Raw genomic sequence first — 120,257 nt, 5'->3', positions numbered from 1 at the left:
GTCACCTGGTGTATTGCAGCTCACAAGTGAGCATCAGCAGATGGTGGAGACAGGGACAGCAGTGGAGAGGACGCTCCCAGCTCGGCTCCGCTGCATGTCGACCCTGTGCCTCCGGGTCCATCCAGAAGGAGAGCGGTGCTGGAACTCCAGGAACAGGTGCAGGAGTCTCTGGCAGGTTTTGTCTCCAGGGTCGCTGCTAGTGTGGAGCGAATGGAGGAGTCCATCGCTAACATGAGCACAGCCTTTGTGGAGGCCAATTCATTAAATATATTCAAGAAGGAGTTAGATATATTTCTTAAGGCTAAAGGGATCAAGGGATATGGGGAGAAAGCAGGGACGGGTTACTGAATTTGGATGATCAGCTATGATCTCATTAAATGGTGGAGCAGGCTCGAGGGGCCGAATGGCCTACTCCTGTTCCCATCTTCTATGTTTCTATGAGGTGTTGGCGCATGAACGCATCACCACAGAAAGGATGGCAACCTCCTTGGAAAGGATGGCTACCTCCATGGTAAGGCTGGCTACCATAGTCACTTGGGTGTAATGTTGTGTTTAACTTTGAAAAGCCATCAGTTGCTTATTGTCATAAAAAATTCTGATGGCAAACTGTTGCAGTTGTGGCATGTGTCATTTCGCTAATGGAACTTCCACATTGAGGGCTTAGGGCGACTTGCAATTGTCAGTATGGTGGTCAAGAGTGATAGGAATCCGCAGGTTCTTGACCATTGTCGATGGTCTGATAAGAAGGTGCGAGGCAAAATTGTTTGATTGTGCAGGCTAAGCAAATCTGGCCAAGATGAGTGCGTCCCTTGCATCCCGGGCAGCAATGTGGTCGCGCGCTGGTGCCTTCTGGCCTGTGCAGCTTCAGGTGGGTGAGCAGCAGCTTGGCGCTCCTGTTGTTGGTGGTGCTGTTGTTCATGGTTCTGCTGCAGCCACGGCTGGTCTTCGTCCGAATCTGATGCCCAGGAGGAAAGGAAATAAATGGTTCCCATGCTTCTGGCATATGCCTCAGTTGAGGAAGCGCTCAGTCAAGGTGGGGAGAGGGGTTTCCCAGGAGGTCACACTGGAGATGGGTCTCAGGCTCCAAACTTCCACAACAATGAGTAGGCCTGCTAAAAGTTCCCCCAGACCTGAGACAACAAAGTTCTGCCACCTGCAAATGATCATTGGTGAAAACGCCTTTGTAATGGTAGAGCTGCAGTTGTTAGTAAGCAATCCACTTGTGAGGCTGCCAGGATTCACTGGCGTGTTCCAGAGGAGACGTGCAGGACGTGGGAAAAGTGGTAAAATCAGAAAGGCCTCTCAAAATTGGATTATAGAGGCACTTAACTGGTTGTTAAGGGCCTATCCCACCTCTTGGAGGCGGGATGGAAACGGGGTTAGAAAACATGCATTTGGGAAAATTGTTCGGAGGCGGGATGGGGCCCGCCCGCCATTTTTTGCGACTTTACCACCTCACACACCTCCAATCCCGCCTCCTCGGGTCTGGCAAAATCAAGCCCCAAGTCTAGACAAACTCAAAAATGGAAAAATGCAAGGAAACAGGCATTATTATATAAATAAACAATGCTACATGAGTCGTTTACAGAGAGGTACAGACAGCTGATCCTCAACATGTACATCCATTCCCTACCGTATAACTGAAGGTTAAAGAGCCCTACCTCTACGCTGGCGACATGTTGACTCATCGTATCCAAGTACAACTGCAAGTTGTTTGTTACTTTCCTATTTGCTTCTGTGGTCTTCTGCTCCACTGCAATCGACCTGAGGAGGAAATTATTGCAAGTACAACAACTCTTCTAAAAACACCACTGCCTGCCTGATAATTTAGAGTAAAAGACAGATTTTGCAGAATGTGGCAGTGAAGCAAAAGGCAAGGGGTAGGTGTGGGATATTTACACCAACTACACTGAAAAACAGCATCATAGAATTTTTCCTGGGGCCTCACATGCACTTGTGCATCCCTCTGAATGGGCTATCCAGTCCTATTGCCTTGTCCTACACAAGAACATAAGAAATAGGAGCAGGAGTCGGCCATTCAGCCCCTCGAGCCTGCTCCGCCATTCAATAAGATCATGGCTGATCTGATCTTCGCCTCAACTCCACTTTCCTGCCCGCTCCCCATACCCTTGGGTTCCCTTATTTTTCAAAAATCTGTCAATCTCCGCCTTGGATATATTCAGTGACTCCGCCTCCACAGCTCTCTGGGGCAGAGAATTCCAAAAATTCACGGCCCTCAGAGTAGGAATTCCTCCTCATCTCCATTTTAAATGGGCGACCCCTTATTCTAAAACTATGCCCCCTAGTTCTGGATTCCCCCACAAGGGGAAACATCCTCTCTGCATCTACCCTGTCAATCCCCCTCAGAATCTTATATGTTTCAATAAGATCACCTCTCATTCTTCTAAACTCCAATGAGTATAGGCCCAACCTGTTCAACCTTTCCTCATAAGACAACCCCTTCAACTCAGGAATCAACCTCGTGAACCTTCTCTGAACTGCCTCCAATGCAAGTATATCCTTCCTTAAACAAGGAGACCAAAGCTGTACACAGTGCTCCAGGTGTGGTCTCACCATGCCCTGTACAGTTGTGGCAAGACTTCCCTACTTTTATACTCCATCCCCCTTGCAATAAAGGCCAATATTTCATTTGCTTTCCTATTTACTTGCTGTACCTGCATGCTAACTTTTTGTGTTTCATGTATGAGGACACCCAGATCCCTCTGTACCGCAGCATTCTGTAGTCTCTCCATTTAAATAATATTTTGCTTTTTTATTCTTCCTACCAAAGTGGATAACCTCACATTTTCCCACATTATACTCCATCTGCCAAATTTTTGCCCACTCACTTAACCTATCTATATCCCTTTGCAGACTATGTTTTCACAACTTGCTTTCCCACCTATCATTATATCGTCAGCAAATTTGGCAACAGTACACTCGGTCCCTTCATCCAAGTTATTAATATAGATTGTAAATAGTTGAGGCCCCAGCACTGATCCCTGTGGCACCCCACTAGTTAGTTTGCCAACCTGAAAATGACCCATTTATTCCGACTCTCTTGTTTTCTGTTAGTTAGCCAATCCTCTATCCAATCTAATATACTACCCCCAACACTGTGAGCTCTTATCTTGTGCAGTAACCTTTTATGTGGCACCTTATCGAATGCCTTCTGGAAATCCAAATACACTACATCTACTGGTTTCCCCTTTATCCACCTTGCTCGTTACATCCTCAAAGAACTCTAGTAAATTTGTCAAACACGATTTCCCTTTCATAAAACCATGTTGACTCTGCTTGATTGTCTTATGATTTTCTAAATGTCCTGCTATTACTTCCTTAATAATGGATTCCAGCATTTTCCCAATGACAGATGTTAGGCTAACTGGCCTATAGTTTCCTGTTTTCTGTCTCCCTCCTTTCTTGAATAGGGGTGTTACATTTGCAGTTTTCCAATCTGCTGGGACCTCTCCAGAATCCAGGGAATTTTGGTAGATTGCAACCAACGCATCCACCATCTCTGTAGCCACTTTTTTTAAAACCCCAGGATGCAGGCCATCCGGTCCAGGGGACTTGTCAGCCTTTAGTCCCATTAGTTTGCCTAGTACTTTTTCTCTAGTGATAGTGATTGTTTTAAGTTCCTCCCTCCCTAGAGCCCCTTGATTAGCAATTATTATTGGGATGCATTTAGTGTCTTCCACCGTGAAGACCGATACAAAATATTTGTTCAAAGTCTCTGCCATTTCCCTGTCTCCCATTATTAATTCCTCAGTCTCATCCTCTAAGGGACCAACATTTTCTTTTTATATACCTGTAGAAGTTCTTACTGTCTGTTTTTATATTTTTTGCTAGTTTACTCTCAATCTATCTTCTCCCTCTATTATTATTTTAGTCATCCTTTGCTGGTTTCTAAAATTTTTCCAATCTTCTGGCCTAACACTAATCTTTGCAACATTGTATGACCCATTTATTCCGACTCTCTTGTTTTTCCTTCCATTTGATAGCATCTTTAACTTCCTTAGTTAGCCACGGATGGTTCATCCTTCTCGTAGTTTTTCTTTCTCACTGGAATAAACCTTTGCTGAGAGTTATGAAATATCTCCTTAAATGTCTGCCACTGCTTATCTACCGTCTTACCCTTTAATCTATTTTCCCAGTCCACTTTAGCCAATTCTGTCTTCATACCTTTGTAATTGCCTTTATTTAAGTTTAGGACACTAGTTTCAGAAACAAGTTTCTCACCCTCAAACTGAATTTGAAATTCAATCATGCTATGATCACTCTTCCCTAGAAGATCATTTACAATGAGATAATTAATTAATCCTGTCATTACACATTACCAGATCTAAAATAGCCTGCTTTCTGGTTGGTTCCACAATGTATTGTTCTAAGAAACCATCCCAAATACATTCTATAAACTCGTCCTCAAGGTTACCCTTGCCAATTTGATTTGTCCAATCTATATGAAGATTAAAATCGCCCATGGTTATTGCAGTACCTTTCTTACAAGCCCTCATTATTTCTTGATTTACATTCTGTCCTACAATGTAGCTACTGTTAGGGAGTCTATAGACTACTCCCACCAGTGACTTCTTTCCCATACTATTTCTTATCTCCACCCAAACTGATTCTACATCTTGATCTTCTGAGCCAATATCATTTCTCACCACAGCACTGATCTCATCCTTTATTAAACTCCTTTTCCTTTCTGCCTATCCCTCCGAAATGTCAAATGCCCCTGAATATTCAGTTCCCAGCCTTGGTCACCTTGCAACCACGTCTCTGTAATGGCAATCAGATCATACCCATTTATTTCTATTTGTGCCATCAACTCATCTATCTTGTTACGAATGCTGCGTGCATTCAGATAAAGAGCCTTTAATTTTGTCTTTTTACCATTTTTCTCTACTTCTGTTCCCCATTTGGCCCATCACACCCATGCAGCCCTCTGAAAGAGCTACCCACAGTCCCATTAACACCCTCTAGTTATTAACTCAACAGTGGAAATATTTTTCCCCCTCATAACTTTGAGCACCGCTATCAGATCTCTTAAGCTGCTCTGTGAAAACAGCCCCTGTTTACACAGAATGTACAGCACAAACAGTTTGGTCTCTCCCTACAAATAAAGCCACTTAATCCCTAGTATCATTTTGGTGCATCTTTACTGCACCCTGTCCATGGCCAACTCATCCTTCCTAAACTAGGAGAGATTAACTAGGAAATGATAGACTAAAGACTAACGTCAGTTGTGGGGACGTTACTAGAATCTGTTATTCGGGACAGAGCATTTGGACATACATGAGCTGATCAGAGAGAGCCAGCAGGGATTTGTAAAGGGCAAGTCATGTCTAACTAACCCAGTTCATTTTTTTGAGGCAGTCACAAACGTGGTAGATAAGGGAGTGTCTATGGAGGTTATTTATATGGACTTCCAGAAGGCATCAGTCAAGGTTCCACATAAGAGACTGTTGCAAAAATGAGAGAACATGGAATTGGAAGCAACCTATTGGCATGGGTAGGGAATTGGTTAGGAGGTAGGAGACAGAGTAGGAATAATGGGTATGTACTTAAATTGCAGGATGTGACTAGTGGTGTCCCCCTGGGATCTGTACTGCGGTCTCAGCTTTTCACTATTTATAAATGACTTTGGTGAAGGAATAGAGCGCCGTATATCCAAATTTGCTGATCACACTAAGTTAGGTGGCACAGTAAATAGTGTAGATAGTGCAGAAATTGTAAAGAGACATTGACAGATTAAGCGAGTTGGCAAAACTGGCAGATGCAGTTCAATGTGGGGAAGTGTGAGGTCATCCACTCTGGATCCAAGATAGATAATCAGAGTATTTTCTAAATGCTGTGGGATGGGGAATGGGCCAACGCCCCCTCCCCCCCCCCCATGCCATTAAGGGGGGGGGCGGTGGTAAGTGAGAGGACGACGCTCCCCGTTTTGGGGGCGGGGGGGGGGGGGGAGGTGAGCATCGCTACCTGTTTTTTGGGGGGGTAACGATGCTCCCTGTTTTTGGGGGTGGGTTAAGCGATGCTCCCTGTGGTTGGGGGGGGGGGGTTTGAGTGACGCTCCCTGTGGTTGGGGGGGGGGGGGGCGGTTTGTGCGATGCTCCCTGTGGTTGGAGGGGGTTTGAGCGATGCTCCCTGTGGTTAGGGGGGAGGGGTTTGAGTGACGCTCCCTGTTTTGGGGGGGGGGGTTTGAGCGATGCTCCCTGTTTTTGGCGGGGGGAGTTTGAGCGACGCTCCCTGTTTCTTGGGGGGGTTGAGCGATGCTCCCTGTTTTGGGGGGGGCGGAGATTCCAATTGTGTGCCTCAGTGCCCTTGTTTGCACTATTTTGGAGCTCTCTACATTGCACTGGTTGTGGCCACAAAATCGGGAAAGATTCCTGCTTGCAGCTCAAGCTTTAACCGGGATGGCAGCGTAGATTTATTTTTAATTTTATTTGAATTCTTGCCCTAAAACCATTCCATGTTCTTCATATTTGCTCCAGAGATTTGTCCTGCAGTAGTGGCCTTTTCTCAGGATAGGATTTGGGCAAAAAGAAATCATGAAACTGCCTTTTTTTGGAAACGTTAAGTTCTTACAGACTGTGAATCCTGCAACAATCTAATCTAACCTACTCCCAGAGAGAGACACCGATACTGTACCCCGAAGTAGCAGCGAGAGGTGCGAGGAGAGAAGCGGGAGGAACTGAAATGGAACAATGCCGCACGCCTCCATGCTTTATCAGATACAGGAAGGAGACCATGTGTAGTATTGCTTGTTCAGATCATCATGACAAGATTGTGTGCATGCCCCTAGCACATGCTTTCTCTAGAAGTAGGGAAGAGTAGGAACAACCAGGTCATTTTCCGGTAGGCAAGCTGTAACTAGTGGGGTGCCGCAAGGATCAGTGCTTGGGCCTTAGCTTTTTACAATCTATATTAATGACTTAGATGAAGGGACCGAGTCTAATGTATACAAGTTTGCTGACAATACAAAGCTAGGTGGGACAGTAAGCTGTGAGGAGGACACAAAGGGATATAGACAGGTTAAGTGAGTGGGCAATAAAGTGGCAGATGGTGTATAATGTGGGGAAATGTGAGGTTATTCACTGGTAGGAAGCATAGAAAAACAGAATATTTTTTAAATGGTGAGAAACTATTAAATGTTGGTGTTCAGAGAGATTTAGCTGTCCTCGTACAGGAGACACAAAGTTAGCAAGCAGGTACAGCAAGCAATAATGAAGGCATTTGGTATGTTGGCCTTTATTGCAAGGGGGTTGGAGTACAAGAGTAAGGAAGTCTTACTACATTTGTACAGGGCCTTGGTGAGACCACACCGTGAGTACTGTGCACAGATATTGGCCTCCTTATCTGAGAAAGGACATACTTGCCTTCGAGGCGGTGCAACAAAGGTTCATCAGATTGATTTCTGGGATAAGGTACGATGTACGATTGTACAATGAGGAGAGATTGCGTAGAATTGGGCGATGCTCTGGAGTTTAGAAGAATGAAAGGTGATCTCATTGAAACATACAAGTTTCTGAGGGTGATTGACAGGATAGATGCGGAGAGATTATTTCCCCTGACTGAAGAGTTTAGAACTAAAGGGCATAGTCTCAGGATAAGGGGTCGGTCATTTAAAACTGAGATGAGGAGAAATTTCTTCACTCAGAGGGTTGAGAATCTTTGGAATTCTCAACCCCAAAGGGCTGTGGATGCTGAGTCATTGAATATATTCAAGGCGGAGATAGATAGATTTTTGGACTCATGGGGAATTAAGGGATATGGGGATCAGGCAAGGAAAGGGGAGTTGAGGTCGAAGATCAGCCATGAACTTATTGAATGGCAGAGCAGGCTCGAGTGGCTGTATGGCCTACACCTGCTCCTAATTCGTATGTTCTTAAAACCAAATCAAGCTAGACTTTACTCCTATGGTGTGTGACATGCTGAAATGATAAATTAAGTGTTATTCTTGACTATAGTCTCAAAGTGAGAGAGGAAGGAGATTTGAATTGGAACCTGTACATACCAGTATGTCGCTGCCTTCAGCTGGCCAATTGCTTCATCTAATTCTTCATTCAAGGTCTTCTGCAACCATTTCCTCTTGTTTTCCAGAGATTCGAGCTCCTCGACTTGTTTTGTCGTTTTTCGATTATCTTCCTAAAAATAATTTGGGAAAACTAACTCTGTCCCTCAAAGTATTAAAAATTTGATAAGAATTTTAAAAACAATGCCCAATAAAACTGAACACAAGTCAGAGCCAGTGTGAAGAGTTGGCCAAGTATCTCTTTACAAATGCAAGTGAAGATTGTAAGCAGACTTTTAGACTCGACTATTCCAATGCTTTTCTGGCTGGCCTCTGACCTTGCACCCTTCATGAACTTCAGCTCATTCAAAACTCTGCTGCCTCTACCCTAACTCACACCAAGTCCCGTTCACCCATCACCCCTACACTCACTGACCTACATTGGCTCCCGGACATGCAATGCTTCAATTTTAAAATTCTCATCCTTGTGTTCAACTCTCCCCAAGGCCTCACCCCATACTATCTCTAAACTCCTACACCCCTGCAACACTCCGAGAACTCTGTGTTCCTCCGATTTTCATCGCTCCATCCTTGGCAGGCGTGCTTCGGCTACCAAGACCCCAAGCTCTGGAATTCCCTCCCTAAACCTCCCTGCCTCTCTAAGACACTCCTTAAAACTTACCTCTGTGACCAGCTGTCCCAATACCTCATGTGGCTCGCTGTCAAATTTTGTTATGTGAAGCACCTTGGGACGTTTTACTAAGTTAAAGATGCTATACAAATGCAAGTTGTTGTTATGTCTGATTATTTAGCATCTACACTAAAAGACTCAGCGATCTCCCTAAAGGCCTCACCTCCTTTTCTTGTTCAATTGCTTCGTCCACTTTTCAAATTTGTTCTTTCAACATATTCAAATCATTTGCTTTGTCATCTATCATGGTCTGAACCTAGGAGAGAGAGAATAATTATCTTCAACAGACAAGTAACATTTTACAGATCTAATGCAGATGTTTTACATAGATTTAGTCCCTATTTCCATACCTGTTCACTGGCCTCTTGCACACTCATCTTCTTGTGCTTCAGATGAACAATTTCTTCATTTATCTGCTTCAGTAGTGCCATTAAGTCAAGCTGTAGAAAGAAGCAAGGTCACACAGGCCACATGAAAAGTAGAAAGGACAGATTATTACAAACAGAATTGTGTTGGTCCTTAGCCTTTTTATGGGTTAGTTAGGCAACTCTAAAACCCCACGTTGCTTTTTAATTACTTAGAAATGATTTTCCCATTCTTAATTGCTTTGGTTTTCCTGTTATTCACCAGCTGAGGGAAAGGTCAAATGACCCGCTTTGAGACATATGCCAGCATCACTGGCTGCTCCCGATGTTGCTGATTTCTGTCTGGGAAAGCAACTCGTCTATCCCACACCCCCTTCACAATGGTTTGCCTGGAATCTTCTCACCGCCCCCCCCCCCCCCCCCACCCCCACTTTATGGTGAATTGTGTTAACACATCAATATCCTCTACTGCACAGACCAACTGTAAAAGCATTTCTGGTGATAAATGAGCACCTTCTTTGGATGGAGTGCTTGTTTAATGCAGAGTGGATACTGTAGCGTGATCTAACGCAGCAGCAGATAACGGGGAAAGCACAGGGAAATGCAAGTGGAGCAGATAACTTCAATCAGACAGGACAGAGCTGAGATTCCTAGGATTCTGCAAAAAACCCAGAAAATGTTGGAAGCACAGAGCGGTGAGTTAATGGCTCAGGGAGCAACCTCACCCAAAATAATAGCTACTTTCTTCCTCGGGCGTTGACAGACAGACCTGCTGAGCATTTTCAACATTCCTATTTTAGATGTTCAAGATTCAGAGTTTTCTCTATCTCTCCTGTTTGATGCTGATTTCCCCATGTTATGGGGACTCTCCCAGAGAGTGTTTGACAGCGGATTTCCCCGGACGAGATGTATCCCAGGCTGTTGTGTGAGGCAAAGGAGGAGATTGCAGGGGCTCTGACACAAATTTTCAGAACCTCTCTGGCCACAGGGGATGTACCAGAGGACTGGAGAACAGCTAATGTAGTACCATTATTCAAGAAGGGTAGCAGGGATAAACCAGGGAATTACAGGCCAGTGAGCCTAACATCTGTGGTAGGGAAATTATTGGAAAAAATTCTGAGGGACAAAATTAGTCTCCACTTGGAGAGGCAAGGATTAATCGGGGATAGTCAGCATGGCTTTGTCAAGGGTAAATCATGTCTGACCAATCTGATTGAATTTTTCGAGGGGGTGACTAGGTGTGTGGATGAGGGAAATGCTGTGGATGTGGTTTACATGGACTTCAGTAAAGCTTTTGACAAGGTCCCGCATAGGAGACTGGTCAAGAAGGTAGGAGCCCATGGGATCCAGGGGGCCTTGGCGCGTTGGATCCTAAACTGGCTGAGTGGCAGGAGGCAGAGGGTGATGGTCGAAGGTTGCTTTTGTGACTGGAAGCCTGTGTCCAGTGGGGTACCTCAGGGATCGGTGCTGGGTCCCTTGCTGTTTGTGATCTACATTAATGATTTGGATGAGAATGTAAAGGGTATGATCAGTAAGTTCGCGGATGACACGAAAATTGGTGGGGTGGTAAATTGCGAGGAGGAAAGCCTCAGGCTACAGGACAATATTAACGGGTTGGTCAGATGGGCGGAAAAGTGGCAAATGGAATTTAACCCGGAAAAGTGCGAGGTGATGCATTTTGGACGGACAAATAAGGCAAGGGAATACACAATGAGTGGTAGGACACTAGGAAGTACAGAGGGTCAGAGGGACCTTGGTGTACATGTACATAATTCCCTGAAGGCAGCAGAACAGGTAGATAAGGTGGTTAAAAAGGCTTATGGGATACTTGCCTTCATTAGCAGAGGCATAGAATATAAGAGCAGGGAGGTTATGATGGAGCTGTACAAAACGCTGGTGAGGCCACAGCTGGAGTACTGTGTGCAGTTCTGGTCGCCTCACTATAGGAAGGATGTGATTGCTTTGGAGAGGGTGCAGAGAAGATTCACCAGGATGTTACCTGGGATGGAGCGCCTCAGCTATGAAGAGAGACTGGACAGGCTGGGGTTGTTTTCCTTGGAGCAAAGAAGGCTGAGGGGGGACCTGATTGAGGTGTACAAAATGATGAGGGGCATAGATAGGGTAGATAAAGAGGAACTTTTCCCCTTAGTAGGGGGGTCAATAACAAGGGGGCACAGATTCAGGGTAAGGGGCAGGAGATTTAGGGGGGATTTGAGGAGGAACTTTTTCACCCAGAGGGTGGTTGGAAGCTGGAACTCACTGCCTGAAAGGGTGGTAGAGGCAGGAACCCTCACAACATTCAAGAAGCATTTGGATGAGCACTTGAAATGCCATTGCATACAAGGCTATGGACCAAATGCTGGAAAATGGGATTAGACTGGACAGGGAGGGATGGGCGGCGCAGACACGATGGGCCGAAGGGCCTCTTTCTGTGCTGTAAAACTCTGACTCTATGACTCTATGTTATGGGGACTCTCCCAGCGAATGTTTGATGCTGATTTCCCCATCGTACGGGAACTCTCCCAGAGAGTGTTTGACAGCGGATTTCCCCATGGTAATGGAGACTCTCCCAGCGAAGTATTTTGTTTTGTGACTAGTCCCTCCAAAGTGCATGGCAATCATTAACTCTCCCCATAAAAATCTCACTGGAGGCACTGCCGAGATGGAAAATGTCTCCTAGTGTTGTCTGTTTATCACGGTATTGTATGTACAAAAGGATTATGGTAGACTGGCCGTTGTTGGACCATCAAGTTTAAAATTACATTGGTCTGAATGCTGTATATTTCCTGCATGGCCTGCCGTAGTCATATATACAGAAGCAAAAATACCCCACACAGCCTAATCCCCCCTCCTACTCATTTCCTATTCCCATTCATACCCCACACAGCCTAATCCCCCCTCCTACTCACTCCCCATTCCCATTAATACACCACCCAGCCTAATCCCCCCTCCTGCTCACTCCCCATTCCCATTAATACACCACCCAGCCTAATCCCCCCTCCTGCTCACTCCCCATTCCCATTAATACACCACCCAGCCTAATCCCCCCTCCTGCTCACTCCCCATTCCCATTAATACACCACCCAGCCTAATCCCCCCTCCCGCTCACTCCACATTACCATTAATACTCCACACAGCCTAATTCCCCCTCCTGCTCACTCCCCATTCCTACACCACCCAGCCTAATCCCCCCTCCTGCTCACTCCACATTACCATTAATACACCACCCAGCCTAACTCCCCCTCCTGCTCACTCTACATTACCATTAATAGACCACCCAGCCTAATCCCCCTTCCTGCTCACTCCCCATTCCCATTCATACCCCACACAGCCTAATCCCCCCTCCTGCTCACTCCCCATTCCCATTAATGCACCACCCAGCCTAATCCCCCCTCCCGCTCACTCCACATTACCATTAATACCCCACACAGCCTAATTCCCCCTCCTGCTCACTCCACATTACCATTAATACACCACCCAGCCTAATCCCCCCTCCTGCTCACTCCCCATTCATACCCCACACAGCCTAATTCCCCCTCCTGCTCACTCCCCATTCCTACACCACCCAGCCTAATCCCCCCATCTCACTCCCCATTCATACCCCACACAGCCTAATTCCTCCTCCTGCTCACACCCCATTCCCATTAATACACCACCCAGCCTAATCCCCCCCCTCCTGCTCACTCCACATTCCCATTCATACCCCACACAGCCTAATTCCCCCTCCTGCTCACTCCCCATTCCCATTAATACACCACCCAGCCTAATCCCCCCTCCTGCTCACTCCACATCACCATTAATACCCCACACAGACTAATCTCCCCTCCTGCTCACTCCACATTACCATTAATACACCACCCAGCCTAATCCTCACTCCACATTACCATTAATACCCCACCCAGCCTAATCCCCCCTCCTGCTCACTCCCCATTCCCATTAATACCCCATCCAGCCATTTATATATTTTGATTTATACAGAAATCCACGGATTCAAAAGCTGACTGTACCAATGTCATAAAAAAGGAATGTGCTAGCAACAGAATACACATAGTGCAAAGTTGGTAATGGGCTTGAAGCCATAAAAACAATCTTGACTCTGGTAGCTTAAGACCTCATCAATGTTATTCGGTTGTTTTTAAGTCCCCGCAGAATCGAGAGATTGAGTAACTACTCCCAAGCTTATCGTAATACTTCTCTGAAATTTACTGCTAGGAGGTGAAAGAACCCCGAGGTGCCTCTCCCTATGGGGGGAATGGCAATCCTCTGTTCTTAGCCTCCCGTGCAAGTACAGCTGATGTGGGAAGCTCAGAATGAGAAGCAAGTGGTGCCATGTGACAAAAATTAAGTATTTTTTACCTAAGATTCAACATGGTATTAGCTTCTTTAATTCTGTCACAGAAATAATTGTCAGCTTCGCTCACAGAAATCATGTCCCTGCTTAACTTGATATGCTGTTGTGACGATTGTTTAGTCACTGAGCAGTTTGTTTGAGAGAGGAGCCAAGCCATTCAATTCAAATACAAACATGCGGTGTGGTTTGTTCGAATGTATCTGATTGGCAACTTTTTGAATTTAACAGACACCTGGTTAAATTCTGTTTGACTTCAGTTGCTGTTTTCATAAGGGTTTTAATAGCCGGCCCTTTTCATATCAAATAAATGATTTGAAGTCTTCAAAGTGGCAAGGGGCTGCCTATACTTTCCCAAACTTGAAACTTCTGAAAAGAATTAGCTAGCCAGATACTTACAGTTGGTGAGAAGACAGACTAGGATGGGCTTGGAGTGCATGTGTAAATACATGGAATGTGATAAATAAGGTTGGTGAGCTGTAGGCACAAATTGCCACATTTATGATGATAGTGGCAATATCGGAGACCTGGCTCAAAACAAGGGGAGAATTGGGACTTAATATTCCTGGCAACAAGGTATTCAGGAAAGATAGGGAAGAAAAGAAGAGGGGGTGGCAGTATTAATCAAAGATACTGCGATTGCACTAGAAAGGGAGAATGTACTTGAGGGTTCAAAGATAGAATCAATTTGGTTAGAATTAAGGAACAAGAGAGGAACTAGTACACTGCTGGGTGTATACTATAGAGCACCAAATAGTGGGAAGGAGATAGAGGAGCAAATTTGAGAATGATACAACAATTAGAGAATAGTGATAATAGGGGACTTCAATTATCCTAATATAGACTGGGAAAATAACCTTTATGGGCAAGGAGGTGGAGGAATTACTGAAGTGTACAAGAGAACTTTTGGTTTATTCATTCACGGGTTGTGGGCATCACTGGCAAGGCCAGTATTTATTGGCCACCTCTATGTTTCCAGCCCAACGAGGAAGGAAGCAGTGCTGGATCTAGTTCTGGGGAATGAAGTGGGGCATGTTTCAGTGGGGGAGCATTTGGGAAAGAGTGATCACAATATCATTAGGTTCAAGAAAAGGACGAGGAAAAATCAAACGTGAAAACACGCAACTGGAGGAGGGCTAATTCCAGAAAGTTGAAAGGGGATCAGGCCCAGGTGGCTTGAAATCAAAGGCTGGCAGGTAAAACAGTAAATGAGCAATCGGAGACCTTCAAAGGGGAGATGGTTCAGGTATATACTAGACACATTCCCACGAAGGGGAAAGGAAGGACATCCAAACCTAGAGCTCCCTGGATGACTAAAGATACAGAAATTAAAATCAAACAGAATGAAGTTTATGATAAATGTCAGGCTATAATACAGTAGAGAATCAAACTGAACACAGAAAGTACAAAAGGGAAATAAGAGGGGCAAGGAGAGAGTATTAAAATAGATTAGCGGCTAACATAAAAGGGAGCCTAAAAGTCTTTTGTAAACATATAAGTAGTAAAAGGGTAGTTAAAGGAAGGTTGGGGCCGATTAGGCACCAAAAAGGAGATCTTCTTGTGGAGGCAGAGGGCATGACTGAGGTACTAAAGGATTACTTTGCATCTGTCTTCACTTATCAAGAGGTTGCTGCCAATGTCACAGTAAAGGAGGAGGTAGTAGAGAAATTAGGTAGGATAAAAATAGATAAAAAGGGGAGGTAATTAAAAGGTTGGCAGCGCTCAAAGTAGAAAAGTCACCTGGTCCGGATGGGATGCAGCCTAGGTTGCTAAGGGAAGTAAGGGTGGAAATTGCAGAGGCTCTGGCCCCAAATTCCAATCCTCCTTGGATATGGGAGTGGTGGCAGAGGACTGGAAGGTTGCAAATGTTACACCTGTTCAAAAAAGGGGAGAGGGATAAACCCAGCGACTAAAAGCCAGTCAGTCCAACATTGGTGATGGGAAAACTTGAGACAATAATCAGAGAAAAAATTAATCAGTTACTTGGAAAAATATGGGTTAATAAATGACAGCCAGCACGGATTTGTTAAAGGCAAATCGTGTTTCAGTAACTTGATTGAGTTCTTTAATGACGTAACGGAGAGGGTGGATGAGTGTAGTGTGGTTGGATGTTGTATATATGGACTTTCAAAAGGTGTTTGACAAAGTACCGCATAATAGAGTGGTTACCAAATTTAAGCCCAAGGGATTAAAGGGACAGTGGCAGCATGGATACAAAATTAGCCAAGGGACAGAAAGCAGATGGTAGTGGTGAACAGCTGCTTTTCAGACTGGAGGGAAGTACGTAGTGGCGGCCCCAGGGGTCGGTATTACCATTGCCCTTTGTGATATATATTAATGACCTTGACTTGGGTATACAGGACATAAAATGGTGGTGGAAGCAGATTCAATAATAACTTTCAAAAGGCAATTGGATAAATAATTGAAGTGGAAAAATGTGCAGGGCTAATGGGAAAAGGGACTATTTGGATAGTTCTTTCAAAGAGCTGGTACAAGCACGATGGGCTGAATGGCCTCCTTTTGTGCTATATCATTCTAGGATATAAAAAGATTAAAATGTAGCCCAGTATAAAGTTGTAAATTGTTTAGCTATTACAAGGATCTTGTATATCTGATGTTAACCACTACTATTCATTTGCTTTATTACTGTTTAATAAATGTCAGTTAAAGCCTAAAGAAGATCTAATTGATTATTCTGTTGCCTTTTGAAGATGAGTAGGATCCTGTGAAGGAACAAAATAGAACTAGCAGCTGTGGTATTCTGACAAAGGGTATTCTCTTCATTATTCCAGGCATGCCAGGGCAAGTGAGAACACTGGAAAATCTGGACCTATGTCTTGCAGTCAGTGGTGAAGGATCAGCACTCGCTGTTCATCACACTGACAGCTGCCCAGACTTTGTGGGCTTTGGAGTGGCAACATACAGCTCCCAGAGATCTTTTCCAGCACGGCACTCTCGACAGGGGATCTGTGGCGTGTATGAACAGGGAAAGAAACAGCGTGGCTCTTCAATCAATCAGATTGAAGAATCATCTCCGAGATACGTGGAGTCTAAATCAGGAAGTATAAATTAGAATATTGTAAAATCATGTACAGAAAACAAGAGAGAAGAAATATGGGATTAAGAGAGATATGAAGGAGACAAAGAAATTAAACATTTTTTTAAAAATCGCCAACACTAATTAAATTCTGAAGGAATGAGACTCCACACTTGTAAAATTAAACTTTCAGTGCCAGAGAGGTTGCTTGGCAATAATTATGACTTATCACTTAAAATTCACTTACACCTGAATGCACTAGCCATAATCTTTTCTGGCATGTTTAGTGGTTAACCTGTGGGTAACATGCATTTCAACGCCAAGTCTATCGGCGAGGTACTATTATAGCGCAGCCTGTGGAGGAGCAGGGTAACTGTCAGCAACTTCCCGATTTCTGCATTTAACTGCGCATGTGCGGACTCCGGAAATTGCTGTCCGACTTACTCCACAATAACGGTGACGCCAATAGTCTCACCATTATTCTCAAAACAAAATCTGGGCCATAGGGTTTACCTACAAGAGGAATCTGGAACACAAAAGCAAAAAATCTCTAGTAAGGGTAAGAGAAACTTCAAAACGTAACACCTGTTGCAGTCACGGTGACACAGCACCTCAGTGTATTAATTACTTCAAGGGAACAAAGGTGACCCATCTCATTAGTGTTAGTGATCAGCTGTAAAGTATTTATCATTCACTCTTCATTGGAATATGGTGCATTACATGCCAATGCTCCAAACAGCTGAATATTGTGAAATTTACAAAAATAAACAATGTAATATAAATATATTAAAAATGTTTTACTTTTATTTTTTCGGTATTTTGTAATAAATTCCTTTTCCCAGTGGCAAAATCCAAGAGACTTATCTCAAAGTCTTGCCCTCGAGCATTTTCTGCGGTTTTAGGAATTAGCTTGAGTTTCCGAGCCATCGTATGGTACTCCAACAGTCTGACTTCCAGCTAAGGTAAAGGCAGTGAGAAAAGGTCATTGAACAAGAGAGCAGAGTCCCCATACACTAGTACAAATAAAAACAATTCAGCCGCTTTAGAATACAGAGATAGTCAGCACTTCACTTGGGTCTACGAAGCAAACCCAGGATTTTCCCCCACTACTTGAAGTGGACCACAAGATTAACTAGCCATTTGCAGAACTTTCTCATCCCATGACTGATGAAGAGCCAAGGAAAGGGAATTCACCCTCGGCAGCAGCGCCAGCATTAATTACCTTGGAACTGACTTCAGAACAAAGTCTAGTCTCCAAAGACTCTGCTTTATTTTAAATCTAGCAAGTACCTCCTCCACCACTCCCACTTCAAAACAGTTTTGCCATTGAAAGGCAAATCCAGAATCAGTAAGATTTCAAAGTGCACATGTGAAGCAATACAACTTCAGCATCAAGGGAGGTGGGGAAAGGCAATGAGCATAGTTATTGGACATCCTTTATAGGTCAGAGAAAGGGAAGTCCAGAGGACTCGCGTCTCACAGGGAAAGCTGTGTTACATTTTGGTAGGAAGAATAGGGAGGTCACTTATCACTTGGAGGGTGCGAGTCTAGGTGGGGTAGAGGAACAAGGGATCCAAGAGTACAAATACACAAATCACAAAGTTGCAACATGGGTTAGCAAGGTCATTAAAAAAGCAAACCAAGCACTAGGGTTTATTTCTAGCGATTAAGGGGGAAAAATTTGGTATCACCCATTTTGTGGTGCTAATATCGGCCGGGCGCAAAGTTTAGCACCCGCGCTAATTATCGCCTCTGACTGCAAAATTCGCCCCTGGAGGTGATCTGAGTGCTAAATCAGGCGCTACACACCTCTCTTAAGGCACAAACGTCAGGGAGTGAGGCGCTACCTCAGAACGCTGCCGAAGCTCCGGTGATGCCAATTACCATGGAAGCCAGACAGACTGGCGCCGTCCAGTTCTGAAAGGGGAGGGGCCATCTTGCTGGCCAGCCACAACCTGCTCATTGCAGCCTTGAATCTCGGCCTGGAGACCTCAAAAGCAATTGTGTTGGAAGCACTAATGGATAGGCCCAGGGAAAGAGCTCGGCACTTAGGAACCTCAAAAGTGGTGCTGAGGGCCAAAATGCCTTAGGACAGCGTTAAAAGCAAAAATGTTGCCGACAAGAAAAGGCAGGAAGCGCCCGCCTTTAAATAGCGCTCCCCCAGCCCCTTCCCGACTTGAAAACGTTCCCCTCTACCTGTCGTTCCTAGTGGCAGGCGCCAAGGCAGGCAGCAAGACTCAATATCCGGTCCGGGGTGCTACACGCTTGACTGACGTCACGATCTGTGGGCGCAGGAGATCGTGGCGGTAGTGTTTAGTGCCGCCGCAAAATGACTGGTCAATTTCGCGAGTGGCGCTAAAATCGCCGTGCTCGGGCGCGAAGTTCCTTCTCGGTTTTTGCTCAGGGAAATTAATGTCTGATGCAGTTCATTTTTCTCGGGAGGCGCTAACCAACCGAAATTTTCCCCACTATAATTGAAAAGTAGAGAAGTTATGCTAAACCTGTATCGAACCTTGGTTAGACCACAGTTAAGAGTACTGCGTACAGTTCTGGTCGCCTTATAAAAAGGATATAGAGGCACTGGAGAGGCTGCAGAGAAGATTTACATGGATGATACCAGAAATGCGAGGGTATACATATCAGGAAAGGATGGGTCTCTTTTCTCCTGAGAAAAGGCTGAGGGTTACCTGAGGTCTTTAAAATTATGAAAAATTTTGATAGAGTGGATACCGAGAGAACGTTTGCACTTGTGGGGAAGAGCATTACCAGAGGCCATCAATATAAGATAGTCACCAAGAAATCCAATAGGGAATTGAGAAGAAACTTCTTTACCCAAAGAGTGGCAAGAATAAGAACATAAGAAATAGGAGCAAGGAGTAGGCCATTCGGGCCTGCTCCGCCATTCAATAGGATCATGGCTGATCTGAATCTAGACTCACGTCCACTTCCCTGCCCTCTCCCCGTAACCCCTAATTCCCTTATCTGCTAGGAAAATGTCTATCTCCATTTTAAATTTATTTAATGTTGCAGCTTCCACAGCTCTCTGGGTAGCAAATTCCATAGATTTACTACCCTCTGAGTGAAGAAGTTTCTCCTCATCTCAGTTTTGAAAGGGCAGCCCCTTATTCTAAGATTATGCCCCCTAGTTCTAGTCTCACCCATCAGTGGAAACATCCTCACCGCATCCACCCGATCAAGCCCCCTCACAATCTTATATGTTTCGATAAGATCGCCTCTCATTCTTCTGAACTCCAATGAGTAGAGTCCCAACCTACTCAACCTTTCCTCATACGTCAACCCCCTCATCTCTGGAATCAACCGAGTGAACCTTCTCTGAACCGCCTCGAGAGCAAGTATATCTTTTCTTAAATATGGAAACTCGCTACCACAGAGAGTGGTTGAAGCGAATAGTATAGATGTATTTAAGGGGAGGCTAGACAAGCATATGAGGGGAAAAAGTAATAGAGGGTTATGCTGATAGATTTAGATGAGGAAAGACAGGGTACCACACATTAGGGAGGATATATTGGCCTTGGAGGGAGTGCAGCGTAGATTTACCAGAATGATACCCAGACTTCAAAGGTTAAATTACGAGGAGAGATTACACAAACCAGGGTTGTATTCCCTGGAATTTAGAAGGTTAAGGGAAATTTGAGCGAAGTTTAAGATATTAAGGGGAACTGATAGGGTAGATAGAGAGAAACTATTTCTGTTGGTTGGGGAGTCCTGGACCACGGCATATAGTCTAAAAGTTAGCGCCAGGCCTTTCAGGAGTGAAGTTAGGCAACATTTCTACACACAAAGGGCGATAGAAGTTCATTACCCTCTTCTGCAAACAGCAATGAATACTAGATCAATTGTTAATTTTAAATCTGAGATTGACAGATTTCTGTTAACCAAACGTATTCAGGGATATGGGCCAAAGGCGGGTATATGGAGTTAGGTTGCAGATCAGCCATGATCTCATTGAATGGTGGAACAGGCTCGAGGGGCTGAATGACCCAGTCCTGTTCCTATAAGCTTAGCATTCTTGTCAAACTACAGAATCCCATGTTCTTTAGTTACCAGCTGTAATTTTTACTTTTAATTGTTCTCTAAATGTAATTTTAACAGTCATTCATTGGTTAATTAGGCATCTGACAATTTGGTCTCACTGCAGAGCACCCCACCGTCTCACCATTTCCTTGGCTTTGGTCACTTTGATCTCTTCATTCCACATCCTTTTTTCTGCATCTTCTAGGTTTTTGCTCAGGGAAATTAATGTCTGATGCAGTTCATTTTTCTCATGATTCATTTTCTTCACATCAACAGCTGAAACCTCCTGTAGATCATAGATCTGCTGCAATCTGTTATTCTCTTCTTTAACTGCGTCTAACTCCAGTGCTTAAAACACACAAAACACACATGACAATCCAGCATGGACCACTTATATTAACAATTAGCATTTTTGAAGGAAGGATTAACAAGTCATTGAAAATAAACAAGCCTCATTCCAACAGCTAATATTACACTTATCAAATAAGAATCCAATGCCAACAGCTATTTACTTTGTTTATGTGGACCAAATAAGAGCCACTTTGACGAGCATTAAAAGGAAACTAACCAGTGGTACAACCGCCATTTTCAGTAATTGGTTGGTTTCAGATCACTTTCTGCTAATTTTATCCCCTCCCCTCCTGAAGGGATACAGTTCAATAGAAGCCAGTCAAAATTATTCTGAGATTGGTCACTGTTGCACTGTTCTGTGACAAACAAATATTCTAAATTACCCGGACAAGAGTGATTTTACCAAATCGTACAGTTACTTGATTTTAACCTACGCAAAATATTTTCAAAAATCTATCAAAAGTTTCTCAAAGTTAAGAAAAAATAACACGTAGTCAGGATCAGCTGAAGTACCTCCCAGCTGCAACTGATATAGTGCAACAGTTCCTGCGCCTGACCGCTGATATAGTGCAACAGTTCCTGCGCCTGACCGCTGATATAGTGCAACAGTTCCTGTGCCAGTGCAACAGTTCCTGCGCCTGACCGCTGATATAGTGCAACAGTTCCTGCGCCTGACCGCTGATATAGTGCAACAGTTCCTGCGCCTGGCCGCTGATCATAGTGCAACAGTTCCTGCGCCTGACCGCTGATATAGTGCAACAGTTCCTGCGCCTGGCCGCTGATCATAGTGCAACAGTTCCTGCGCCTGACCGCTGATATAGTGCAACAGTTCCTGTGCCAGTGCAACAGTTCCTGCGCCTGACCGCTGATATAGTGCAACAGTTCCTGCGCCTGACCGCTGATATAGTGCAACAGTTCCAGCATATTGCAGCTAATAATGGCTCTCAAATTTTTAAAGGCACAATATAATATGGAAATTTGCGAAACCCAATTGATTTGGACTCCTTATTCTAGCTCTCTGCTGATGCAGGAGTTTCACAGCACCCTTTTTGGGTAAACTGCCAGTGAATAACCAGCTTTATTCACACGCAAGCCTGGACAGCGAGTGTCATCAAACTGCATCAATGCAGAGCACAATGCTTTGGAAAGTGCTCAAGTTATCTGTAACATTATTAGACCATTTAGTCCATTTTGAAATTAGTAAATTCTGATTTTGAAGCAAAAAATTAAAGTACACAATATTCTGCAGCAGCAAATAGAGAAATGGCCACTGAATCTACTTGTAGCAGTGTTGGTTGAGGGATGAATGTTGGCCAGGTCACCAGGAAAACTCTCTGATCTTCAGTAAACCTCACGGGATACTTTACAGCCACCTGAACAGCAAGACAGGGTATCTGTTTAATGCCCAAAGAGGGGGAGTGGGCCTTTGGCGTAGCGGTAGCATCCCCACCGCTGGGCCAGAAGGTGTAGGGTTTCGAATCCCGCTCCAGACAGTCCCGGCAAGTGGAGTCGGAGCTCCGGCTCTAAATTCTGGGTTGACATCCAGTGGGATACTTGCGTCCGTGGGTGTGGGTGGCCCCCCCCCTTCATATGGGTTGTGGGAGCCCGTAAAACCCTCCCGCCATAGGACTAACCAGCCTAATGGCTGGTACGAAGATGGTTACGGTCACGGAAGGAGCGTTAATCGCGGCCAGGAATCCTTCCACCACTTCATACAGTTCCCCAAAGGGAACAGTATGAAGACACGTACGACGGCCCAAAGAGGGCATCTTTAACACTGCTGCATTCCCGTGGTATCCAAAAGAGAACCGCGGACAGCGCAGCACTCCCTTAGTACTGCACCGATGCGTCGGCCGAATTTGAGTGTTCAAGTCCTGGAATGACTCTTGAACCCAGTCTTTGCTCATTCATTTGTTCTTTCGTTCCATCTATCCTGATCCAGTCGGCACTGCTACTACTGAGCAAAAAATGACACCAATATGGGCACAAAATCACAATGTATTATGGTGTTAAAGTGGGAGCATGTAAAACTAAATTGCAGGCTTGTGTCTCTAAGTCTATCATTGCTCATGAAGTAAATGACATGCACAGGCAACTACAGACCCATGAATCTCATTTGCATTCCATGTAAAACAATGGGATCGATTAACCTGAGGATTATCTGCACAATAACCTAATAAACAGCAGTCAGCATGGATTCAGTAGGGGATCTTGCCTGACCAAGTCGTCCTAACTGAAGTGGATTCAAGAGCTCTATAATATGGTGTTGTCTTAACTTCTGAAAAAGCTTTTGACAAAGTTCCACATGAAAGGTTAGAAGTGAAGCTCAACGCTGTGAGGATTCAGGGTAAACTTTGGGAATGGATAAAGAAACTGGCTGAAGGATATGAAACAAGTAATTAGAGGATGAGGAGTTATGTTAGTCAGGAGAGGAGAGTATGGAGTGGGGTGCCTCATGACTCAGTCTTGGAATTACTACTGTGTCTAATTGGCTTCAGAAACCCAATTTGAAGTGGTCAAATGTGATTATACCAAACCAGCTGAGGTGGTGAAATCAGAAACAGCAGCACGGAAATTACTGAATGAGCTGGGCAAAGCATGTAACTGGGAAGTGTAAAGCATGACGCATAGGTGGAAAACACAGGCGATACACAGATCCATGAATAGTGTTTCCAGCGGCAGAGGGGTCAGTAACCAGAGGAAACAAATTCAAGACAACTGGCAAAAGAAGCAGAGGGGAGATGGAGATTTTTTTTCCAAGCAGTGAGTTATGGTGATCTGGAATGCACTGCCTGAAAGGGCGGTGAAGCAGATTTAATGGTAACTTTTAAAAGGAAAAATTTGCAGGGCTGTGGGGAAAGAGCGGTGGGGGAGGGCGGGGTTAAATAGATAGTTCTTTCAAAGAGGCGGCACAGACACAATGGGCCAAACAGCCTCCTTCTGTGCTGTAGGATTCTACAAATGGTATTGAAATAGCCACAAGTGAAGCTTAAACAAACCGAGGAATCTTAATAAGCTCAACATGTCCAATCATTGCAGAGCAGCAATCAACTAAACCAAAAGAATGTTGAACTTCATCGCAACAGTAGAATACAACTGAGAGAAGGCAGCGATCATACTCTATAGGGCTCTGGTCAGACCACACCTCGAATACTGCTTCCAGTTCTGCTTGCCAAGAAACAAGGTACATTCAAGTACTGGAGGGCAATGCAGGCAAGAGCCACAATCCAGATCCCAATGTCAGTCCCGAGTTATGAGGAAAGGCTGGTCAAACCTGGGCTTTTCAGACTAGAAAGGAGTTACCCAAGATATGATGTGACGGGAAAGGAATTAAACCCAGAATATTACTTTAAACTGAACTGCAGCTGTAGAATAATGGGTTCAACGAGTGAAATATCATTTTAGGATTGACATCAGGAAATTGTTCTTCACACAGAAGAACACGTGGAACAGATTTCTGGATAGGATATTGAAGGCAAAAAGCATGGAATCATTTAACAATTGGCTGCTGCAATGGGCACACTGGATGGATGAAGATAGATAGAATGGCCTTCTCTGTCTGTAATTGTTTTGTGATCTTGATTGCTTTCAGCACATCCTTTGGGGGATTAAAGGGCAGACGGGTCTTTTTAAAATCCACGAGGCCAGAATTCCCAGTGCAGAGGGGCTCCCCCAAGTGTGCCTCAATTTGTAGGAACGGGTCATCTGCACAGTTGAGGCAGGTCACTAGCGAGCACCATCCCAGTGTGTCAAAGGAAGGGCCTAGTGACCAAAAGCACCTCCATTTTCACATATACGCTGATGATTCCCAGCTCTATCTCTCCTCCACCTCTCAAAGCCCCCACCGTCTCTATACTGTCAGACTGCTTGTCCGACATCCAGGACTGGATGAGTAGAAATTTCCTCCAATTAAATACCAGAGCCATCGTTTTCAGTTCACGCCACAAACTCCGTTCCTTTTCCACTGATTCGATTTCTCTCCTCGGCAACTGCAAGGCTGACCACGTCTGTTTGCAACCGTGGGGTCAGATTTGATCACGAATTGAGCTTCCTACCTCATATCCGTTCTATCAGCATTTCCACTGTTGTAATATTGCCCGACTCCACCCTTGCCTCAACTTATCTGCTGCTGAAACCCTCATCCATGCCTTTGTCACTTCTGGACTTGATTACTCCAATGCACTCCTGGCCAGCTTCCCTCCATAAACTTGAGGTCATCCAAAACTCTGCCGCCCGTGTGCAAACTCGCACCAACTCCTGTTCACCCGTCTCCCTATGGCTTGCTGACCTACATTGTGTAGTGTCCGTGTGTTGATAAAGACACTGAAGACAGGAGTTGGTTCATAGGTGTTTACTAAGCAAAGTCTGGGGGGGGTTCTAACGGATATACACAATATACAGGCTTATATAGCCCGAGTGGCCATTACCGGCATTACAGCACACCTGGGGCTCTTAAAGGCACGTACATTACAATTCCTCCCCTTTTAGCCAACCAGTACATCATATTTTAAGTAATTATTAATTACATGTTATAAGAAAAATAATATACACATTGCTGTAGTTAATTAATTATAAGTCAGTCTCTCAGGAGGCTTCCTGACTCGGTCCGGATAACGCCTCGGGGGTGTAGTAGTTTCTGGTGGTGTAGTAGGTTCTTTTGGCAAGGCTGATTTGGCTTGAATGCCAGTGTCGGGTTCATCGGGTTCCAGTATCACCGGATTGGAGGTAGATATGGGTATCTCTACTTCATCGTTAGACGTATAGAGTTGTGGTGTAGGTTGTCCCTTTTCGGATGACTTTATGATTTGGTCAGCATGGCGCCTTATTATGCTTTCTCCGATGTCCACGGTATACATCAGTGGTCCTAGTCGTGTGCAGATAGTTCCAGGCTACCATTTCTCGGTACGGTAGTCCCGGGCCAAAACTTGTTGACCTATCTGGAAGGTTCTAGTTGGCCTTTCATTCATGCCTTTAAACTGCCGGTTCTCCACGTCCCTTCTGATGTTGGGCTTGACCAAATCCAGCCGGCATCTTAGGTTTCTATTGAAGAACATCATGGCGGGAGTTTGGTTGGTAACCATATGTGTTGCATTCCTGTATGCGAATAAGAAGTTATCCACCTTGTGCTGAAGTTTTATGTCTTCATTGCCCATGGCCTTTATGGCCTTCTTGAAGGTCTGGACAAACCTTTCAGCCAATCCATTGGTGGCGGGATGGTATGGGGCGGACGTGTAGTGCTTAACCCCATTGTTATTTTAAGAACTTTCTGAATTCTTCGGACACAAATTGTGGTCCATTATCAGAACATATCTGTTCCGGCAGCCCATTCCTGGCAAATATGGTCCTTAATACTGTGATGGTTTTTTCCGTGGTGGTGGAGGACATCTTTATTACCTCCGGCCACTTGGAGTGTGAATCAACCGCGATTAAGAACATTGAGTCCATAAATGGACCAGCAAAGTCGATGTGCACCCTTTGCCAGGAAGATGAGGGCCACTCCCATGGATGTAGAGGGGCTTGTGGTGGAGCATTTTGGACCTTCTGGCATCCTAGGCAGCTCTTGGTCATTTCTTCGATGTCTCCATCGATACCTGGCCACCATACAAACGCCCTAGCTAGGTTCTTCATTTTCACTCCACCCAGATGCCCCTCGTGAAGCTCCTTTAGCACTTTATCCTGGAGTTTGGGTGGAATCACCACTCTGGATCCACACATCAAGGTTCCTCGGCACACTGACAGCTGCTCTCTTCTTTGCGAGAATGCTGGCAACAGTGGTTCGCCATGTGCTGGCCATCCCTTCACTGTTAAATCGTAGACCTGAGAGAGAGTCGGGTCATTTCTTGTCTCCCTTTCAATGGCAGAATTTGTTACTGGTAGACATTCCACTATGGTAGAGTGGAACATCTCTACTGGGTCTACTGTAGGTGCCTCTTCTACCATTGGCAACGGTAGGCGCGATAAACCGTCAGCATTCCCATGCTGTTTTGATCCTTTGTATTCTATGTTGTATTGGTGTGCCCCTAGAAAAAGGGACCACCTCTGTAGCCTTTGCGCTGTCATAATGGGAACACCCTTTTTAGGGTTGAATATGGAGATGAGGGGTTGATGGTCAGTCAACAAGGTAAATTTTTGTCCGTGTAGGTAATGGTTGAATTTCTTCACTCCCCTTACCAGGCTGAGTGCTTCCCTGTCGATTTGGGCATATTTACACTCAGCTGAGTTTAATGAGCGTGACGCAAAAGCTATCGGCCGTTCTGAGCCATCAGGGAATTTATGGGATAATACTGCTCCTATGCCGTAAGGGGATGCATCGCACGCCAGTCTGATTGGCAGTGATGGGTTGTAATGAGCCAAAACTTCTTCGGATGTGATTAAATCTTTGCATTTATGGAAGGCACGTTTACAGTCTTCGTTCCATTTCCAAATCACTCCTGTTTGTAGAAGTTCATTAAGAGGGTGTAGAAGAGTTGATAAGTTCGGTAAAAATTTATGATAGTAATTTAATAATCCCAGGAACGACCTTAATTGTGAAACATTTTCAGGTGCTGGGGCTTTTATGACCGCTTCAATTTTTTCAGGTGACTTATGCAACCCTTCATTATTAATTATGTGGCCACAATATGATATCTGATTTTGGAAAAATTCGCACTTGGGGCGATTTGCTCGTAGGCCCCGTTCTTTCAGCCTAGTGAGCACCTGCTCCAAATTGGCAAGGTGCTCGTTGTCGTTTTCTCCTGTTACAAGGATATCGTCTAGGTAGCATCGAGTCCCCGGAATCCCTTGCAGGACTTGCTCCATAGCTCTTTGCCAGATAGCTGGAGTTGATGCTACTCCAAAAACCAGTCGATTGTACTGGTACAGGCCTTTGTGTGTGTTTATCGTGAGATACTTTTTAGAGGCCTCCTCAACCTCCATCTGTAGATATGCCTGTGCCAAGTCAATTTTGGTGAAACGTTTCCCTCCAGATAGTGAGGCGAAAATATCTTCTATCCTCGGAAGAGGATACTGTACTGTGTGAAGGTTTACAGTCACCTTGAAGTCTCCACAGATGCGAATTTTTCTCTGTTCTTCAGATTTATCATTATTCAATGCTTTTTTCATGACTGGAACGATGGGTGTTGCCCACTCGCTCCAATCTATTTTGGATAATACGCCTGCCTTTTCCAAATTCTCCAGCTCTGCCTCGACTGCTGGACGAATTGTGTATTGCACCGGTCTTGCCTTAAAAAGTTTGGGAATTGCTGCATCTTCCACTTTTATTGAGGCGGTGATGCCTTTCAAGGTTCCTAGTTTCCCCTGAAACACTTCTTTGGCATTGGCCAAGATGTCTTTTAATCGTTCAGGTATGATGTCATCATTGTTTTTTTTCTTACTGGTCACCGTCAGTGCCTGAATGGAGTGCCAGTCTAAACGTATCTTTCTGATCCATTCACGTCCCAACAACGGTGGCCCACCATCTTGTAGAATGTATAAATACAACTTTTGTATTTCTTTGCCGTTGTATACAACAGGCACCCTTATTTTTCCTTTGGGGTATACTTTCTGCCCCGTATATGTTTTTAAGATAATGGATGTGTCTTTTAGAGGTATATGCGAAAATAGCCTCTCGTAATCCCGTCGATTTATTACAGTTAGAGCTGATCCTGTATCTAGCTCCATTTTAACTGGGGACCCTGCTATCGTGAGGGTAACCCAAATGGTTTGGTAATCATCTTTGGCAAGTACATTATGTAATTTGAGACAGCTTAGTCTCTTGTTTTTGGAGTCGCTATCGCTCTTCTGGTCTTCGGAGCTACTGTCCGTCATCATTTGTACCTTCCTGTACTTTCCTTTATTGATTTTTTTTTTTTTCCCCGTGGATTTATTTTGTCCAGATCGGCATACCCGTGCAATGTGCCCAATTTTTCCGCATTGCCTGCATGCTTTGTCCTTGAACCAGCAGTCACAGAATCACAGAAACCCCACAGTGCAGATAGAGGCCATTTCGGCCCATCGAGCCTGCACCGACACATATCCCACCCGATTCCCTGTAACCCCTACACCAACACATATCCCACCCTATCCCTGTAACCCCACGTATTTAATCCCCCTAACACTAAGGGTCAATTTATCATAGCCAATCAACCTAACCCGCACATCTTTGGACTGTGGGAGGAAACCGGAGCACCCGGAGAAAACCCACGCAAACACGGGGAGAATGTGCAAACTCCACACAGACAGTCGCCCCAGGCCGGATTCGAACCCGGGTCTCTGGCGCTGTGAGGCAACAGTGCTAACCACTATGCCACCGTGCTGGTCCTTCTGGTTATGGGTGGATCTGCCGCAGCGATAACATCTTTCGAAACCCTGTGTCATTTCATGGGTGCCGAAGTCCTGTGTCTTTTGTTGTATCTCTGCAGCTCCTCTTGCTGCTGCTTCGTATGATACAGCCATACTGAAAGCTTTGTCCAATGTTAAATCTTTTTCAGAAAGCAGCCTTTTTTGTGTTCCTTCACTTAAGAGACCGCAAACGAATTTGTCTCGAAGATAATCTGCTAGTCCTGCCCCGAATTGGCAATACTTTGATAGCTTTCTTAATTCGGTTAGGTAATCAGCGTTACTTTCATTCTTGTGTTGATTTCTCTTGAAGAATTTGAATCGTTCCGCTATCAGCAGCGGTGTTGGGTTTAAGTGCTCCTGCAGGGTATCAACAATTTCTTTAAAATTCTTGTCCACTGGTTTGGCTGGAGTGATTAAATTTCGTAACCGTCCGTATGCCTTTGCGCCCATTAGGTTCAGCAGTACTGAAGCTTTTTTTTTCATCTTCTATTCCATTTGCAGTGCAATATACCTCTACTCTTTCCACGTATGTGGTCCAATCCTCTATTTCGCTATCAAAAGCATCAATATTGCCAGACTTAGGCATTTCAGAAAAGATATGGCGCTTCCCGCGCTTTTCCTTCTTTTCTGCAGCAAAGATATGGCGCTTCCCGTGCTTTCCCGCCGCTGCTGCCGATGACAACGCTGTTTCCCGCGGTTCCCGTTCTTTTCTTTTCTTTTTTCTTTATTTACAGTTGGAGACTCGTTCCCACGGGACTTTCTCTCCAGGTCTGAACGCTGACCTGCTTGCCGCGCCGGCCGTCTCCCGAGTGCTCCCTCCCAGTCCGTTATTGCTTCCCTCCGATTTCGCTGCTTGTCTCAGCTGTAGAGCCAGCCGCTGGAGCCCCAGCCTGACGCCCAGGAAGGATTAGCGCAGTACCTGACACCAGCTTGGCCCGCTGGTGAAACCACAGCTTCTCTCACTTTCTTGAGTCTTCTGGACGCCCGAGGAATCGATGTCCTTGAGGTGCTGCCGAATTGCAGGTAAGTCCGTTTCCACTTCGTCGCCACTGTAGTGTCCGTGTGTTGATAAAGACACTGAAGACAGGAATTGGTTCATAGGTGTTTACTAAGCAAAGTCTGGGGGTTTCTAACGGATATACACAATGTACAGGCTTATATAGCCAGAGTGGCCATTACCGGCATTACAGCACACCTGGGGCTCTTAAAGGCACATACACTACACATTGGCTCCCAGTTAAGCAACACCTCGATTTTAAAATTCTCGTCCTTGTTTTCAAACCCCTCCATGGCCTCACCCCATCTCATCTGTAATCTCCTCCAGCCCTATAATCCTCCTAGACCTCTGCTCCGCCTATTCAGGCCTTTTGAACATCCGATTTTAAATGCTCCACAATTGGCGGCCGTGCCTTCAGCTGCTTAGGTCCTAAATTCTATAATTCCCTCCCTAAATTTCTCTGCCTCTCCACTTCTTTCCTCCTTTAAGACGCTCCTTAAAACCTACCACTTTGACCAAGCTTTTACTCATCTGCCCTAACATCTCCTTATATGGCTTGGTGTCAATTTTTTTTAAAATTAACACTCCTGTAAAGTGTCTTGGGACGTTTTTACATTAAAAGCACTACATAAATACAAATAGTTGTTGCTGCCCAGGGCCCTCCCAGAAACTGAAAATTAAAAACGTTTAAAAGTTCTTCAGCTCCAGAGGGACAGGACGGGAAGGTTACATTAACTTTACTTGGTGACGGTTTGGGGCCTTTCAGAAAGCCTCAACAGAACCCCACCGGGAAGTGGCTGGAGCTAAAAAAAAAAACAGGGTGGAATCCCAGTGGAACCTGCTTCTACCTCACTCTGGCCACAGCCACTTCATATCAAAAAGAATTTAGGAGGAATTTCTTTACACAGAGAGTACAGGAGTGTGGAACTTGCTCGCTGCCACATGAAGTGGTTGAAGTAGATAACATTGACATATTTCTGGGAAGGTTTGATGTGCACACGATGGAGAAGTGAATAGCGGGAGATATGGGGGCAGGGTAGGAAGAGGTCATTAGAGCAGAAGGCGGCTTGTGTCGAGAATAAACACCAGCCTAGACCGGTGGGGCCGAATGGCCTCTTGCTGTACTGTACAAGCTGATCAGCGGCAGTAGACACGGAGATCAATTCAACTGGTTTTGGTTTGAGAAAGATTTTTTTTTTAATGTGACAGGAATTGTGAAACCTGAAGTATGGCCAATACAGAATGGAGCATGCTATCTGACTATAGCTAGATACAAGGTATGTTTTGCGATTGATGCCGGGGTCCTTCAATTACTCAGTAAGATTACTTTAAAAGTTGCTATACATGGATTTTTAAAGTAAGTTTGAAAGCTTCATAAATTTCATACCAATTATTCTGCAGCAGAGATAAAAGATTAATGTTCCACAATTATCTTATATTACAATCAAAATTGTTCAATAGCCTCTCCCTTCTCTCCCTCCAAAACGAAACCATGAATATAAATAAGCTAACCTGTAGATTCAATTTCATCCTTGATCCCTTTTGCTCTCTGCTCCAGCACAGCTTTGTGCTGCTCCATTTCTTCAAGGTATTTCTTGTATTTTTGTTTGTCTGTTTGCAAGCTCGCTTTGGTTTTCTCCAGCGCCAGAACCCGGTCCTGAAATCAAAAATCAAGTGAAGAGAAATGCCATTATCCACCAGCTCTGGGTTTCTTCATTCGAGTCAAAGACTTAAATTTTACCCACATATCTAACAGCTGGGCAATATTTAAAATAATTAAATGGATTTTAAAAATGAATCAATGTAAGCATTATGTAGCTCCTTTTGAACAAGCACCAGTTTGAGAAACATGCATGACTTGAACCAAGGTCTTGAGAATTCATTGGGATAAAGGCTATGAAACATGAAAAGCCACAAGGTAAAGATTTTGTCTTCCCATCTCCTGAGCAAATTGTCTCCTCCCACCCGCCTCATTAAACGTTCACTTTCATTCCTCAACAAGCAAATTTCCATTCCCTTTCCAGCACGCAGCCGGCAAAAGGTTAACCAGAACCTCCCTCCTCTCTTCCCTGGGACCCCCATTCTACCACTAGCACAACACAACACTCCGACCTCGAAACCCCGACTCGCCCCAATCCAAGGACTCGCCATCACCTCAACACTGCCACAACTCAGAACCCCAATCCTATCAATGCAACACCTCAGCACATCACTTTGATCCCACAACCCCTTCTCCCACACTCAAGGATCCCCTTCCCCAGTGCTCCCAGACCCAAAACCCCTCTGCTCCCCCAGACCTCCACCAACCCTACCCAGTGACCCCACCAACCCTACCCAGTAACCCCCGACCCCACCAACCCTACCCAGTGACCCCCGACCCCCACCAACCCTACCCAGTGACCCCCGACCCCCACCAACCCTACCCAGTGACCCCCGACCCCCACCAACCCTACCCAGTGACCCCCGACCCCCACCAATCCTACCCAGCGACCCCAGACCCCCACCAACCCAGACATAGACAGGCTGGTGAAATGGGTGGACATGTGGCAGATGAAATTTAACGCAGAAAAGAGCGAGCTGATACATTTTGGTAGGAAGAACAAGGAGAGGCAATATAAACTGAAGGGTACAATCCTAAAGGGGGTGCATGAACAAAGAGACCTGGGGGTATAGGAGCACAAATTGTTGAAGGTGGCAGGGCAGGTTGAGAAAGCAGTTAAAAAAGCATACGGGATCCTGGGCTTCATAAATAGAGGCATAGAGTACAAAAGCAAGGAAGTTATGCTAAACCTTTATATATCATTGGTTAGGCCTCAGCTACAATATTGGCCCGGAATTTACGATCAGCAACGAAGTAAAGGCGTTTGCTGCTGGCCCCCGAAGAAAACTCATCAGATCTCGCGATCTCTGCGGTGAGAAGTTTACCTTTTTTGACGCATAACTCATTTCAGTGCAGTATAGTGCGAGTTCCTATTGCAGAGTACAAAAGCAAGGAAGTTATGAACCACCTGTATAAAACACTGGTTCAGCCTCAACTGGAATACTGTGCCCAATTCTGGGCACCACACTTTAGGAAGAATGTGCAGGCCTTAGAGAGGGTGCAGAAAAGATTTATGAGAATGGTTCCAGGGATGAGAGACTTCAGTTAAGTTGATAGACTAGGGAAGCTGGGGTTGTTCTCCTTAGAGCAGAGAAGGTTGAGAGAAGATTTGATAGAGGGGCAGCACAGTGGCATAGTGGTTAGCACTGTTGCCTCACAGCGCCAGGGACCCGGGTTCGAATCCAGCCTCGGGTGACTGTCTGTGTGGAGTTTGCACATTCTCCTCGTGTTTGCGTGGGTTTCCTCCGGGTGCTCCGGTTTCCTCCCACAGTCTAAAGATGTGCGGGTTAGGTTGATTGGCTATGATAAATTGACCCTTAGTGTTAGGGGGATTAAATACGTGGGGTTACGGGGATAGGGTGGGATATGTGTTGGTGTAGGGGTTACGGGGGTCGGGTGGGATATGTGTTGGTGCAGGCTCGATGGGCCGAAATGGCCTCTATCTGCACTTGGGGTTTCTGTGATTCTGTGAGGTGTTCAAAATCATGATGGGTCTAGACAGAGCAGAGAGTAACTGTTCCCGTTGGCGGAAGGGTCGAGAACCAGAGGACACAGATTTTAGGTGATTGGCAAAAGAACCAAAAGGCGACATGAGGAAAAACTTTTTTACTCAGCAAGTGGTTAGGATCTGGAATGCACTGCCTGAAAGGGTGGTGGAGGCAGACTCAATCGTGGCTTTCAAGAGGGAGTTGGATAAGTACCTGAAGGAAATTTTTTATGCAGGGCTACAGGGAAAGGTCGGGGGAGTGGGACTAGCTGAAGTGCTCTTGCAGAGAGCCGGCAGGGTCTCGACGGGCCCAATAGCCTTCTTCTGTGCTGTAACCATTCTATGATTCTAACCCTACCAGTGACCCCAGACTCGAGGACTAATTATCCAACACTACCAAGTCACACATCATTGCACTCTCCAGTACTGCTACACCCAGTACCCATCATGTACCTCCTATCCATAACCTCTCTCTGTATTCAGCTTTAAACAAGTGGAAGATTCAGTTTCATACAATTTTGAACAGGTGTTGGTTATTAAAATGCAGAAAACTGAAAGGCCAAAGCAGCAGCTCCAGTTTCGCACTCCTCTATATTGAAACAAGTGCATAGATTTGCTGCACATTTATACAATCATCACACGATGCACTCGAGAGATTAGGACAGCAAGAAACAGGCAGACTTCAAATGTGAATTTTGTATTTAACCATGGAAACATACAACAGATGAGAAAAGCAAAAATACTAAACATGACTAACCGGTTCGTTCCGTTTCTCATCCTCCAGCTTTCCCAGCTCCTCCTTCAGCCTCCTGTTCTCTGCAGATACAGCCTCTAACTGAGCTTCATCCACCCCAAAATGCTGCTCTACAATGAACAACATCATTGACATTTTTCAGTAAATTCTGCCAGAGGCCTCGATCATTGTTGGTTAAAGTTCTGTTTCAAAAGCACTATTGCAAGAAAGTTTCTGCTTTTGATTCGCTTCAATTTTTAAAAATCATTTTCAATAAGTACATGGTCAAGAGTACCAGCCAAACCATACCTTAATAAACTATTTCTGGACTCGAATAGAAGGGTTATATTCCTAGGAACTTTCCAATGAGTCGATCCAATGAACTGATCCATATTGATCAGGAAGCTCCCAGGCTAGATACCTGGTCTGTGGTAACCAGAGACCGAAATAAAACCCAGCCAGGGTCCGAATTGCTGCCGGAAATGCACAAACATTGACTGAGTACAGCATCGGAGCTGAACACGGGGGCCCCACAAGGATCTGTGCTGAGCCCCCTCCTCTACTCCCTCTTCACCCACGACTGTGTGGCTGTTCATGGTTCCAACACCATCATCAAGTTTGCGGATGATACCACGGTAGTAGGCCAGATCACCAACAACGATGAGTCAGCCTACAGGGAGGAGGTCCAGCATCTCGTGAAATGGTGCGCCGATAACAACCTGGCCCTTAACATCAAGAAAACCAAAGAAATCATTGTGGACTTCAGGAAGTCTAAAGGCGGAAGTCACACCCCCATCCACATCAATGGGGCTGTGGTGGAAAGGGTGGACAGCTTTAAGTTCCTCGGAGTCCACATCACGGAAGACCTCTCCTGGTCCCTCAATACCTCCTCTCTGGTGAAGAAGGCCCAGCAGCGCCTATATTTCCTAAGGAGGCTGAAGGGATGTAACCTGTCACCCCTGATCCTCTCTAACTTTTACCGCTGCACAATAGAGAGCACCCTGACAAACTGTATCACAGTATGGTATGGCAGCTGTAGCTACTATGACCGGAAAGCCCTGCAGCGGGTAGTCAAAACTGCCCAACGCATCACCGGCACCCGGCTACCGACCATAGAGCACATATACCAGAAACGCTGTTTACGGAGGTCACGGTCCATCATCAAAGACCCTACCCACCCCAGCCACAGTCTGTTCGCCCTCCTGCCATCTGGGAGACGCTACAGATGCATTCGCACCCATACGACCAGATTTAGGAACAGCTTCTTTCCCAGGGCTGTCATCCTACTGAACTCCACAAATAAACTCTAAAGCCTGCACATCTGCCAATGCACTTTATTATGGTTATGTTTATGTTAATGTATTACAAGCCAAATGTATGTTGAATGTTTAAATGTCTTAATCTAAATGTACTCTCGGGAGCCACAAGCCTACATTTCGTTGTACTGCACTTGTGCACTAACAATGACAATAAAAGTTGATTTGATTTGAATATAATCCCCACCGCCAAGATTCACACATGAAAGCCAATCATCTGGGCAAGTTACTGGAGGCCAGGAACCATGGAACTACACGTCAGCAAAGAGTCAACGCCTTCAGGGGGGAAAAAGGGAGGAGATAATTGGGGAAAACTCATGCGTTGTACGAGTAATCCTGGTATACACAGACACTCCTTGGTGCAGATTCAGATTGGGTACAAGGGAAAGACCAAGTCCTATCATCCTTTCAGAGTTTATCCAGGAACCAGATTCTCAGCAAGCGGGGGGAAAAGATTTCCGGGGGGGCTGGTGGGAAAGATTTCCAAGGGGAGAAAATTTGCACAAAGGATGTCGGTGTAGAAAAATAACATTTATAGCTCTGTGCTGATGGGTAGCAGCTTTTCTTTCAAAGCTGTGCAAGTTTTATTTTGCTATTGGTTACCTGTAAACATGGCAAAGTCTTCAATGTTTACGGTGAGATAATATTTCAGCATTTCTAGGCAGACAGGTACTGTGCGGTTATCTTTCAGAATACATCTTTCCACTTCCTTTAAAAATATACTTAGTGGCATCACATCATTTTAAAAATAGATCTAAGGTATTACAAAAGCAAAATACTGCGGATGCTGGAAATCTGAAATAAAAACAGAAAATGCTGTAAATACTCAGCAGGTCAGGCAGCATCTGTGGAGAGAGAAAGAGAATTAACATTTCAGGTCGATGACCCTTCGTCAGATCTAAGGTATTGCAGCTCACCACTTAAATTAGTTTCAACGGTTATCAGGGAGAGGTGCAGAGCAAAGGCCAGACATTTCCACATAGATATCACAAGTGCAAACTAGAAGACTTCTAATCCATTGTTCCAGTCAGTGTGCTATGGCGAACAAGGAGGATGGGGGAAATTCCGTTTCACAATCACTAAGGCATACTCACTCAGTAAAGCCAAGTTCTCCAAATTCAACTCTTCATAGTCATCTTTGCCAGCAAGGTAATGTGAATAACACTTACTCGTATAGCTAAGAAACAGCTATTAAAAAAAGTAAACAAAAGTTACAAAAACATTGCCGTCCCTTTGGAAAACAGTCTAAGTGAAAGAATAAGAAAAACAAGACAGATCAACAATTCCTCAACAACACCCCATAACAGTATTATAAATTTGCAGAGACTATAGCTGGACTGGATTCTCAAATAGGAGAAAATGCTGCACGGGAATTCTGTCTGGATCAGCAGTACATCTCATTTCCACCACAATTGTGGTGCTTCCAGTAACATTTCCACCAATCCAGATGCTGTAACAATGTTAAAAGTGAAAGAAAAGCTACAACCGTAGACGTAATGAGGCTAATTATTGTTTTGACCCAACACAAGCCAGGCAGTGTGCGGTTTGCTGGCCATCTCTCCCAAACACTGCTGAATCTTGTGCTACACAGATTAAAAGAGCCACAGCAGCTTCAAGTGGTTTTGTTGTTGGATCTTACAATGACATTTTGCTGGGCTTTCAGTGAGCACTCATGGCAGCAGGACTGTGCCACAGATCAAAAGACAACTCCAGGGACAGCTCCAGAAAACCTAATGCTAATGGTCATGAATGCTCAGGCTGCTGCCAAACAGATCTTGAGCAGCACTGTTGGCTTCTCCATGGACAGATTTGAAAGCAGAAACAAAGAACTTGCATTCAATAGCACTTTTAAAACCTCAGGATGCCCCAAAGTACTTCACAGCCAATGAAGTATTTTTGAAGTTAGTCACTGCTGTAATGTAGGGAAACGCAGCAGCCAATCTGCAAACTCCCACAAACACAAAATGACCAGATAATCTGCTTTAGTGGTGATGAGTGATAAATGTGACCACGACACCGAGTGGAGAGACTGGAGAAGCTGGGGTTGTTCTCCTTACAGCAGAGAAGGTTAAGTGGAGATTTAATAGAGGCGATTAAAATTACAAATGTTTTGATAGAGCAAGTAAGGTAGAACTGCTTCCATTGGCAGGAGGGTCGGTACCCAGAGGACACAGATTTAAGATAATTTGCAACAAAAGCGGAGAGGAGAGGAGGCGACTACTTGATTTAAAAAAATGCAGCGAGTTATGATGATCTGGAATGCACAAAAGGGAATTGGGTATATTCTTGAAAAGGAAAACCTTGCAGGGCTATGGGGAAAGAGCAGGGAAGTGGGACTAACTGGACTAATCTACTGGAATTTTTTGAGAATGTAACTGGTAAAATAGATAAGGGAGAACCAGTGGATGTGGTGTATTTGGACTTTCAGAAGGCTTTCGATAAGGTCCCACATAAGAGATTAGCGTGCAAAATTAAGGCACATGGGATTGGCGGCAAGGTATTGACTTGGATAGAGAACTGGTTGGCGGACAGAAAGCAAAGAGTTGGAATAAACGAGTCGTTTTCCGAGTGGCAGGCAGTGACTAGTGGGGTACCGCAAGGATCGGTCCTAGGACCCCAGCTGTTCACAATATATATTAATGATCTGGACGAGGGAATTGGATGTAATATCTCCAAATTTGCAGACGACACAAAGCTGGGTGGGAGGGTATGCTGTGAGGAGGATGTCATGAAACTCCAGTACGATTTGGACAGGTTAGGTGATTCGGCAGAAACATGGCAAATGCACTATAATGTGGATAAATGTGAGGTTATCCACTTTGGTGGCAAAAACAGGAAGGCAGATTATTATTTGAATGGCAATAGATTGGGAGAAGGGGAAGTGCAAAGAGACCTGGGTGTTCTTGTACACCAGTCGCTGAAGGTAAGCATGCAGGTGCAGCAGGCGGTTAAGAAGGCAAATGGTATGTTGGCCTTCGTAGCAAGAGGGTTCGAGTACAGGAACAAAGATGTCTTGCTGCAGTTGTACAGGGCCTTGGTGAGACCGCACCTTGAGTATAGTGTGCAGTTTTGGTCGCCTTATCTGAGGAAGGACGTTCCTGCCATGGAAGGAGTGCAGCGAAGATTCACCAGGCTGATACCTGGGATGGCAGGAATGACGTATGAGGAGAGATTGTGTCGATTGGGCTTATACTCACTGGAGTTTAGAAGATTGAGAGGGGATCTCATCAAAACCTATAAAATTCTGTCAGGCCTGGACAGACTAGATGCTGGAAGGATGTTCCTGATGGTCAGGGAGTCCAGAACCATGGGTCATAGTCTAAGGATAAGGGGTAGGACATTTAGGACTGAAATGAGGAGGAATTTCTTCACCCAGAGAGTGGTGAACCTGTGGAATTCTCTGCCACAAAGGGCGGTGGAGGCCAGTTCATTAAATATATTCAAGAAAGTGTTGGATATATTTCTTAAGGCTAAAGGGATCAAGGGATATGGGGAGAAGGCAAGGACAGGGTACTGAATTTGGATGATCAGCCATGATCTCATTGAATGGCGGAGCAGGCTCGAAGGGTCGAATGGCCTACTCCTGCTCCTATCTTCTATGTTTCTATGACAGCTGTTTCCAAGAGTCCGCACAGGCACTGCAAGTCGAATGGTCTTCTGATCCATATAAATTTTACGACTCATTCCTCCTTAAGGCTGAAAAGCACAAGTTTGCCCCAATCTTTTCTTGTAGCTCAGATTCCCAACACTAGGGATCAGTCTTATGGCTCTTCTCTGTACTGCCCTCAGTACTTGAAGATCTCGCTCATGTCTTGGTGACCAGAACTGGGCACAGTCCTCAATTTCTGTTCCCACCACAGCACCACTCAGTTTGACCATGATGACTTCTGACTTGTATTAATCCATTTGGGTTAATGAATGATCCACTATTGTGGGAGCAATTACGGCTACATGTGTGCAATCAGTGGCACCTTGGACTTTAGGAGAATTGCGAGGGCGCTCATGCGGTTTCTATAGGAAAATGATAAAGTTGCTTTTTTTTTGGCAAACGCATTAGTCACCTCCATAATGCACCTGTAGACTGAATGATGTTGATGTTCCCTGAAGCAGCCTGGAGAGAGCCAGAGGTAAACCCGTTCAGACCACGACACCCATTGGCAATGCCATCCCTACCCTGGAGCTTGGCTGAAGGCTATTTGGAAGCATGAGGCACAGTCGTCTCCCTGGTGAATCTAAGCCTTTGCGAGCACTGATTCTTGGATCAGTGCAGAGAGGTCTGCCATTGGCACTAACTTCAGTTGGAAGGGTAATGGGGTAACAACAGGTAGAAGCTGCCTTGCGTAATGTAACCTGGTCTCCCTCACAGCTGTCCATTCCCATTCATCCTCCAAAGCAAGCTAGGTAGGATTCCCACAGGAACACCTATTGTGAAGAGATACTGTGGAAGTAACAATGACCAACTCCAAAGCTGTCCCACAAAGCCCCATGACACACAGTTGCCGGTTCTTCCAATCCTTTACACTTCATGAACTGGTACAAACAAGGCAGAACTATTGCACAAATGGGCCCCACGTCTTTCACATTTGAAAAAAATAATTCTGGGGTTATATTAAAGTAACTTAATCACAGCTTGGTATTCAGAATTAAATTAAATTTTTTTATAATACTATTGTAGATTTAAGCAGGTTAATATGTGATAAGATTCTAGCTATTATCAAACAAAGCATTAAGCAATTGTACATTTACCAGAAAAAAATATATAGCACCTCATATTGCTCAATGTCTCAAAGCACTTCAGTCAATTATTTTGAAATGTAAAGACTTATGTAGGCAGCCATTCTGCACATAGCAAGATTCCACAAAGCAAAAGGTGGATAATCAGTTCACTGGTTTTTGGCAGTGCTGGCTGCAGGAGAACACGGACACTGCAAAACTCCCTGCTCCTCTTTGAATGGAGCTATGGGGTCTAGAACGTCCACCTGAACCAGCAAACAAGCAGACAGGGCTTTGGTTTCATGTCTGATTAGAAAGATGGCACCACCCCCACCCCCACAATAACATAGCACTCTCAGTACTGCACTGGTAGGTCAGCCTAGATTATGCACCAAGGTCTTGAACCCACAGCCTTCTGACTCTGAACGCTTAGCAGTGTCGCAGAATGTAGCATCTCTTCCTATACAAGTTCCACTCATCTAGACGGTTAGGAGACACACAAAGCAAAAAGATTTCTCTTTAAATAGTTATACGATATTTGCTCTTAAGTCAGAAGATCATGGTGCACACCCCACTTCTGGACTGGACCACAATCTGGGCACACTTCAGTCTAATACTGAGGCATTGCCGGAAGGGCCCTTGTGGATGAGATGCTAAATTGAGGCCCCATCTGCCTGTGGAGGTGGACATAAAAATCCCAGAAAACTATTGAAAGAGCAGGGAGTTCGAGATCACTGATCAACATTTTCCCTAAACCACCAAACTGTTATTCATCTCATTGATTGTTTGTGGGATTTGTGGTGTAAAATTGGCTGTGTAGACAGATGCAACAGTGAATGCACTTCAAAAGTAATTCATTGGATCTGAAGCTCTTTGGGATGCCCTGAGGCCATTGCTTTCTAAGGAGCAAGTACAATATTCTGATAAAAATTGGTTTTTAGTAGGTCACCATGACCACCCCAAAACTAATCAAGACAAATACACAGCAGGTAAAATGCATAAGGAAAACATGCTCTCAAATGAGGCATTTATCAATATGTGGGGGTCAGAATTTACTGCAGCAGGGCATTCAACGGCATCTGCCATTAGTTAGACTGAGTTTTCATGATAAAAGTGTGAGATACAGCGTCACGCAGGTCACTGCTGGTGAGGAGTATTATAATCCTTCAGCTCTTGCCCACAAAGTGTGAGCTGATAACGATGCAGCGAGGGCAACTGGGACCCGAGTGAACAGGGCAACCAACAGGGAATCTCCTTAACCAATCAGATTGAAGGATTGAGAAATAAACACAGGAAGGACCGAGAAGGAGGGTGAATTTAACGTCAAATCGATACAGAAAGAGAAATAAAGTTGGAATGAAAGATTGGATTGAGAGAGAAAAAGACACAGAAAAAGACAGACTTAAAAAAATCTCCCCAAACAATTCAAAGCCTGAGGGAATGAGACTGCATGTTTGTAATAGTTAATTTCCAGTGCAGTCATCAACACTTTCCACATTGTTAAAAAGGTACTTAGGCTTGTAATGACCAGGCTGTGGAGAGTTTAATGGGCAAATACAGCAAGTTTCTAAAAAAAACAGGAGGCCAAGGGAGAGAGATACCGATTTTGCAAAGCTAACGGCGGAGCATCGCAACTCGGTCAGCATGTTGTGGATATTCACATTTAACCGTGCATCTGCTGCTCGCCTGACGCTGTATTATTTACCCAAAAATAATGGCAAGTGTCGTTAGCCTCGTCGTTATTGACAGCAAATTCCAGCCCAATTACTCAGTAATAAAAAGTCAGTTAAAAAGAAATCCAACTATTAAAACAGCTGCTAAAAATTTGACTGATTTATTACTGGATTGGATCAACATTTCAAAAGGTAAAGAAAAAGTTGGATGAATCTCATCTATATTTAAAGAGGATAACATTAGTGATTATGTACCCTATTATTATGAACACCTTCGTCAGTCACTTTCTCTACTCCGTCCCAGTCCTTATCGGCACTAAAGAGGATCTGATCCGGATTGACGGACTTGATCAGCTGTGGACAAAGTAATTAGCAACAATTAGTCAAACTTATACAAGTAGCACTGACCGTAGGAAATTGCACTCCCAAATCTGATCGGCTGCTTTATGTTGCATGTAGAGCTGCTGCCAAAAGGTGTACCTGCGGTCTCCAGGGACCATGCAAGAGCACATTATTGCCACATCTTCAGAGACACAGGCAGCCTTTCTCCCAGCTCAAACATGTGAGTGGGTCACCCACCTGGTACCAAGGTAAGGGATATTTCAAAGCAGCTGGAAAGGAACTTGAAAGGGGAGAAGAAAAAACCAGTTACTGTGATCTATGTCAGAGCCAACGTGGGAAAGAACGGAGGAGGTCCAGCTGAGGGAGTATCAGGAGCTAGGAGCTAACTGAAAAGAGCGCCTCAAAGGTGGCAATCTTGGGATTATTACCCAAGCCACGTTCTAATTGGCATAGATCAGGAAAGTAAACACGCGGCTGAGCGGTGTGGGAAGGAGGGGTTCCAGTTCGTGGAACATTGGCACCAGTACTGGGAGAGGAAGGAGCTGTGCCGCTGGGACCAAGGTCTGAGCGGAAAGGATAATTAGGACTGACTTTAAACTAGTGAAGGGATGTGGAGAGACCAGGTGGAAATAATAACCTTAATACAAGAAAAAGCATAAGAGCAAGGTCAGAGTACAGCAAGAGAGAACGATAATAAATACTCAGGAACAGGAAAGCTTATAGGAAGTAATAAATTCCTTGAAAATAAAGCAGGAGCAATGAAAAATGAGAGATTAAATTGCCTGTATAGCAATGTAAAGGGCATCAGCAACAAATCGGGGATTTGGAGACAATAATTAGAAGTGAGGAAATAGATTTAAAAGGAATAACGGAAACAAGGCTATGGACAGGACAGGATTGGCAGTGAATGTATTTAGAAATGATGGCAGAAGGAGGAGGTGGGATAGCTGTGCTAATCAAAACAATGACAGGAGCAAGAAAAATATAACTAAGATATAGAAACAGAATCCATATGGATTGAGATAAAGGATAGGAAGGGATCAGTCATACTATTAGCAGCATTCTACAAACCAGCAAACAGTGGAAAGGAAGTGGAGGGAAAAATATGTAGGCAAATCTATTAAATGAATTAAATAAAATCATAATTTTGAGGAGGTTGGAAAAGATAACACTGTTCTCTTTGGAACAGAGAAGGCGAAGAGGTGACCTCATCGAGGTTGATGATGACTAGGGGTTTTGATAGATAGATTGATAAAGGCTGTTCCCTATGGCGAATGAGTGAATAACCAAGTTTCATAGATTTAAAATTATTGCCAAAAGATGTGGCGGGGGCATGAGGAGAAATTTTTTCACTCAGTTTTCGGGATCTGGAACACTAACTGAACTGAAAGCTGATTCCACAAATAATTTTTAAAAAGGGAGTTGGATAGGTACTCGAGGATGAAGGTTACGGAAACAAGCGGGAGTGTGGAACTAAGCACGACTGTTCTTTCAAAGAGCCAGCACAGGCACGAATGGCCTCGTTCTGTGCTAAGTTTGTATAATTTTATAAAGATAGATTTCAACTATCCTCAAATAAACTGGCAGAGAGAGGGGGTGAAAGGGATGGCATTTTTTTTATAGTGTACAAGACTCCTTAACCAACCTCATTGAATTCTTTAAAGCAACAGCTCTTTTTTGCTCTCCAAGTTAGGGAAGGGGGTTAAATTAAGAGCTGAGAAACTTTAACTTGCTAGTACTTATTAAATTAATAACTTAAACTAAATAAAATAATCAAAGAATAAACCTAAAATATCGATTAAATAAAATCTTTAACTAATTAATTAATAAATAAATCAAACAAGGTTAGAGATGACAGGGCAGGTGGTGTGTCGTAACTGCAGCATGTGGGAGTCTGGAGAGCATCGCGATCCCGAGCAACCACCTCTGCAGTAAGTGTCTGCAACTGAAGGAATTTCGGCTCAGAATTGTTGAGCTGGCGTACGAGCTGCAGACATTGCGATGCATCAGGGAGGGGGAAGAGTTACCTGGACATTTTGTTCCAGGAGGCAGTTACACCCTTTACGTTAAGTAGTACTTTAGAGTTCATCAGTGGACTGGGACAGGAGGGTGTGGCTGCGAGTCAGGAAGGTATGGGGACCCAGGATGTAGTGATGGAGGAGCCTCAGCCCTGGACCTTGTCCAACAGGTACGAGGTACTTTCTACCTGTATTCATGAGGAAAAGAACTGCAGGGAGGATGGGCAAACTGAACATGGCACTGTGGTACGGGGGTGGGGGTGAGGGGAAGAGAAGGAAAGACTGTGGTAGTAGTAGGGTACAGTATAGTCAGGGGAATAGATACTGTTCTCTGCAGCCCCAAAAGAGAGTCCCGAAGGCTGTGTTGCCTGCCCGGTGTCAGGGTTAAGGATATCTTCTCATGGCTGGAGAAGAACTGGGAGGGGGAGGATCCAGTTGTCATGGTCCATGTAGGAACCAACGACATTGTTAGTTCTACCTATGAGGTTCTGCTGAGGGAGCTAGAGTCTAAATTAATAAGCAGAACAACAAGGGTAATAATCTGTGGATTACTACTGGAGCCACGTGCAAATTGGCATAGGGTCAAGCAGATCAGAGAGTTAAGGCGTGGTTTAAAGAATGGTGTGGGAAACAGGGGTTTCAATTCATGGGGCACTGGCACTAGCACTGGGAAAAGAGGGAGCTGTTCCATCGAGACGGGCTCCACTTAAACCGGGCTGGGACCAACATCTGGTGAATCGAATAACTGGGGCTGTAGAGAGGGATTTAAACTAAAATAGCCAGAGGGGGGGGGGGGGGGGGGGGGGGGGGGGAGTGGTCAGATGAGGGGAAATTTAGAAATTTAAAGAGAAAGGTCAGGGCAATAGAGCAGTGTAGCGATTTGTGTACAAATAAGCAGAGTGTGACAGGAAGGGACAGAGAGTTTAACGGTGGCAGTGCAGCAAAGAATAAGGTCAAAGCAGGGAATAATGGTAAAAAATTTAAATTAAAGGCACTTTATCTGAATGCACGAAACATTCATAACAAGATAGACTAACTAGTGGCACAAATAGGGATTAGTGGGTTTGATCTAATAGCCATTACAGAGACATGGTTGCAAGGTGGCCACGGTTGGGAACTAAATGTTCCAGGGTACTTGACATTTCGAAAAGACAGGCAGAATGGAAAAGGAGGGGGAGTAGCTCTGATAATAAAGGATGACATAAGGGCAGTAGTGAGAAAGGATCTTGGCTCAGAAGATCTAGAATCAGTATGGGTGGAGACAAGGAATAACAAGGGGTAGAAAACATTGGTAGGAGTAGTATATAGGCCCCCTAACAGTAGCTGCACCATTGGACAGAATATTAATCAAGAAATAGTAGGAGCTTGCAACAAAGATAATGCAATAATCTTGGGGGACTTTAATCTTCATATAGATTGGACAAATCAAATCTGTAGGACGAGTTCCTGGAATGCATTCAGGACAGTTTCCTAGAACAATGTGTCATGGAACCAGTGAACAGGCTATTTTAGATCTTGTACTGTGTAATGAGACAGGGTTAACTAGCAATCTCATAGTAAAGGAGTGAGAGTGATCATAATATGATAGAATTTCACATTCATTTTGAGAGTGACTTGCCTAAGTCCGAAACTAGAGTCTTAAAGTTAAATAAAAGCAATTACAGAGGTATGAGGGCTAAGGTAGATTGGAAAAATAGATTAAAAGGTATGGCAGTAGATAAGCAATATTTCATAATTCTCAACAAAAATACATTCCATTGAGAAACAAAAACTCCATGGGAAAAATGATCCAACCATGGCCAACTAAAGAAGTTAAGGATAGCATTAGCATTAGATTGAAAGAAGCAGCTTATAATGTTGCAAAGCATAATAGTAAGCCTGAGGATTGGGAGAGTTTCTGAAACCTGCAAAGGCTGACCAAAAAATTGATAAAAAGGGAAAAAATAGAATGAGAGAAAACTAGCAAGAAATATAAAAGCAGATTGTAAGAGCTTCTACAAGTATGTAAAAAGGAAGAGTAGCATAAGTAAACGTTGGTCCCTTAGAGGCTGAGACAGGAGAAATGATTATGGGGAATAAGGAAATGGCTGAAACGTTAAACAAATATTTTGTATCTGTCTTCACAGTAGATGACACAAAAAGCATACCAAAAATGGTGGGGAACCAGGGGTCGAATGAGGGTGAGGAACTTAATGTAATTAATATAAGTAGAGAAACTAAAGGGACTAAAAGCCGACAAATCCCCTGGACCTGACAGCCTACATCCTAGGGTTCTAAAAAAAGTGGCAGAAGAGATAGTGGATGCACTGGTTTTGATCTTCCAAAGGTCCCTATATTCTAGAAGGTCCCACCAAATTGGAAGGTCGCAAATGTAACACCGCTATTGAAGAAAGGAGGGAGAGAAAAAACAGGGAACTACAGGCCAGTTAGCTTGACATCAGTCGTTGGGAAAATGCTGGAATCCATTGTTAAGGAAGTGGTATCAAGTCACTTAGAAAATCATAACATGATTAGGCAGAGTCAACATGGTTTTATGAAAGGGAAATCGTGTTTGATAAATTTATTAGAGTTTTTTGAGGATGTAGCTAGCAGGGTAGATTAAAGGGGCACCAGTGGATGGAGTATATTTGGATTTCCAAAAGGCATTCGATAAGGTGCCACATAAAAGGTTATTACACAAGATTAGGGCTCAGGGGGTTGGGGGTAATTTAGTAACATGGATAGAGGGTTGGTTAACGGACAGAAAACAGAGAGTAGGGATAAACGGATCTTTTTCAGGTTGGCAAGCTGTAACTAGTGGGGTGCCGCAAGGATCAGTGTTGGGGCCTCAGCTATTTACAATCTATATTAATGACCTAGATGAAGGGACCATTTAAGACTGAGATGAGGAGGAATTTCTTCACTCAGAGGGTTGTGAATCTTTAGAATTCTCTGCCCCAGAGAGCTGTGAATATTCAAGACTGAGATAGATAGATTTTTGAACTCTAGGGGAATCAAGGGATATGGAGATCGGGCGGAAAAGTGGAGTTGAGGTCGATGATCAGCCATGATCTTATTGAATGGCAGAGCAGGCTCAAGGGGCCGTATGGCCTACTCCTGCTCTTACTTATTTAAAAAGTACTTGGATATAAGAACATGTGATGAGGGTTTCTGCCTCTCCCACCCTTTCAGGCAATGAGTTCCAGGCCCCACCACCCTCTGGGGGGAAAAATGTCCCCCTCAACTCCCCTCTAATCCTTCTACCAATTACTTTAAATCTATGCCCCCTGGTTATTGGCCTCTCTAAGGGAAATAGGTCCTTCCTATCCACTCTATCTAGGCCCTTCTTAATTTTATACACCTCAGGGCAGCACAGTGGCATAGTGGTTAGCACTGTTGCCTCACAGCGCCAGGGACCCGGGTTCGAATCCGGCCTCGGGTGACTGTCTGTGTGGAGTTTGCACATTCTCCCCCTGTTTGCATGGGTTTTCTCCGGGTGCTCTGGTTTCCTCCCACAGTCCAAAGATGTGCGGGTTAGGTTGATTGGCTATGATAAAAATTGACCCTTCGTGTTAGGGGGATTAAATACGTGGGGTTACGGGGATAGGGTGGGATATGTGTCGGTGCAGGCTCGATGGGCCGAAATGGCCTCTATCTGTACTGTGAGGTTTCTGTGATTCTGTGAATCAGGTCTCCCCTCAGCCTCCTCTGTGCCAAAGAAAACAACCCCAGCCTATCCAATCTTTCCTCATAGCTAAAATTCCGCAGTCCTGGCAACATCTTCGTAAATCTCCTCTGTGCCCTCTCTATTGCAATCACATCTTTCCTGTAATGTGGTGACCAGAACTGTATGCAGTATTCTAGCTGTGGCCTAACTAGTGTTTTATATAGTTCAAACATAACTTCCCTGCTCTTATATTCTAAGCCTCGGCTAATAAAGGCAAGCATTCCGTATGCCTTCTTAACCATCTTCTCTACCGGTCCTGCTACCTTCAGGGATCTGTGGACATGCACTCCAAGGTTTCTGTTCCTCACACTTCTCAGCATCCTACCATTTACTGTGTATTCCCTTGCCATGTTAGCCCTCCCCAAACGCATTACCTCACACTTCTCCAGAGTGAATACCATTTGCCACTTTTCTGCCCACCTGAACAGTCCATTGATCTCTTCCTGCAGTCTACAGCTTTCTTCCTCACCATCAACCACATGGCCATTTTTTTGTATCATCTGCAAACTTCTTAATCATGCCCCCTACATTAAAGTCTAAATCATTGATGTGTATAACAAAAAAGCAAGGGACCTAGTACTGAGCCCTGCAGAACCCCACTTGAAACAGCCTTCCAGGTACAAAAGCATCCGTCTACCATTTCCCTTTGCTGCCTGCCACTGAGCCAATTTTGGATTTAACTTGTCACATTCCCTTGGATCCCATGGGTTTTTATTTCTCTGACCAGTCTGCCATGTGGGACCTTGTCAAAAGCCTTGCTAAAATGTATGTAGACTACATCAAATGTGCTACCCTCATCGACCTCCTTGTTCCTAAAAAAATTCAATCAAGTTAGTCAGACACAACCTTCCCTTAACAAATCCATGCTGACTGTCCTTGATTAATCTATGCCTTTCTATAAATGACGATTAATACTGTCCTTCAGAATTTTTTCCAATAATTTGCCCACCACCGAGGTTAGGCTGACTGGCCTGTAATTACTCAGTCTATCTATTTCTCCCTTTTTAAACAATGACACATGTTAGCAGTCTTTCGGCACCACACTTGTAGCCAGAGAGGATTGGAAAATGATGATCAGAGCCTCCACTATTTACTTCCTTGCCTTTAACAGCCTAGGATACATTTCATTCAGGCCTGTTGATTTATCTTTCAATGATACTAAACCCCTGAATACTTCCTCTCTCACTATGTTTATCTCATCTAATATTTCCATGCTCCTCTTCCTTAACTACAAAGTCTGCATCATCGTGAAGACAGACCCATACCCACACCTTCCGCCTCCACACACAAGCTTCTCAAAAAGGCCCTACTCTGTTATCCTCTTGCTCTTTATGTACTTATAAAACATCTTTTGGATTTTCCTTGCCAATATTTTTTCATGTCCTCTCTTTGCTTTCCTAATTTACTTTTTAATTTCATCCCTGCTCTTTCTATACACCTCCAGGCTTTCTGTAGTATTTAACTCTTGACATCTGACATAAGCTTCAATTTTCTCCCCCCAACCCCCCCTCTTACCCTGTATACCACTTGACATCCGGGGTCTCTAGATTTTGGAGTCCCACTCTTTTTTTCTTTGCAAGAACATATTTGCACTGAACCCTCACTAGCTCCTCCATGAATGCCTCACACTGCTCGGACACTGATTTACCTTCAAGTAGTTGTTTCCAGTCAACATTTGCCAAGTCACATCTCAGCTTAGTAAAACTGGTCTTTCCTCAGTCGAGAACTTTTACTCCTGGTCTATTTTCCATAACTACGCTAAATCTAACTGAATTATAATCACTAGCACCAAAATGCTCTCCCTCGGATGCCCCTCCATCTGTGCAGCTTCATTCCCTAAAGAGATTAGCATAAGAGATTGGCATGTAAAGTTAAGGCACATGGGATTGGGGGCAAGGTATTGACTTGGATAGGGAACTGGTTGGCAGACAGAAAGCAAAGAGTTGGAATAAACGGGTCTTTTTCTGAGTGGCAGGCAGTGACTAGTTGGGTACTGCAGGGATCAGTCCTTGGACCCCAGCTATTCACAATATATATTAATGATCTGGACGAGGGAACTAGATGTAATATCTCCAAGTTTGCAGACAACACAAAGCTGGGTGGGCATGTGTGCTGTGAGGAGGATGTCGAGAAACTCCAGTATGATTTGGACAGGTTGGGTGATTGGGCAGAAGCATGGCAGATACAATATAATGTGGATAAATGCGACTTTGGTGTCAAAAACAAGAAGGCAGATTATTATCTGAATGGCAATAGATTGGGAGAAAGGGAAGTGCAACGAGACCTGGGCATCCTTGTGCACCAGTCGCTCAAGGTAAGCATGCAGATGCAGCAGGCGGTTAAGAAGGCAAATGGTATGTTGGCCTTCGTAGTGAGAGGGTTTGAGTACAGGAACAAGGATGTCTTGCTGCAGTTGTACAGGGCCTTGGTGAGACCACATCTTGAGTATTGTGTGCAGTTTTGGTTGCCTGATCTGCGGAAGGATGTCCTTGCCATGGAAGGAGTGCAGCGAAGATTCACCAGGCTGATACCTGGGATGGCATGAATGACGTATAAGGAGAGATTGGGTCAATTGGGCATGTACTCGCTGGAATTTAGAAGAATGAAAGGGGATCTCATTGAAACTTATAAAATTCTAGCAGGACTAGACAGACTAGATGCAGGAAGGATGTTCCCGATGGTCGGGGAGTCCAGAACCTGGGGTCACAGTCTAAGGATAAGGGGTAAGCCATTTAGGACAGAGATGAGGAGGAATTTCTTCACCCAGAGAGTGGTGAACCTGTGGAATTCTCTACCAAAGAAGGCAGTAGCGGCCAATTCATTAAATATATTCAAGAAGGAGTTAGATATATTTCTTAAGGCTAAAGGAATCAAGGCATCTGGAGAGAAGGCAGAAACAGGGTACTGAATTTGGATGATCAGCCATGATCTCATTGAATGGCGGAGCAGGCTCGAGGGGCTGAATGGCCTACTCCTGCACCTATTTTTTATGTTTCTATGTTTAAAACTAAGTCCAGAACTGCCCCCGTTTCTTGTTGGGCTTGAAACGTACTGGCTAAAAAAGTTCTCCTGAATGCATTTTAAGAATTCTGTGCCCTCTAATTTGTAGAGGAATAGAAATATCAGGGAGGTAATGTTAATTTATATAGACCCTTAGTTAGACCACACCATTTTAACAGTAGATGGGAACCTAAAAATAAACCAAATGAGGAACTTAATTGGATTTAATACAAGTAAAATCGGTGGTAATGGAGAAAATAATGGGACTGAAGAAACAAATCTCCAGGACCTGGTTTCCCATTCCAGAGTGTTAAGAGAAATAGGTGAGGAAATTGCAAATGAGTGAAGTTAACTCCCCAAAGTTCTCTAGATAGTTGTGGGAGAGCTGCTGGAATTTATCATCAGGGACAGAAGGACTGAGCACTTGACAAGTACAAGCTGATCACCATATGTATCAATGACTTGGATGAAGGAAGAGAGTTGCATATCCAAGTTTGCAGATGACACTGAGTTAGGAGGGACAGTAAGTGGCGTAGGTGGGAGCAGGAAGTTACAAAGGGACATAGGCTGATTGAGTGAGTGGGTAAAACTGTGGCAGCTGGAGTTCAAGGTGGGGAAAAGTGAGGTCATCCATCTTGGCACCAAAAAAGACAAAAATCAGAATATTTTCTAAATGGCGAGAGACTAGGAACTGTGGATGAGCAAAGGGATTTGGGTGTCCATGTACACAAATCACTGAAAGCTTGTGCACATGCACAAAAAGTAATCATAAAGGCTGATGGAATGTTGGCCTTTATTTCAAGGGAGCTGGAATACAAAGCGGAAGAAACGATGCTTCAGTGTACAGGGCCTTGGTCAGACCCCATCTGGACACTGCGTTCAGTTCTGGTCACTGCACCTCAGGTAGGATGTATTGGCCTTGGAGGAGCGTGGATTGTTCTCCATTCATTCTCAGGAGGTAGGTGTCACTGGCAAGGCTGGCATTTTGTTGCCCATCCGTAGTTGTCCAGAGAAGCTGATGTTGGGTCTTCGGTTTGCTACAACGATGTGGCTTGCTCGGCCATTTCAGAGGTCAGTCAAGAGTTAACCACACTGCATGGGACTGGAGTCACATAGGCAATATATTTAGAAATGATGGCAGAAGGAGGAGGTGGGATAGCTGTGCTAATCAAAACAATGACAGGAGCAAGAAAAATATAACTAAGATATAGAAACAGAATCCATATGGATTGAGATAAAGGATAGGACGGGATCAGTCACGCTATTAGCACATACTACAAACCAGCAAACAGTGGAAAGGAAGTGGAGGGAGAAATATGTAGGCAAATCTATTAAATTAATTAAATAAAATCATAATTTTGAGGAGGTTAGAAAAGATAACACTGTTTTCCTTGGAACAGAGAAGGCGAAGAGGTGACCTCATCGAGGTTGATGATGACGACGAGGGGTTTTGATAGATAGATTGATAAAGGCTGTTCCCTCTGGTGAATGATTGAATAACCAAGTTTCATAGATTTAAAATCATTACCAAAAGATCTAGCGGGGACATGAGGAGAAATGTTTTCACTCAGTTTTTGGGATCTGGAACGCTCCCCCTGAAGTGGAAGCTGATTCCATAAATAATTTTTAAAAAGGGAGTTGGATAGGTACTCGAGGATGAAGGTTACGGAAACAAGCGGGAGTGTGGAACTAAGCACGACTGTTCTTTCAAAGAGCCAGCACAGGCACGAATGGCCTCGTTCTGTGCTGTTTCTATGATTTTATAAAGATAGATTTCAACTATCCTCAAACAAACTGGCAGAGAGAGGGGGTGAAAGGAATGGAAATTTTTATACAGTGTACAAGACTCCTTAACCAGCCTCATTGAATTCTTTAAAGCAACAGAAAGAGTAGACAAGGGCACTGTAATGGATGTGGTGTACATGGACTTTCAGAAGGATGTTGTTAAGGTGCCACACAAAAGACTCATCACAATGGATTGAAAAACCACAACAAAACAGACACCCATTCCTTGGAAGGTGAGAACCTGAATGGGGTAGAGGAGCAAGGGAATCTGGGAAAACAGATACATAATTCGTTAAAAGTAGCAACACACGTTGATAAGGCCATAAAGATTACAAAGTACTGGAATCATAGAAATTTACAGCTCAGGAGACCATTCGGCCCACTGTGTCTGTGCCAACCGAAAAAGAGCTCTCCAGCATAATCCCACTTTCCAGCTCCTGGTCTGTAGCCATATACGTTATGACACTTCAAGTGCATATCCAAGTAGTTTTTAAATGCTGTAGGATTCTCAAAATTCCCACATTTCCCAATTTATTAATAAGGTAACCCTGAAGGGAATGGCTTTTGGACTTTATGGCAAAAACTGCAAGGTTAAAGTGGGACCCTGCAGGCAGAATGTCAAGTTCAAAAGCTTAAAACTTGACATGCCTGGGCCTGTGGGAGACAGCTTTGATTTGTTATTTCAAAACCAGACAACTGGAGGAGACAGAACACGCATTCTTCCCTTTAAACAAATCAAATCAAATCAACTTGCACAAACCTAAAGCCCATCAAGACTCTGCATAAATAATCGCTTACAGTTCGAACTAGCTACCAAGCCAGGAAGACACCGATTAACCTTATGCATGACAAACACCCAAGACATTAAAGGCCATTTAGCAACGAGACAACCCCCCCAAAACCAGTTAAGGTGAATGGCTATAATCACCTTAACGAGCCCGCCAAAAGTCGGACAAAGAACTAACCCTGATTTGGCGTGCAGATAACAAACTCAAAAACAATATAACTGTAGGCCCACTGGTAACCAAGAGGACACACACCCTGCATCATCATTCGGAAGCTGACAGGAAGACTCACGCAACATCACGGTGGGGCAGGCTCGACTGAAGACAACAAGGCCACAACCGTAGCCCGACACGAGGACCAACCACGAGCACCGCTGTAACAAAAAGGGCCGGGTAAACCATACCTTCAGATCATTACCACTACACAGGTAATGATCTAGGCCACCGCGACCGAGCTGACACCGAAGACCGCCAACCGAACCCCAACTGCAACAAAACTCAATGACCAGACCACCACCAGAAGAACAAAACCCGAAGTTTTCCACTCTACAAGCTAAGGTACCCAACAAAGACTTTACTCTCCCTATTTCTAACTAAGAAAAGTGGGGACTCGCCAGACAAATCCACAAACGTGCCCAAACCACATCAGTGGACTCCACCCAACTGAAGAACTTTCACAGATTCTAAGACTAGTACCACGTGGAGATGGCAGGCCCCAAAGGATACAAAGAGCAGACCCCAAAAACGCAATCGGCTTAACTGACAGGATTCGAACTGTCAAGAAACCCCTGTTGGTGAGCATGACTCCTGTCCCCTTTTAGCATAATTTAGTTAGATATTGGGGGTGGGACAAGGGTAGGGGGATTATTAATGTGATTTTTCCCTCGTTGTGCAGTGTGTTCCCCATTCCTAATTAAGTGTACTCTTGAATGTCTGTAACTATTCCAGTAATCTAAGTGTAATTTTTCAATGTTATAATTTTATTGTGACTCTAATAAAACAGTTATCTTGCACCAAACCAGTTGTCCACTCCAATTTTGTATCACAGCCTGTACCTAAGTCCAGAGTCTAGAACGAAAAGGGTGTGGGAGCGATTCGAACCGCTCAAAACAGTCAGAGGCAAAGCTGACTCAAAACACCACCCCCTACAATGCAATGAGGATTTCTGCCTCTACCACCCTTTCAGGCAGTGAGTTCCAGACCCCCACCATCCTCTGGGTGAAAAAAAGTCCTCCTCAACTCCCTTCTAATCCTTCTACCAATTACTTTAAATCTAGGCCCCCCGGTTATTGACCTCTCTCTAAGGGAAATAGGTCCTTCCTATCCACTCTGTCTAGGCCACTCATAATTTTATACACCTCAATCACGTCTCCCCTCAGTCTCTCATGTGCCAAAGAAAACAACCCCAGCCTATCCAATCTTTCCTCATAGCTAAAATTCTCCAGTCCTGGCAACATCCTCGTAAATCTCCTCTGCCCCCTCTCTAGTGCAATCACATCTTTCCTGTAATGTGGTGACCAGAACTGTACGCAATACTCTAGCTGTGCCCTAACTAGTGTTTTATACAGTTCAAGCATAACCTCCCTGCTCTTATATTCTAAGCCTCGGCTAATAAAGGCAAGAATCCCATATGCCTTCTTAACCATCTTCTCTACCTGTCCTGCTACCTTCAGGGATCTGTGGACATGCACTCCAAGGTCTTTGTTCACTACTCAGTATCCTACCATATACTGTGTATTCCCTTGCCTTGTTAGCCCTCCCCAAATCCATTACCTCACACTTCTCCAGACTGAATTCCATTTGCCACTTTTCTGCCCACCTGAACAGTCCATTGATCTCTTCCTGCAGTCTACAGCTTTCCTCACCATCAACCACATGGCCATTTTTTTGTATCATCTGCAAACTTCTTAATCATGCCCCCTACATTAAAGTCTAAATCATTTATGTGTATCACAAAAAGCAAGGGACCTAGTACTGAGCCTTGCAAAACCACACTGGAAACAGCCTTCCAGGTACAAAAGCATCCATCAACCATTATCCTTTGCTGCCTGCCACTGAGCCAATTTTGGATTCAACTTGCCACATTCCCTTGGATTCCATGGGATTTTACTTTTCTGATCACTCTGCCTGTGGGACCTTGTCAAAAGCCTTGCTAAAATCCATGTAGACTACATCAAACGCGCTACCCTTATTCTGCCCTTGCAGCGCGTTCCTATGCAGAGCTAGACAGGTAGCTAATAACTTGATATCTTCCCATAAAAATCACAAGGCTTGACTTTTCTTGTAAACTTTACTGAAAAATTCTTATTGTGAAACTGAAATACAATACAGAAATGGAAGCAGAGATTAGTATACAAGCACATAACTGATATGCATACACAAATTTAGGTATGCCTGAGCAACACAGTACATTTGGCATGTAACTTACCAAACACGTGGAAACACAGCTTACTGTGAATATACATTTAGCAAACTGGAAGGCATTCTCTTTAAATTAGCTCTGTACATAGTGCATCAAAATACAAGTTAACCAGCTAGACAGAGAGTGAGCACTTCACGGCTAGCTGTGTAAGTTTGCTTACAAAGAAAAGTTACAAACTAAACATTTTCTGCAAAATATAGTGTACACTAATCATCTATAACATTCTCAAGTACTTACAGGCAAATAGTGTCCAAGGCTGAAGCGTGGCAACAATATAACTTCCCAGACCATGTGTGGATGTAGGTCTGTGATATACAGTAGTTTACTTTACTGCACTTACTGTGCTTTACCGCACTTTACTGCACTTTTACTGCAGTTGCTAGGTACCAAATATCCACTAGGTGGCGGCACACAATGGGAATCGACCCAAATTACTCAAACCCCTGAATTAACTGGAAAACTAACATAAATTCCTAAAGAAAGACAGCACAACCCTCATCAATCTGCTTGATCCTAAAAAAAATTCAATCAAGTTAGTCAGACACAACCTTCCCTTAACAAATCCATGCTGACTGTCCTTGATTAATCTATACCTTTCTAAATGACGATTAATACTGTCCCTCAGAATGTTTTCCAATAATTTGCCCACCACCGAGGTTAGGCTGACTGGCCTGTAATTACTCATCTATCCCTTTCTCCCTTTTTAAACAATGGCACAATGTTAGCAGTCCTCCGGCACCAGAATTGTAGCCAGAGAGGATTGGAAAATGATGGTCAGAGCCTCCACTATTTACTTCCTTGCTTTTAACAGCCTAGGATACATTTCATCCGGGCCTGTTGATTTATCTTTCAAAGATGCTAAACCCCTTAATACTTCCTCTCACTATGTTTATCTCAATTAACATTTCACACTCCTCCTTAACTACAATGTCTGCATCATCCCTCTCCTGTGAAGACAGACACAAAGAATTCATTAAGAACCATACCCACATCTTCTGCCTGCACGCACAAGCTTCTTTTTTGGTCTCAAATAGGCCCTACTCTGTTATCCTCTTGCTCTTTATGTACTTCTGAAACATTTTTGGGATTTTCCTTGCAAATATTTTTTCATGTCCTCTCTTTGCTTTCCTAATTTACTTTTTAATTTCACCCCTGCTCTTTGATATACCTATCAATTCCTCCAATAAAAGGCGAAGAGTTACGAAGGTGACTAAAGGTTTTTATTGACTAAATAACAGAGCCCACTCTCGTGGGTGATCTGCTCCAAGCAGGAGGAATACCAGCCAGTCGCTCACCTTTATACCTGGCCTGGTGGGTGGAGCCAAGGCGGAGTCAGCAGTGGTCATCCCAGGTATAGCAGTGTGGCAAGAGGCGACCTCGCACCGTGATACAATAGTGGTCAGTGATACAGTTATAATGAACAGTGGTGAACAGTGCTAACTACTAACAGTGATACGATAGTGAACGTGGTTTACCACATTCACCCCTTGTTTAGAATTAAGTCCGGCGGGGTGAAGTGTACTACCAATTCTGGTAGGTCAGTCTGTCCGGAGGCTTCGTAAGCCTCTCCGATCGCCGCAGCGGTGGTGTTGCCTTATCCGGTGCTGGTGCCTTATCCGGTGTTGATGCTGGTGTTTGCGTGGTCGGCGAGGGCTCGTGGGGTTCCGGCATGCCGTCTACCTGGACTGAGGTTGGGGGGGGGTGGTGGCGGTGTTTCCGGATCGGCTGAGGGTGCGAGGTCTTGTAGGGAGACAGTGTCCTCCCGCCCGTCTGGGTACGCCACGTAGGCGTACTGGGGGTTGGCGTGCAGGAGGTTCACCCTCTCGACCAGGGGGTCCGTTTTATGGGCCCTCACGTGTTTCCGCAGCCAGACTGGCCCTGGGGCGGTCAGCCAGGTTGGTAGAGTGGTTCCCGTAGTCGACTTCCTGGGGAAAACGAACATTCGTTCATGGGGGGTGGTGTTAGTGGCCGTGCAAAGTAATGACCGGATGGAGTGCAGCACTGTCGGGAGGACTTCTTGCCAGCGGGAGGTTGGGAGGCCCTTAGACTTTAAGGCTAAGAGGACGGCCTTCCATACCGTCGCGTTCTCTCTTTCCACCTGACCGTTACCTCTGGGGTTGTAGCTGGTGGTCCTGCTTGCTGCAATACCTCTCTCTAGGAGGTATTGCCGGAGTTCCTCGCTCATGAAGGAGGAGCCCCGGTCGCTGTGTATATAGTTCGGGAACCCGAACAAGGCGAAGAGGGCATTCAGGCACTTAATGACCGTGCTACTGGTCATGTCGGGGCAGGGGAAGGCAAAGGGGAAACGGGAGTACTCATCAACGATGTTGAGGAAGTACACATTACGGTCAGAGGACGGGAGGGGCCCCTTAAAGTCGATGCTCAGGCGCTCGAAGGGGTGGGTGGCCTTGATCAGGCTTGCTCGGTCCGGCCTATAGAAGTGCGGTTTGCACTCCGCACAGGTCTGGCAGTTCCTGGTCATGGTCCTGACCTCCTCGATGGAGTAGGTCAGGTTGCGGGCCTTAATGAAATGGTAGAGTCTGGTGACTCCGGGGTGGCAGAGCTGGTCGTGGAGGGTCTGAAGCCTATCGATATGCGCGCTGGCGCATGTCATTCGTGAAAGGGCATCAGGGGATTCGTTCAGCTTGCCTGGCCGGTACAAGATCTCATAATCGTAGGTGGAGAGCTCGATTCTCCATCTCAAAATCTTGTCATTCTTGATTTTGCCCTTCAGCTTGTTATTAAACATGAAAGCCACCGAACGCTGGTCGGTGAGGAGGGTAAATCGTTTGCCTGCCAGGTAGTGCCTCCAGCGCCGTACTGCCTCCACGATCACCTGGGCCTCTTTCTCGACCGACGAATGTCGGATCTCGGGGCCCTGTAGGGTCCTTGAGAAGAAGGCCACTGGCCTCCCCTCCTGGTTTAGGGTGGCGGCTAAGGCGAAGTCGGATGCGTCGCTCTCCACCTGGAAGGGGATGGACTCGTCCACTGCGTGCATCGTGGCCTTGGCTATGTCTCCCTTTATGAGGGAGAAGGCCGCGCACGCCTCCTCCGTGAGGGGGAAGGAAGTGGTTTTCAGGAGGGGTCTGGCTTTGTCCGCGTAATTGGGTACCCATTGGGCATAGTAGGCGAAAAGCCCCAGGGTTCTCCTAAGTGCTTTAGGGCAGTGGGGGAGGGGTAGCTCCATGAGGGGGCGCATTCTTTCTGGGTCGGGGCCGATGATTCCGTTCTCCACTACGCAGCCGAGGATGGCAAGGCGCGTGGTGTTAAACACGCATTTCTCCTTATTGTAGATGAGGTTCAGCCGTTGGGCCATACGGAGGAATTTCTCCAGATTCGCGTCATGTTCCTGCCGGTCGTGGCCGCAGATAGTGACGTTATCTAGGTAGGGGAATGTAGCCTGCAGTTCGTTCTGGTCAACCATCTGGTCCATCTCCCTTTGGAAGACCGAGACCCCATTAGTGACACCGAAGGGGACCCTAAGGAAGTGGTATAGGTGCCCATTCGCCTCGAAGGTGGTATACTGGCGGTCCTCAGGGTGGATAGGGAGTTGGTGGTAGGCCGACTTCAGGTCGATGGTCGAGAATACTTTATACTGTGCAATCTGATTGACCATGTCAGATATGCGGGGGAGGGGGTATGCGTCCAGCTGGGTATATCTGTTTATGGTCTGGCTGTAGTCGATGACCAGGCAGTTTTTATCGCCGGTCTTTACGACTACGACCTGGGCACGCCAGGGGCTGCTGCTCCCCTCGATAATGCCCTCTTTCAGGAGGCGCCGCACCTCAGAGCTAATGAAGGCTCTGTCCCCGGCGCTATACCGCCTGCTCTTGGTAGCGACGGGTTTGCAGTCAGGGGTAAGGTTAGCAAACAGAGAGGGTGGCGGGACCTTGAGGGTGGAGAGGCTGCAGGTGTTACGTGGTGGGCGGTTTAACGTTTGCTGGTTGTTGACTGTGAGCGGGGGGAGGGGTCCACCGTATGCTAGGGTTACGCTTTGGAGGTGGGATTGGAAGTCCAGCCCTAGTAGGACGGCAGCGCAGAGATGGGGGAGGACGAGGAGTTTAAAGTTTTTATACTCCGTGCCCTTAACCGACAGGGTCACGACACAGTAGCCGCTGATGTCCGTGGCGTGGGACCTCGATGCCATCGAGATTCGGCTGCGCGTTGGTAGGACAGAGAGGGAGTAGTGGCTCACCGTGTCTGGGTGGATGAAGCTCTCCGTGCTTCCGCTGTCGAACAGGCAGGTCGTGGCGTGGCCGTTCACTTTGATGTCCATCATTGACTTGGACAGATGGTGCGGGCGGGCTTGGTCCAGGGTGACGGAAGCTAGTGTGTAGCTGAGCGAGTCGTTGTCATCTGCGGGCGAGGCGGTCGGGCGTGGTGAGTAAAATGGCGTCTCCCACGAGGTAGGGCAAAATGACGGAGAAGATGGCTGCCCCCATAGCTCACATGAGGCACTATTGGGGTCGGTTGCCTTAATCAAAGATGGCCGCCCCCATGACTCATGTGTGGGGATGCTGGCCTCAGTTGCCCTAAACGAAGATGGCCGCCCCCATAGTTCGCATGCGGCACTGCTGGCCTCTGAGGATCCGCTCCTGCAGGCCTTGGAGAAGTGGCCTTTCTTCAGGCAGGTTTTGCATATGGAGTTCTTGGCTGGGCAGCGCGACCTCGGGTGCTTCTCCTGGCCACAAAAAAAACAGCCGGCGGCCCGATCGCGGATGCCCGATGTCGGGGCCGGTGCCGGGGGTGGCGGGGCCGGTCGGGTCCGGGACGCCGACGCAGAGGTAGGTCCCGGGGGCGGCGCTGGGAAGGGTGCTGTGGTAGGGGTCGGGCCCGAGTCCCAGGGTCGCGAGCAGTACCTGGTGAATGCTTCCTGATCTTGGTGGGCCACTTCCAGGGAGATAGCGAGGGCTTCAGCTTTTTCCATGCTGAGGTCTTTAGCTTCCAGCAGTCTTTGCCGTGAGTACTCGGACCGTAGGCCTTTCAGGAATGCGTCGCGGATATTATCTTCAGTATTTTCGGCTGCCGACACCGATTTAAAGTCACAGTTCCTGGCGAGTGCATATAGCGCCTGTGAGAATTTGGCTACTGATTCTCCTGGCTGTTGCGGCCGTGATCTTTGGAGGTGCCTAGCGTACATGTAGTTTACCGGGGTCCGGTACTTCTGTTTCAGCAGGTTGATGGCGGTCTCGTAGGTAGTCATGTCCTCGATGAGAGTGTATACTCTCGGGCTCAGTTGTGCCTGCAGGACACTTAGTTTGGATGCCTGAGGGACGCTGGATTCTCTCAGGTATGATTCGAAGCAGACCAGCCAGTGTTTAAAGTCTGCGGCTGAGTTTGCTGCTCGTGGGTTCAGGTCCAGGTACGGCGGTCTGAGGGCTCGCAGCCAAGCTGGCTGGTGTGGCTGTGCTCCTGGGAGCTGCGCTGGTGGCTCCTCCGCCGGTTGTGACTCGTTGTCGGACATCATTAAATTTAGTCAATAAAATTGATATACCTATCAATTCCTCCAATAAAAGGCGAAGAGTTACGAAGGTGACTAAAGGTTTTTATTGACTAAATAACAGAGCCCACTCTCGTGGGTGATCCGATCCAAGCAGGAGGAATACCAGCCAATCGCTCACCTTTATACCTGGCCTGGTGGGTGGAGCCAAGGCGGAGTCGGCAGTGGTCATCCCAGGTATAGCAGTGTGGCAAGAGGCGACCTCGTACCGTGATACAATAGTGGTCAGTGATACAGTTATAACGAACAGTGGTGAACAGTGCTAACTACTAACAGTGATACGATAGTGAACGTGGTTTACCACACTCTTTTTATACTCCTCCAGGCTTTCTATAGTACTTAACTCTTGGCATCTGACACAAGCTTCCCTTCTCTACCACCACCATCCCCCCCCCCCACCCCCCCGGCCTTATCTTACCCTGTATGCTACTTCACATCTGGGGTATCTAGATTTTGGAATCCCACCCTTTTTCTTTGTGGGAACATATTTGCTCTGAACCATCACTAGCCTCACACTGCTTGGACACTGATTTATGTTCAAGTTGCTGTTTCCAGTCAACATTTGCTAAGTCACATCTCAGCTAAGTAAAACTGGCCTAAAAAGAAGCTAGAATGGAGAGGATGCAACTATCGGGAAAGACTGAGCAGACTGGGGCTCTTTTCTCTGGAAAAGAGAAGTCTAAAAGGAGCACCAACTAAAGTCTTTAAAACTATGAAGGGCTTCGATCGGGTGGACATGGAGAAACTGTTACCATCTGTGGGGGGAGTCCAGAACGGGGGTGGGCAGGCATAAATATAGTCGCCACTTACTGATCAAATGAAGAGTTTAGGAGGAATGCCTTTACAGTGGTGAGAATGTGGAGCTCACTGCCACATGGAGAGCTTGAAACAGAGAGCATTGATGCATTTAAAGGAGGGCTTAATGCATACAAGGGAGAAGGGAATCGAGGTTTTACAGGAGCAGGGTGGGAAGAGGCTCATGGAGTATATACACAAACCAGTTGGGTCAATTGGCCTGGTCATGTTATATATTCTATGCAATTGTTTGTAGATTCTTCGTAACAGCCTATTAAAAACATAGCATTAATCCATTAAAACACAAACTGCTAGCCTACCAAAAATCTAACCTCTAACAGCAGAGTAAAGAAAATAGCAGAGCAAAATCAGCAGCAGCACAGCAATGTACGCCACAGAAGATACAGCACAGAAAGCGGCCATTTGGCCCAACAGGTCCATGCTCCACACCAGCCTCCTCCCACCCTACTAACATATTCTTCTATTCCTTTCTCCCACATGCACTTATCCAGCTTCCCCTTAAGTGCATCTATGTTCTTTGCCTCAACTCTTGCACTTGGTGATTCAGAGCTTACACTGAAGTTCTCCAAAGCAGCGGAGCTTTGACTGGAATTTGTTAACGATCTGATGGTAAGGGAACATCTTGCGAAAACTGAATGATTGAATTTGATATTAGGTTTGAGGGGGAGAAGGAAGAGTCTCAAACTTCGAAAGGATGAGAAATAAATTGACCACTGTAAACTGGGCAAAGCTGTTAATGGTTAAACCCACAGACAAACCGTGGGAAGTATTACAAGAAGTTTTTGTTACAATACGAAATCAGTACATATCCCTGAAAGACAAAGGCTACACATGTACAGTTAAACAACCACGGTCAACAAATGAGGATCAAGCTCAAAGAAAAAAGCTGCACAAATGCAAGGAAAATTGGAAATCCAGGGAGAGCTATAAAAAGCATCAAATGGATATGAAGAAAGTAATGAGTTGGAAAAACAGCATGAAAAATATGCAAAGGATATCAATGCCAACAGCAAAAGCTTTTATAAATATATTGGAAGAAAGTGGCATGTGGGCCGATTGAAGACAGGTGCAAAAGAGCCTATAATGGATAATAGGGAAACAGACTTATTAAATGAGTACTTTACATCCATTTTAACAGTAGAGGAAGAGGTATCAATGACTTGGATGAAGGAAGAGAGTTGCGTTAGGATAAAATTTGGCTTAGGGGATATAAAGGGGTGGGCCTCAATATTTGACTGGTATAATATGTCTGAAAGGTACCATTCAGTCTTGTTAGGCTGGAAAACAAATGCAAAGCACCATGGGATACTTGGTTATATTAACCCTTTTTAAACTAACATAAATAAATTTAGCTGACCAAAGACATTCTGAAGTGTTGCTTGTAATTACAACTTGGTGGTAACTGTTTAGAAAGAGCCTGTTCTTGGAAGAGATAAGAGTACAAAGGCACAATTAAAGAATCGCAGCAAATAAGGCCTTGAAGAGTAGTCAGCCAGCTGCATAATTCAATGTATTCATCCAGCCATGTCTCTGCTGAAAATACCTTCCCATACTGATAACAAGAGTAAGAGATAGCTCATGAATACAGAAGTTAGAATGAAGCCTCTACAGTCGATAAGCTTCTTACTGACATATCCAGAGGGTACTCGAGTTCAAAGGACAGGCCTAATAGTTGATTGATTAATCATGTAAACCAATGATGCATCAATATTCTCATGTATACACCCCCATTAGTAATAAGTGGGTGTTATCTAATATAAACTGTATAAACTAAGCTGTATTGCCACTTTTTCCCTTGAGAATGATGTCTCTAGCTAAGGGTAGCTGAGATATTCTCCTGTGTGCACTCGTAATAAAACTATTGATCTGGGTAACACCTGAGTCTGTTAGTTCTGTTTTACCTTCCAGATTTTCCTCGCTTACAGCTTGGTGTCAGAAGTGGGATGCTGCCGGACTGCTGATTGATCCTCCACAACAACATACACGGAAGGGTGAGTAGCAATATTCACTCTTAACATGGAGGTCTGCGATGCAGATCGGGTTAGCGGTGGTATAAAGAACAGCGAGTGAAGGAGCAACAGGCTTCATGAGTGGACCAATAGGACGCATTTTAAGGTATTTAGGAACCCAGGTGGGAAAGCGCTAAAGGGTTTAGAAACCCAGGTGGGAAAGCGCTAAAGGGTCTAGAAACCCAGGTGGGAAAGCACGAAAGGGTCTAGAAACCCAGGTGGGAAAGCGCTAAAGGGTCTAGAAACCCAGGTGGGAAAGCGCGAAAGGGTCTAGAACCCCAGGTGGGAAAGCGCTAAAGGGTTTAGAAACCCAGGTGGGAAAGCGCTAATGTTTCTAGAAACCCAGGTGGGAAAGCGCAAAAGGGTCTCGAAACCCAGGTGGGAAAGTGCTAAAGGGTTTAGAAACCCAGGTGGGAAAGCGCTAAAGGGTTTAGAAACCCAGGTGGGAAAGCGCTAAAGGGTCTCGAAACCTAGGTGGGAAAGCGCTAAAGGGTTTAGAAACCCAGGTGGGAAAGCGCTAAAGGGTCTAGAAACCCAGGTGGGAAAGCGCTAAAGGGTCTAGAAACCCAGGTGGGAAAGCGCTAAAGGGTCTAGAAACCCAGGTGGGAAAGCGCTAAAGGGTCTCTCCCACCCCCAACCCCCCTCTTCTCTCCCCCCCCCCCAACCCAATCCCTCTTCTCTCCCCCACATACCCCCTCTTCTCTCCCCCCTCCCCCCTCTACTTTCCCCCCCGACACCCCCTCTTCTCTCCACCCACCCGGCCCCCCTCTTCTCTCCACCCCCCCGACCCCCCTCTTCTCTCCTCCCAACCGCCCCTCTTCTCCCCCCACAACACCCCCTCTTCTCCCGCCCACCCCCTCTTCTCTCCCCCAACCCCCCCCACTTCTCCCCCCCACCCCCGAACACCCCCTACCCCCCAACTCCCCTCTTCTCCCCCCCACCTCCCAATTCTCCACCCCCACCCACCCTCTTCTCCCGCACACCTCCTCCCCGCCAAACCCCCCTCTTCTCCCCCCCCAAACCCCCATCTTCTCCCCCCAACCCCCCCTTCTCCCCCCCAAGCCCCCCTTCTCCTCCCCAACCCCCCTCTTCTCTCCCCATCCCCCCTCTTCTCTCCCCCCAATGCCCTTTTGACTCCCCTCCACCCCCTCTCTTCTCTCCCCCCGACCCCCCCTCTTCTCTCTGCCCCCGACCCCCCTCTTCTCTCCACCGCCCCGACCCCCCTCTTCTCTCCAGCCCCCCCGACACACCCCTCTTCTATCCACCCTCCCGACACCCCCTTCTCTCCACCCCCCCGACCCCCCTTCTCTCCCCCCTCTTCTCTCCCCCCGAACCCCCTCTTCTCTTCCCCTTCTCTCCCCCTCGACCCCCCTTCTCACCCCCCTCTTCTCTCCCCCGCAAACCCCCCTCTTCTCTCCCCCACAAACCACCCTCTTCTCTCCCCCACAACCCTCCCTCTTCTCTCCCACCCCAACCCCCCCTCTTCTCTCCCCCCCAAACACCCCATTTCTCTCCCCCCCAACTCCACCCCTCTTCTCTCCCTCCCCAACCACCCCCCTCTTCTCTCCCACCCCACACCCCCTTCTCTTCCCCCACCTGTCTCTCCCACCTCAGAAGACAAACACGAGACGCAACCAACAGAGTACCCATCGTCATCCAGTACTTCCCCGGAGCGGAGAAACGACGCCATATTCTTTGCAGCCTTCAACATGTCATCGATGATGACGAACACCTCGCTAAGGCCATCCTCACGCCACCACTACTCACCTTCAAACAGCCGCCTAACCTCAAACAGACCATCGTTCTAAGCAAATTACCCAGCTTTCAGGAGAACAGCGACCACAACACCACACAACCCTGCCACGGCAACCTCTGCAAGACATGCCAGATCATCAACACAGATACCATCATCACACATGAGGACATCACCCACTAGGTACATGGTACATACTCATGTGGCTCGGCCAATGTTGTCTACCTCATACGTTGCAGGAAAGGATGCCGCATGGTACATCGGTGAGACCATGCAGACACTGCGACAATGGATGAATGGACACCACACAACAATCGCCAGGCAGGAGTGTTCCCTCCCAGTCAAGGAACACTTCAGCAGTCAAGGACATTCAGCCTCCGATCTTCGGGTAAGCATTCTCCAAGGCGGCCTTCGAGAAACACGACAATGCAAAATCGTCGAGCAGAAACTGATAGCCAAATTCTGCACTCATGAGGACGGCCTCAACCGGGATCTTGGGTTCATGTCATGCTACATGTAACCCCACCTGACGTAGAGTCATCCAGAATCGAGTCATCATTGGCTTGTTCTCTCTACACAGATGCGGCCGAACCTGCTGTGATTTCCAGCAAAAAAAATCTTTTTTTTATTATTGTTCTTTGTTTTTTGTTTTTCATACAGACCCCAGCATCTGCAACATTTGACCCCTGGTGACCCCACCTCATTGTTCTTTGATGTAATGTTTTCCTGACTGACCTGTTTGGACACCATCCACTCCTTTGATTGCTGTGATTATCTCTCTGCCGAGGTGGGATAAAGGGCAGTTAGAAAGATTACCTGTAATCATCTGGCAGTGTTCTGTGACTATATATACTGTGCCTATATGCATCTCTTCACTTCACCTGACGACGGAGCAGCGCTACGAAAGCTTGTGATTTCAAATAAAGCTGTTGGACTATAACCTGATGTTGTGTGACTTCTCACATTTGTCCACTCCAGTCCAACACCGGCATCTCCACATCATGGCTACAATTTTAAAGGGGGTGCAGGAACAGAGACACCTGGGGGTGTGCGTACAAGTCTTCGATGATAGCAGGACAGGTTGAGAAGGCTGTTAAAAAGGTATTGGGAAATCTTTAGCTTTATTAATTGAGGAATAGAGCACAAAAGCAAGGAGGTTATGCCAAACTTTTATAAACCACTGGTTAGGCCTCAGCTGGAGTATTGTGGCCAATTCTGGCACCACACTTTAGGAAGGATGTCAGGGCCTCGGAGAGGGTGCAAAAGAGATTTACTAGAATGGTACCAGGGGTGAAAGACTTCAGTTATATGGAGAGACCAGAGAAACTGGCCTTGTTCTCCTTAGAGCAGAGAAGGTTAAGTGGAGATTTGATGGAGGCGTTCAAAATCTTGAAGTGCTTTGATTGAGTAAATAAGGAGAAACTGTTTCCAGTGGCAGAAGGGTCATTAAGAACCAGAGGCGACACAAGGGCATTTTTATAAGCAGCGAGCTTCGATGATCTGGAAAGGACTGCCTGAAAGAGTGGTGGAAGCAGGTTCAGTAATAACTTTCAAAATGGAATTGGATAAATACTTGAAAAGGAAAATGTTGCTGGGCTGTAGGGAAAGAGCAAGGGAGTGGGACTAATTGGATAGCTCTTTCAAAAAGCCGGCCGAGGCACAGTGGGCCAAATAGCCTCCTGTGTTGTATCATTGTGTGTAAAAGATGTAATAGCAGAGCACTTGGAAAACAGTGACAGGATCAGACAAAGTCAACATGGATTTACAAAAGGTAAATTGTGCTTGACTAATCTACTGGAATTTTTTGAGGATGTAACTGGTAAAATAGATAAGGGAGAACCAGTGGATGTGGTGTATTTGGACTTTCAGAAGGCTTTTGATAAGGTCCCGCATAAGAGATTAGCGTATAAAGTTAAGGCACATGGGATTGGGGGCAAGGTATTGACTTGGATAGAGAACTGGTTGGCAGACAGAAAGCAAAGAGTTGGAATAAACGGGTCTTTTTCCGAGTGGCAGGCAGTGACTAGTGAGGTACCACAGGGATCGGTCCTAGGACCCCAGCTATTCACAATATATATTAATGATCTAGACAAGGGAACTAGATGTAATATTTCCAAATTTGCAGACGACACAAAGCTGGGTGGGCGTGTGTGCTGTGAGGAGGGTGCCGAGAAACTCCAGGATGATTTGGACAGGTTGAGTGGTTGGGCAGATGCATGGCAGATGCAATATAACGTGGATAAATGTGAGGTTATCCACTTTGGTGTCAAAATTATTATAGAAACATAGAAACATAGAAGATAGGAGCAGGAGTAGGCCATTCGGCCCTTCGAGCCTGCTCCGCCATTCAATGTGATCATGGCTGATCATCCAAACTCAGTACCCTGTCCCCGCCTTTTCCCCATATCCCTTGATCCCTTCAGCCTCAAGAAACATATCCAACTCTTTCTTGAATATATTTAATGAACTGGCCTCCACCGCCCTCTGTGGCAGAGAATTCCACAGGTTCACCACTCGCTGGGTGAAGAAATTCCTCCTCATTTCAGTCCTAAATGGCTTACCCCTTATCCTTAGACTATGACCCCTGGTTCTGGACTCCCCGGCCATCAGAAACATCCTTCCTGCATCTAGTCTGTCCAGACCTGACAGAATTTTATAGGTCTCGATGAGATCCCCTCTCAATCTTCTAAACTCCAGTGAGTATAAGCCCAATCGACACAATCTCTCCTCATACGTCATTCCTGCCATCCCAGGTATCAGCCTGGTGAATCTTTGCTGCACTCCCTCCATGGCAAGAACGTCCTTCCTCGGGTATGGTGACCAAAACTGCACACAATACTCAAGGTGCGGTCTCACCAAGGCCCTGTACAACTGTAGCAAGACATCCTTGTTCCTGTACTCGAACCCTCTTGCTACGAAGGCCAACATACCATTTGCATTCTTAACCACCTGCTGCACCTGCATTATTAAGATTATTATCTGAATGGCAAAAGATTGGGAGAAAGGGAAGTGCAATGAGACCTGGGTGTCCTTGTGCACCAGTCGCTGAAGGTAAGCATGCAGGTGCAGCAGATGGTTAAGAAGGCAAATGGTATGTTGGCCTTTGTAGCGAGAGGGTTTGAGTACAGGAGCAAGGATGCCTTGCTCCAGTTGTACAGGGCCTTGGTGAGACCACATCTTGAGTATTGTGTGCAGTTTTGGTCGCCTTATCTGAGGAAGGATGTTCTTGCCATGGAAGGAGTTCAGCGAAGATTCACCAGGCTGATACCTGGGATGGCAGGAATGACGTATGAGGAGAGATTGGGTCGATTGGGCTTATAGTCGCTGGAGTTTAGAAGAATGGGAGGGGATCTCATTGAAACTTATAAAATTCTGACAGGACTGGACAGACTAGATGCAGGAAGGATGTTTCTGATGGTCGGGGAGTCCAGAACCAGGGGTCACAGTCTAAGGATAAGGGGTAGGCCATTTAGGACAGAAGTGAGGAGGAATTTCTTCACCCAGAGAGTGGTGAACCTGTGGAATTCTCTACCACAGAAGGCAGTAGAGGCCAATTCATTAAATATATTCAAGACGGAGTTGGATATATTTCTTAAGGCTAAAGGGATCAAAGGATATGGGGAAAAAGCAGGGACCGGGTACTGAATTTGGATGATCAGCCATGATTGCATTGAATGGCGGAGCAGGCTCGAGGGGCTGAATGGCCTACTCCTGCTCCTATCTTCTATGTTTCTATGTTTCTATGAATGAGAGACTCATAGAATCCTACAATCACTCACTTGCGAACATTCTCACACAGTCCTCTCACACACAAAGTCTCTCTCTTCCCCCACAGACGCACACAGTCTCCTCCGTGTGTGTATGTGTCTCACTCTCCCACACGAAGACTCTAGTCCCGATTTTCACCTGGGCAATGAGTGTAGCCTGGGGGTCTCGGGGTCAGCGACAAGCTGGCACAGCTATGCCGAAGGCCCATTTTAACCCCAAGACTTGTCTACATCCTGGAGCTGAGTCTCCCGCCCGAATCACTAACTGGCTGCTGGATGGGAGTGGGATTTCGGGCAGCACTAAGGTAGGTACTTGGAGGGGGCATTGGGAGGCAACTGTGGCTGGGGGAGGGATCATGTCCAGTGGACGGAAGGCACAAGGTTTCGGTCCCTTTCTCCCCACCCCACCCATTATGTCCACAGTGCAGCCTGGACCTGTACCTAGCCTCATAATGCAGCACTGCTCTCCTCTGACTGACAAAAATGGCAGCTCTATGGGGAAATAAAAACGTTAAATACAAATACAATCTCCATCCGGAACAGGGCCCGCCAACACCCACCCCTGCCTCCGGGTCTTTCTCCCTTTAGTCATGACATATGATGTCCCCCAGGCTCAAATATTCTGCCAACACTCACTGTCCAGGTCACACATAACGGATGGCTACTTGGACAAGGTACCTGAGGGCAAGTGCCCCATGGAACAGCAGCCTCAGTGCAAGTCTGTGCCTTTAGGAGAGATGGGGAGGGTTAAGGCTGATCCAGACCTCACTTGACGTGTGGTGTTCCACACGGTCAATCCGCTAGTGGTCGCTGCCAGCCTCCTGTGCAAATAAAACCCAATACTAAAATCACTTTTGAGAGGAGGGGGAAATGGTGAGAAAGCCCTTGGTGCAGAGTGAGGATAAAATTAATGAGCCAATGCCTTTCTCTCTGCTATTGAGTGCAGGTGGGGAACAGGGACTCTGTTGCCCCGCACACTCTTGGTTCCTGAACCAGAATGGCAGTGCATGCACCATACTATGCCCTATTGCATTAACAGAGACACGGCTCAAACAAGGCCAGGAATGGGTTCTTAATATTCCTGGTTACCAAGTATTCCAGAATGATAGAGAAGGAAAAAGAGGAAGTGTGTGGCTAAGGATGATGTTATAGGTTTAAATAAAAAGGATTTAGCAGATGGTTCTGGGACTGAATTTATTTGGCTTGAGTTAAGGAACAGGGAGAAGCAATTACATTGTTGGGAGGTTTTTTTATAGATCTCCAAACAGTGAGAAGGAGATTGAGGAGCAAATTTCAAAGGCATGTAACAAAAATAAAGTAGTAATATTAGGAGACTTTAATGACCTTTACTATAGACTAGGAAAGCATAGTGCTAAGGGTAGGGAAGGAGAGGAAATTCTAATATGTGCACAGGAAAACTTTCTTGATCAATATATCTCCAGTCCAACAAGGAAGGAAGCAGTGTTGGATCTGGTTCTGGGAAATGAAATAGGGCAAGTGGAGCATGTTACAGTAGGAGATCATCTCATTAAGTCACCACAACACTATTCGGTTTAAAGTAATTATGGAAAGAGAGCAGAGAATATCGAAGGTAAAAATGCTCAACCGAGGAAGAGCTAATTTGAGTGATTTAAGAAGGGACCCAGCACAGGTAGATTGGAAAAGATGATTGCAGGGTAAAGCAGTAACGGAGCAATGGAGGACATTCAGGGAAGAGATAGTTCAGGTGCAAACTAGGCATATTCCTTTGAAGGGAAACGGTGGAGCATCCAAAGCTAATGCACTATGAAAGACAAAGGAAATAAAAGTTAAAATAAAACAGAAAAATTAGACTTATGACAAATATCAGGAACAAGATTCAGTTAATAACTAGGAAGATTATGGAAAGTACAGGAGAGAATTGAAAACATTAATATGGGAGGCAGAGAGGTTACGAGAAAAGATTAGCAGGCAACATTAAATTGAACCCTAAAATATTTTATAAACATATAGGGTGAAAATTGAACGAGCGCCCCGGAAAAATTAGTGCCCCCGCGACGGAAATTGAGTGGTAGTGCCCCAAGAGGGAAGCACCCCGCCTCCCTCTTGGGGTGCTGCGAGGGAATATCGTGGCGCTATATGCCTCAGCGTGCCGCGGTATTGCAGGCCTTCCTCCCCTTCTTAGGGCACTAATGAGTCATAGAGTTATACAGCACAGAAAGAGGCCCTTTGGCCCATCGCGTCTGCGCCAGCCATGAAGCCCTGTCTAATCTAATCCCATTTTCCAGCATTTGGCCCATAGCCTTGTATGCTATGGCATTTCAAGTGCTCATCCAAATGCTTCTTGAATGTTGTGAGGGTTCCTGCCTCAACCCCCTTTCAGGCAGTGAGTTCCAGATTCCAACCACCCTCTGGGTGAAAAAGTTCTTCCTCAAATCCCCTCTAAACCTCCTGCCCCTTACCTTGCATCTATGCCCCCTTGTTATTGACCCCTCTACCAAGGGAATGAGAGGCGCAAAGCAACCGAATTTCCCCCCCATAAAGTGTAAGCGATTGGCTGGGGAAAAATTTGGGCCTATTGAGGCCCCAGAGGGGAATCTTCATGTAAAGGCAGAGGACATGGCAAAAGTATTAAATGGGTACTTTGCATCTGTCTTCACAAATGAAGCGGATGATGTGAAGGTTACACTAAAAGAGGAGACAGAAGTTATGGACAGGATAGTGATAGAGAAGATGTACTATAAAGATTAGCACGATGAAAGTTGGTAAGCCATCTGGTCCAGATGCAATGCATCCTAGGTTGCTGAAAGTAAAGGTAGAAGTAGAAGAGGCATTGGTCACAATCTTTCAATCCTCATTGGATACAGGAGTAGAGCCGGAGGAATGGAGGGTTGCTAATGTTATACCACTATTCAAGAAAGGGGAGAGAGATAAACCAGGAAACTACAGGCCAGTCAACTGAACATTGGTGGTGGCGAAGTTATTGGAAATCATTATCGGGGCAAAATGAACTTTAATTTGGAAAGGCATGGGTTAATCAAGGAGAGCCAGAACAGATTTGTAAAAGGCAAATCATGTCTGACGAACTTGATTGAATTCTTTGACGAGGTAACAGAGAAGATTGATTACGATAGTGCAGTAGGTGTTGTATATATGGACTTTTGGAAGGCATTCGACAAAAGTGCCACACAAGATGGAATTAATGGGAAAGTGGCGGTATGGATACAAAATTGGCTTATCCCACTCCAGAGACTTGAGCACATAAAGCTAGGCTAATGCTCCAGAGCAGTACTGAGGGAGTGCTGCACCGTCAGAGGTGTCGTCTTTCGGATGAGACGTTAAACCAAGGCCCCATCTGCTCTCTCAGGTGGACGTAAAAAATCCCATGGCACTGTTTCGACGAAGAGCAGGGGAGTTCTCTCTGGTGTCCTGGCCAATATTTATCCCTCAATCAACATCATAAAAAAAGATTTTCTGGTCATTATCACATTGTTGTTATCAAGTTGGCTACTGCGTTTCCCACATTACAACAGTGACTACACTTCCAAAAGTACTTCATTGGCTGTAAAGCGCTTTGGGACATCCGGTGGTCGTGAAAGGCGCTATAGAAATGCAAGTCTTTCTTTCTTCTTTCTTAGTGATAGGAAGCAAAGGGTGGTGGTGGATGAATGTTTTCAGATTGGGAGGTGGTTTGCAGTGGTGTTTCCCAAGTGTCAGGTTTGAGTCGATTACTCTTTTCAATTTTTATAAACGACCTAGACTCGGGTGTAGGGAGCAGCATTATAAAGTTTGCAGATGATACGAAACTTGGCAAAGTAGTAGATAGCGATGAGGGTAGTTATAGGCTTCAGGATGACATAGACAGGATGCTGAAATGGGCAGAAGCATAGCAGATGGAGTTCAAAGCAGAGAAGTGTGAAGTGATGCACTTTGGGAGGACTAATATGGAAAGACAGTATACTATAAATGGCATGATTTTGAAAAGTGTAGATGAGCAAAGACACGTCAGTGTCCATATACACAAATCCTTAAAGATGGCGGGGCAAGTTGATAAGGTGGTTAAAAAAGCATATAGGTTACTTTGGTTTATAAGTAGAGGAATAGAATATAAAAGCAAAGAGATCATGCAAGAACTTTATAAATCACTGGTTAGGCCTCAGCTGGAGTATTGCGGACAATCCTGGGCCCCACACTTCAGGAAAGATGTAAAGGTCTTAGAAAGGGTACAGAGGAGGTTTACCAGGATGTTACCAGGGATGAGGGACTTCAGTTATGAGGAGAAGTTGGAAAAGTTAGGACTGTTCTCTTTGGAACAGAGAAGGTTAAGAGGTGACCTAATAGAGGTGTTGTGGAGTATTTTAAACCAACACTCGACACAAGGTTTTAGATCGTTATTCAAATGGTCTTTATTACACCGGTGAGGAGACAATCTCTACTGGCGCACCAGGAGACTTCTCCGCTGTTACAAATTTTAAGCAATCTTTTATGCACTTAATCATACAAACTCAACCTCGTGCACAATCCCGTTACACAGTTTAATTGGCTTAAAGCCCGCGTGCACAGTTGCTGATTGGCTAATTCCCTATCTCGCGTCACATAACCGTTCGCCTATATTTTTATTCTAACTCATGTCACATGATCTTTATGATCTCACCTTTTGTTATAGTTTGTAACCTTTAGTAAAACCACATGTCTGCATTTCTGTCTCGCTGTGCCCCATCTGGTTTTACTTATCTCTAGGTTCCATAGTTTGTGGTTAATCATAGATGGTGCTTCTGAGCTAGTTTCATCTAATCTTGAAAAGCATCGAGACCTTGTGGTCAGCATGACTGGGCTGTCTCCGCCGGTTTCTGTCTCAACTGTTGTTGTTAGTGTGCAAGCTGCATTGTTAACCCCATAATTCCTGAAGGACGCCGATGTCCCACTTCAGAGGTTTTCAAGATGATGGAGTAGATGGAGAAAAACTATTCCCTCTGGCGAGTGTGTCAATAACCAGAAGTCATAGATTCAAAACCATTGGCAAAAGATCTAGAGGGGAGATGAGGAGAAATGTTTTCACTGGGTGAGTTGTCAGGGTCTCACACGCTCGACCAGAAAAGGTGGCGGAAGTTGATTCCATCAATAATTTTAACAGGGAGTTGGACGGGTGCCTGAGGGTGAGGAACTGCCAGGGTTACTGAGTGGCGGGGGTGGGTGGCTGGGATTGAGCCAGCACGGGCACGGCAGGCCGAATGGCCTCTTCCTGTGCTGTAGGTTTCTGTGATTCTCACCAAATTGCAGCCGGTTTCTTGGCAATGAACGGCTGGCACCGCCTGGGAGGAAACCCCGCAGCTGCCGCCCGCTGGACAGAAACCGGGCCCATAATTGGGAGTCGGAGACACGCACTCTCGATTTATAAACTGCACCCCCCCAGCCCAGTCTGTCTGGGAGATCGGCAGGCACCGGCACCGAGGCCAGAGGCAGTGCGAAGTCCCAGGTCCTCCCCGGGCAACTGCAGCTGATCATTGGGGGAGGGGGAAGAGGCTCTGCTCTAAATAGCGCTGCCGTCCCGAGTTCACCTGATGTTGGGCCGCGCTCTTCCCTGACTGATTCACCAGCCTCATTGGCGGCCTGTGGTTCCCAGCCCTGATTGGCGGCCCGTGGTTCCCAGCCCTGATTGGCAGCCCGTGGTTCCCAGCCCTGATTGGCGGCTCGTGGTTACCTGCCTTTTTTCTCAGTTCTGATGAAGGGTCTTCGACCTGAAACGTTAACTCTATTTCTCTCTCCACGGATGTTGCCTGGCCTGCTGAGTTTTTCCAGCGTTTTCTGTTGTTATTTTGGATTTCCAGCATCCGCAGTATTTTGCTATTGTATTAGTGTTTGGTTCACTGCCACACCTCTTCTAGGAATGCCTACCATGAAGAAGTTCTGCCCTTCTCTTCGACGGGATCTCCGTTTGGCTCTTCAACCTTGTTCATCTTCATTGCTTTCAGTTTCCCTTCTCGTGTTTGATCAGTTATCTGCCAAGACTCGGTTTCACAGCCACATCATTTTCCTCAGCAACTGTCTCCGGTTCCGACTTATTCCACGTGGATTCCAACTAAACTTCCACCCTTCGTGTTTCGGATCCACCCAGGATTACAAATATCTCCAAGATATTCATCATTCCTTGAACTACTGCTCTCGCCGCATCTTGAGATCCATGCTCAACGCCATGCGGCGCCACATGAACACTCTCAATCTCTCTCTTCAGCAGCACCGACGCACTCTATCTCAAAACTGTCCAAGTCCACAGTTCCATTTCATCCTTCGACTCATCCGACGCTTCAACAAAAAACTTTTTTTCTTCCTTTCCGATGTCAAGGATCGCAAGCTTCATCAACTCTTGAACACCAATGCCCCTTCCCTTCTACCTTCTTCCCCTTCACTTTCCTCTGACCCGCCCTTCTCCCAATCTCACCCACTGCCGCATTTTCACTATCCCCTCTGATCTTCCCCTCTCTGACCCCGAACGATCAGTCCTCAGCAAAGGCCTGTGCTTCATCCCCTTACGCCCCCACCTCAATGAATTACAAGCTCGGCACGATGCTGAGCTCTTTTTCTGCCGCCTTTGTCTCCATGCCCACTTCTTTGGCCAGGAGTCTTCCCCCTGCATGGCTGACCCTTTCTCCTGCTTTCAGAATTCTCGTTCTACCTGGACCCCTCCCCCTGGCCTCTTACCCTCTCTAGATCTTTTCATTGCTAACTGCCGCTGTGACATCGGCCATCTCCATTTCTCTGCTCCCCTCACTCACTCCAACCTACCTCTCTCTGAACTTGCAGCACTCCATTCTCTCAGATCCAACCCCAACATTGTCATTAAACCTGCTGACAAGGGTGGTGCTGTTGTTGTTTGGTGAACCGACCTCTACCTAGCGGAAGCTGAACGCCAACTCTCCGATACCTCCTCCTACCTCCACCTGGACCATGACCCCACTACCGAACATCAAACCACCGTTTCCAAGACTGTCACTGACCTCATCTCCTCTGGAGATCTTCCCCCCACGGCCACCAACCTCATAGCTCCCCAACCCCGCACAGCCCGCTTCTACCTCCTTCCCAAGATCCACAAACAGGATTGCCCTGGTAGACCCATCGTTTCAGCCTGTTCTTGCCCCATGGCACTTATCTCTTCCTATCGCGACTCTATCTTTTCTCCCCTTGTCCAGTCTCTTCCCACCTACATCCACCACTCCTCTGACGCCCTCCACCACTTTAACAGTTTCCTGGCCCCAACCGTCTCCTTTTCACCATGGACGTACAATCTCTCTACACCTCCATCCCCCACCAGGATGGCCTGAGGGTGCTCCGCTTCTTCCTTGAACAGAGGCCCAACCAGTCCCCATCCACCACCACCCTCCTCCACCTAGCTGAACTTGTTCTCACATTGAACAACTTCTCCTTTGAGTCCACTCATTTCCTCCAAATTAAAGGTGTTGCTATGGGTACCCGCATGGGTACTAGCTATGCCTGCCTTTTCATGGGATATGTGGAACACTCTTTGTTCCAGTCCTACTCTGGTCCCCTCCCTCACCTCTTTTTCCGGTACATTGATGACTGTATCGGTGCCGTTTCCTGCTCTCACCCTGAACTAGACAATTTCATTCACTTTGCCTCCAATTTCCATCCTTCCATCACCTTCACATGGTCCATCTCTGACTCTTCCCTTCCCTTCCTCGACTTCTCCATCTCCATCTCTGGGGATAGGTTATTGACCAACATTCACTACAAGCCCACTGACTCCCACAGCTATCTGGACTACACTTCCTCCCACCCCGCCTCCTGTAAGGACTCTATTCCATTCTCCCAGTTTCTCCATCTCTGCCACATCTGCTCCAATGATGCCACCTTCCACACCAGTGCTTCCGACATGTCTTCCTTTTTCCTCAACCGAGGATTCCCCTCTACCGTGGTTGACACGGCCCTCGACCGTGTCTGTTCTATCTCCCGCACTTCTGCTCTCACCCCTGCCCCTCCCTCCTGGAACCACGATAGGGTTCCCCTTGTCCTCACCTTTCACCCCACCAGCCTCCACATTCAACGGATCATCCTCCGCCATTTCCGCCACCTCCAACGTGATCCCACCACCAAACTCATCTTTCAGCACCTTTCCAGGTGAAACAGCAATTTACTTGTACTTCTTGCAATCTAGTATACTGTGTTCGCTGCTCACGATGTGGTCTCCTCTACATTGGGGAGACCAAACACAGATTGGGTGACCGCTTTGCGGAACACCTTCATTCAGTCCGTAAGTGTGACCCCGAGCTTCCGGTCGCCTGTCATTTTAATTCACCGCCCCATTCCCACTCAGACCTTACCGTCCTCGGGCTCTTGCATTGTTCCATGGAAGCTCAGCGTAAGCTCGAGGAACAGCACCTCATCTTCCGATTAGGCACTTTATTGCCTTCCGGACTCAATATCGAGTTCAACTATTTCAGATCATAACCTCGGCCCCTATTACATTTTTATATATTTTTATCCACACCTCCGGTTTGTGCCTTTTCCCTTTTTTTCTCTCCCACATGGCAGCTGTCTCTCATTCTGCCAGCACATTTCACATTTCATCTAGAGCCGTCTTTTGTCTCTTTACTTGTCCTATTACTATATCGTCTTGTCTTGAATACCTCTTAATGTCTCTTCACTTCCCTTTTGTTCTTCCATCCCCTCCTATTATGTCCGTGTCTAATTGAGACACGGACTGCAGGAGTAGGTTACAACAGGTGTTTACTGAGTGGAGACAAAACTGGAACTACTATGCAAAGTTACTACACAGGCTTATATACAGGGGTGGTCACTACTGGTACTGCAGTATACAGGGGCTGCAGAATCTAGTTCCTTCTGCAAAGTACATACACTACAATTCCTCCCCTTTTAGCTAAACAGTACATAACATTCGATTAATAATTAAATAACATATTTACAATTACAGTTGCTAGATACATTAGCTGAAGTTAAGCAATTATAAGTTCAGTCTTTGAGGAGGCTTCCTGATTCTGTCTGGATAATGCCTCTTTGGGGTATCAGGTTCTTCTGGCAAAGTTGATTCAGAATCAACGTCGTTGTTTGGTTCATCTGCTTCCAATATCACCGATTCTGGGGTAGATGCAATTGGTACTTCGGTTTCATCACCAGGTGTATCAGATCGTGGTGTGGAATTGACGTTTTCCAGTGACTCTAGAATCTGGTCAGCATGGCATCTTACAATGCTCTCTCCAACGTCCACAGTATACATTAGAGGTCCTTGCCGTGTGCAGATCGTTCCTGGCTGCCATTTCTCTGTGCGGTAGTCCCGGGACAAAACTGGTTGACCTATCTTAAAACTCCTGGTCGGCCTTTCATTCATATTCTGAAACTGCCTGTTCTCCACATCTCTTCTGATGTTTGGCTTAACCAAATCCAAGCGGCATCATAGTCTTCGATTGAAGAACATCATGGCTGGAGTTTGGTTGGTAACCGCATGTGTCGAATTCCGGTAGGCAAACAAGAAGTTATCCACCTTGTGTTGTAGGGGTAGGTCTTCATTACACATTGCCTTGATAGCCTTCTTGAATGTTTGAACGAACCTCTCAGCCAATCCATTGGTGGCTGGATAATATGGGGTGGATGTGTAATGCTTAACACCATTGTTCTTTAAGAACCTCCGGAACTCTTCAGACACAAACTGTGGTCCATTGTCGGAGCAAATCTGTTCAGGCAGCCCATTTCTGGTGAATATGGTTCGTAAGACTGTGATAGTTTTTTCTGTGGTGGTTGAGGACATTTTTATTACCTCTGGCCACTTTGAATGTGCATCCACCGCAATTAGAAACATCGAGTCCATAAATGGACCAGCAAAATCAATGTGTACCCTTTGCCATGGAGATGAGGGCCACTCCCATGGATGTAGAGGGGCTTGTGGTGGGGCGTTTTGGACCTTCTGGCATCCTGTACAGCTCTTGGTCATCTCTTCGATTTCTCTATCAATTCCTGGCCACCACACAAACGCTCTGGCTAAGTTCTTCACTTTTACTCCTCCCAGATGACCCTCATGAAGCTCATTGAGCACTCTATCCTTCAATTTGGGTGGAATTACTACTCTGGATCCACACATCAAGGTTCCTCTGCACACTGACAGCTGTTCTCTTCTCGGCGAGAATGCTGGCAACAGTGGTTCGCCATGTGCTGGCCATCCCTTCACCGTTAAATCATAGACCCTGGAGAGTGTCGGGTCATTTCGTGTTTCCTTTTCTATGTTTGCATTCGTCACAGGTAGACATTCGACTATGGTCGAGTGGAATATCTCCACAGGATCCACTGCAGGTGTTTCTTCCACTGTCGGCAACGGTAGGCGCGACAATCCATCAGCATTCCCATGCTGTTTAGTTCCTTTGTACTCGATGTCATATTGGTGTGCCCCTAGGAAAAGGGACCACCTCTGTAGCCGTTGTGCTGTCATTATCGGGACGCCCTTCTGAGGGTTGAAAATAGAGACAAGAGGTTGATGATCAGTTAGTAGAGTAAATTTCTGACCGTGCAGGTAGTGATTGAACTTCTTCACCCCCCACACCAGGCTGAGGGCCTCTCTTTCAAACTGGGCGTAGTTACGCTCGGCTGAAGTTAACGAGCGTGACGCAAAAGCTATCGGCCTCTCTGAACCATCAAGGAATTTATGTGACAGTACCGCTCCAATGCCGTAGGGAGACGCATCACACGCCAGTCTTATCGGTAGTGATGGGTTGTAGTGAGCCAATACTTCTCTTGAAGTGATTAGGTCTTTACTCTTCTGAAAGGCCCGCTTACATTCATCGCTCCATTTCCATGCTACTCCAGTTTGTAGTAGGGCATTCAGTGGGTGCAGAATTGTCGACAAATTCGGCAAAAACTTATGGTAGTAATTCACCAATCCGAGGAATGACCTCAGTTGCGACACATTTTCAGGCGCTGGAGCTTTAACTACTGCTTCAATTTTGTCAGGGGACTTATGTAACCCCTCTTCATCAATCACGTGGCCACAATACGATATCTGTTTCTTAAAAAACTCGCACTTGGGGCGATTGGCTCGTAGCCCATGTTCTCTTAGTCTAGTGAGCACCTGCTCTAGGTTGGCAAGGTGTTCACTGTCATCTTCACCTGTCACTAGGATGTCGTCCAAGTAACACTGAGTCCCCGGAATCCCTTGCAGGACTTGTTCCATCGCTCTTTGCCATATCGCTGCAGCTGATGCTACTCCGAATACCAGTCGATTATACTGGTAAAGACCTTTGTGAGTGTTTATCGTGAGATACTTCCTAGAGGATTCTTCAACCTCCATCTGCAAATATGCTTGTGCTAGGTCAATTTTTGTAAAACGCTTCCCTCCAGATAGTGAGGCGAAAATATCTTCTATCCTCGGGAGAGGATACTGCACTGTGTGAAGGACTGGGTTCACCGTCACCTTGAAGTCCCCACAGATGCGGACCTTCCTTGGATCCTCAGGCTTATTATTTAACGTTTTCTTCATGACAGGAACGATGGGTGTCACCCACTCGCTCCAGTCTACCTTAGATAACATGCCTGCATTCTCCAGATTCTCCAGCTCTGCCTCGACGGCTGGGCGAATTGCATATGGTACCGGTCTTGCTTTGAAAAACTTGGGAATTGCATTCTCTTCTATTTTTATCGAGGCGGTTATGCCTTTAAGAGTTCCCAGTTCTTGTTGAAATACCTCTTTGGCGTTTGCTAAGATTTTTGCCAATCGCCCAGGTGTGACGTCGTTATCCTTTTTACCAGCCACAGTCAGTGCCTGAATGGAGTGCCAGTCTAAACTTATCTTTCTGATCCATTCACGTCCCAATAACGGCGGTCCACCATCTTGCAGTATGTACAGATACAATTTCTGTATTTCCTTGCCGTTGTATTCGACAGGCACCCTTATTTTTCCTCTGGGGTATATTTTCTGCCCCATATACGTCTTCAAGACAATGGATGTCTCTTTCAAGGGTCTGTGTGAGAATAGCCGCTCGTAGTCTCGTCGATTCATGATGGTCAGAGCTGATCCTGTATCCAATTCCATTTTGACTTGGGACCCTGCTATCGTGAGGGTGACCCAAATGGTTCGGTGATCCTGTTTTGCGATTACGTTGTGAAGTTTGAGACAGCTTAGTCTCTTGTTCCCGGATTCACTATCGCTCTTCTGGTCTTCAGAACTACTGTCCGTCATCTTTTGTACTGTCCTGTACTGTTCCTTAGTAGCCTTTTTGTTGTCGTTAGTCTTCTTTCCAGACCTGCAAACTCGTGCAATGTGTCCCATCTTCCCACATTGCCTGCATATTTGTCCTTGGACCAGCAGTCCTTCTGGTCATGGGTTGTTCTGCCGCAGCGATAACATTTTTCAAATCCCTGTGTCATTTCATGGGTGCCGTATTTTTGTGGCTTTTGCTGTATTTCTGCAGCTCCCCTTGCTGCTGCTTCGTACGATACTGCCACGCTGGAAGCCTTATCTAGCGTCAGCTCTTTCTCTGAGAGTAACCTCTTCTGGGTTCCTTCACTCAGGAGTCCACAGAGAAATTTGTCCCGTAGGGTATCTGCCAGTCCTGCTCCAAACTGGCAGTGCTTTGATAGCTTGCATAGTTCCGTAAGGTAATCAGCATTGCTCTCCTCTTTATGCTGATTTCTCTTGTGGAATTTAAATCTTTCTGCTATCAGCAGCAGTGTAGGATTTAGGTGTTCCTGTAGGATATCAACAATTTTGTTAAAACTCTTTGCCATCGGTTTGGCTGGAGTGATCAGGTTCCGCAATAGGCCGTACGTTCTTGCGCCCATTAAGTTTAGTTGTACCGATGCCTTTTTCTCATCGGCTACTTCATTTGCCTTGCAATATACTTCGACTCTTTCCACATACGTGGTCCAGTCTTCTATTGCATTATCGAAGGCAGTGATATTGCCAGTCTTCGGCATCTTGGAAATCTAAGATGGCGCCTCCCGCGCTTTGCCTTCTTCCCCGATTGAACAAAATGGCGCCTCCCGCGCTTTGCCTTCTTCCCCGCTGGATTAAGATGGCGCCTCCCGCACTTTCTGTCTTCTCCGCTGCTGCTAGCGCTGTTACTGGCGTTTTATGCCTTGATGGCGACGCCCTATGGTCTTCGCACACTTCCCCCCCCGTGCTGCTGCTAACGCCGCTCTCCGCGGTCCCCGTGGCAAACTGCAGCTCCTCGCGGCTTTCTGCGCTTCTAATTTCTTTTATTTTCCCGTCGTCAGAGCAAACCCTCCGGGACACTTTCCTCCCTCTTCTCGGGTCTGTACGCTGCCCGGCTTCGTAGCACCGGCCGCGACCTGTGTGCTCCACCCTCGCTCTCTCTCTCCTCTTCCCGACAACGCTGCTCGGCCCCGTTGAAAAGCCACCCGATCGAGCTCTAGCCCGCTGCAGCCCAGGAAGGATCAGTGTACTACCTACCACCAACCCGATTAGCTGGAACACCATAGACAGGATAACCAAGCCCCACTCTCGACAGCCTCTCCTGCAAATCTTCAACTCCGATGAATCAGAGGCGGTTGTCCACGGTTGACGCCCGTTTCTTCTGTTTTTTTTTCTTCTTTCTGGCCTCGACCTCCAACAACTTCGCTTCAGGGATGGATCCCCATGAGGTGGTGCAGAACTGTAGGTAAGTTCGGATCTGCTCGTCGCCAGTATTATGTCCGTGTGTAATTGAGACACGGACTGCAGGAGTAGGTTACAACAGGTGTTTACTGAGTGGAGACAAAACTGGAACTACTATGCAAAGTTACTGCACAAGCTTATATACAGAGGTGGTCACTACTGGTACTGCAGTATACAGGGGCTGCAGAATATAATTCCTTCTGCAAAGTACATACACTACACCTCCCACATTTCCCAGCCCCCAAACTGGCTTTTTAATCTGTTTAATTTCCTGCCTTTTTTCTCAGTTCTCTCCACGGATGTTGCCTGGCCTGCTGAGTTTTTCCAGCGTTTTCTGTTGTGATTTCCTGGTTCCCAGCCCTGATTGGCGGCCCTTGGTTCCCAGCCCTGATTGGCGGCCCTTGGTTCCCAGCCCTGATTGGCGGCCCGTGGTTCCCAGCCCTGTTTGGCGGCCCATGGTTCCCAGCCCTGATTGGCGCCCGTGGTTCCCAGCCCGGATTGGCGGCCCGTGGTTCCCAGCCCTGATTCGCGGCCCGTAGTTCCCGGCCCAGATTGACATTGAATCTGGACCAATGGTGGTGGTGCACGGTGTGGGCGAGACGGACCACCAGCCAATGGCAGCGGGAGAAGGCGGGACTTCCGCCTGGGCGCGAGGCCTGGACCTGCTCTTTGTCCCAGCACGGCCCGGATAGCCCAGTGAGGGGAACCGAGCCCTCGTGAGTACGGCCCATACAGCCTGCTCTTCACAGCTTATTGTTGGACAAAATATCGAACAATTACCAAAAGCTGAAAATATTTCTAAATTCAGGACGAAAATTGGAGCTTGTGATCTCGAGCAAGTATTCGTGAGTAAATCTCCAGCAGAGGGTGGAGGAGGGGAGGGAGGCTGAGAGGACTGCCTGCCCAGCAGCAGCTCTCTGAACCTGTCACTGAGCCTTTCTGAACTCTCTTGCTGTTATTAAAGACCCACTGTAATTCCCCTTTAATTTCTAAACACCAGAATCTCTACAGAGCTTTGTTTAATAGTGTTGCACATTACTTTTAAATATTCTCTAGTTTTTCCCTCCCTTTAAGACACTTTTCACTTCACTGCACTCAAGGGTGGCACAGCATTTGGGTCCCTGACAATTCCCCTCTGTCGCTGGGCTAAACTATGAGAAAATCAGCCTCAGTTCCTGCCCCCGATGGTGATAGGCTAGAAAATGCACACGTGGAAACTGTTTCCCCCTGCAGTCAAATATCCCGACCTTAGTTACTGTCTAGGCTCATGCATGAAGAATAGTCACTTGTCTGTAGGGCGACCAGTGTCTCTGGAGCTGTCCCCCAGCCAGAGTCAGCACCTTCAGGAGGGAAGGGGTGAAAGTATGAGCCGGTGGATGGAAGAATGCTGATTCCAAACTCTGAAGATGAAAGGAGGCGGGAGTGTGTGTGTGGGGCGGGGGGATTTACAGCTTAGGATGGACACAGCAGGGAAGAATGTTCCACAGAAACTTGAATTGTGTTCTGAATTTCTGTCCCGTCCTTGCAGTAATGACTTTTGTAAACCTGTTTCACAGGGTATTAGAAATGGAGGATTTACAGATGGGAAGCTCAAAGCAAACTGCATATCAAGATCCGCCAGAGTCGCTCGATCCATCAGGGCCTGAACATCATTGGCCTTTGAATATGGAAGGGAAACGCACCATTTACAGCGGGGAGAAACCGTACATGTGTTTGGTGTGTGGACGAACCTTCAGCCGGTCGTTCAATCTGGAGAGACACAAGCGAAATCACACTGGGGAGCAACCCTATAAATGTGGGGACTGTGGGAAGGGGTTTAGCTATCCTTCTGAACTGGAAACTCATCGACGTAGCCACACGGGGGAGAAACCATTTGCCTGCTCTGTGTGTGGGAAGAGATTCAGTCAATTGTCCAGCCTGCAGACACACCAGGGAGTTCATACTACAGAGAAGCCGTTCGCCTGCTCAGTATGTGGGAAGGGGTTCATTCGGCCGGCTTACCTGGAAGTCCATCGGCGCAGTCACACCGGGGAGAGGCCATTTACCTGCTCCGTGTGTGGGAAGGGATTCACTCAGTCTTCCCACCTGATGACACACCAGCGGGTTCACACTGGGGAGAGGCCGTTCTCCTGCTCTGTGTGCGCGAAAAGATTTACCCAGTTGTCCAGCCTGCTGGCACATCAGCGAGTGCACATGGGAGAGAGGCCGTTCACCTGCTCCGAGTGTGGGAAGGGATTCAAAACCCTCCCCAGGTTGGAAACTCATCAACGCAGTCACACGATGGAGAAACCAGTCATCTGCTCAGTGTGTGGGAAGGGATTTAATTGTCCAGCCCATCTAGAAATTCATCAACGCAGTCACACCGGGGAGAGGCCGTTCAGCTGCTCTGTGTGTGAAAAGAGATTCATTTGTTCATCGCACCTGATGAAACACCAGCGCATTCACACAGGGGAGAGGCCATTCAGCTGCTCTGTTTGCAGCAAGAGATTCAATTGTGCGTCCTACCTGGAAATCCATCGGCGCAGTCACACCGGAGAGAGACCGTTCACCTGCTCCGTGTGTGGGAAAGGATTCACTTGTTCCTCCAACCTGCTGACGCATCAGCGAGTTCACACTGGGGAGGGCCCGTTTACCTGCTCCGTCTGTGGGAAGGGTTTCAAGACCCTATCTAAGCTAGAAACTCATCGACACGTTCACACCGGGGAGAGGCCGTTCACCTGCTCTGTGTGTGGGAAGGAATTCAATTACCCATCCCAGCTGGAAACTCATCGACGCAGTCACACCGGGGAGAGGCCGTTCACCTGCTCTAACTGTGGGAAGGGATTCACTCGATCTTATCACCTGCTCATACACCAGCGAGTTCATTCCGGAGAGAGGCCATTTAAATGTTCCGTGTGTGGAAAGGGATTCACTTGTTCACCTGACCTGCTGAGACACCAGCGAAATCACTTGTGAATGCAATGGGTGGATTCTGCTGTGAATCACACCCAGGACTGAACCATGTTCACTCTGGCTGCTGGGGTTTGTTTCTGCTGATGTGATTAACCCTGGTGTGAAAAACTGGGCTGGATTTTAATATTCTGGATATAATTCCCAATAAATCAGTTTTGTTCTAAACATATGGTGTGTCGAGTCTTTTCTTTCTCTAAGATAAGATGAGTTGCAATGTGCCTGTAAGAACCGCTGTTTCTGACCTTTCCCCTTAATTCAGTGACTTGGCTGAAATTATTTTATAATAAAAATAATTTACTTTCAACATCAAACTTTGGTGAATAATTGCGGGCCCTGCTGGGGATTGGTGGATAATCGCGGGCTCCTGCTGGTGATTGGTGGATAATCATGGGGCCCCTGCTGGCGATTGGTGGATAATCGTGGGGCCTCCTGGCGATTGGTGGATAATCGCGGGCTCCTGCTGGTGATTGGTGTATAATCGCGGGCCCTGCTTGGGGATTGGTGGATAAGCGTGGGCCATGCTGGGGATTGGTGTATAATCGCGGGCCCTGCTTGGGGATTGGTGGATAAGCGTGGGCCATGCTGGGGATTGGTGGATAATCGTGGGCCCTGCTGGGGATTGGTGGATAATCGTGGGCCATGCTGGGGATTGGTGGATAATCGTGGGCCCTGCTGGGGATTGGTGGATAATCGTGGACCATGCTGGGGATTGGTGGATAATCGCGAGCCCTGCTGGGAATTGGTGGATAATCGTGGGGCCCTGCTGGGGATTGGTGGATAATCACGGGCCATGCTGGGGATTGGTGGATAATCGTGGGGCCCTGCTGGGGATTGGTGGATAATCGCGGGCCATGCTGGGGATTGGTGGATAATCGTGGGCCCTGCTGGGGATTGGTGGATAATCGTGGGCCATGCTGGGGATTGGTGGATAATCGTGGGCCCTGCTGATGATTGTTGGATAATCACGGGCCATGCCAGGGATTGGTGGATAATCACGGGCCCTGCTGGGGATTGGTGGATAATCGCGAGCCCTGCTGGGAATTGGTGGATAATCGTGGGGCCCTGCTGGGGATTGGTGGATAATCGAGGGGCCTGCTGGGGATTGGTGGATAATCAAGGGGCCTGCTGGGGATTGGTGGATAATCGCGGGCTCCTGCTGGTGATTGGTGTATAATCGCGGGCCCTGCTGGGGATTGGTGGATAATCGTGGGCCTGCTGGGGATTGGTGGATAACCGCGGGCCCTGCTGGGGATTGGTGGATAATCGCGGGCCCTGCTGGGGATTGGTGGATAATCGCGGGCCCTGCTGGGGATTGGTGGATAATCGTGGGCCTGCTGGGGATTGGTGGATAACCGCGGGCCCTGCTGGGGATTGGTGGATAACCGCGGGCCCTGCTGGGGATTGGTGGATAATCGTGGGCCTGCTGGGGATTGGTGGATAATCGCGGGCCCTGCTGGGGATTGGTAGATAATCGCGGGCCCTGCTGGGGATTGGTGGATAATCTAGGGGCCCTGTTGGGGATTGGTGGATAATCGCGGGCCCTGCTGATGATTGTTGGATAATCACGGGCCCTGCTGGGGATTGGTGGATAATCTAGGGGCCCAAATGTTATCCTTCCCCGTCTGGTCCAGCAATCCCATCAGCATAGGAATTAGACCAGAACAATCCGAATAACACAGAGTGAATTGAATCTATGGTTAGTTTATATCGGACAATACAATATCATAATATCTTTAAAACCTAGATCAAATGTTCACATCTGGTCCAAGTTTTAACACATTTTATTTGTTTATTTTATTTAACCGTACCTCTTCTTGGACCTTTTTCCCTAAATAATATTGTGCCCGAGTCCATTTTATCATTACAAAATTATCCCAAATCCAAAGAGCAGTATTGTTGGACTGACCGGTCTTGTCAATGTTCAGTTTTATTTCCCCAAAACTTTCTTCTTTGATACACAAGAACCAGCTGGACTGCACTCCTCTCTTTTAATGAAAATTTGATAATCCCCATAAACTTAAGGTAAATTTTCCCCTTCTCGAGTGCTTGAAACAAAGTCATATCAATTTATCTTTATCAATTCCAATTTCAGAAACAAATGATGCCCAGGCTTGGTGGTTTTACATTCGAGACAGAAGTGTTTGTAATTAGTTTTGGAGGTAACTTCCATATCAGCCCACTCGAGCACTCTGCCTCGGACGATAACAAATGACCCAGAATGGGTTAAGGCCGAGCCTTTGAAAGGCAAAATCTGTGACTTCATTCTTGATTAATGAAAACATTCTTGGCAAACGCTTTTGCTTTTGTTTGTCTTGAACCAGTCGAAGAATTTCAGCTCTAGCAACACAATACGACTGCCCTGGGCTGTCCCTCTTAATCATGGCACCATTTCCAAAAACCAACAAAATAGAACCGGGGTCCTGTCTACTGATAAGTACTTAAATTATTAAAACTGCTGAGTCTCTTGTTACAGCATCAACATCCAGGCGGTCTGGAAATCCATGGTCCCCTGGAAAGAAAAGAAAAACAAAGAATCCATGGTGGCTCTGCTTGAGAGCCTAAGGGGTTAATTTGTCAATTCATAATTTCCTTTTGTCACCGTGGGGAAATATCCACTTAAATTAAGAAACTTAAACTTAATAGTGCCCAATATATAAATTTACATTCAGAAATACAGAAGCTTTTGTGTGATAAAATTAAAAAACAGCTGTCGGTGGAAAGGGTTAAACTTCTTTGTATGTTTTTAAGAAGGTGGCATGAGATATCATCAAACACATGCAATTGCATCATTTCACGTAAAAAAAAATTAAAAAACTTACCTGATCAAAAAAGAACCAAACTCAATTTTTACTATTTTTCCAAGTCTTTGTACCTTTTAAAATATGAACAATTTTTTTTCATCCTTAAGCATTGAAAATTCCTTAAAACATCAGAAATCATGAGTAGCATCATGATTAACTTTTTAAAAAACATCTCATCAGGGATTGCAGCATTTTAGATTAAACTCCTATTGTTTTTATGCTTTTAGCATTTTTTTGAAGAGGTTTCCAACCCCATGATTTTCCAGTACAGGATGATTAAACAAGCAGAATCTCCTCAAATGTCCAAAATTTTCTAAATCAAATCTTTAAACATTTAAGAAATTCGAAACTATCAATTTTTATATGTGATAGTCTCATGTGCAGAATTAGAGATCTCCACATAATTTACAATAACCAAAGTTTCACTCTGGGCACAATGAAAGTCGGGCATCCACAATTTAATAGTTTAGTTAACTTCAATAATTCCAATTTAATTCAGCCCAACATTTTTTTTTAACTAAACACAACACAGAACAGATAAAATAATCAAAATAACACTTGCTTAAAACACCCAGTAAATTATGTCATCGTTCTTTTTGTTCTTCAGGTGCCTTTCCAAATTACTGCAAAAATACTGAAGAAAAGATTAGCTTTCACAGTAAACAAAACCTTTGTAATATTACATAGGATATACGGCACAGAAACAGGCCATTTGGCCCAAGCAATCCATGCCAGTGTTTATGCTCCACTCGAGCCTCCTCCCATCTTTCCTCATCTCACCCTATCAGCATATTCCCTTCTCCCTCATATGTTTGTCCAGCCTCCCTTTAAATGCATCTATACTATTTGCTTCAACCACTCCCTGTGGTAGCGAGTTCCACATTCTCACCACTCTCTGGGTAAAGAAGTTTCTTCTGAATTCCCTATTGGATTTCTTGGTGACTATCTTATATTGATGGCCTCTAGTTATACTGTTCCCCACAAGTGGAAACATTCTGCATTCACTCTATCAAAACCTTTCATAATTTTATAGACCTCTATTAGGTCACCCCTCAGCCTTTTCTTTTCAAGCGAAAAGAGACCCAGCCTGTTTCTCCTTTCCTGATAGGTATAACCTCGCATTCCTGGTATCATCCTTGTAAATCTTCCCTGCACCCTCTCCAGTGCCTCTATATCCTTTGTATAATATGGCGACCAGAACTGTACGCAGTACTCTAAGTGTGGTCTAACCAAGGTTCGATACAGGTTTAGCATAACTTCATTGCTTTTCAATTCTTTCCCTTTAGAAATAAACCCTAGTGTCTGGTTTGCTGTTTTTATGGCCTTATTAACCTGATTCGCTACTTTTAGTGATTTGTGTATTTGTACTCCGAGATCCCTTTGCTCCTCTACCCCACCCAGACACTCACCCTCCAAGTAATAAGTGACCTTCTTATTCTTCCTACCAATATGTAGTACCTCACATTTATCTGGGTTGAATTTCATTTGCCAATTATATGCCCATTCTGCAAGTTTATTAATATCTTCTTGTAATTTGTTGCAATCCTCCTCAGTATTAACTATCCCCCCCAATTTGGTGTCATCTGCACATTTAGAAATTGTGTTTTTGATTCCAAAGTCTAAATCATTAATGTAAATTGTGAACAGCACTGATCCTGGTGGAACACCAATCCCCACCTTCTGCTACTTTGAATAGCTACCCTTTACCCCTACTCTCTGCTTCCTGTCTTTTAGCCAGCTAGCTATCCATTCTGCTATTTGTCTCCTGACTCTGCATTCTCTGACCTTATTCATTAGTCTATTATGTGGTACCTTATCGAAGGCCTGTTGAAAATCTAGATAAATTACATCAACTACATTACCCTTGTCTACTCTCCCTGTTACCTATTCAAAAAATTCAATGAAGTAGGTCAAGCAAGACCTTCCCTTTTGATATCCATGCTGACTATTCATTATTACATTTTTGGCTACTAGATGTTCTCCTATTTTCTCCTTTAGTAGGGATTCCATTATTTTTCCTACCACCGATGTTAAGCTGACTGGTCTATAGTTCCCTGAACATGTTTTATCTCCCATCTTAAATATAGGTATTACGTTAGCTATCTGCCAGTCCTCTGGCACGACACCTTTTTCTAACAAATTATTAAATACTAGTTGAAGTGCCTGGCGGTGCCGAGGGTCTTTTGAGGGCATGTTGTTTTTGGAAGAGAGAGAAAGAGCGACTGGGGGGAAGAGAGAAAGTGACTGGGGGGGAAGAGAGAGCGCGACTGGGGGGGAAGAGAGAGAGCGACTGGGGGGAAGAGAGAGAGCGACTGGGGGAAGAGAGAGAGCGACTGGGGGGAAGAGAGAGAGCGACTAGGGGGAAGAGAGAGAGCGACTGGGGGGAAGAGAGAGAGCGACTGGGGGGAAGAGAGCGACTGGGGGGAAGAGAGAGAGCGAGAGACTGGGGGGAAGAGAGAGCGACTGGGGGGAAGAGAGAGCGACTGGGGGGAAGAGAGAGAGCGAGAGACTGGGGGGAAGAGAGAGCGACTGGGGGGGAAGAGAGAGAGCGACGGGGGAAAGAGATACTGACGGGGGGGAAGAGAGAGCGACGGGGGAAGAGAGCGACGGGGGGGAAGAGCGAGCGACTGGGGGGAAGAGAGAGCGACTGGGGGGGAAGAGAGAGCGACTGGGGGGGAAGAGAGCGACTGGGGGGAAGAGAGAGAGCGACTGGGGGGAAGAGAGAGTGACTGGGGGGAAGAGAGAGCGACTGGGGGGGAAGAGAGAGCGACTGGGGGGGAAGAGAGAGAGCGACGGGGGGGAGAGAGAGAGCGACTGCGGGGAAGAGAGAACGACTGGGGGGGAAGAGAGCGAGCGAGTGGGGGGGAAGAGAGAGCGACTGCGGAGAAGAGAACGACTGGGGGGGAAGAGAGCGAGCGAGTGGGGGGGAAGAGAGAGCGACTGGGGGGGGGAAAAGAGCGACTGGGGGGAAGAGAGAGAGCGACTGGGGGGAAGAGAGAGAGCGAGAGACTGGGGGGGAAGAGAGAGAGCGACTGGGGGGGAAGAGAGAGAGCGACTGGGGGGGAAGAGAGAGAGCGACTGGGGGGGAAGAGAGAGAGCGACTGGGGGGGAAGAGAGAGAGCGATTGGGGAGAAGAGAGAGAGCGACTGCGGGGGAAGAGAGAGCGACTGGGTGGAAGAAAGAGAGCGACTGGGGGGAAGAGAGAGAGTGACTGGGGGGGAAGAGAGAGAGCGACTGGGGGGGAAGAGAGAGAGCAACGGGGGAAGAGAGAGCGACGGGGAAAGAGAGCGACTGGGGGTGAAGAGAGAGAGCGACGGGGTGAAGAGAGAGCGACTGGGGGTGAAGAGAGAGAGCGACTGGGGATGAAGAGAGAGCGACTGGGTGGAAGAGAGAGAGCGACTGGGGGGAAGAGAGATACTGACGGGGGGAAGAGAGAGAGCGACTGGGGGGAAGAGAGAGCGACTGGGGGAAGAGAGAGAGCGACTGGGGGGAAGAGAGAGAGCGAGAGACTGGGGGGGGGGAAGAGAGAGAGTGACTGGGGGGGAAGAGAGAGAGCGATGGGGGAAGAGAGAGCGACTGGGGGAAAGAGAGCGACTGGGGGTGAAGAGAGAGAGCGACTGGGGGTGAAGAGAGAGAGCGACTGGGGGTGAAGAGAGAGCGACTGGGGGTGAAGAGAGAGAGCGACTGGGGGTGAAGAGAGAGAGCGACTGGGGGTGCAGATAGAGCGACTGGGGGGAAGAGTGAGAGTAACTGGGGGGAGAGAGCGACTGGGGGAAGAGAGAGAGTGACTGGTGGGAAGAGAGAGCGACTGGGGGGGAGAGAGAGAGCGACTGGGGGGAATAGAGAGCGACTGGGGATGAAGAGAGAGAGCGACGGGGTGAAGAGAGAGCGACTGGGTGGAAGAGAGAGAGCGACTGGGGGGAAGAGAGAGCGACTGGGGAGAAGAGAGAGAGTGACTGGGGGAAGAGAGAGTGACTGGGGGGAAGAGAGAGTGACTGGGGGGAAGAGAGAGAGCGACTGGGGGGAAGATAGAGCGACTGGGGGGAAGAGAGAGCGACTGGGGGAAGAGAGAGCGACTGGGGGTGCAGAGAGAGCGACTGGGTGGAAGAGAGAGAGCGACTGGGGGCAAGAGAGAGAGCGACTGGGGTGAAGAGAGAGCGACTGGGGGTGCAGAGAGAGCGACTGGGTGGAAGAGAGAGAGCGACTGGGGGCAAGAGAGAGAGCGACTGGGGGGAAGAGAGATACTGACGGGGGGAAGAGAGAGAGCGACTGGGGGGAAGAGAGCGACGGGGGAAGAGAGAGCGACTGGGGGAAGAGAGAGAGCGACTGGGGGGAAGAGAGAGAGCGACTGGGGGTGAAGAGAGAGCGACTGGGGGTGCAGAGAGAGCGACTGGGTGGAAGAGAGAGAGCGACTGGGGGCAAGAGAGAGAGCGACTGGGGGGAAGAGAGATACTGACGGGGGGAAGAGAGAGAGCGACTGGGGGGAAGAGAGAGCGACTGGGGGGAAGAAAGAGAGCGACTGGGGGGGAGAGAGAGCGACTGGGGTTGAAGAGAGAGAGCGACTGGGTGGAAGAGAGAGTGACTGGGGGGAAGAGAGAGAGCGACTGGGGGGAAGAGAGAGCGACTGGGGGGAAGAAAGAGAGCGACTGGGGGGGAGAGAGAGAGAGCGACTGGGGGGAAGAGAGAGAGCGACTGGGGTTGAAGAGAGAGAGCGACTGGGGGGAAGAGAGAGCGACTGGGGGGAAGAGAGAGAGCGACTGGGGGGAAGAGAGAGCGACTGGGGGAAGAGAGAGAGCGACTGGGGGAAGAGAGAGAGCGACTGGGTGGAAGAGAGAGAGCGACTGGGGGGAAGAGAGAGAGCGACTGGGGGTGAAGAGAGAACGACGGGGTGCAGAGAGAGCGACTGGGTGGAAGAGAGAGAGCGACTGGGGGGAAGAGAGAGAGCGACTGGGGGGAAGAGAGAGAGCGACTGGGGGTGAAGAGAGAACGACGGGGTGCAGAGAGAGCGAGTGGGTGGAAGAGAGAGAGCGACTGGGGGCTAGAGAGATACTGACGGGGGGAAGAGAGAGAGCGACTGGGGGGAAGAGAGAGCGACTGGGGGGAAGAGGGAGCGACTGGTGGAAGAGAGAGAGCGACTGGGGGGAAGAGAGATACTGACGGGGGGCAGAGAGAGCGACTGGGGGTGCAGAGAGAGCGACTGGGGGGAAGAGTGAGAGCGACTGGGGGGGAGAGCGCGACTGGGGGGAAGAGAGAGTGACTGGGGGGAAGAGAGAGAGCGACTGGAGGGAAGAGAGTGCGACTGGGGGGAAGAGAGAGCGACTGGGGGAAGAGAGAGAGCGATTGGGGGGAAGAGAGAGAGCGACTGGGGGGAAGAGAGAGCACGACTGTGGGGAAGAGAGAGAGCGACTGGGGGGAAGAGAGAATGCGACTGGGGGGAACAGAGTGTGCGACTGGGGGGAAGAGAGCGAGCGACTGGGGGGAAGAGAGCGAGCGACTGGGGGGAAGAGAGAGAGCGACTGGGGGAAGAGAGCGAGCGACTGGGGGGAAGAGAGCGAGCGACTGGGGGGAAGAGAGAGAGCGACTGTGGGGAAGAGAGAGAGCGACTGGGGGGAAGAGAGAAAGCGACTGGGGGGAAGAGAGAGAGCGACTGGGGGGAAGAGAGAGAGCGACTGGGGGGAAGAGAGAGCGCGACTGGGGGGAAGAGAGAGAGCGACTGGGGGGAAGAGAGAGCGACTGGGGGGTAGAGAGAGCGACTGGGGGGAAGAGAGAGAGCAAGAGACTGGGGGGAAGAGAGAGAGCGACTGGGGGGAAGAGAGAGAGCGACTGGGGGGAAGAGTGTGAGTGACTGGGGGGAGAGAGCGACTGGGGGGAAGAAAGAGCGACTGGGGGGAAGAGAGAGAGCGACTGGGGGGAATAGAGAGTGACGGGGTGAAGAGAGAGCGATTGGGGGGAAGAGAGAGAGCGACTGGGGGAAAGAGAGAGAGCGACTGGGTGGAAGAGAGAGAGCGACTGGGGGGAAGAGAGAGCGACTGGGGGGAAGAGAGAGAGTGACTGGGGGAAGAGAGAGTGACTGGGGGGAAGAGAGAGAGCGACTGGGGGGAAGAGAGAGCGACTGGGGGGAAGAGAGAATGACGGGGGGAAGAGAGAGAGCGACTGGGGGGAAGAGAGAGAGCGACTGGGGGTGAAGAGAGAGCGACTGGGGGTGCAGAGAGAGCGACTGGGTGGAAGAGAGAGAGCGACTGGGGCAAGAGAGAGAGCGACTGGGGCGAAGAGAGATACTGACGGGGGGAAGAGAGAGAGCGACTGGGGGGAAGAGAGCGACGGGGGAAGAGAGAGCGACTGGGGGAAGAGAGAGAGCGACTGGGGGGGAAGAGAGAGAGCGACTGGGGGTGCAGAGAGAGCGACTGGGTGGAAGAGAGAGAGCGACTGGGGGCAAGAGAGAGAGCGACTGGGGGGAAGAGAGATACTGACGGGGGGAAGAGAGAGAGCGACTGGGGGGAAGAGACAGCGACAGGGGGGAAGAAAGAGAGCGACTGGGGGGGAGAGAGAGCGACTGGGGTTGAAGAGAGAGAGCGACTGGGTGGAAGAGAGAGTGACTGGGGGGAAGAGAGAGAGCGACTGGGGGGAAGAGAGAGCGACTGGGGGGAAGAAAGAGAGTGACTGGGGGGGAGAGAGAGAGCGACTGGGGGGAAGAGAGAGAGCGACTGGGGTTGAAGAGAGAGAGCGACTGGGGGGAAGAGAGAGCGACTGGGGGGAAGAGAGAGCGACTGGGGGGAAGAGAGAGAGCGACTGGGGGGAAGAGAGAGCGACTGGGGGAAGAGAGAGAGCGACTGGGGGAAGAGAGAGAGCGACTGGGTGGAAGAGAGAGAGCGACTGGGGGGAAGAGAGAGAGCGACTGGGGGTGAAGAGAGAACGACGGGGTGCAGAGAGAGCGACTGGGTGGAAGAGAGAGAGCGACTCGGGGGAAGAGAGAGAGCGACTGGGGGGAAGAGAGAGAGCGACTGGGGGTGAAGAGAGAACGACGGGGTGCAGAGAGAGCGAGTGGGTGGAAGAGAGAGAGCGACTGGGGGCTAGAGAGATACTGACGGGGGGAAGAGAGAGAGCGACTGGGGGGAAGAGTGAGCGACTGGGGGGAAGAGGGAGCGACTGGTGGAAGAGAGAGAGTGACTGGGGGGAAGAGAGAGAGCGACTGGGGGGAAGAGAGATACTGACGGGGGCAGAGAGAGCGACTGGGGGTGCAGAGAGAGCGACTGGGGGGAAGAGTGAGAGCGACTGGGGGGGAGAGCGCGACTGGGGGGGAAGAGAGAGTGACTGGGGGGAAGAGAGAGAGCGACTGGGGGGAAGAGAGTGCGACTGGGGGGAAGAGAGAGCGACTGGGGGAAGAGAGAGAGCGACTGGGGGGAAGAGAGAGCACGACTGGGGGGAAGAGAGAGAGCGACTGGGGGGAAGAGAGAATGCGACTGGGGGGAACAGAGTGTGCGACTGGGGGGAAGAGAGCGAGCGACTGGGGGGAAGAGAGCGAGCGACTGGGGGGAAGAGAGAGAGCGACTGGGGGAAGAGAGCGAGCGACTGGGGAGAAGAGAGCGAGCGACTGGGGGGAAGAGAGAGAGCGACTGGGGGGAAGAGAGAGAGCGACTGGGGGGAAGAGAGAAAGCGACTGGGGGGAAGAGAGAGAGCGACTGGGGGGAAGAGAGAGAGCGACTGGGGGGAAGAGAGAGCGCGACTGGGGGGAAGAGAGAGAGCGACTGGGGGGAAGAGAGAGCGACTGGGGGGTAGAGAGAGCGACTGGGGGGAAGAGAGAGAGCAAGAGACTGGGGGGAAGAGAGAGAGCGACTGGGGGGAAGAGAGAGAGCGACTGGGGGGAAGAGTGAGAGTGACTGGGGGGAGAAAGCGACTGGGGGGAAGAAAGAGCGACTGGGGGGGAGAGAGAGAGCGACAGGGGGGAATAGAGAGGGATGGGGTGAAGAGAGAGCGACTGGGGGGAAGAGAGAGAGCGACTGGGTGGAAGAGAGAGAGCGACTGGGGGGAAGAGAGAGCGACTGGGGGGAAGAGAGAGAGTGACTGGGGGAAGAGAGAGTGACTGGGGGGAAGAGAGAGAGCGACTGGGGGGAAGAGAGAGCGACGGGGGGAAGAGAGAGAGCGACTGGGGGGAAGAGAGAGAGCGACTGGGGGTGAAGAGAGAGCGACTGGGGGTGCAGAGAGAGCGACTGGGTGGAAGAGAGAGAGCGACTGGGGCAAGAGAGAGAGCGACTGGGGGCTAGAGAGATACTGACGGGGGGAAGAGAGAGAGCGACTGGGGGGAAGAGTGAGCGACTGGGGGGAAGAGGGAGCGACTGGTGGAAGAGAGAGAGTGACTGGGGGGAAGAGAGAGAGCGACTGGGGGGAAGAGAGATACTGACGGGGGCAGAGAGAGCGACTGGGGGTGCAGAGAGAGCGACTGGGGGGAAGAGTGAGAGCGACTGGGGGGGAGAGCGCGACTGGGGGGGAAGAGAGAGTGACTGGGGGGAAGAGAGAGAGCGACTGGGGGGAAGAGAGTGCGACTGGGGGGAAGAGAGAGCGACTGGGGGAAGAGAGAGAGCGACTGGGGGGAAGAGAGAGCACGACTGGGGGGAAGAGAGAGAGCGACTGGGGGGAAGAGAGAATGCGACTGGGGGGAACAGAGTGTGCGACTGGGGGGAAGAGAGCGAGCGACTGGGGGGAAGAGAGCGAGCGACTGGGGGGAAGAGAGAGAGCGACTGGGGGAAGAGAGCGAGCGACTGGGGAGAAGAGAGCGAGCGACTGGGGGGAAGAGAGAGAGCGACTGGGGGGAAGAGAGAGAGCGACTGGGGGGAAGAGAGAAAGCGACTGGGGGGAAGAGAGAGAGCGACTGGGGGGAAGAGAGAGAGCGACTGGGGGGAAGAGAGAGCGCGACTGGGGGGAAGAGAGAGAGCGACTGGGGGGAAGAGAGAGCGACTGGGGGGTAGAGAGAGCGACTGGGGGGAAGAGAGAGAGCAAGAGACTGGGGGGAAGAGAGAGAGCGACTGGGGGGAAGAGAGAGAGCGACTGGGGGGAAGAGTGAGAGTGACTGGGGGGAGAAAGCGACTGGGGGGAAGAAAGAGCGACTGGGGGGGAGAGAGAGAGCGACAGGGGGGAATAGAGAGGGATGGGGTGAAGAGAGAGCGACTGGGGGGAAGAGAGAGAGCGACTGGGTGGAAGAGAGAGAGCGACTGGGGGGAAGAGAGAGCGACTGGGGGGAAGAGAGAGAGTGACTGGGGGAAGAGAGAGTGACTGGGGGGAAGAGAGAGAGCGACTGGGGGGAAGAGAGAGCGACTGGGGGGAAGAGAGAGCGACGGGGGGAAGAGAGAGAGCGACTGGGGGGAAGAGAGAGAGCGACTGGGGGTGAAGAGAGAGCGACTGGGGGTGCAGAGAGAGCGACTGGGTGGAAGAGAGAGAGCGACTGGGGCAAGAGAGAGAGCGACTGGGGCGAAGAGAGATACTGACGGGGGGAAGAGAGAGAGCGACTGGGGGGAAGAGAGCGACGGGGAAGAGAGAGCGACTGGGGGAAGAGAGAGAGCGACTGGGGGGGAAGAGAGAGAGCGACTGGGGGTGAAGAGAGAGCGACTGGGGGTGCAGAGAGAGCGACTGGGTGGAAGAGAGAGAGCGACTGGGGGCAAGAGAGAGAGCGACTGGGGGGAAGAGAGATAATGATGGGGGGAAGAGAGAGAGCGACTGGGGGGGAAGAGAGAGCGACTGGGGAGAAGAGAGAGAGTGACTGGGGGAAGAGAGAGTGACGGGGGGAAGAGAGAGCGACTGGGGGGAAGAGAGAGCGACTGGGTGGAAGAGAGAGCGACTGGGGGAAGAGAGAGCGACTGGGGGGAAGAGAGAGAGTGACTGGGGGTGAAGAGAGAGCGACTGGGGGTGCAGAGAGAGCGACTGGGTGGAAGAGAGAGAGCGACTGGGGGCAAGAGAGAGAGCGACTGGGGGTGAAGAGAGAGCGACTGGGGGTGCAGAGAGAGCGACTGGGTGGAAGAGAGAGAGCAACTGGGGGCAAGAGAGAGAGCGACTGGGGGGAAGAGAGATACTGACGGGGGAAAGAGAGAGCGACTGGGGGGAAGAGAGCGACGGGGGAAGAGAGAGCGACTGGGGGAAGAGAGAGAGCGACTGGGGGGAAGAGAGAGAGCGACTGGGGGTGAAGAGAGAGCGACTGGGTGTGCAGAGAGAGCGACTGGGTGGAAGAGAGAGAGCGACTGGGGGCAAGAGAGAGAGCGACTGGGGGGAAGAGAGATACTGACGGGGGGAAGAGAGAGAGCGACTGGGGGGAAGAAAGAGAGCGACGGGGGGGAGAGAGAGAGCGACTGGGGGGAAGAGAGAGAGCGACTGGGGTTGAAGAGAGAGAGCGACTGGGTGGAAGAGAGAGTGACTGGGGGGAAGAGAGAGAGCGACTGGGGGGAAGAGAGAGCGACTGGGGGGAAGAAAGAGAGCGACTGGGGGGGAGAGAGAGAGCGACTGGGGGGCAGAGAGAGAGCGACTGGGGTTGAAGAGAGAGAGCGACTGGGGGGAAGAGAGAGAGCGACTGGGGGGAAGAGAGAGCGACTGGGGGAAGAGAGAGCGACTGGGGGAAGAGAGAGAGCGACTGGGTGGAAGAGAGAGAGCGACTGGGGGGAAGAGAGAGAGCGACTGGGGGTGAAGAGAGAACGACGGGATGCAGAGAGAGCGACTGGGTGGAAGAGAGAGAGCGACTGGGGGGAAGAGAGAGAGCGACTGGGGGTGAAGAGAGAACGACGGGGTGCAGAGAGAGCGAGTGGGTGGAAGAGAGAGAGCGACTGGGGGCTAGAGAGATACTGACGGGGGGCAGAGAGAGAGCGACTGGGGGGAAGAGAGAGCGACTGGGGGGAAGAGGGAGCGACTGGGGGAAGAGAGAGAGCGACTGGGGGGAAGAGAGAGAGCGACTGGGGGGAAGAGAGATACTGACGGGGGGCAGAGAGAGCGACTGGGGGAAGAGAGAGAGCGACTGGGGGGAAGAGTGAGAGCGACTGGGGGGAGAGCGCGACTGGGGGGAAGAGAGAGTGACTGGGGGGAAGAGAGAGAGCGATTGGGGGGAAGAGAGTGCGACTGGGGGGAAGAGAGAGCGACTGGGGGAAGAGAGAGAGCGACTGGGGGGAAGAGAGAGAGCGACTGGGGGGAAGAGAGAGCACGACTGGGGGGAAGAGAGAGAGCGACTGGGGGGAAGAGAGAATGCGACTGGGGGGAACAGAGTGTGCGACTGGGGGGAAGAGAGCGAGCGACTGGGGGGAAGAGAGCGAGCGACTGGGGCGAAGAGAGCGAGCGACTGGGGGGAAGAGAGAGAGCGACTGGGGGAAGAGAGCGAGCGACTGGGGAGAAGAGAGTGAGCGACTGGGGGGAAGAGAGAGAGCGACTGGGGGGAAGAGAGAGAGCGACTGGGGGGAAGAGAGAAAGCGACTGGGGGGAAGAGAGAGAGCGACTGGGGGAAGAGAGAGAGCGACTGGGGGAAGAGAGAGCGCGACTGGGGGGAAGAGAGCGAGCGACTGGGGGGAAGAGAGAGCGACTGGGGGGTAGAGAGAGCGACTGGGGGGAAGAGAGAGAGCAAGAGACTGGGGGGAAGAGAGAGAGCGACTGGGGGGAAGAGAGAGAGCGACTGGGGGGAAGAGTGAGAGTGACTGGGGGGAGAGAGCGACTGGGGGAAGAGAGATACTGATGGGGGGAAGAGAGAGAGTGACTGGGGGGAAGAGAGAGCGACTGGGGGGAAGAAAGAGCGACTGGGGGGGAGAGTGAGAGCGACTGGGGGGAACAGAGAGCGACTGGGGATGAAGAGAGAGAGCGACGGGGTGAAGAGAGAGCAATTGGGGGGAAGAGAGAGAGCGACTGGGGGAAAGAGAGAGAGCGACTGGGTGGAAGAGAGAGAGCGACTGGGGGGAAGAGAGAGAGCGACTGGGGGGAAGAGAGAGCGACTGGGGGGAAGAGAGAGCGACGGGGGGAAGAGAGAGAGCGACTGGGGGGAAGAGAGAGAGCGACTGGGGGTGAAGAGAGAGCGACTGGGGGTGCAGAGAGAGTGACTGGGTGGAAGAGAGAGAGCGACTGGGGCAAGAGAGAGAGCGACTGGGGCGAAGAGAGATACTGACGGGGGGAAGAGAGAGAGCGACTGGGGGGAAGAGAGCGATGGGGGAAGAGAGAGCGACTGGTGGCATAGTGGTTAGCACTGTTGCCTCACAGCGCCAGGGACCCGGGTTCGAATCCGGCCTCGGGTGACTATCTGTGTGGAGTTTGCACATTCTCCCCGTGTTTGCGTGGGTTTCCTCCGGGTGCTCCGGTTTCCTCCCACAGTCCAAAGATGTGCGGGTTAGGTTGATTGGCTATGATAAATTGACCCTTAGTGTTAGGGGGATTAAATACGTGGGGTTACGGGATAGGGTGGGATATGTGTCAGTGCAGGCTCGATGGGCCGAAATGGCCTCTATCTGCACTGTGGGGTTTCTGTGATTTCTGTGAAGAGAGAGCGACTGGGGTGAAGAGAGAGAGTGACTGGGGGAAGAGAGAGTGACTGGGAGGAAGAGAGAGAGCGACTGGGGGGAAGAGAGAGCGACTGGGGGGAAGAGAGAGCGACGGGGGGAAGAAAGAGAGCGACTGGGGGGAAGAGAGAGAGCGACTGGGGGTGAAGAGAGAGCGACTGGGGGTGCAGAGAGAGCGACTGGGTGGAAGAGAGAGAGCGACTGGGGCAAGAGAGAGAGCGACTGGGGCGAAGAGAGATACTGACGGGGGGAAGAGAGAGAGCGACTGGGGGGAAGAGAGCGACGGGGGAAGAGAGAGCGACTGGGGGAAGAGAGAGAGCGACTGGGGGGGGAAGAGAGAGAGCGACTGGGGGTGAAGAGAGAGCGACTGGGGGTGCAGAGAGAGCGACTGGGTGGAAGAGAGAGAGCGACTGGGGGCAAAAGAGAGAGCGACTGGGGGGAAGAGAGATAATGACGGGGGGAAGAGAGAGAGCGACTGGGGGGAAGAGAGAGCGACTGGGGGAAGAAAGAGAGCGGCTGGGGGGGAGAGAGTGAGCGACTGGGGGGAAGAGAGAGAGCGACTGGGGTTGAAGAGAGAGAGCGACTGGGGGGAAGAGAGAACGACTGGGGGGAAGAGAGAGTGTGCCTGGGGGAAGAGAGAGTGACTGGGGGGAAGAGAGAGAGCGACTGGGGGGAAGAGAGAGCGATTGGGGGAAGAGAGAGAGCGACTGGGGGAAGAGAGAGAGCGACTGGGGGGAAGAGAGAGAGCGACTGGGGGGAAGAGCGAGAGCGACTGGGGCTGAAGAGAGAACGACGGGGTGCAGAGAGAGCGACTGGGTGGAAGAGAGAGAGCGACTGGGGGCAAGAGAGATACTGACGGGGGGAAGAGAGAGAGCGACTGGGGGGAAGAGAGAGCGACTGGGTGGAAGAGAGAGCGCGACTGGGGGCAAGAGAGAGAGCGACTGGGGGGAAGAGAGATACTGACGGGGGAAGAGAGAGAGCGACTGGGGGTGCAGAGAGAGCGACTGGGGGTAAGAGTGAGAGCGACTGGGGGGAGAGCGCGACTGGGGGGAAGAGAGAGCGACTGGGGGGAAGAGAGAGCGACTGGGGGAAGAGAGAGAGCGACTGGGGGGAAGAGAGAGAGCAACTGGGGGGAAGAGAGAGAGCGACTGGGGGGAAGAGAGAGCACAACTGGTGGGAAGAGAGAGAGCGACTGGGGGGAAGAGAGAGCGACTGGGGGGAAGAGAGAATGCGACTGGGGTGAAGAGAGCGAGCGACTGGGGGGAAGAGAGCGAGCGACTGGGGGGAAGAGAGCGAGCGACTGGGGGGAATAGAGAGAGCGACTGGGGGAAGAGAGCGAGCGACTGGGGAGAAGAGAGCGAGCGACTGGGGAGAAGAGAGTGAGCGACTGGGAGGAAGAGAGAGAGCGACTGGGGAAGAGAGAGAGCGACTGGGGGGAAGAGAGAGAGCGACTGGGGGGAAGAGAGAGAGCGACTGGGGGGAAGAGAGAGAGCGACTGGGGGGAAGAGAGAGAGCGACTGGGGGGAAGAGAGAGCGCGACTGGGGGGGAAGAGAGAGCGACTGGGGGGAAGAGAGAGCGACTGGGGGGAAGAGAGAGAGCGACTGGGGGGAAGAGAGAGAGCGACTGGGGGGAAGAGATACTGACGGGGGGAAGAGAGATACAGACTGGGGGGGAAGAGAGAGACCGACGGGGGGAAGAGAGAGCGACGGGGGGAAGAGAGAGCGACTGGGGGGGAAGAGAGAGGGACTGGGGGAAGAGAGAGAGCGACGGGGGGGAAGAGAGAGCGACTGCGGGGAAGAGAGAGAGCGACTGGGGGGATGAGAGAGCGACTGGTGGAAGAGAGCGCGACGGGGGAAGAGAGCGACTGGGGGTGAAGAGAGAGAGCGACTGGGAGGGGAAGAGAGTGAGCGACTGGGCGGGAAGAGAGAGAGCAACTGGGGGGGAAGAGAGAGAGCGACTGGGGGGAAGAGAGAGAGCGACTGGGGGGGAAGAGAGAGCGACTGGGGGGAAGAGAGAGCGACTGGGGGGAAGAGAGAGCGACTGGGGGGAAGAGAGAGCGACTGGGGGGAAGAGAGAGAGCGACTGGGGGGGAAGAGAGAGAACGACTGGGGGGGGAAGAGAGAGAGCGACTGCGGGGAAGAGAGAGAGCGACTGGGGAAAGAGAGAGAGCGAGAGACTAGGGGGGAAGAGAGAGAGCGACTGGGGGGAAGAGAGAGACTGACTTGGGGGGAAGAGAGAGAGCGCGACTGGGGGGAAGAGAGGGGGGGAGAGACGGGGGAAGAGAGAGAGCGACTGGGAGGAAGAGAGATACCGACTGGGGGGGAAGTGAGAGAGCGACTGGGGGAAGAGAGAGAGCGACTGGGGGGAAGAGAGATACTGACGGGGGGAAGAGAGAGCGACTGGGGGGAAGAGAGCGACGGGGGAAGAGAGAGCGACTGGGGGAAGAGAGAGAGCGACTGGGGGGAAGAGAGAGAGCGACTGGGGGTGAAGAGAGAGCGACTGGGGGTGCAGAGAGAGCGACTGGGTGGAAGAGAGAGAGCGACTGGGGGCAAGAGAGAGAGCGACTGGGGGGAAGAGAGATACTGACGGGGGGAAGAGAGAGAGCGACTGGGGGGAAGAGAGAGCGACTGGGGGGAAGAAAGAGAGCGACTGGGGGGGAGAGAGAGAGCGACTGGGGGGAAGAGAGAGAGCGACTGGGGTTGAAGAGAGAGAGCGACTGGGTGGAAGAGAGAGTGACTGGGGGGAAGAGAGAGAGCGACTGGGGGGAAGAGAGAGCGACTGGGGGGAAGAAAGAGAGCGACTGGGGGGGAGAGAGAGAGCGACTGGGGGGCAGAGAGAGAGCGACTGGGGTTGAAGAGAGAGAGCGACTGGGGGGAAGAGAGAGAGCGACTGGGGGGAAGAGAGAGCGACTGGGGGAAGAGAGAGCGACTGGGGGAAGAGAGAGAGCGACTGGGTGGAAGAGAGAGAGCGACTGGGGGGAAGAGAGAGAGCGACTGGGGGTGAAGAGAGAACGACGGGATGCAGAGAGAGCGACTGGGTGGAAGAGAGAGAGCGACTGGGGGGAAGAGAGAGAGCGACTGGGGGTGAAGAGAGAACGACGGGGTGCAGAGAGAGCGAGTGGGTGGAAGAGAGAGAGCGACTGGGGGCTAGAGAGATACTGACGGGGGGAAGAGAGAGAGCGACTGGGGGGAAGAGAGAGCGACTGGGGGGAAGAGGGAGCGACTGGGGGAAGAGAGAGAGCGACTGGGGGGAAGAGAGAGAGCGACTGGGGGGAAGAGAGATACTGACGGGGGGCAGAGAGAGCGACTGGGGGAAGAGAGAGAGCGACTGGGGGGAAGAGTGAGAGCGACTGGGGGGAGAGCGCGACTGGGGGGAAGAGAGAGTGACTGGGGGGAAGAGAGAGAGCGACTGGGGGGAAGAGAGTGTGACTGGGGGGAAGAGAGAGCGACTGGGGGAAGAGAGAGAGCGACTGGGGGGAAGAGAGAGAGCGACTGGGGGGAAGAGAGAGCACGACTGGGGGGAAGAGAGAGAGCGACTGGGGGGAAGAGAGAATGCGACTGGGGGGAACAGAGTGTGCGACTGGGGGGAAGAGAGCGAGCGACTGGGGGGAAGAGAGCGAGCGACTGGGGCGAAGAGAGCGAGCGACTGGGGGGAAGAGAGAGAGCGACTGGGGGAAGAGAGCGAGCGACTGGGGAGAAGAGAGTGAGCGACTGGGGGGAAGAGAGAGAGCGACTGGGGGGAAGAGAGAGAGCGACTGGGGGGAAGAGAGAAAGCGACTGGGGGGAAGAGAGAGAGCGACTGGGGGAAGAGAGAGAGCGACTGGGGGAAGAGAGAGCGCGACTGGGGGGAAGAGAGCGAGCGACTGGGGGGAAGAGAGAGCGACTGGGGGGTAGAGAGAGCGACTGGGGGGAAGAGAGAGAGCAAGAGACTGGGGGGAAGAGAGAGAGCGACTGGGGGGAAGAGAGAGAGCGACTGGGGGGAAGAGAGAGCGACTGGGGGGAAGAAAGAGCGACTGGGGGGGAGAGAGAGAGCGACTGGGGGGAACAGAGAGCGACTGGGGATGAAGAGAGAGAGCGACGGGGTGAAGAGAGAGCGATTGGGGGGAAGAGAGAGAGCGACTGGGGGAAAGAGAGAGAGCGACTGGGTGGAAGAGAGAAAGCGACTGGGGGGAAGAGAGAGAGCGACTGGGGGGAAGAGAGAGCGACTGGGGGGAAGAGAGAGCGACGGGGGGAAGAGAGAGAGCGACTGGGGGGTAGAGAGAGAGCGACTGGGGGTGAAGAGAGAGCGACTGGGGGTGCAGAGAGAGCGACTGGGTGGAAGAGAGAGAGCGACTGGGGCAAGAGAGAGAGCGACTGGGGCGAAGAGAGATACTGACGGGGGGAAGAGAGAGAGCGACTGGGGGGAAGAGAGCGATGGGGGAAGAGAGAGCGACTGGTGGCATAGTGGTTAGCACTGTTGCCTCACAGCGCCAGGGACCCGGGTTCGAATCCGGCCTCGGGTGACTATCTGTGTGGAGTTTGCACATTCTCCCCGTGTTTGCGTGGGTTTCCTCCGGGTGCTCCGGTTTCCTCCCACAGTCCAAAGATGTGCGGGTTAGGTTGATTGGCTATGATAAATTGACCCTTAGTGTTAGGGGGATTAAATACGTGGGGTTAGGGGATAGGGTGGGATATGTGTCGGTGCAGGCTCGATGGGCCGAAATGGCCTCTATCTGCACTGTGGGGTTTCTGTGATTTCTGTGAAGAGAGAGCGACTGGGGTGAAGAGAGAGAGTGACTGGGGGAAGAGAGAGTGACTGGGAGGAAGAGAGAGAGCGACTGGGGGGAAGAGAGAGCGACTGGGGGGAAGAGAGAGCGACGGGGGGAAGAGAGAGAGCGACTGGGGGGAAGAGAGAGAGCGACTGGGGGTGAAGAGAGAGCGACTGGGGGTGCAGAGAGAGCGACTGGGTGGAAGAGAGAGAGCGACTGGGGCAAGAGAGAGAGCGACTGGGGCGAAGAGAGATACTGACGGGGGGAAGAGAGAGAGCGACTGGGGGGAAGAGAGCGACGGGGGAAGAGAGAGCGACTGGGGGAAGAGAGAGAGCGACTGGGGGGGAAGAGAGAGAGCGACTGGGGGTGAAGAGAGAGCGACTGGGGGTGCAGAGAGAGCGACTGGGTGGAAGAGAGAGAGCGACTGGGGGCAAAAGAGAGAGCGACTGGGGGGAAGAGAGATAATGACGGGGGGAAGAGAGAGAGCGACTGGGGGGAAGAGAGAGCGACTGGGGGAAGAAAGAGAGCGACTGGGGGGGAGAGAGTGAGCGACTGGGGGGAAGAGAGAGAGCGACTGGGGTTGAAGAGAGAGAGCGACTGGGGGGAAGAGAGAGCGACTGGGGGGAAGAGAGAGTGTGCCTGGGGGAAGAGAGTGTGACTGGGGGGAAGAGAGAGAGCGACTGGGGGGAAGAGAGAGCGATTGGGGGAAGAGAGAGAGCGATTGGGGGAAGAGAGAGAGCGACTGGGGGAAGAGAGAGAGCGACTGGGGGGAAGAGAGAGAGCGACTGGGGGGAAGAGAGAGAGCGACTGGGGTTGAAGAGAGAACGACGGGGTGCAGAGAGAGCGACTGGGTGGAAGAGAGAGAGCGACTGGGGGCAAGAGAGATACTGACGGGGGGAAGAGAGAGAGCGACTGGGGGGAAGAGAGAGCGACTGGGTGGAAGAGAGAGCGCGACTGGGGGCAAGAGAGAGAGCGACTGGGGGGAAGAGAGATACTGACGGGGGAAGAGAGAGAGCGACTGGGGGTGCAGAGAGAACGACTGGGGGTAAGAGTGAGAGCGACTGGGGGGAGAGCGCGACTGGGGGGAAGAGAGAGCGACTGGGGGGAAGAGAGAGCGACTGGGGGAAGAGAGAGAGCGACTGGGGGGAAGAGAGAGAGCGACTGGGGGGAAGAGAGAGCACAACTGGTGGGAAGAGAGAGAGCGACTGGGGGGAAGAGAGAGCGACTGGGGGGAAGAGAGAATGCGACTGGGGGGAAGAGAGCGAGCGACTGGGGGGAAGAGAGCGAGCGACTGGGGGGAAGAGAGCGAGCGACTGGGGGGAAGAGAGAGAGCGACTGGGGGAAGAGAGCGAGCGACTGGGGAGAAGAGAGCGAGTGACTGGGGAGAAGAGAGTGAGCGACTGGGAGGAAGAGAGAGAGCGACTGGGGAAGAGAGAGAGCGACTGGGGGGAAGAGAGAGAGCGACTGGGGGGAAGAGAGAGAGCGACTGGGGGGAAGAGAGAGAGCGACTGGGGGGAAGAGAGAGAGCGACTGGGGGGAAGAGAGAGAGCGACTGGGGGGAAGAGAGAGCGCGACTGGGGGGAAGAGAGAGAGCAAGAGACTGGGGGGAAGAGAGAGAGCGACTGGGGGGAAGAGAGAGAGCGACTGGGGGGAAGAGAGAGCGACGGGGGGAAGAGAGAGCGACTGGGGGGGATGAGAGAGCGACTGGTGGAAGAGAGCGCGACGGGGGAAGAGAGCGACTGGGGGTGAAGAGAGAGAGCGACTGGGAGGGGAAGAGAGTGAGCGACTGGGCGGGAAGAGAGAGAGCAACTGGGGGGGAAGAGAGAGAGCGACTGGGGGGAAGAGAGAGAGCGACTGGGGGGGAAGAGAGAGCGACTGGGGGGAAGAGAGAGAGCGACTGGGGGGGAAGAGAGAGAACGACTGGGGGGGGAAGAGAGAGAACGACTGGGGGGGGAAGAGAGAGAGCGACTGCGGGGAAGAGAGAGAGCGACTGGGGAAAGAGAGAGAGCGAGAGACTAGGGGGGAAGAGAGAGAGCGACTGGGGGGAAGAGAGAGACTGACTGGGGGGGAAGAGAGAGAGCGCGACTGGGGGGAAGAGAGAGGGGGAGAGACGGGGGAAGAGAGAGAGCTACTGGGAGGAAGAGAGATACCGACTGGGGGGGAAGTGAGAGAGCGACTGGGGGGAAGAGAGTGTGCGACTGGGGGGAAGAGAGAGAGCGACTGGGAGGAAGAGAGATACCGACTGGGGGGGAAGTGAGAGAGCGACTGGGGGAAGAGAGAGAGCGACTGGGGGGAAGAGAGAGAGCGACTGGGGGGAAGAGAGACAGTGACTGGGGGGAAGAGAGAGAGCGACTGGGGGGGAAGAGAGACAGCGACTGGGGGGAAGAGAGAGAGCGACTGGGGGGGAAGAGAGAGAGCGACTGGGGGGAAGAGAGAGAGCAACTGGGGGGGAAGAGAGAGAGCGATGAGGGGGGAAGAGAGAGACTGACTGGGGGGGAGGAGAGAGAGCGCGACTGGGGGGAAGAGAGAGAGGGAGAGACGGGGGAAGAGAGAGAGTGACTTGGAGGAAGGGAGATACCGACTGGGGGCAAGAGAGAGAGCGACTGGGGGGAAGAGAGATACTTACGGGGGGAAGAGAGAGAGCGACTGGGGGTGCAGAGAGAGCGACTGGGGGGAAGAGTGAGAGCGACTGGGGGGAGAGCGCGACTGGGGGGAAGAGAGAGTGACTGGGGGGAAGAGAGAGAGCGACTGGGGGGAAGCGAGAGAGCGACTGGGGGGAAGAGAGAGAGGGAGAGACGGGGGAAGAGAGAGAGCGACTGGGAGGAAGAGAGATACCGACTGGGGGCAAGAGAGAGAGCGACTGGGGGGAAGAGAGATACTGACGGGGGGAAGAGAGAGAGCGACTGGGGGTAGAGAGAGAGCGACTGGGGGTGCAGAGAGAGCGACTGGGGGGAAGAGTGAGAGCGACTGGGGGGAGAGCGCGACTGGGGGGAAGAGAGAGTGATTGGGTGGAAGAGAGTGTGCAACTGGGGGGAAGAGAGAGAGCGACTGGGGGGAAGAGAGAGAGCGACTGGGGGGAAGAGAGAGAGCGACTGGGGGGAAGAGAGACAGCGACTGGGGGGAAGAGAGAGAGCGACTGGGGGGAAGAGAGAGAGCGACTGGGGGGAAGAGAGACAGCGACTGGGGGGAAGAGAGAGAGCGACTGGGGGGAAGAGAGAGAGCGACTGGGGGGAAGAGAGAGAGCGACTGGGGGGAAGAGTGAGAGCGACTGGGGGGAAGAGAGAGAGCGACTGGGGGGAAGAGAGAGAGCGACTGGGGGGAAGAGAGAGAGCGACAGGGGGGGAAGAGAGAGACTGACTGGGGGGGAAGAGAGAGCGCGCGACTGGGGGGAAGAGAGAGAGGGAGAGACGGGGGAAGAGAGAGAGCGACTGGGAGGAAGAGAGATACCGACTGGGGCGGAAGTGAGAGAGCGACTGGGGGGAAGAGAGAGAGCGACTGGGGGGAAGAGAGAGAGCGACTGGGGGGAAGAGAGAGAGCGAGAGACTGGGGGGGAAGAGAGAGAGCGACTGGGGGATGAGAGAGACTGACTGGGGGGGAAGAGAGAGAGCGCGACTGGGGGGAAGAGAGAGAGGGAGAGACGGGGGAAGAGAGAGAGCGACTGGGAGGAAGAGAGCTACCGACTGGGGGGGAAGTGAGAGAGCGACTGGGGGGAAGAGAGTGTGCGACTGGGGGGAAGAGAGAGAGCGACTGGGGGGAAGAGAGAGAGCGACTGGGGGGAAGAGAGACAGCGACTGGGGGGAAGAGGGAGAGCGACTGGGGGGGAAGAGAGACAGTGACTGGGGGGAAGAGAGAGAGCGACTGGGGGGGAAGAGAGAGAGCGACTGGGGGGAAGAGAGAGAGCGACTGGGGGGAAGAGAGAGAGCGACTGGGGGGGAAGAGAGAGAGCGACGGGGGGGAAGAGAAAGACTGACTGGGGGGGAGGAGAGAGAGCGCGACTGGGGGGAAGAGAGAGAGGGAGAGACGGGGGAAGAGAGAGAGCGACTGGGAGGAAGAGAGATACCGACTGGGGGCAAGAGAGAGAGCGACTGGGGGGAAGAGAGATACTGACGGGGGGAAGAGAGAGAGTGACTGGGGGTGCCGAGAGAGCGACTGGGGGGAAGAGTGAGAGCGACTGGGGGGAGAGCACGACTGGGGGGAAGAGAGAGTGACTGGGGGGAAGAGAGAGAGCGACTGGGGGAAGAGAGAGCGACTGGGGGGAAGAGAGAGCGACTGGGGGAAGAGAGAGCACGACTGGGGGGAAGAGAGAGAGCGACTGGGGGGAAGAGAGAGTGACTGGGGGGAAGAGAGAATGCGACTGGGGGAACAGAGTGTGCGACTGGGGGGAAGAGAGCGAGCGACTGGGGGGAAGAGAGCGAGCGACTGGGGGGAAGAGATACTGACGGGGGGAAGAGAGATACAGACTGGGGGGGAAGAGAGAGAGCGACGGGGGGAAGAGAGAGCGACGGGGGAAGAGAGAGCGACGGGGGAAGAGAGAGCGACGGGGGGCAGAGAGAGCGACTGGGGGGGAAGAGAGAGGGACTGGGGGAAGAGAGAGAGCGACTGGGGGGAAGAGAGAGCGACTGGGGGGAAGAGAGAGAGTGACTGGGGGAAGAGAGAGAGCGACTGGGGGGAAGAGAGAGAGCGACTGGGGGGAAGAGAGAGCGACTGGGGGGAAGAGAGAGCGACGGGGGGAAGAGAGAGAGCGACTGGGGGGAAGAGAGAGAGCGACTGGGGGTGAAGAGAGAGCGACTGGGGGTGCAGAGAGAGCGACTGGGTGGAAGAGAGAGAGCGACTGGGGCAAGAGAGAGGGCGACTGGGGCGAAGAGAGATACTGATGGGGGGAAGAGAGAGAGCGACTGGGGGGAAGAGAGAGACGGGGGAAGAGAGAGCGACTGCGGGAAGAGAGAGAGCGACTGGGGGGGAAGAGAGAGAGCGACTGGGGGTGAAGAGAGAGCGACTGGGGGTGCAGAGAGAGCGACTGGGTGGAAGAGAGAGAGCGACTGGGGGCAAGAGAGAGAGCGACTGGGGGGAAGAGAGATAATGACGGGGGGAAGAGAGAGAGCGACTGGGGGGAAGAGAGAGCGACTGGGGGGAAGAAAGAGAGCGACTGGGGGGGAGAGAGTGAGCGACTGGGGGGAAGAGAGAGGGCGACTGGGGTTGAAGAGAGAGAGCGACTGGGGGGAAGAGAGACCGACTGGGGGAAGAGAGAGTGTGCCTGGGGGAAGAGAGAGTGACTGGGGGGAAGAGAGAGAGCGACTGGGGGGAAGAGAGAGCGACTGGGGGAAGAGAGAGAGCGACTGGGGGAAGAGAGAGAGCGACTGGGGGGAAGAGAGAGAGCGACTGGGGGGAAGAGAGAGAGCGACTGGGGTTGAAGAGAGAACGACGGGGTGCAGAGAGAGCGACTGGGTGGAAGAGAGAGAGCGACTGGGGGCAAGAGAGATACTGACGGGGGGAAGAGAGAGAGCGACTGGGGGGAAGAGAGAGCGACTGGGGGAAGAGGGAGCGACTGGGGAAGAGAGAGAGCGACTGGGGGGAAGAGAGAGAGCGACTGGGGGTGCAGAGAGAGCGACTGGGTGGAAGAGAGAGAGCGACTGGGGGCAAGAGAGAGAGCGACTGGGGGGAAGAGAGATACTGACGGGGGGAAGAGAGAAGAGCGACTGGGGGTGCAGAGAGAGCGACTGGGGGGAAGAGTGAGAGCGACTGGGGGGAGAGCGCGACTGGGGGGAAGAGAGAGCGACTGGGGGGAAGAGAGAGCGACTGGGGGAAGAGAGAGAGCGACTGGGGGGAAGAGAGAGAGCGACTGGGGGAAGAGAGAGCACGACTGGGGGAAGAGAGAGAGCGACTGGGGGGAAGAGAGAGCGACTGGGGGAAGAGAGAATGCGACTGGGGGGAACAGAGCGTGCGACTGGGGGGAAGAGAGCGAGCGACTGGGGGGAAGAGAGCGAGTGACTGGGGGAAGAGAGCGAGCGACTGGGGGGAAGAGAGAGAGCGACTGGGGGATGAGAGCGAGCGACTGGGGAGAAGAGAGCGAGCGACTGGGGGGAAGAGAGAGAGCGACTGGGGAAGAGAGAGAGCGACTGGGGGGAAGAGAGAGAGCGACTGGGGGGAAGAGAGAGAGCGACTGGGGGGAAGAGAGAGAGCGACTGGGGGGAAGAGAGAGAGCGACTCGGGGAAGAGAGAGAGCGACTGGGGGGAAGAGAGAGCGCGACTGGGGGGAAGAGAGAGAGCGACTGGGGGGAAGAGAGAGCGACTGGGGGGAAGAGAGAGCGACGGGGGGGAAGAGAGAGCGACTGGGGGGGAAGAGAGAGGGACTGGGGAAGAGAGAGAGCGACGGGGGGGAAGAGAGAGCGACTGCGGGGAAGAGAGAGAGCGACTGGGGGGATGAGAGAGCGACTGGTGGACGCGACGGGGGAAGAGAGCGACTGGGGGTGAAGAGAGAGAGCGACTGGGAGGGGAAGAGAGTGAGCGACTGGGCGGGAAGAGAGAGAGCAACTGGGGGGGAAGAGAGAGAGCGACTGGGGGGAAGAGAGAGAGCGACTGGGGGGGAAGAGAGAGCGACTGGGGGGAAGAGAGAGAGCGACTGGGGGGGAAGAGAGAGAACGACTGGGGGGGGAAGAGAGAGAACGACTGGGGGGGGAAGAGAGAGAGCGACTGCGGGAAGAGAGAGAGCGACTGGGGAAAGAGAGAGAGCGAGAGACTAGGGGGGAAGAGAGAGAGCGACTGGGGGAAGAGAGAGACTGACTGGGGGGGAAGAGAGAGAGCGCGACTGGGGGAAGAGAGAGGGGGAGAGACGGGGGAAGAGAGAGAGCTACTGGGAGGAAGAGAGATACCGACTGGGGGGGAAGTGAGAGAGCGACTGGGGGGAAGAGAGTGTGCGACTGGGGGGAAGAGAGAGAGCGACTGGGAGGAAGAGAGATACCGACTGGGGGGGAAGTGAGAGGAGCGACTGGGGGAAGAGAGAGAGCGACTGGGGGGAAGAGAGAGAGCGACTGGGGGAAGAGAGACAGTGACTGGGGGGAAGAGAGAGAGCGACTGGGGGGGAAGAGAGACAGCGACTGGGGGGAAGAGAGAGAGCGACTGGGGGGGAAGAGAGAGAGCGACTGGGGGGAAGAGAGAGAGCAACTGGGGGGAAGAGAGAGAGCGATGAGGGGGGAAGAGAGAGACTGACTGGGGGGGAGGAGAGAGAGCGCGACTGGGGGGAAGAGAGAGAGGGAGAGACGGGGGAAGAGAGAGAGTGACTTGGAGGAAGGAGATACCGACTGGGGGCAAGAGAGAGAGCGACTGGGGGGAAGAGAGATACTTACGGGGGAAGAGAGAGAGCGACTGGGGTGCAGAGAGAGCGACTGGGGGGAAGAGTGAGAGCGACTGGGGGGAGAGCGCGACTGGGGGGAAGAGAGAGTGACTGGGGGGAAGAGAGAGAGCGACTGGGGGGAAGCGAGGAGAGCGACTGGGGGGAAGAGAGAGAAGGGAGAGGACGGGGGAAGAGAGAGAGCGACTGGGAGGAAGAGAGATACCGACTGGGGGCAAGAGAGAGAGCGACTGGGGGGAAGAGAGATACTGACGGGGGGAAGAGAGAGAGCGACTGGGGGTAGAGAGAGAGCGACTGGGGGTGCAGAGAGAGCGACTGGGGGGAAGAGTGAGAGCGACTGGGGGGAGAGCGCGACTGGGGGAAGAGAGAGTGATGGGTGGAAGAGAGTGTGCAACTGGGGGGAAGAGAGAGAGCGACTGGGGGGAAGAGAGAGAGCGACTGGGGGGAAGAGAGAGAGCGACTGGGGGGAAGAGAGGACAGCGCGACTGGGGGGAAGAGAGGAGAGCGACTGGGGGAAGAGAGAGAGCGACTGGGGGGAAGAGAGACAGCGACTGGGGGGAAGAGAGAGAGCGACTGGGGGGAGAGAGAGAGAGCGACTGGGGGGAAGAGAGAGAGCGACTGGGGGGGAAGAGTGAGAGCGACTGGGGGGAAGAGAGAGAGCGACTGGGGGGAAGAGAGAGAGCGACTGGGGGGAAGAGAGAGAGCGACAGGGGGGGGAAGAGAGAGACTGACTGGGGGGGAAGAGAGAGCGCTGCGACTGGGGGGAAGAGAGAGAGAGGGAGAGACGGGGGAAGAGAGAGAGCGACTGGGAGGAAGAGAGATACCGACTGGGGCGGAAGTGAGAGAGCGACTGGGGGGAAGAGAGAGAGCGACTGGGGGGAAGAGGAGAGAGCGACTGGGGGGAAGAGAGAGAGCGAGAGACTGGGGGGGAAGAGAGAGAGCGACTGGGGGATGAGAGAGACTGACTGGGGGGGAAGAGAGAGAGCGCGACTGGGGGGAAGAGAGAGAGGGAGAGACGGGGGAAGAGAGAGCGACTGGGAGGAAGAGAGCTACCGACTGGGGGGGAAGTGAGAGAGCGACTGGGGGGAAGAGTGAGAGCGACTGGGGGGAAGAGAGAGAGCGACTGGGGGGAAGAGAGAGAGCGACTGGGGGGAAGAGAGAGAGCGACAGGGGGGGAAGAGAGAGACTGACTGGGGGGGAAGAGAGAGCGCGCGACTGGGGGGAAGAGAGAGAGGGAGAGACGGGGGAAGAGAGAGAGCGACTGGGAGGAAGAGAGATACCGACTGGGGCGGAAGTGAGAGAGCGACTGGGGGGAAGAGAGAGAGCGACTGGGGGGAAGAGAGAGAGCGACTGGGGGGAAGAGAGAGAGCGAGAGACTGGGGGGGAAGAGAGAGAGCGACTGGGGGATGAGAGAGACTGACTGGGGGGGGAAGAGAGAGAGCGCGACTGGGGGGAAGAGAGAGAGGGAGAGACGGGGGAAGAGAGAGAGCGACTGGGAGGAAGAGAGCTACCGACTGGGGGGGAAGTGAGAGAGCGACTGGGGGGAAGAGAGTGTGCGACTGGGGGGAAGAGAGAGAGCGACTGGGGGGAAGAGAGAGAGCGACTGGGGGGAAGAGAGACAGCGACTGGGGGGAAGAGGGAGAGCGACTGGGGGGGAAGAGAGACAGTGACTGGGGGGAAGAGAGAGAGCGACTGGGGGGGAAGAGAGAGAGCGACTGGGGGGAAGAGAGAGAGCGACTGGGGGGAAGAGAGAGAGCGACTGGGGGGGAAGAGAGAGAGCGACGGGGGGAAGAGAAAGATTGACTGGGGGGGAGGAGAGAGAGCGCGACTGGGGGAAGAGAGAGAGGGAGAGACGGGGGAAGAGAGAGAGCGACTGGGAGGAAGAGAGATACCGACTGGGGGCAAGAGAGAGAGCGACTGGGGGGAAGAGAGATACTGACGGGGGGAAGAGAGAGAGTGACTGGGGGTGCAGAGAGAGCGACTGGGGGGAAGAGTGAGAGCGACTGGGGGGAGAGCACGACTGGGGGGAAGAGAGAGTGACTGGGGGGAAGAGAGAGAGCGACTGGGGGGAAGAGAGAGCGACTGGGGGGAAGAGAGAGCGACTGGGGGAAGAGAGAGCACGACTGGGGGGAAGAGAGAGAGCGACTGGGGGGAAGAGAGAGTGACTGGGGGGAAGAGAGAATGCGACTGGGGGAACAGAGTGTGCGACTGGGGGGAAGAGAGCGAGCGACTGGGGGGAAGAGAGCGAGCGACTGGGGGGAAGAGATACTGACGGGGGGAAGAGAGATACAGACTGGGGGGGAAGAGAGAGAGCGACGGGGGGAAGAGAGAGCGACGGGGGAAGAGAGAGCGACGGGGGAAGAGAGAGCGACGGGGGGCAGAGAGAGCGACTGGGGGGGAAGAGAGAGGGACTGGGGGAAGAGAGAGAGCGACTGGGGGGAAGAGAGAGCGACTGGGGGGAAGAGAGAGAGTGACTGGGGGAAGAGAGAGAGCGACTGGGGGGAAGAGAGAGAGCGACTGGGGGGAAGAGAGAGCGACTGGGGGGAAGAGAGAGCGACGGGGGGGAAGAGAGAGAGCGACTGGGGGGAAGAGAGAGAGCGACTGGGGGTGAAGAGAGAGCGACTGGGGGTGCAGAGAGAGCGACTGGGTGGAAGAGAGAGAGCGACTGGGGCAAGAGAGAGGGCGACTGGGGCGAAGAGAGATACTGATGGGGGGAAGAGAGAGAGCGACTGGGGGGAAGAGAGAGACGGGGGAAGAGAGAGCGACTGCGGGAAGAGAGAGAGCGACTGGGGGGGGAAGAGAGAGAGCGACTGGGGGTGAAGAGAGAGCGACTGGGGGTGCAGAGAGAGCGACTGGGTGGAAGAGAGAGAGCGACTGGGGGCAAGAGAGAGAGCGACTGGGGGGAAGAGAGATAATGACGGGGGGAAGAGAGAGAGCGACTGGGGGGAAGAGAGAGCGACTGGGGGGAAGAAAGAGAGCGACTGGGGGGGAGAGAGTGAGCGACTGGGGGGAAGAGAGAGGGCGACTGGGGTTGAAGAGAGAGAGCGACTGGGGGGAAGAGAGACCGACTGGGGGGAAGAGAGAGTGTGCCTGGGGGAAGAGAGAGTGACTGGGGGGAAGAGAGAGAGCGACTGGGGGGAAGAGAGAGCGACTGGGGGAAGAGAGAGAGCGACTGGGGGAAGAGAGAGAGCGACTGGGGGGAAGAGAGAGAGCGACTGGGGGGAAGAGAGAGAGCGACTGGGGTTGAAGAGAGAACGACGGGGTGCAGAGAGAGCGACTGGGTGGAAGAGAGAGAGCGACTGGGGGCAAGAGAGATACTGACGGGGGGAAGAGAGAGAGCGACTGGGGGGAAGAGAGAGCGACTGGGGGGAAGAGGGAGCGACTGGGGGAAGAGAGAGAGCGACTGGGGGGAAGAGAGAGAGCGACTGGGGGTGCAGAGAGAGCGACTGGGTGGAAGAGAGAGAGCGACTGGGGGCAAGAGAGAGAGCGACTGGGGGGAAGAGAGATACTGACGGGGGGAAGAGAGAGAGCGACTGGGGGTGCAGAGAGAGCGACTGGGGGGAAGAGTGAGAGCGGACTGGGGGGAGAGCGCGACTGGGGGGAAGAGAGAGCGACTGGGGGGAAGAGAGAGCGACTGGGGAAGAGAGAGAGCGACTGGGGGGAAGAGAGAGAGCGACTGGGGGGAAGAGAGAGCACGACTGGGGGGAAGAGAGAGAGCGACTGGGGGGAAGAGAGAGCGACTGGGGGGAAGAGAGAATGCGACTGGGGGGAACAGAGCGTGCGACTGGGGGAAGAGAGCGAGCGACTGGGGGGAAGAGAGCGAGTGACTGGGGGGAAGAGAGCGAGCGACTGGGGGGAAGAGAGAGAGCGACTGGGGGATGAGAGCGAGCGACTGGGGAGAAGAGAGCGAGCGACTGGGGGGAAGAGAGAGAGCGACTGGGGAAGAGAGAGAGCGACTGGGGGGAAGAGAGAGAGCGACTGGGGGGAAGAGAGAGAGCGACTGGGGGGAAGAGAGAGAGCGACTGGGGGGAAGAGAGAGAGCGACTCGGGGAAGAGAGAGAGCGACTGGGGGGAAGAGAGAGCGCGACTGGGGGGAAGAGAGAGAGCGACTGGGGGGAAGAGAGAGCGACTGGGGGGAAGAGAGAGCGACGGGGGGAAGAGAGAGCGACTGGGGGGGAAGAGAGAGGGACTGGGGAAGAGAGAGAGCGACGGGGGGGAAGAGAGAGCGACTGCGGGGAAGAGAGAGAGCGACTGGGGGGATGAGAGAGCGACTGGTGGAAGAGAGCGCGACGGGGGAAGAGAGCGACTGGGGGTGAAGAGAGAGAGCGACTGGGAGGGGAAGAGAGTGAGCGACTGGGCGGGAAGAGAGAGAGCAACTGGGGGGGAAGAGAGAGAGCGACTGGGGGGAAGAGAGAGAGCGACTGGGGGGGAAGAGAGAGCGACTGGGGGGAAGAGAGAGAGCGACTGGGGGGGAAGAGAGAGAACGACTGGGGGGGGAAGAGAGAGAACGACTGGGGGGGGAAGAGAGAGAGCGACTGCGGGGAAGAGAGAGAGAGCGACTGGGGAAAGAGAGAGAGCGAGAGACTAGGGGGGAAGAGAGAGAGCGACTGGGGGGAAGAGAGAGACTGACTGGGGGGGAAGAGAGAGAGCGCGACTGGGGGGAAGAGAGAGGGGGAGAGACGGGGGAAGAGAGAGAGCTACTGGGAGGAAGAGAGATACCGACTGGGGGGAAGTGAGAGAGCGACTGGGGGGAAGAGAGTGTGCGACTGGGGGGAAGAGAGAGAGCGACTGGGAGGAAGAGAGATACCGACTGGGGGGGAAGTGAGAGAGCGACTGGGGGAAGAGAGAGAGCGACTGGGGGAAGAGAGAGAGCGACTGGGGGGAAGAGAGACAGTGACTGGGGGGAAGAGAGAGAGCGACTGGGGGGGAAGAGAGACAGCGACTGGGGGGAAGAGAGAGAGCGACTGGGGGGGGAAGAGAGAGAGCGACTGGGGGGAAGAGAGAGAGCAACTGGGGGGGAAGAGAGAGAGCGATGAGGGGGGAAGAGAGAGACTGACTGGGGGGGAGGAGAGAGAGCGCGACTGGGGGGAAGAGAGAGAGGGAGAGACGGGGGAAGAGAGAGAGTGACTTGGAGGAAGGGAGATACCGACTGGGGCAAGAGAGAGAGCGACTGGGGGGAAGAGAGATACTTACGGGGGGAAGAGAGAGAGCGACTGGGGGTGCAGAGAGAGCGACTGGGGGGAAGAGTGAGAGCGACTGGGGGGAGAGCGCGACTGGGGGGAAGAGAGAGTGACTGGGGGGGAAGAGAGAGAGCGACTGGGGGGAAGCGAGAGAGCGACTGGGGGGAAGAGAGAGAGGGAGAGACGGGGGAAGAGAGAGAGCGACTGGGAGGAAGAGAGATACCGACTGGGGGCAAGAGAGAGAGCGACTGGGGGGAAGAGAGATACTGACGGGGGGAAGAGAGAGAGCGACTGGGGGTAGAGAGAGAGCGACTGGGGTGCAGAGAGAGCGACTGGGGGGAAGAGTGAGAGCGACTGGGGGGAGAGCGCGACTGGGGGGAAGAGAGAGTGATTGGGTGGAAGAGAGTGTGCAACTGGGGGGAAGAGAGAGAGCGACTGGGGGGAAGAGAGAGAGCGACTGGGGGGAAGAGAGAGAGCGACTGGGGGGAAGAGAGACAGCGACTGGGGGAAGAGAGAGAGCGACTGGGGGGAAGAGAGAGAGCGACTGGGGGGAAGAGAGACAGCGACTGGGGGGAAGAGAGAGAGCGACTGGGGGGAAGAGAGAGAGCGACTGGGGGGAAGAGAGAGAGCGACTGGGGGGAAGAGTGAGAGCGACTGGGGGGAAGAGAGAGAGCGACTGGGGGGAAGAGAGAGAGCGACTGGGGGGAAGAGAGAGAGCGACAGGGGGGGAAGAGAGAGACTGACTGGGGGGGAAGAGAGAGCGCGCGACTGGGGGGAAGAGAGAGAGGGAGAGACGGGGGAAGAGAGAGAGCGACTGGGAGGAAGAGAGATACCGACTGGGGCGGAAGTGAGAGAGCGACTGGGGGGAAGAGAGAGAGCGACTGGGGGGAAGAGAGAGAGCGACTGGGGGGAAGAGAGAGAGCGAGAGACTGGGGGGAAGAGAGAGAGCGACTGGGGGATGAGAGAGACTGACTGGGGGGGAAGAGAGAGAGCGCGACTGGGGGGAAGAGAGAGAGGGAGAGACG

At 49.9% G+C, this 120,257-nt stretch overlaps 1 protein-coding gene, 1 long non-coding RNA gene and 1 pseudogene across 5 annotated transcripts; 2 read left to right on the top strand and 1 right to left on the bottom strand.

Moving 5' to 3' along the window:
- Positions 1-1,502: 1,502 nt before the first annotated feature.
- On the bottom strand, positions 1,503-42,532 carry LOC147108439 (kinetochore protein NDC80 homolog; annotated as a pseudogene). The gene is made up of 10 exons (XR_015080595.1): positions 42,438-42,532; positions 36,891-36,984; positions 34,505-34,611; positions 31,673-31,817; positions 20,636-20,841; positions 17,260-17,415; positions 9,059-9,148; positions 8,872-8,964; positions 8,021-8,151; positions 1,503-1,764 (listed from the first exon to the last, which is right to left on the bottom strand). The product of XR_015080595.1 is annotated as a kinetochore protein NDC80 homolog (transcript).
- Positions 42,533-42,593: 61 nt separating this feature from the next.
- Positions 42,594-67,257, top strand: LOC147108438 (uncharacterized). The gene is made up of 3 exons (XR_015080718.1): positions 42,594-42,772; positions 64,465-64,547; positions 66,979-67,257. It is a non-coding gene; the product is annotated as an uncharacterized LOC147108438 (long non-coding RNA).
- A 17,076-nt stretch (positions 67,258-84,333) lies between these two features.
- LOC147108437 (uncharacterized) lies at positions 84,334-86,814 on the top strand. Of its 3 annotated transcripts, none has more exons than XM_086005079.1 (2): positions 84,334-84,413; positions 85,254-86,814. In XM_086005079.1, the coding sequence occupies exon 2, from the start codon at positions 85,264-85,266 to the stop codon at positions 86,650-86,652; it is 1,389 nt and encodes a 462-aa protein (XP_085861205.1). In that variant the 5' UTR covers positions 84,334-84,413; positions 85,254-85,263; the 3' UTR covers positions 86,653-86,814. The 3 variants fall into 3 exon arrangements, with proteins under 3 accessions (XP_085861205.1, XP_085861204.1, XP_085861203.1); XM_086005078.1 differs by having other exon boundaries at positions 84,335-84,542; positions 85,262-86,814; XM_086005077.1 differs by having other exon boundaries at positions 84,335-84,542.
- The last annotated feature ends 33,443 nt before the right edge of the window (positions 86,815-120,257 follow it).

The sequence above is a fragment of the Somniosus microcephalus genome, chromosome 13 (genome assembly GCF_052327205.1).
Source record: "Somniosus microcephalus isolate GS21.2 chromosome 13, FLI_Smic_1.0, whole genome shotgun sequence".
Lineage (NCBI taxonomy): Eukaryota > Metazoa > Chordata > Chondrichthyes > Squaliformes > Somniosidae > Somniosus > Somniosus microcephalus.
Note: the sequence above shows the minus strand (reverse complement) of the source record. Positions and strands in the feature narration are given on the sequence as shown.

Bases quoted from the DNA above. Each gene is read 5' to 3' on its own strand.
- LOC147108437 (XM_086005079.1), top strand. From the start codon at position 85,264: ATGGAGGATTTACAGATGGGAAGCTCAAAGCAAACTGCATATCAAGAT.